The 144,179-nt window shown below is 38.9% G+C and overlaps 1 long non-coding RNA gene and 15 pseudogenes across 1 annotated transcript; all 16 read right to left on the minus strand.

The window, feature by feature from the left end:
* Window positions 1–54,606: 54,606 nt before the first annotated feature.
* LOC149653016 (5S ribosomal RNA) lies at window positions 54,607–54,725 on the minus strand (annotated as a pseudogene).
* Window positions 54,726–55,088: 363 nt separating this feature from the next.
* On the minus strand, window positions 55,089–55,207 carry LOC149653017 (5S ribosomal RNA; annotated as a pseudogene).
* A 360-nt stretch (window positions 55,208–55,567) lies between these two features.
* On the minus strand, window positions 55,568–55,686 carry LOC149653018 (5S ribosomal RNA; annotated as a pseudogene).
* A 363-nt stretch (window positions 55,687–56,049) lies between these two features.
* On the minus strand, window positions 56,050–56,168 carry LOC149653019 (5S ribosomal RNA; annotated as a pseudogene).
* Window positions 56,169–56,528: 360 nt separating this feature from the next.
* Window positions 56,529–56,647, minus strand: LOC149653020 (5S ribosomal RNA; annotated as a pseudogene).
* A 363-nt stretch (window positions 56,648–57,010) lies between these two features.
* On the minus strand, window positions 57,011–57,129 carry LOC149653021 (5S ribosomal RNA; annotated as a pseudogene).
* A 122-nt stretch (window positions 57,130–57,251) lies between these two features.
* On the minus strand, window positions 57,252–57,354 carry LOC149653022 (5S ribosomal RNA; annotated as a pseudogene).
* A 137-nt stretch (window positions 57,355–57,491) lies between these two features.
* Window positions 57,492–57,610, minus strand: LOC149653023 (5S ribosomal RNA; annotated as a pseudogene).
* A 361-nt stretch (window positions 57,611–57,971) lies between these two features.
* Window positions 57,972–58,090, minus strand: LOC149653024 (5S ribosomal RNA; annotated as a pseudogene).
* A 361-nt stretch (window positions 58,091–58,451) lies between these two features.
* LOC149653025 (5S ribosomal RNA) lies at window positions 58,452–58,570 on the minus strand (annotated as a pseudogene).
* A 361-nt stretch (window positions 58,571–58,931) lies between these two features.
* On the minus strand, window positions 58,932–59,050 carry LOC149653026 (5S ribosomal RNA; annotated as a pseudogene).
* Window positions 59,051–59,412: 362 nt separating this feature from the next.
* On the minus strand, window positions 59,413–59,531 carry LOC149653027 (5S ribosomal RNA; annotated as a pseudogene).
* A 363-nt stretch (window positions 59,532–59,894) lies between these two features.
* Window positions 59,895–60,013, minus strand: LOC149653028 (5S ribosomal RNA; annotated as a pseudogene).
* Window positions 60,014–60,375: 362 nt separating this feature from the next.
* On the minus strand, window positions 60,376–60,494 carry LOC149653029 (5S ribosomal RNA; annotated as a pseudogene).
* A 361-nt stretch (window positions 60,495–60,855) lies between these two features.
* LOC149653030 (5S ribosomal RNA) lies at window positions 60,856–60,974 on the minus strand (annotated as a pseudogene).
* Window positions 60,975–78,970: 17,996 nt separating this feature from the next.
* On the minus strand, window positions 78,971–86,083 carry LOC149653031 (uncharacterized). The gene is made up of 2 exons (XR_016371365.1): window positions 85,944–86,083; window positions 78,971–79,546 (listed from the first exon to the last, which is right to left on the minus strand). It is a non-coding gene; the product is annotated as an uncharacterized LOC149653031 (long non-coding RNA).
* Between the last annotated feature and the right edge of the window lie 58,096 nt (window positions 86,084–144,179).

Below are 144,179 nucleotides of genomic sequence, written 5' to 3' on the forward strand. Positions count from 1 at the left end.
TCACTTCCTTTTCTATTGTGTATGTGCACGATATCAATCCTGAATGAACACGATTATAAGTTAATGCCGTTAAAATTATCCACTCTTTTGGGCAACAACTAATGGAGTCAGATTGGTTTTAATAATGAACATGTTTTACTTTTTAAACATCACTACCTTTCCGAGTTTTGTATGCACAATTTTTTAAAAATACATTATTGCTTATTGGAAAATATTTCATGGCATAAAAATTTTATTTTTATTTACAAACCGAGATTAATATTAGGTCATTACTAAACAACGCGGGCCTTTTCCAAAAAATCTTTTATTTTTCAAGGTCCTTCAACTAAAAACGTTGAAAATATTGCTTGTTTTATAGGTCGAGTTAGGTAAGGCATATGTTAGTTAGGTTACGTTTCATTGAGACACAAATTTCAAGCATTGTGCCTCTTAATAGTAGACGTATTTATCCTATAAATGCTATGAATTTAATAAAAAAAGTTATATAATAACAAACGTTTTATCGTTGACAGCGTTTAAAAATAAAAATATTTGCTTAGGATAATGGTATAGTCCCATTGGACCGAATCCCATTGGACCGAAACCGCTTTTTGTTTTTTATGGAGAATATATTTAAATTTCCAGCTCAATGGCGGGTTTCTGCTGAATGGGAATTTATTTGAAAGAATTAGTTAATAAAATGTCTGAGGATTTCGAATCACCGCAGCAGCATGGTAGAATATCAGGCTTTTAAGTCAGAGGCTCGGGTTCAAACCCAGAGAAGGAAATTGTAAGTTAGGTTAGGTTAGGTTAGGTTATTATCCTATTAATTAGCTCCCATCTTTTCCAAAACATTCTCCTACTAATTAGCTGCCACCTTTTCCAAAATATTCTCCTACTAATTAGCTGCCACCTTTTCCAAAATATTCTCCTACTAATTAGCTGCCACCTTTTCCAAAATATTCTCCTAATAGTTAGCTGCCACCTTTTCCAAAACAATGGTTCCAATAATTCGTTACCACCTTTCCCAAAATATTCTCCTATTAGTTAGTTGCCACCTTTTCCTAAATATTCTCCTATTAATTAGCTGCCACCTTTTCCAAGACATTCTCCTACTAATTAGCTGCCACTTTTCCCAAAATATTCTCCTAATAGTTAGCTGCCACCTTTTCCTAAACATTCTCCTACTAATTAGCTGCCACCTTTTCCTAAACATTCTCCTACTAATTAGCTGCTACCTTATCCAAAATATTCTCCTAATAGTTAGCTGCCACCTTTTCCACAACAATGGTTCCAATAATTCGATGCCACCTTTTAAAAATATTCTCCTAATAGTTAGCTGCCACCTTTTCCTATACATTCTCCTACTAATTAGCTGCCACCTTTTCCAAATTATTCTCCAAATAGTTAGCTGCCACCTTTTCCTAAACATTCTCCTACTAATTAGATGCTACCTTTTCCAAATTTTCGCCTAATAGTTAGCTGCCACCTTTTCCAAACCAATGGTTCCAATAATTCGTTGCCACCTTTTCCAAAATATTCTCCTATTAATAAGTTGCCACCTTTTCCTAAATATTCTCTATTAATAAGTTGCCACCTTTTCCTAAATATTCTCCTATTAATAAGTTGCCACCTTTTCCTAAATATTCTCCTATTAATAAGTTGCCACCTTTTCCTAAATATTCTCCTACTAATTAGCTGCCACCTTTTCCTAAAGATTCTCCTACTAATTAGCTGCCACCTTTTCCAAAATATTCTCCTATTAGTTAGCTGCCACCTTTTCCAAAACAATGGTTCCAATAATTCGTTGCCAACTTTTCCAAAGTATTCTCCTATTAATTAGTTGCCACCTTTTCCTAAATATTCTCCTATTAATTAGCTGCCACCTTTTCGAAAACATTCTCCTACTAATTAGCTGCCACTTTTCCAAAATATTCTCCTAATAGTTAGCTGCCACCATTTCCAAAACAATGCAATTCTCTCCATTATCGTTCACTCTTAAAATTAAATTTTGCATTTCAAACATAAATATATATATATACAACGAAAACAGTAGGGTAAAAAAATTCCTTAAAAAAAGTGAAAACGTTTGCTTTTTAAATTTTATTATATATTTTCTCAAAACCGCACATTTGGGCTGTTTTCGGTTGAATGGGAAACGCGTTCGGTCGAATGGTACACAAGGTTAATAATATGTATTAATATAGGCACTAGCCACTACGAATTTCCGTAGGTAAGAACTGCAGCCACTCCAAGCCATCGAACCGTAAACAAGTCGCGAGCGGACAAGACTGAGGTAAAGCAGTCGGAAGTGTTTAAGTGATTTGAGAGGTCTACATATTTTTAAAGCCACTCCCAATGTCCTTCGGCAGCGATTGACGGTACTAGTTACCTGCTCCTGAAAAAGCAAGGCACTATCGAAGATAACCCCGAGATTGGCAACCCTTAACATTCGGGGAATGAGAGAATTCCCAACCTTATAAGAAAAGCATATGCTTTTCTTATAAGGTTGGGAATTCTCTCATTCCCCGAATGTTAAGGGTTGCCGATCTCGGGGTTATCTTCGAATATGCTTTTCTTATAAGGTTGGGAATTCTCTCATTCCCCGAATGTTAAGGGTTGCCGATCTCGGGGTTATCTTCGATAGTGCCTTGCTTTTTCAGGAGCAGGTAACTAGTACCGTCAATCGCTGCCGAAGGACATTGGGAGTGGCTTTAAAAAATATGTAGACCTCTCAAATCACTTAAACACTTCCGACTGCTTTACCTCAGTCTTGTCCGCTCGCGACTTGTTTACGGTTCGATGGCTTGGAGTGGCTGCAGTTCTTACCTACGGAAATTCGTAGAGGCTGTTCAGCGTAGATTTGTTTCCTATGTACATACATTCTTCTTGCGTAACCTAGAATACGACTACCTTTTGTTGTTAAATCATTTGGGTCTTCCGACCATAGACTGTCACTTGGCAATGATAGATATTAAATTCCTCCATAAATTAATTCATAATCGCATTACGTTAAGTGAGCTACTTGTTAAACTAAACTTTTTGGTTCCCCTTGGTCTTCGTAAAAACGTAACTTTTAATGTGCCGTGTAAAGATCTGAATCCAATTTATCGCATGCAAAAAAATTATAACAACTACTCTCACCAATTCGATATCTTTTCAATTAAACTCAGACAAATTTGTTAGAAGTTATAGTTTTTGTAAATATCATGTACATACTTTTGTATTTATGACTCTCATGTGTATATTCTCGTGAACTACTAGTTTAGTTTTTTATATACACAATAAAAATGCATTTCATTTCATATTACGTTAGAAAATTATTTTTGGGAACTCATGCTATGTTCAAACTTAGTTTAAGTTCGTTACAGTGTTACGTAATTTGACTTAAAAATTAAAATAAGCGAATCGCTTTATAACGGTGCATTTCTGCGACTTGAAATATTTCATTCTTCTAAACAATAAATTTTGCTTAATGTTTTACAAAATAGATGGGATTTTTGCTCATTTTACATAACCACTCAATCTGTATAAGTTAATCAGATGTTAACGGGCGTAGATAGAATTATAAATTAAGCCAAGATGTTTGTCCCATTAGACCAAATCCAAAACCGCCAAATTGCGGTAGTTTTCAGCCGAATGGGAATTCGGTCGCAAGGCAGGCAAGCGGTTAATTACCATAGTACAATTAACTTGAAATGGGTCAATAGGGCCTTAAAACGGGGGGAAATAGGGTCTTTAAATGGGTAAACAGGGACTTGAAATGGTGTATTAACGGGTTTGTTTTACACCATAAACGTGGTGCTAAATATGGAAAAAATAAATATTTAACAACTATTTCACAGTTTTTCACTTCACTTGGTTTAATAAAAGCGTACTTTTTCCCTACTTTTAACACCATTAAATTAATTAATATTAGAAGTTCAACAGATTGCCTAAAAAGATGTTAAAAACCACTGTAAATTGAGCATAAATGCCTAATATTTCCTTAGTCCTTGCAAATAATATTAGAAAATGGTGTGAATTGATCATAAAAATGGGGTTAAAGTACACTTTAAATGTCTTTTTTGCCACCGGAAAAAACAGCATAAATGGCGTTTGAATGCACTGTTATATTTTAGAGTGCAATGGTATGACGGTAAAGCAAACATAATTATTCAAAATTTAATTACATTAAGACTGAAGTGACAGATATTATAAAAAACGTCTTGGTTTGGACCAAGGCCGAAAAAACAAACGATATGTGTGAGGTTTATCAATTGACTGAAGTTCAGATATTGAAATTTTTTTCTAGTTATTTCTATCCACTCAATCCTTAATCAATATTTAATTCAATCAACTGATTTTACTGTTAATCGATCTAGTCCCTCTAAATTAATTGAAAAAATTACATATCTACGCTTTTTCTAGAACAATTACATTTTCCGAAAACATTTTATCATGAAATTAATTAATTTGAAGGGATTTCGTGTCGATACACACTAACTTGTAAGCACCTTGACCGACATAGTTTTAATTGTTGCTGGCTTGACAAATTTTCAAGTTTGCACCAAAAGAAGTTTAAATCTGTTTTAAGTTGTTGATAAGACTGTCGTTTACAGTGAATGTCGTCTACTTAAGACAAAACAACAAAGTTTATCCTGTGTGGTAAAGGGTAAAGATCACATAAACAGAAATACTTCTCAGTACCAATGACTTGTTATATTCATTTCCCGCGGAAATAATAAACACATCATTCATTACTAGTTATGCCAAGAAGGTCATATTTAACTCCGACACCCCTTCCCTTCCTCTATTTTCCCAATATATGGCGTTTCATAATAACCAGTGGTTCCAGTGTATGGGTCATCTGAGCCGTCGCAACATACTCAGCCAATAGATCGAAACCTTTTCACATTAGTAAACGGTACATGACACTCCGGACTTGCCCACCAACCTTATTAACCCAACACTATAAAACATTCGTGTACATGAATGATTATGGTTATGGCTTGACACTCGCTAGCGCCCGAACGACCGATCACTCAGTGTAATCGGTGTACATTTGTAAGTGAGTGGACCATTTTGGAAATTACATACAGAGAAACTAAAACACAGGTGAGATCCCGCCATTGGGGTGTTTTCTCTCATTCTCTCGCTCTCTTAGAAACACCGCTACAGGCAGTGCTAGTTGACTAGCCTCCTGCCCGTAGTGAACTTTGCCACCGTCTGGCGATGACCCTTGGTGCGAGGGAGAATACACCCCAATGGTGGCCTCGCCCCTGTGTTTTCCGAAATGATCTTTACGCTTGCTAAAATTATTACACGTAATACGAAACCGGTGTAAAAGTAGCGCCAACAATGTAGAACGGGGTGGTGACGTTTCAAATGAAGACTGAGTTATGACCAAGAAATTCTAAAGTACGGAAATGGAAGTTCCAGTGCAACTTTACCTTCATAGAGGCGACAATAGAAATGTAGCATTTCGATATACGAAATTAAATGTATAAATTCGCGCAACACCCTGGTTTGGCATCTATTAAATATTTACATTTTCCATTCGAGTTATACCAAAGTTCGCTTGCTCTTTTTAGACATCCAGTAAAACATTTCAAATATTCAATACTGATCCCTCAACACTAGAGGGCTGCAAACTGAAAAAAGTCATTCCCAAAGCCTGCCAACTCCAATGGTAAAATTTTCACAAACGCCACAGCCACCCTAACGCCATTGCTATATTTTCAACTCCTCCCTAACGCCACACTAAAGTTCATTTCATTTTTGAATCTCTGCCAAAGCCAATTTTGAAGTTTCACACGAATTCCAATCCCTGCCAAAGCCGATTGACAGATTTAAAAATCTTTCCAATCCCTACCAAAGCCAATTGATAAATTCAATAATATTTCCAATCCCTGCCGAAGCCAATGTGAAATTTAACAATTTTTCCAATCCCTGCCAAAGCCAATGAGAAATCCGACAAGTTTTCTAATAATCCCTGCCAAAGCCAATGAGATATGCGACAAGTTTTCTAATCCTTGACCAAACTAATGAGATATCCGACAAATTTTCCCATCTCTGCCAAAGCCAATGAGAGCTCCAACAAACTTTCTAACTCCAAACACAAAAGCATTTAACCTAACCAATTTTCATTTATATTTACCCCAACGTTTCCCAGCCGGCCGTGTGGTATATTATGAACTTATATATTATGCAGGTTTTCCAACGTTATCCCACTGCATTTTTTCAATTATTTCTATTATAAACTCGAACATTGTTTATAATTGTAGTTTTCCTTTTTACGTTTAATCTAAGGCGACGGAAAAATTTATGACTCTCTAACTTAGAAAGAACAAATAGTTTTAGTTTCGTTTTCTCTCGCACAGCAATGATTTTGATTTTTTTGCGGAGGGACGGCTGTACCAGCCGCGACCGTCATGTGCCGTCTGTGTGGGGTTGAACTTCATGCATCCCGCTTGCGCCAAAACAACCGCGTGGGAAATTCAAAGAGGAAAAATTGCCACCCAACTCCAGTTGAATAAAATAAGGCTGGCTCTTAATGCCACCAACTCCATTTGGATACTATAAATGCCAACGCCAGCCAAAGCCACCTGAATCCAACAATAATCCAGTCCCGACCGACTCCCGGATAAGTTTTCGAAATATTTCCACTCCCTTCCGACTCCGTTCTATTTCAGAGATAATATTCCCAAAGCCACCCAAAGCCAAATTATTTATTTTACCCAACTCCAACTCCGACCAAAAATGAGGGAGTCCCTTGGCTTTCTATGGAGTTGGAGTTTTCCCAAAGCCTTTGCAGTCCTCTACTCAACACGTACTCCCTTCAAAATAATTAATTTCATGATAAAATGTTTTCGGAAAATGTAATTGTTCTTGAAAAAGCGTAGATATGTAATTTTTTCAATTAATTTAGAGGGACTAGATCGATTAACAGTAAAATCAGTTGATTGAATTAAATATTGATTAAGGATTGAGTGGATAGAAATAACTAGAAAAAAATTTCAATATCTGAACTTCAGTCAATTGATAAACCTCACACATATCGTTTGTTTTTTCGGCCTTGGTCCAAACCAAGACGTTTTTTATAATCTCCAGTAGAAACAGAGTTACGAGCCTGCAAAGTATAGTCTAATGCATTTTCCATGGAGGGGTTTGTTTGTTCACGTATTGCTTAATTACTTGACCCTGTTCTTTCGATTAAAAATAATAACATATCTTTAGTGTAGCGGTTATCGCATCCGCCTCACTTCCGGAAGGCCAAAGGTTCGAAACCGCGAAGTTTTTTTTTTTGCTTGGAACATGCAAAGACCTTTATAATTATCCGAACATTTGTGTCAAGGTCACATTATTTACATCCCCGTATCTCTGGTAGAACCAGAGTTACGAGCCTCCAGAATTTAGTCTAATGTATTTCCTATGGAGGGGTTTGTTTGTTTACGATTAGCTTAATTACTCGACTACTGTTTGTCGTAGCCCTAATTCTTAGTATGGCTAGATGTTGGACAAATTGGTCTATAACATACTCAAAGGACATCCCCGTATCTCCAGTAGAAACAGAGTTACGAGCCTGCAAAGTATAGTCTAATGCATTTTCTATGGAGGGGTTTGTTTGTTCACGTATTGCTTAATTACTTGACCCTGTTCCTTCGATTAAAAATAATAACATATCTTTAGTATAGCGGTTATCGCATGCGCCTCACTCCCGGGAGGCCACAGGTTCGAAACCGCGAAGTTTTTTTTTTTTGCTTGGAACATGCAAAGACCTGTATAATTATCCGAACATTTGTGTCAAGGTCACATTATTTACATCCCCGTATCTCTGGTAGAACCAGAGTTACGAGCCTCCAGAATTTAGTCTAATGTATTTCCTATGGAGGGGTTTGTTGGTTTACGATTAGCTTAATTACTCGACTACTGTTTGTCGTAGCCCTAATTCTTAGTATGGCTAGATGGGGGACAAATTGGTCTATAACATACTCAAAGGACATCCCCGTATCTCCAGTAGAAACAGAGTTACGAGCCTGCAAAGTATAGTCTAATGCATTTTCTATGGAGGGGTTTGTTTGTTCACGTATTGCTTAATTACTTGACCCTGTTCCTTCGATTAAAAATAATAACATATCTTTAGTATAGCGGTTATCGCATCCACCTCACTCCCGGAAGGCCACAGGTTCGAAACCGCGAAGTTTTTTTTTTTGCTTGGAACATGCAAAGACCTGTATAATTATCCGAACATTTGCGTCAAGGTCACATTATTTACATCCCCGTATCTCTGGTAGAACCAGAGTTACGAGCCTCCAGAATTTAGTCTAATGTATTTCCTATGGAGGGGTTTGTTGGTTTACGATTAGCTTAATTACTCGACTACTGTTTGTCGTAGCCCTAATTCTTAGTATGGCTAGATGGGGGACAAATTGGTCTATAACATACTCAAAGGACATCCCCGTATCTCCAGTAGAAACAGAGTTACGAGCCTGCAAAGTTTATTTTCAAAAATCAAAAGTAACCTTCTAACAATAAGTGAGACAAAAAATAAGTTGACGACGATATTCAGGTAGCCTCAAGTTTAAAGTATCCTTGTATGGGTAGCAAAGAGTACTATAACATATCCAAAGGAGATCCCAGTATCTCTTGTAGAACAAGAGTTATGAGCCTCCAAAGTTTAGTGCAAAAATCATAAGTAACATAATAAAAATAAGTGAGACGATACCAAAGTTGACGAACATTTTGCTTAATATCTCGGCCCCTGTTTGTCGTAGCTCAATGTTTTTAGTATGGTTAGATGGGGGACAAATTGGACTAAAACATACTCAAAGGACATCCCCGTATCTCCAGTAGAAACAGAGTTACGAGCCTGCAAAGTATAGTCTAATGCATTTTCTATGGAGGGGTTTGTTTGTTCACGTATTGCTTAATTACTTGACCCTGTTCTTTCGATTAAAAATAATAACATATCTTTAGTGTAGCGGTTATCGCATCCGCCTCACTTCCGGAAGGCCACAGGTTCGAAACCGCGAAGTTTTTTTTTTTTGCTTGGAACATGCAAAGACCTTTATAATTATCCGAACATTTGTGTCAAGGTCACATTATTTACATCCCCGTATCTCTGGTAGAACCAGAGTTACGAGCCTCCAGAATTTAGTCTAATGTATTTCCTATGGAGGGGTTTGTTTGTTTACGATTAGCTTAATTACTCGACTACTGTTTGTCGTAGCCCTAATTCTTAGTATGGCTAGATGTTGGACAAATTGGTCTATAACATACTCAAAGGACATCCCCGTATCTCCAGTAGAAACAGAGTTACGAGCCTGCAAAGTATAGTCTAATGCATTTTCTATGGAGGGGTTTGTTTGTTCACGTATTGCTTAATTACTTGACCCTGTTCCTTCGATTAAAAATAATAACATATCTTTAGTATAGCGGTTATCGCATCCGCCTCACTCCCGGAAGGCCACAGGTTCGAAACCGCGAAGTTTTTTTTTTGCTTGGAACATGCAAAGACCTGTATAATTATCCGAACATTTGTGTCAAGGTCACATTATTTACATCCCCGTATCTCTGGTAGAACCAGAGTTACGAGCCTCCAGAATTTAGTCTAATGTATTTCCTATGGAGGGGTTTGTTTGTTTACGATTAGCTTAATTACTCGACTACTGTTTGTCGTAGCCCTAATTCTTAGTATGGCTAGATGGGGGACAAATTGGTCTATAACATACTCAAAGGACATCTCCGTATCTCCAGTAGAAACAGAGTTACGAGCCTGCAAAGTTTATTTTCAAAAATCAAAAGGAACCTTCTAACAATAAGTGAGACAAAAAATAAGTTGACGACGATATTCAGGTAGCCTCAAGTTTAAAGTATCCTTGTATGGGGAGCAAAGAGTACTATAACATATCCAAAGGAGATCCCAGTATCTCTTGTAGAACAAGAGTTATGAGCCTCCAAAGTTTAGTGCAAAAATCATAAGTAACATAATAAAAATAAGTGAGACGATACCAAAGTTGACGAACATTTTGCTTAATATCTCGGCCCCTGTTTGTTGTAGCTCAATGTTTTTAGTATGGTTAGATGGGGGACAAATTGGACTAAAACATACTCAAAGGACATCCCCGTATCTCCAGTAGAAACAGAGTTACGAGCCTGCAAAGTATAGTCTAATGCATTTTCTATGGAGGGGTTTGTTTGTTCACGTATTGCTTAATTACTTGACCCTGTTCTTTCGATTAATAATAATAACATATGTTTAGTGTAGCGGTTATCGCATCCGCCTCACTCCCGGAAGGCCACAGGTTCGAAACCGCGAAGTTTTTTTTTTTTGCTTGGAACATGCAAAGACCTTTATAATTATCCGAACATTTGTGTCAAGGTCACATTATTTACATCCCCGTATCTCTGGTAGAACCAGAGTTACGAGCCTCCAGAATTTAGTCTAATGTATTTCCTATGGAGGGGTTTGTTTGTTTACGATTAGCTTAATTACTCGACTACTGTTTGTCGTAGCCCTAATTCTTAGTATGGCTAGATGTTGGACAAATTGGTACATAACATACTCAAAGGACATCCCCGTATCTCCAGTAGAAACAGAGTTACGAGCCTGCAAAGTTTATTTTCAAAAATCAAAAGTAACCTTCTAACAATAAGTGAGACAAAAAATAAGTTGACGACGATATTCAGGTAGCCTCAAGTTTAAAGTATCCTTGTATGGGGAGCAAAGAGTACTATAACATATCCAAAGGAGATCCCAGTATCTCTTGTAGAACAAGAGTTATGAGCCTCCAAAGTTTAGTGCAAAAATCATAAGTAACATAATAAAAATAAGTGAGACGATACCAAAGTTGACGAACATTTTGCTTAATATCTCGGCCCCTGTTTGTTGTAGCTCAATGTTTTTAGTATGGTTAGATGGGGGACAAATTGGACTAAAACATACTCAAAGGACATCCCCGTATCTCCAGTAGAAACAGAGTTACGAGCCTGCAAAGTATAGTCTAATGCATTTTCTATGGAGGGGTTTGTTTGTTCACGTATTGCTTAATTACTTGACCCTGTTCTTTCGATTAAAAATAATAACATATGTTTAGTGTAGCAGTTATCGCATCCTCCTCACTCCCGGAAGGCCACAGGTTCGAAACCGCGAAGTTTTTTTTTTTTGCTTGGAACATGCAAAGACCTTTATAATTATCCGAACATTTGTGTCAAGGTCACATTATTTACATCCCCGTATCTCTGGTAGAACCAGAGTTACGAGCCTCCAGAATTTAGTCTAATGTATTTCCTATGGAGGGGTTTGTTTGTTTACGATTAGCTTAATTACTCGACTACTGTTTGTCGTAGCCCTAATTCTTAGTATGGCTAGATGTTGGACAAATTGGTCTATAACATACTCAAAGGACATCCCCGTATCTCCAGTAGAAACAGAGTTACGAGCCTGCAAAGTATAGTCTAATGCATTTTCTATGGAGGGGTTTGTTTGTTCACGTATTGCTTAATTACTTGACCCTGTTCCTTCGATTAAAAATAATAACATATCTTTAGTATAGCGGTTATCGCATCCGCCTCACTCCCGGAAGGCCACAGGTTCGAAACCGCGAAGTTTTTTTTTTGCTTGGAACATGCAAAGACCTGTATAATTATCCGAACATTTGTGTCAAGGTCACATTATTTACATCCCCGTATCTCTGGTAGAACCAGAGTTACGAGCCTCCAGAATTTAGTCTAATGTATTTCCTATGGAGGGGTTTGTTGGTTTACGATTAGCTTAATTACTCGACTACTGTTTGTCGTAGCCCTAATTCTTAGTATGGCTAGATGGGGGACAAATTGGTCTATAACATACTCAAAGGACATCCCCGTATCTCCAGTAGAAACAGAGTTACGAGCCTGCAAAGTTTATTTTCAAAAATCAAAAGTAACCTTCTAACAATAAGTGAGACAAAAAATAAGTTGACGACGATATTCAGGTATCCTCAAGTTTAAAGTATCCTTGTATGGGTAGCAAAGAGTACTATAACATATCCAAAGGAGATCTCAGTATCTCTTGTAGAACAAGAGTTATGAGCCTCCAAAGTTTAGTGCAAAAATCATAAGTAACATAATAAAAATAAGTGAGACGATACCAAAGTTGACGAACATTTTGCTTAATATCTCGGCCCCTGTTTGTCGTAGCTCAATGTTTTTAGTATGGTTAGATGGGGGACAAATTGGACTAAAACATACTCAAAGGACATCCCCGTATCTCCAGTAGAAACAGAGTTACGAGCCTGCAAAGTATAGTCTAATGCATTTTCTATGGAGGGGTTTGTTTGTTCACGTATTGCTTAATTACTTGACCCTGTTCTTTCGATTAAAAATAATAACATATCTTTAGTGTAGCGGTTATCGCATCCGCCTCACTTCCGGAAGGCCAAAGGTTCGAAACCGCGAAGTTTTTCTTTTTTTGCTTGGAACATGCAAAGACCTTTATAATTATCCGAACATTTGTGTCAAGGTCACATTATTTACATCCCCGTATCTCTGGTAGAACCAGAGTTACGAGCCTCCAGAATTTAGTCTAATGTATTTCCTATGGAGGGGTTTGTTTTTTTACGATTAGCTTAATTACTCGACTACTGTTTGTCGTAGCCCTAATTCTTAGTATGGCTAGATGTTGGACAAATTGGTCTATAACATACTCAAAGGACATCCCCGTATCTCCAGTAGAAACAGAGTTACGAGCCTGCAAAGTATAGTCTAATGCATTTTCTATGGAGGGGTTTGTTTGTTCACGTATTGCTTAATTACTTGACCCTGTTCCTTCGATTAATAATAATAACATATCTTTAGTATAGCGGTTATCGCATGCGCCTCACTCCCGGAATGCCACAGGTTCGAAACCGCGAAGTTTTTTTTTTTTGCTTGGAACATGCAAAGACCTGTATAATTATCCGAACATTTGTGTCAAGGTCACATTATTTACATCCCCGTATCTCTGGTAGAACCAGAGTTACGAGCCTCCAGAATTTAGTCTAATGTATTTCCTATGGAGGGGTTTGTTGGTTTACGATTAGCTTAATTACTCGACTACTGTTTGTCGTAGCCCTTATTCTTAGTATGGCTAGATGGGGGACAAATTGTTCTATAACATACTCAAAGGACATCCCCGTATCTCCAGTAGAAACAGAGTTACGAGCCTGCAAAGTTTATTTTCAAAAATCAAAAGTAACCTTCTAACAATAAATGAGACAAAAAATAGGTTGACGACGATATTCAGGTAGCCTCAAGTTTAAAGTATCCTTGTATGGGGAGCAAAGAGTACTATAACATATCCAAAGGAGATCCCAGTATCTCTTGTAGAACAAGAGTTATGACCCTCCAAAGTTTAGTGCAAAAATCATAAGTAACATAATAAAAATAAGTGAGACGATACCAAAGTTGACGAACATTTTGCTTAATATCTCGGCCCCTGTTTGTCGTAGCTCAATGTTTTTAGTATGGTTAGATGAAGGACAAATTGGACTAAAACATACTCAAAGGACATCCCCGTATCTCCAGTAGAAACAGAGTTACGAGCCTGCAAAATATAGTCTTATGCATTTCCTATGGAGGGGTTGTTTGTTTACGTTTAGCTTAATTACTCGGCCCCTGTTTGTTGTAGCCCAAAGTTTTTAGTATGGTTAGATGGGGGACAAATTGGACTAAAACATACTCAAAGGACATCCCCGTATCTCCAGTAGAAACAGAGTTACGAGCCTGCAAAGTATAGTCTAATGCATTTTCTATGGAGGGGTTTGTTTGTTCACGTATTGCTTAATTACTTGACCCTGTTCTTTCGATTAAAAATAATAACATATGTTTAGTGTAGCGGTTATCGCATCCGCCTCACTCCCGGAAGGCCACAGGTTCGAAACCGCTAAGTTTTTTTTTGCTTGGAACATGCAAAGACCTTTATAATTATCCGAACATTTGTGTCAAGGTCACATTATTTACATCGCCGTATCTCTGGTAGAACCAGAGTTACGAGCCTCCAGAATTTAGTCTAATGTATTTCCTATGGAGGGGTTTGTTTGTTTACGATTAGCTTAATTACTCGACTACTGTTTGTCGTAGCCCTAATTCTTAGTATGGCTAGATGGGGGACAAATTGGTCTATAACATACTCAAAGGACATCTCCGTATCTCCAGTAGAAACAGAGTTACGAGCCTGCAAAGTTTATTTTCAAAAATCAAAAGGAACCTTCTAACAATAAGTGAGACAAAAAATAAGTTGACGACGATATTCAGGTAGCCTCAAGTTTAAAGTATCCTTGTATGGGGAGCAAAGAGTACTATAACATATCCAAAGGAGATCCCAGTATCTCTTGTAGAACAAGAGTTATGAGCCTCCAAAGTTTAGTGCAAAAATCATAAGTAACATAATAAAAATAAGTGAGACGATACCAAAGTTGACGAACATTTTGCTTAATATCTCGGCCCCTGTTTGTTGTAGCTCAATGTTTTTAGTATGGTTAGATGGGGGACAAATTGGACTAAAACATACTCAAACGACATCCCCGTATCTCCAGTAGAAACAGAGTTACGAGCCTGCAAAGTATAGTCTAATGCATTTTCTATGGAGGGGTTTGTTTGTTCACGTATTGCTTAATTACTTGACCCTGTTCTTTCGATTAAAAATAATAACATATCTTTAGTGTAGCGGTTATCGCATCCGCCTCACTTCCGGAAGGCCAAAGGTTCGAAACCGCGAAGTTTTTTTTTTTTTGCTTGGAACATGCAAAGACCTTTATAATTATCCGAACATTTGTGTCAAGGTCACATTATTTACATCCCCGTATCTCTGGTAGAACCAGAGTTACGAGCCTCCAGAATTTAGTCTAATGTATTTCCTATGGAGGGGTTTGTTTGTTTACGATTAGCTTAATTACTCGACTACTGTTTGTCGTAGCCCTAATTCTTAGTATGGCTAGATGTTGGACAAATTGGTCTATAACATACTCAAAGGACATCCCCGTATCTCCAGTAGAAACAGAGTTACGAGCCTGCAAAGTATAGTCTAATGCATTTTCTATGGAGGGGTTTGTTTGTTCACGTATTGCTTAATTACTTGACCCTGTTCCTTCGATTAAAAATAATAACATATCTTTAGTATAGCGGTTATCGCATGCGCCTCACTCCCGGAATGCCACAGGTTCGAAACCGCGAAGTTTTTTTTTTTTGCTTGGAACATGCAAAGACCTGTATAATTATCCGAACATTTGTGTCAAGGTCACATTATTTACATCCCCGTATCTCTGGTAGAACCAGAGTTACGAGCCTCCAGAATTTAGTCTAATGTATTTCCTATGGAGGGGTTTGTTGGTTTACGATTAGCTTAATTACTCGACTACTGTTTGTCGTAGCCCTAATTCTTAGTATGGCTAGATGGGGGACAAATTGGTCTATAACATACTCAAAGGACATCCCCGTATCTCCAGTAGAAACAGAGTTACGAGCCTGCAAAGTATAGTCTAATGCATTTTCTATGGAGGGGTTTGTTTGTTCACGTATTGCTTAATTACTTGACCCTGTTCCTTCGATTAAAAATAATAATATATCTTTAGTGTAGCGGTTATCGCATCCGCCTCACTCCCGGAAGGCCACAGGTTCGAAACCGCGAAGTTTTTTTTTTTGCTTGGAACATGCAAAGACCTTTATAATTATCCGAACATTTGTGTCAAGGTCACATTATTTACATCCCCGTATCTCTGGTAGAAAAAGAGTTACGAGCCTCCAGAATTTAGTCTAATGTATTTCCTATGGAGGGGTTTGTTTGTTTACGATTAGCTTAATTACTCGACTACTGTTTGTCGTAGCCCTAATTCTTAGTATGGCTAGATGGGGGACAAATTGTTCTATAACATACTCAAAGGACATCCCCGTATCTCCAGTAGAAACAGAGTTACGAGCCTGCAAAGTTTATTTTCAAAAATCAAAAGTAACCTTCTAACAATAAATGAGACAAAAAATAGGTTGACGACGATATTCAGGTAGCCTCAAGTTTAAAGTATCCTTGTATGGGGAGCAAAGAGTACTATAACATATCCAAAGGAGATCCCAGTATCTCTTGTAGAACAAGAGTTATGACCCTCCAAAGTTTAGTGCAAAAATCATAAGTAACATAATAAAAATAAGTGAGACGATACCAAAGTTGACGAACATTTTGCTTAATATCTCGGCCCCTGTTTGTCGTAGCTCAATGTTTTTAGTATGGTTAGATGAAGGACAAATTGGACTAAAACATACTCAAAGGACATCCCCGTATCTCCAGTAGAAACAGAGTTACGAGCCTGCAAAATATAGTCTTATGCATTTCCTATGGAGGGGTTGTTTGTTTACGTTTAGCTTAATTACTCGGCCCCTGTTTGTCGTAGCCCAAAGTTTTTAGTATGGTTAGATGGGGGACAAATTGGACTAAAACATACTCAAAGGACATCCCCGTATCTCCAGTAGAAACAGAGTTACGAGCCTGCAAAGTATAGTCTAATGCATTTTCTATGGAGGGGTTTGTTTGTTCACGTATTGCTTAATTACTTGACCCTGTTCTTTCGATTAAAAATAATAACATATGTTTAGTGTAGCGGTTATCGCATCCGCCTCACTCCCGGAAGGCCACAGGTTCGAAACCGCTAAGTTTTTTTTTGCTTGGAACATGCAAAGACCTTTATAATTATCCGAACATTTGTGTCAAGGTCACATTATTTACATCGCCGTATCTCTGGTAGAACCAGAGTTACGAGCCTCCAGAATTTAGTCTAATGTATTTCCTATGGAGGGGTTTGTTTGTTTACGATTAGCTTAATTACTCGACTACTGTTTGTCGTAGCCCTAATTCTTAGTATGGCTAGATGGGGGACAAATTGGTCTATAACATACTCAAAGGACATCCCCGTATCTCCAGTAGAAACAGAGTTACGAGCCTGCAAAGTATAGTCTAATGCATTTTCTATGGAGGGGTTTGTTTGTTCACGTATTGCTTAATTACTTGACCCTGTTCCTTCGATTAAAAATAATAATATATCTTTAGTGTAGCGGTTATCGCATCCGCCTCACTCCCGGAAGGCCACAGGTTCGAAACCGCGAAGTTTTTTTTTTTGCTTGGAACATGCAAAGACCTTTATAATTATCCGAACATTTGTGTCAAGGTCACATTATTTACATCCCCGTATCTCTGGTAGAAAAAGAGTTACGAGCCTCCAGAATTTAGTCTAATGTATTTCCTATGGAGGGGTTTGTTTGTTTACGATTAGCTTAATTACTCGACTACTGTTTGTCGTAGCCCTAATTCTTAGTATGGCTAGATGGGGGACAAATTGTTCTATAACATACTCAAAGGACATCCCCGTATCTCCAGTAGAAACAGAGTTACGAGCCTGCAAAGTTTATTTTCAAAAATCAAAAGTAACCTTCTAACAATAAGTGAGACAAAAAATAAGTTGACGACGATATTCAGGTATCCTCAAGTTTAAAGTATCCTTGTATGGGTAGCAAAGAGTACTATAACATATCCAAAGGAGATCTCAGTATCTCTTGTAGAACAAGAGTTATGAGCCTCCAAAGTTTAGTGCAAAAATCATAAGTAACATAATAAAAATAAGTGAGACGATACCAAAGTTGACGAACATTTTGCTTAATATCTCGGCCCCTGTTTGTCGTAGCTCAATGTTTTTAGTATGGTTAGATGGGGGACAAATTGGACTAAAACATACTCAAAGGACATCCCCGTATCTCCAGTAGAAACAGAGTTACGAGCCTGCAAAGTATAGTCTAATGCATTTTCTATGGAGGGGTTTGTTTGTTCACGTATTGCTTAATTACTTGACCCTGTTCTTTCGATTAAAAATAATAACATATCTTTAGTGTAGCGGTTATCGCATCCGCCTCACTTCCGGAAGGCCAAAGGTTCGAAACCGCGAAGTTTTTCTTTTTTTGCTTGGAACATGCAAAGACCTTTATAATTATCCGAACATTTGTGTCAAGGTCACATTATTTACATCCCCGTATCTCTGGTAGAACCAGAGTTACGAGCCTCCAGAATTTAGTCTAATGTATTTCCTATGGAGGGGTTTGTTTTTTTACGATTAGCTTAATTACTCGACTACTGTTTGTCGTAGCCCTAATTCTTAGTATGGCTAGATGTTGGACAAATTGGTCTATAACATACTCAAAGGACATCCCCGTATCTCCAGTAGAAACAGAGTTACGAGCCTGCAAAGTATAGTCTAATGCATTTTCTATGGAGGGGTTTGTTTGTTCACGTATTGCTTAATTACTTGACCCTGTTCCTTCGATTAATAATAATAACATATCTTTAGTATAGCGGTTATCGCATGCGCCTCACTCCCGGAATGCCACAGGTTCGAAACCGCGAAGTTTTTTTTTTTTGCTTGGAACATGCAAAGACCTGTATAATTATCCGAACATTTGTGTCAAGGTCACATTATTTACATCCCCGTATCTCTGGTAGAACCAGAGTTACGAGCCTCCAGAATTTAGTCTAATGTATTTCCTATGGAGGGGTTTGTTGGTTTACGATTAGCTTAATTACTCGACTACTGTTTGTCGTAGCCCTTATTCTTAGTATGGCTAGATGGGGGACAAATTGGTCTATAACATACTCAAAGGACATCCCCGTATCTCCAGTAGAAACAGAGTTACGAGCCTGCAAAGTATAGTCTAATGCATTTTCTATGGAGGGGTTTGTTTGTTCACGTATTGCTTAATTACTTGACCCTGTTCCTTCGATTAAAAATAATAATATATCTTTAGTGTAGCGGTTATCGCATCCGCCTCACTCCCGGAAGGCCACAGGTTCGAAACCGCGAAGTTTTTTTTTTTGCTTGGAACATGCAAAGACCTTTATAATTATCCGAACATTTGTGTCAAGGTCACATTATTTACATCCCCGTATCTCTGGTAGAACCAGAGTTACGAGCCTCCAGAATTTAGTCTAATGTATTTCCTATGGAGGGGTTTGTTTGTTTACGATTAGCTTAATTACTCGACTACTGTTTGTCGTAGCCCTAATTCTTAGTATGGCTAGATGGGGGACAAATTGTTCTATAACATACTCAAAGGACATCCCCGTATCTCCAGTAGAAACAGAGTTACGAGCCTGCAAAGTTTATTTTCAAAAATCAAAAGTAACCTTCTAACAATAAATGAGACAAAAAATAGGTTGACGACGATATTCAGGTAGCCTCAAGTTTAAAGTATCCTTGTATGGGGAGCAAAGAGTACTATAACATATCCAAAGGAGATCCCAGTATCTCTTGTAGAACAAGAGTTATGACCCTCCAAAGTTTAGTGCAAAAATCATAAGTAACATAATAAAAATAAGTGAGACGATACCAAAGTTGACGAACATTTTGCTTAATATCTCGGCCCCTGTTTGTCGTAGCTCAATGTTTTTAGTATGGTTAGATGAAGGACAAATTGGACTAAAACATACTCAAAGGACATCCCCGTATCTCCAGTAGAAACAGAGTTACGAGCCTGCAAAATATAGTCTTATGCATTTCCTATGGAGGGGTTGTTTGTTTACGTTTAGCTTAATTACTCGGCCCCTGTTTGTTGTAGCCCAAAGTTTTTAGTATGGTTAGATGGGGGACAAATTGGACTAAAACATACTCAAAGGACATCCCCGTATCTCCAGTAGAAACAGAGTTACGAGCCTGCAAAGTATAGTCTAATGCATTTTCTATGGAGGGGTTTGTTTGTTCACGTATTGCTTAATTACTTGACCCTGTTCTTTCGATTAAAAATAATAACATATGTTTAGTGTAGCGGTTATCGCATCCGCCTCACTCCCGGAAGGCCACAGGTTCGAAACCGCTAAGTTTTTTTTTGCTTGGAACATGCAAAGACCTTTATAATTATCCGAACATTTGTGTCAAGGTCACATTATTTACATCGCCGTATCTCTGGTAGAACCAGAGTTACGAGCCTCCAGAATTTAGTCTAATGTATTTCCTATGGAGGGGTTTGTTTGTTTACGATTAGCTTAATTACTCGACTACTGTTTGTCGTAGCCCTAATTCTTAGTATGGCTAGATGGGGGACAAATTGGTCTATAACATACTCAAAGGACATCTCCGTATCTCCAGTAGAAACAGAGTTACGAGCCTGCAAAGTTTATTTTCAAAAATCAAAAGGAACCTTCTAACAATAAGTGAGACAAAAAATAAGTTGACGACGATATTCAGGTAGCCTCAAGTTTAAAGTATCCTTGTATGGGGAGCAAAGAGTACTATAACATATCCAAAGGAGATCCCAGTATCTCTTGTAGAACAAGAGTTATGAGCCTCCAAAGTTTAGTGCAAAAATCATAAGTAACATAATAAAAATAAGTGAGACGATACCAAAGTTGACGAACATTTTGCTTAATATCTCGGCCCCTGTTTGTTGTAGCTCAATGTTTTTAGTATGGTTAGATGGGGGACAAATTGGACTAAAACATACTCAAACGACATCCCCGTATCTCCAGTAGAAACAGAGTTACGAGCCTGCAAAGTATAGTCTAATGCATTTTCTATGGAGGGGTTTGTTTGTTCACGTATTGCTTAATTACTTGACCCTGTTCTTTCGATTAAAAATAATAACATATCTTTAGTGTAGCGGTTATCGCATCCGCCTCACTTCCGGAAGGCCAAAGGTTCGAAACCGCGAAGTTTTTTTTTTTTTGCTTGGAACATGCAAAGACCTTTATAATTATCCGAACATTTGTGTCAAGGTCACATTATTTACATCCCCGTATCTCTGGTAGAACCAGAGTTACGAGCCTCCAGAATTTAGTCTAATGTATTTCCTATGGAGGGGTTTGTTTGTTTACGATTAGCTTAATTACTCGACTACTGTTTGTCGTAGCCCTAATTCTTAGTATGGCTAGATGTTGGACAAATTGGTCTATAACATACTCAAAGGACATCCCCGTATCTCCAGTAGAAACAGAGTTACGAGCCTGCAAAGTATAGTCTAATGCATTTTCTATGGAGGGGTTTGTTTGTTCACGTATTGCTTAATTACTTGACCCTGTTCCTTCGATTAAAAATAATAACATATCTTTAGTATAGCGGTTATCGCATGCGCCTCACTCCCGGAATGCCACAGGTTCGAAACCGCGAAGTTTTTTTTTTTTGCTTGGAACATGCAAAGACCTGTATAATTATCCGAACATTTGTGTCAAGGTCACATTATTTACATCCCCGTATCTCTGGTAGAACCAGAGTTACGAGCCTCCAGAATTTAGTCTAATGTATTTCCTATGGAGGGGTTTGTTGGTTTACGATTAGCTTAATTACTCGACTACTGTTTGTCGTAGCCCTAATTCTTAGTATGGCTAGATGGGGGACAAATTGGTCTATAACATACTCAAAGGACATCCCCGTATCTCCAGTAGAAACAGAGTTACGAGCCTGCAAAGTATAGTCTAATGCATTTTCTATGGAGGGGTTTGTTTGTTCACGTATTGCTTAATTACTTGACCCTGTTCCTTCGATTAAAAATAATAATATATCTTTAGTGTAGCGGTTATCGCATCCGCCTCACTCCCGGAAGGCCACAGGTTCGAAACCGCGAAGTTTTTTTTTTTGCTTGGAACATGCAAAGACCTTTATAATTATCCGAACATTTGTGTCAAGGTCACATTATTTACATCCCCGTATCTCTGGTAGAAAAAGAGTTACGAGCCTCCAGAATTTAGTCTAATGTATTTCCTATGGAGGGGTTTGTTTGTTTACGATTAGCTTAATTACTCGACTACTGTTTGTCGTAGCCCTAATTCTTAGTATGGCTAGATGTTGGACAAATTGGTCTATAACATACTCAAAGGACATCCCCGTATCTCCAGTAGAAACAGAGTTACGAGCCTGCAAAGTATAGTCTAATGCATTTTCTATGGAGGGGTTTGTTTGTTCACGTATTGCTTAATTACTTGACCCTGTTCCTTCGATTAAAAATAATAACATATCTTTAGTATAGCGGTTATCGCATGCGCCTCACTCCCGGAATGCCACAGGTTCGAAACCGCGAAGTTTTTTTTTTTTGCTTGGAACATGCAAAGACCTGTATAATTATCCGAACATTTGTGTCAAGGTCACATTATTTACATCCCCGTATCTCTGGTAGAACCAGAGTTACGAGCCTCCAGAATTTAGTCTAATGTATTTCCTATGGAGGGGTTTGTTGGTTTACGATTAGCTTAATTACTCGACTACTGTTTGTCGTAGCCCTAATTCTTAGTATGGCTAGATGGGGGACAAATTGGTCTATAACATACTCAAAGGACATCCCCGTATCTCCAGTAGAAACAGAGTTACGAGCCTGCAAAGTATAGTCTAATGCATTTTCTATGGAGGGGTTTGTTTGTTCACGTATTGCTTAATTACTTGACCCTGTTCCTTCGATTAAAAATAATAATATATCTTTAGTGTAGCGGTTATCGCATCCGCCTCACTCCCGGAAGGCCACAGGTTCGAAACCGCGAAGTTTTTTTTTTTGCTTGGAACATGCAAAGACCTTTATAATTATCCGAACATTTGTGTCAAGGTCACATTATTTACATCCCCGTATCTCTGGTAGAAAAAGAGTTACGAGCCTCCAGAATTTAGTCTAATGTATTTCCTATGGAGGGGTTTGTTTGTTTACGATTAGCTTAATTACTCGACTACTGTTTGTCGTAGCCCTAATTCTTAGTATGGCTAGATGGGGGACAAATTGTTCTATAACATACTCAAAGGACATCCCCGTATCTCCAGTAGAAACAGAGTTACGAGCCTGCAAAGTTTATTTTCAAAAATCAAAAGTAACCTTCTAACAATAAATGAGACAAAAAATAGGTTGACGACGATATTCAGGTAGCCTCAAGTTTAAAGTATCCTTGTATGGGGAGCAAAGAGTACTATAACATATCCAAAGGAGATCCCAGTATCTCTTGTAGAACAAGAGTTATGACCCTCCAAAGTTTAGTGCAAAAATCATAAGTAACATAATAAAAATAAGTGAGACGATACCAAAGTTGACGAACATTTTGCTTAATATCTCGGCCCCTGTTTGTCGTAGCTCAATGTTTTTAGTATGGTTAGATGAAGGACAAATTGGACTAAAACATACTCAAAGGACATCCCCGTATCTCCAGTAGAAACAGAGTTACGAGCCTGCAAAATATAGTCTTATGCATTTCCTATGGAGGGGTTGTTTGTTTACGTTTAGCTTAATTACTCGGCCCCTGTTTGTCGTAGCCCAAAGTTTTTAGTATGGTTAGATGGGGGACAAATTGGACTAAAACATACTCAAAGGACATCCCCGTATCTCCAGTAGAAACAGAGTTACGAGCCTGCAAAGTATAGTCTAATGCATTTTCTATGGAGGGGTTTGTTTGTTCACGTATTGCTTAATTACTTGACCCTGTTCTTTCGATTAAAAATAATAACATATGTTTAGTGTAGCGGTTATCGCATCCGCCTCACTCCCGGAAGGCCACAGGTTCGAAACCGCTAAGTTTTTTTTTGCTTGGAACATGCAAAGACCTTTATAATTATCCGAACATTTGTGTCAAGGTCACATTATTTACATCGCCGTATCTCTGGTAGAACCAGAGTTACGAGCCTCCAGAATTTAGTCTAATGTATTTCCTATGGAGGGGTTTGTTTGTTTACGATTAGCTTAATTACTCGACTACTGTTTGTCGTAGCCCTAATTCTTAGTATGGCTAGATGGGGGACAAATTGGTCTATAACATACTCAAAGGACATCCCCGTATCTCCAGTAGAAACAGAGTTACGAGCCTGCAAAGTATAGTCTAATGCATTTTCTATGGAGGGGTTTGTTTGTTCACGTATTGCTTAATTACTTGACCCTGTTCCTTCGATTAAAAATAATAATATATCTTTAGTGTAGCGGTTATCGCATCCGCCTCACTCCCGGAAGGCCACAGGTTCGAAACCGCGAAGTTTTTTTTTTTGCTTGGAACATGCAAAGACCTTTATAATTATCCGAACATTTGTGTCAAGGTCACATTATTTACATCCCCGTATCTCTGGTAGAAAAAGAGTTACGAGCCTCCAGAATTTAGTCTAATGTATTTCCTATGGAGGGGTTTGTTTGTTTACGATTAGCTTAATTACTCGACTACTGTTTGTCGTAGCCCTAATTCTTAGTATGGCTAGATGGGGGACAAATTGTTCTATAACATACTCAAAGGACATCCCCGTATCTCCAGTAGAAACAGAGTTACGAGCCTGCAAAGTTTATTTTCAAAAATCAAAAGTAACCTTCTAACAATAAATGAGACAAAAAATAGGTTGACGACGATATTCAGGTAGCCTCAAGTTTAAAGTATCCTTGTATGGGGAGCAAAGAGTACTATAACATATCCAAAGGAGATCCCAGTATCTCTTGTAGAACAAGAGTTATGACCCTCCAAAGTTTAGTGCAAAAATCATAAGTAACATAATAAAAATAAGTGAGACGATACCAAAGTTGACGAACATTTTGCTTAATATCTCGGCCCCTGTTTGTCGTAGCTCAATGTTTTTAGTATGGTTAGATGAAGGACAAATTGGACTAAAACATACTCAAAGGACATCCCCGTATCTCCAGTAGAAACAGAGTTACGAGCCTGCAAAATATAGTCTTATGCATTTCCTATGGAGGGGTTGTTTGTTTACGTTTAGCTTAATTACTCGGCCCCTGTTTGTCGTAGCCCAAAGTTTTTAGTATGGTTAGATGGGGGACAAATTGGACTAAAACATACTCAAAGGACATCCCCGTATCTCCAGTAGAAACAGAGTTACGAGCCTGCAAAGTATAGTCTAATGCATTTTCTATGGAGGGGTTTGTTTGTTCACGTATTGCTTAATTACTTGACCCTGTTCTTTCGATTAAAAATAATAACATATGTTTAGTGTAGCGGTTATCGCATCCGCCTCACTCCCGGAAGGCCACAGGTTCGAAACCGCTAAGTTTTTTTTTGCTTGGAACATGCAAAGACCTTTATAATTATCCGAACATTTGTGTCAAGGTCACATTATTTACATCGCCGTATCTCTGGTAGAACCAGAGTTACGAGCCTCCAGAATTTAGTCTAATGTATTTCCTATGGAGGGGTTTGTTTGTTTACGATTAGCTTAATTACTCGACTACTGTTTGTCGTAGCCCTAATTCTTAGTATGGCTAGATGGGGGACAAATTGGTCTATAACATACTCAAAGGACATCTCCGTATCTCCAGTAGAAACAGAGTTACGAGCCTGCAAAGTTTATTTTCAAAAATCAAAAGGAACCTTCTAACAATAAGTGAGACAAAAAATAAGTTGACGACGATATTCAGGTAGCCTCAAGTTTAAAGTATCCTTGTATGGGGAGCAAAGAGTACTATAACATATCCAAAGGAGATCCCAGTATCTCTTGTAGAACAAGAGTTATGAGCCTCCAAAGTTTAGTGCAAAAATCATAAGTAACATAATAAAAATAAGTGAGACGATACCAAAGTTGACGAACATTTTGCTTAATATCTCGGCCCCTGTTTGTTGTAGCTCAATGTTTTTAGTATGGTTAGATGGGGGACAAATTGGACTAAAACATACTCAAAGGACATCCCCGTATCTCCAGTAGAAACAGAGTTACGAGCCTGCAAAGTATAGTCTAATGCATTTTCTATGGAGGGGTTTGTTTGTTCACGTATTGCTTAATTACTTGACCCTGTTCTTTCGATTAATAATAATAACATATGTTTAGTGTAGCGGTTATCGCATCCGCCTCACTCCCGGAAGGCCACAGGTTCGAAACCGCGAAGTTTTTTTTTTTTGCTTGGAACATGCAAAGACCTTTATAATTATCCGAACATTTGTGTCAAGGTCACATTATTTACATCCCCGTATCTCTGGTAGAACCAGAGTTACGAGCCTCCAGAATTTAGTCTAATGTATTTCCTATGGAGGGGTTTGTTTGTTTACGATTAGCTTAATTACTCGACTACTGTTTGTCGTAGCCCTAATTCTTAGTATGGCTAGATGTTGGACAAATTGGTACATAACATACTCAAAGGACATCCCCGTATCTCCAGTAGAAACAGAGTTACGAGCCTGCAAAGTTTATTTTCAAAAATCAAAAGTAACCTTCTAACAATAAGTGAGACAAAAAATAAGTTGACGACGATATTCAGGTAGCCTCAAGTTTAAAGTATCCTTGTATGGGGAGCAAAGAGTACTATAACATATCCAAAGGAGATCCCAGTATCTCTTGTAGAACAAGAGTTATGAGCCTCCAAAGTTTAGTGCAAAAATCATAAGTAACATAATAAAAATAAGTGAGACGATACCAAAGTTGACGAACATTTTGCTTAATATCTCGGCCCCTGTTTGTTGTAGCTCAATGTTTTTAGTATGGTTAGATGGGGGACAAATTGGACTAAAACATACTCAAAGGACATCCCCGTATCTCCAGTAGAAACAGAGTTACGAGCCTGCAAAGTATAGTCTAATGCATTTTCTATGGAGGGGTTTGTTTGTTCACGTATTGCTTAATTACTTGACCCTGTTCTTTCGATTAAAAATAATAACATATGTTTAGTGTAGCAGTTATCGCATCCTCCTCACTCCCGGAAGGCCACAGGTTCGAAACCGCGAAGTTTTTTTTTTTTGCTTGGAACATGCAAAGACCTTTATAATTATCCGAACGTTTGTGTCAAGGTCACATTATTTACATCCCCGTATCTCTGGTAGAACCAGTGTTACGAGCCTCCAGAATTTAGTCTAATGTATTTCCTATGGAGGGGTTTGTTTGTTTACGATTAGCTTAATTACTCGACTACTGTTTGTCGTAGCCCTAATTCTTAGTATGGCTAGATGGGGGACAAATTGGTCTATAACATACTCAAAGGACATCCCCGTATCTCCAGTAGAAACAGAGTTACGAGCCTGGAAAGTTTATTTTCAAAAATCAAAAGTAACCTTCTAACAATAAGTGAGACAAAAAATAAGTTGACGACGATATTCAGGTAGCCTCAAGTTTAAAGTATCCTTGTATGGGGAGCAAAGAGTACTATAACATATCCAAAGGAGATCCCAGTATCTCTTGTAGAACAAGAGTTATGAGCCTCCAAAGTTTAGTGCAAAAATCATAAGTAACATAATAAAAATAAGTGAGACGATACCAAAGTTGACGAACATTTTGCTTAATATCTCGGCCCCTGTTTGTTGTAGCTCAATGTTTTTAGTATGGTTAGATGGGGGACAAATTGGACTAAAACATACTCAAAGGACATCCCCGTATCTCCAGTAGAAACAGAGTTACGAGCCTGCAAAGTATAGTCTAATGCATTTTCTATGGACTAGTTTGTTTGTTCACGTATTGCTTAATTACTTGACCCTGTTCTTTCGATTAATAATAATAACATATGTTTAGTGTAGCGGTTATCGCATCCGCCTCACTCCCGGAAGGCCACAGGTTCGAAACCGCGAAGTTTTTTTTTTGCTTGGAACATGCAAAGACCTTTATAATTATCCGAACATTTGTGTCAAGGTCACATTATTTACATCCCCGTATCTCTGGTAGAACCAGAGTTACGAGCCTCCAGAATTTAGTCTAATGTATTTCCTATGGAGGGGTTTGTTTGTTTACGATTAGCTTAATTACTCGACTACTGTTTGTCGTAGCCCTAATTCTTAGTATGGCTAGATGTTGGACAAATTGGTCCATAACATACTCAAAGGACATCCCCGTATCTCCAGTAGAAACAGAGTTACGAGCCTGCAAAGTTTATTTTCAAAAATCAAAAGTAACCTTCTAACAATAAGTGAGACAAAAAATAAGTTGACGACGATATTCAGGTAGCCTCAAGTTTAAAGTATCCTTGTATGGGGAGCAAAGAGTACTATAACATATCCAAAGGAGATCCCAGTATCTCTTGTAGAACAAGAGTTATGAGCCTCCAAAGTTTAGTGCAAAAATCATAAGTAACATAATAAAAATAAGTGAGACGATACCAAAGTTGACGAACATTTTGCTTAATATCTCGGCCCCTGTTTGTTGTAGCTCAATGTTTTTAGTATGGTTAGATGGGGGACAAATTGGACTAAAACATACTCAAAGGACATCCCCGTATCTCCAGTAGAAACAGAGTTACGAGCCTGCAAAGTATAGTCTAATGCATTTTCTATGGAGGGGTTTGTTTGTTCACGTATTGCTTAATTACTTGACCCTGTTCTTTCGATTAAAAATAATAACATATGTTTAGTGTAGCAGTTATCGCATCCTCCTCACTCCCGGAAGGCCACAGGTTCGAAACCGCGAAGTTTTTTTTTTGCTTGGAACATGCAAAGACCTTTATAATTATCCGAACATTTGTGTCAAGGTCACATTATTTACATCCCCGTATCTCTGGTAGAACCAGTGTTACGAGCCTCCAGAATTTAGTCTAATGTATTTCCTATGGAGGGGTTTGTTTGTTTACGATTAGCTTAATTACTCGACTACTGTTTGTCGTAGCCCTAATTCTTAGTATGGCTAGATGGGGGACAAATTGGTCTATAACATACTCAAAGGACATCCCCGTATCTCCAGTAGAAACAGAGTTACGAGCCTGCAAAGTATAGTCTAATGCATTTTCTATGGAGGGGTTTGTTTGTTCACGTATTGCTTAATTACTTGACCCTGTTCCTTCGATTAAAAATAATAATATATCTTTAGTGTAGCGGTTATCGCATCCGCCTCACTCCCGGAAGGCCACAGGTTCGAAACCGCGAAGTTTTTTTTTTTGCTTGGAACATGCAAAGACCTTTATAATTATCCGAACATTTGTGTCAAGGTCACATTATTTACATCCCCGTATCTCTGGTAGAAAAAGAGTTACGAGCCTCCAGAATTTAGTCTAATGTATTTCCTATGGAGGGGTTTGTTTGTTTACGATTAGCTTAATTACTCGACTACTGTTTGTCGTAGCCCTAATTCTTAGTATGGCTAGATGGGGGACAAATTGTTCTATAACATACTCAAAGGACATCCCCGTATCTCCAGTAGAAACAGAGTTACGAGCCTGCAAAGTTTATTTTCAAAAATCAAAAGTAACCTTCTAACAATAAATGAGACAAAAAATAGGTTGACGACGATATTCAGGTAGCCTCAAGTTTAAAGTATCCTTGTATGGGGAGCAAAGAGTACTATAACATATCCAAAGGAGATCCCAGTATCTCTTGTAGAACAAGAGTTATGACCCTCCAAAGTTTAGTGCAAAAATCATAAGTAACATAATAAAAATAAGTGAGACGATACCAAAGTTGACGAACATTTTGCTTAATATCTCGGCCCCTGTTTGTCGTAGCTCAATGTTTTTAGTATGGTTAGATGAAGGACAAATTGGACTAAAACATACTCAAAGGACATCCCCGTATCTCCAGTAGAAACAGAGTTACGAGCCTGCAAAATATAGTCTTATGCATTTCCTATGGAGGGGTTGTTTGTTTACGTTTAGCTTAATTACTCGGCCCCTGTTTGTCGTAGCCCAAAGTTTTTAGTATGGTTAGATGGGGGACAAATTGGACTAAAACATACTCAAAGGACATCCCCGTATCTCCAGTAGAAACAGAGTTACGAGCCTGCAAAGTATAGTCTAATGCATTTTCTATGGAGGGGTTTGTTTGTTCACGTATTGCTTAATTACTTGACCCTGTTCTTTCGATTAAAAATAATAACATATGTTTAGTGTAGCGGTTATCGCATCCGCCTCACTCCCGGAAGGCCACAGGTTCGAAACCGCTAAGTTTTTTTTTGCTTGGAACATGCAAAGACCTTTATAATTATCCGAACATTTGTGTCAAGGTCACATTATTTACATCGCCGTATCTCTGGTAGAACCAGAGTTACGAGCCTCCAGAATTTAGTCTAATGTATTTCCTATGGAGGGGTTTGTTTGTTTACGATTAGCTTAATTACTCGACTACTGTTTGTCGTAGCCCTAATTCTTAGTATGGCTAGATGGGGGACAAATTGGTCTATAACATACTCAAAGGACATCTCCGTATCTCCAGTAGAAACAGAGTTACGAGCCTGCAAAGTTTATTTTCAAAAATCAAAAGGAACCTTCTAACAATAAGTGAGACAAAAAATAAGTTGACGACGATATTCAGGTAGCCTCAAGTTTAAAGTATCCTTGTATGGGGAGCAAAGAGTACGATAACATATCCAAAGGAGATCCCAGTATCTCTTGTAGAACAAGAGTTATGAGCCTCCAAAGTTTAGTGCAAAAATCATAAGTAACATAATAAAAATAAGTGAGACGATACCAAAGTTGACGAACATTTTGCTTAATATCTCGGCCCCTGTTTGTTGTAGCTCAATGTTTTTAGTATGGTTAGATGGGGGACAAATTGGACTAAAACATACTCAAAGGACATCCCCGTATCTCCAGTAGAAACAGAGTTACGAGCCTGCAAAGTATAGTCTAATGCATTTTCTATGGAGGGGTTTGTTTGTTCACGTATTGCTTAATTACTTGACCCTGTTCTTTCGATTAAAAATAATAACATATGTTTAGTGTAGCAGTTATCGCATCCTCCTCACTCCCGGAAGGCCACAGGTTCGAAACCGCGAAGTTTTTTTTTTTGCTTGGAACATGCAAAGACCTTTATAATTATCCGAACGTTTGTGTCAAGGTCACATTATTTACATCCCCGTATCTCTGGTAGAACCAGTGTTACGAGCCTCCAGAATTTAGTCTAATGTATTTCCTATGGAGGGGTTTGTTTGTTTACGATTAGCTTAATTACTCGACTACTGTTTGTCGTAGCCCTAATTGTTAGTAAGGCTAGATGTTGGACAATTTAGTCCATAACATACTCAAAGGACATCCCCGTATCTCCAGTAGAAACAGAGTTACGAGCCTGGAAAGTTTATTTTCAAAAATCAAAAGTAACCTTCTAACAATAAGTGAGACAAAAAATAAGTTGACGACGATATTCAGGTAGCCTCAAGTTTAAAGTATCCTTGTATGGGGAGCAAAGAGTACTATAACATATCCAAAGGAGATCCCAGTATCTCTTGTAGAACAAGAGTTATGAGCCTCCAAAGTTTAGTGCAAAAATCATAAGTAACATAATAAAAATAAGTGAGACGATACCAAAGTTGACGAACATTTTGCTTAATATCTCGGCCCCTGTTTGTTGTAGCTCAATGTTTTTAGTATGGTTAGATGGGGGACAAATTGGACTAAAACATACTCAAAGGACATCCCCGTATCTCCAGTAGAAACAGAGTTACGAGCCTGCAAAGTATAGTCTAATGCATTTTCTATGGACGGGTTTGTTTGTTCACGTATTGCTTAATTACTTGACCCTGTTCTTTCGATTAATAATAATAACATATGTTTAGTGTAGCGGTTATCGCATCCGCCTCACTCCCGGAAGGCCACAGGTTCGAAACCGCGAAGTTTTTTTTTTGCTTGGAACATGCAAAGACCTTTATAATTATCCGAACATTTGTGTCAAGGTCACATTATTTACATCCCCGTATCTCTGGTAGAACCAGAGTTACGAGCCTCCAGAATTTAGTCTAATGTATTTCCTATGGAGGGGTTTGTTTGTTTACGATTAGCTTAATTACTCGACTACTGTTTGTCGTAGCCCTAATTCTTAGTATGGCTAGATGTTGGACAAATTGGTCCATAACATACTCAAAGGACATCCCCGTATCTCCAGTAGAAACAGAGTTACGAGCCTGCAAAGTTTATTTTCAAAAATCAAAAGTAACCTTCTAACATTAAGTGAGACAAAAAATAAGTTGACGACGATATTCAGGTAGCCTCAAGTTTAAAGTATCCTTGTATGGGGAGCAAAGAGTACTATAACATATCCAAAGGAGATCCCAGTATCTCTTGTAGAACAAGAGTTATGAGCCTCCAAAGTTTAGTGCAAAAATCATAAGTAACATAATAAAAATAAGTGAGACGATACCAAAGTTGACGAACATTTTGCTTAATATCTCGGCCCCTGTTTGTTGTAGCTCAATGTTTTTAGTATGGTTAGATGGGGGACAAATTGGACTAAAACATACTCAAAGGACATCCCCGTATCTCCAGTAGAAACAGAGTTACGAGCCTGCAAAGTATAGTCTAATGCATTTTCTATGGAGGGGTTTGTTTGTTCACGTATTGCTTAATTACTTGACCCTGTTCTTTCGATTAAAAATAATAACATATGTTTAGTGTAGCAGTTATCGCATCCTCCTCACTCCCGGAAGGCCACAGGTTCGAAACCGCGAAGTTTTTTTTTTGCTTGGAACATGCAAAGACCTTTATAATTATCCGAACATTTGTGTCAAGGTCACATTATTTACATCCCCGTATCTCTGGTAGAACCAGTGTTACGAGCCTCCAGAATTTAGTCTAATGTATTTCCTATGGAGGGGTTTGTTTGTTTACGATTAGCTTAATTACTCGACTACTGTTTGTCGTAGCCCTAATTGTTAGTATGGCTAGATGTTGGACAAATTAGTCCATAACATACTCAAAGGACATCCCCGTATCTCCAGTAGAAACAGAGTTACGAGCCTGGAAAGTTTATTTTCAAAAATCAAAAGTAACCTTCTAACAATAAGTGAGACAAAAAATAAGTTGACGACGATATTCAGGTAGCCTCAAGTTTAAAGTATCCTTGTATGGGGAGCAAAGAGTACTATAACATATCCAAAGGAGATCCCAGTATCTCTTGTAGAACAAGAGTTATGAGCCTCCAAAGTTTAGTGCAAAAATCATAAGTAACATAATAAAAATAAGTGAGACGATACCAAAGTTGACGAACATTTTGCTTAATATCTCGGCCCCTGTTTGCTGTAGCTCAATGTTTTTAGTATGGTTAGATGGGGGACAAATTGGACTAAAACATACTCAAAGGACATCCCCGTATCTCCAGTAGAAACAGAGTTACGAGCCTGCAAAATATAGTCTAATGCATTTTCTATGGAGGGGTTTGATTGTTCACGTATTGCTTAATTACTTGACCCTGTTCTTTCGATTAAAAATAATAACATATGTTTAGTGTAGCGGTTATCGCATCCGCCTCACTCCCGGAAGGCCACAGGTTCGAAACGGCGAAGTTTTTTTTTTTGCTTGGAACATGCAAAGACCTTTATAATTATCCGAACATTTGTGTCAAGGTCACATTATTTACATCCCCGTATCTCTGGTAGAACCAGAGTTACGAGCCTCCAGAATTTAGTCCAATGTATTTCCTATGGAGGGGTTTGTTTGTTTACGATTAGCTTAATTACTCGACTACTGTTTGTCGTAGCCCTAATTCTTAGTATGGCTAGATGTTGGACAAATTGGTCTATAACATACTCAAAGGACATCCCCGTATCTCCAGTAGAAACAGAGTTACGAGCCTGCAAAGTATAGTCTAATGCATTTTCTATGGAGGGGTTTGTTTGTTCACGTATTGCTTAATTACTTGACCCTGTTCCTTCGATTAAAAATAATAACATATCTTTAGTGTAGCGGTTATCGCATCCGCCTCACTCCCGGAAGGCCACAGGTTCGAACCCGCGAAGTTTTTTTTTTGCTTGGAACATGCAAAGACCTTTATAATTATCCGAACATTTGTGTCAAGGTCACATTATTTACATCCCCTTATCTCTGGTAGAACCAGTGTTACGAGCCTCCAGAATTTAGTCTAATGTATTTCCTATGGAGGGGTTTGTTTGTTTACGATTAGCTTAATTACTCGACTACTGTTTGTCGTAGCCCTAATTGTTAGTATGGCTAGATGTTGGACAAATTAGTCCATAACATACTCAAAGGACATCCCCGTATCTCCAGTAGAAACAGAGTTACGAGCCTGGAAAGTTTATTTTCAAAAATCAAAAGTAACCTTCTAACAATAAGTGAGACAAAAAATAAGTTGACGACGATATTCAGGTAGCCTCAAGTTTAAAGTATCCTTGTATGGGGAGCAAAGAGTACTATAACATATCCAAAGGAGATCCCAGTATCTCTTGTAGAACAAGAGTTATGAGCCTCCAAAGTTTAGTGCAAAAATCATAAGTAACATAATAAAAATAAGTGAGACGATACCAAAGTTGACGAACATTTTGCTTAATATCTCGGCCCCTGTTTGTCGTAGCTCAATGTTTTTAGTATGGTTAGATGGGGGACAAAATGGACTAAAACATACTCAAAGGACATCCCCGTATCTCCAGTAGAAACAGAGTTACGAGCCTGCAAAGTATAGTCTAATGCATTTTCTATGGAGGGGTTTGTTTGTTCACGTATTGCTTAATTACTTGACCCTGTTCTTTCGATTAAAAATAGTAACATATCTTTAGTGTAGCGGTTATCGCATCCGCCTCACTCCCGGAAGGCCACAGGTTCGAAACCGAGAAGTTTTTTTTTTGCTTGGAACATGCAAAGACCTTTATAATTATCCGAACATTTGTGTCAAGGTCACATTATTTACATCCCCTTATCTCTGGTAGAACCAGTGTTACGAGCCTCCAGAATTTAGTCTAATGTATTTCCTATGGAGGGGTTTGTTTGTTTACGATTAGCTTAATTACTCGACTACTGTTTGTCGTAGCCCTAATTGTTAGTATGGCTAGATGTTGGACAAATTAGTCCATAACATACTCAAAGGACATCCCCGTATCTCCAGTAGAAACAGAGTTACGAGCCTGGAAAGTTTATTTTCAAAAATCAAAAGTAACCTTCTAACAATAAGTGAGACAAAAAATAAGTTGACGACGATATTCAGGTAGCCTCAAGTTTAAAGTATCCTTGTATGGGGAGCAAAGAGTACTATAACATATCCAAAGGAGATCCCAGTATCTCTTGTAGAACAAGAGTTATGAGCCTCCAAAGTTTAGTGCAAAAATCATAAGTAACATAATAAAAATAAGTGAGACGATACCAAAGTTGACGAACATTTTGCTTAATATCTCGGCCCCTGTTTGTCGTAGCTCAATGTTTTTAGTATGGTTAGATGGGGGACAAAATGGACTAAAACATACTCAAAGGACATCCCCGTATCTCCAGTAGAAACAGAGTTACGAGCCTGCAAAGTATAGTCTAATGCATTTTCTATGGAGGGGTTTGTTTGTTCACGTATTGCTTAATTACTTGACCCTGTTCCTTCGATTAAAAATAATAACATATCTTTAGTGTAGCGGTTATCGCATCCGCCTCACTCCCGGAAGGCCACAGGTTCGAAACCGCGAAGTTTTTTTTTTTGCTTGGAACATGCAAAGACCTTTATAATTATCCGAACATTTGTGTCAAGGTCACATTATTTACATCCCCGTATCTCTGGTAGAACCAGAGTTACGAGCCTCGAGAATTTAGTCTAATGTATTTCCTATGGAAGGGTTTGTTTGTTTACGATTAGCTTAATTACTCGACTACTGATGGTCGTAGCATTAATTCTTAGTATGGCTAGATGGGGGACAAATTGGTCCATAACATACTCAAAGGACATCCCCGTATCTCCAGTAGAAACAGAGTTACGAGCCTGCAAAGTATAGTCTAATGCATTTTCTATGGAGGGGTTTGTTTGTTCACGTATTGCTTAATTACTTGACCCTGTTCTTTCGATTAAAAATAATAACATATGTTTAGTGTAGCAGTTATCGCATCCTCCTCACTCCCGGAAGGCCACAGGTTCGAAACCGCGAAGTTTTTTTTTGCTTGGAACATGCAAAGACCTTTATAATTATCCGAACATTTGTGTCAAGGTCACATTATTTACATCCCCGTATCTCTGGTAGAACCAGTGTTACGAGCCTCCAGAATTTAGTCTAATGTATTTCCTATGGAGGGGTTTGTTTGTTTACGATTAGCTTAATTACTCGACTACTGTTTGTCGTAGCCCTAATTGTTAGTATGGCTAGATGTTGGACAAATTAGTCCATAACATACTCAAAGGACATCCCCGTATCTCCAGTAGAAACAGAGTTACGAGCCTGGAAAGTTTATTTTCAAAAATCAAAAGTAACCTTCTAACAATAAGTGAGACAAAAAATAAGTTGACGACGATATTCAGGTAGCCTCAAGTTTAAAGTATCCTTGTATGGGGAGCAAAGAGTACTATAACATATCCAAAGGAGATCCCAGTATCTCTTGTAGAACAAGAGTTATGAGCCTCCAAAGTTTAGTGCAAAAATCATAAGTAACATAATAAAAATAAGTGAGACGATACCAAAGTTGACGAACATTTTGCTTAATATCTCGGCCCCTGTTTGCTGTAGCTCAATGTTTTTAGTATGGTTAGATGGGGGACAAATTGGACTAAAACATACTCAAAGGACATCCCCGTATCTCCAGTAGAAACAGAGTTACGAGCCTGCAAAATATAGTCTAATGCATTTTCTATGGAGGGGTTTGATTGTTCACGTATTGCTTAATTACTTGACCCTGTTCTTTCGATTAAAAATAATAACATATGTTTAGTGTAGCGGTTATCGCATCCGCCTCACTCCCGGAAGGCCACAGGTTCGAAACGGCGAAGTTTTTTTTTTTGCTTGGAACATGCAAAGACCTTTATAATTATCCGAACATTTGTGTCAAGGTCACATTATTTACATCCCCGTATCTCTGGTAGAACCAGAGTTACGAGCCTCCAGAATTTAGTCCAATGTATTTCCTATGGAGGGGTTTGTTTGTTTACGATTAGCTTAATTACTCGACTACTGTTTGTCGTAGCCCTAATTCTTAGTATGGCTAGATGTTGGACAAATTGGTCTATAACATACTCAAAGGACATCCCCGTATCTCCAGTAGAAACAGAGTTACGAGCCTGCAAAGTATAGTCTAATGCATTTTCTATGGAGGGGTTTGTTTGTTCACGTATTGCTTAATTACTTGACCCTGTTCCTTCGATTAAAAATAATAACATATCTTTAGTGTAGCGGTTATCGCATCCGCCTCACTCCCGGAAGGCCACAGGTTCGAACCCGCGAAGTTTTTTTTTTGCTTGGAACATGCAAAGACCTTTATAATTATCCGAACATTTGTGTCAAGGTCACATTATTTACATCCCCTTATCTCTGGTAGAACCAGTGTTACGAGCCTCCAGAATTTAGTCTAATGTATTTCCTATGGAGGGGTTTGTTTGTTTACGATTAGCTTAATTACTCGACTACTGTTTGTCGTAGCCCTAATTGTTAGTATGGCTAGATGTTGGACAAATTAGTCCATAACATACTCAAAGGACATCCCCGTATCTCCAGTAGAAACAGAGTTACGAGCCTGGAAAGTTTATTTTCAAAAATCAAAAGTAACCTTCTAACAATAAGTGAGACAAAAAATAAGTTGACGACGATATTCAGGTAGCCTCAAGTTTAAAGTATCCTTGTATGGGGAGCAAAGAGTACTATAACATATCCAAAGGAGATCCCAGTATCTCTTGTAGAACAAGAGTTATGAGCCTCCAAAGTTTAGTGCAAAAATCATAAGTAACATAATAAAAATAAGTGAGACGATACCAAAGTTGACGAACATTTTGCTTAATATCTCGGCCCCTGTTTGTCGTAGCTCAATGTTTTTAGTATGGTTAGATGGGGGACAAAATGGACTAAAACATACTCAAAGGACATCCCCGTATCTCCAGTAGAAACAGAGTTACGAGCCTGCAAAGTATAGTCTAATGCATTTTCTATGGAGGGGTTTGTTTGTTCACGTATTGCTTAATTACTTGACCCTGTTCCTTCGATTAAAAATAATAACATATCTTTAGTGTAGCGGTTATCGCATCCGCCTCACTCCCGGAAGGCCACAGGTTCGAAACCGCGAAGTTTTTTTTTTTGCTTGGAACATGCAAAGACCTTTATAATTATCCGAACATTTGTGTCAAGGTCACATTATTTACATCCCCGTATCTCTGGTAGAACCAGAGTTACGAGCCTCGAGAATTTAGTCTAATGTATTTCCTATGGAAGGGTTTGTTTGTTTACGATTAGCTTAATTACTCGACTACTGATGGTCGTAGCATTAATTCTTAGTATGGCTAGATGGGGGACAAATTGGTCCATAACATACTCAAAGGACATCCCCGTATCTCCAGTAGAAACAGAGTTACGAGCCTGCAAAGTATAGTCTAATGCATTTTCTATGGAGGGGTTTGTTTGTTCACGTATTGCTTAATTACTTGACCCTGTTCTTTCGATTAAAAATAATAACATATGTTTAGTGTAGCAGTTATCGCATCCTCCTCACTCCCGGAAGGCCACAGGTTCGAAACCGCGAAGTTTTTTTTTGCTTGGAACATGCAAAGACCTTTATAATTATCCGAACATTTGTGTCAAGGTCACATTATTTACATCCCCGTATCTCTGGTAGAACCAGTGTTACGAGCCTCCAGAATTTAGTCTAATGTATTTCCTATGGAGGGGTTTGTTTGTTTACGATTAGCTTAATTACTCGACTACTGTTTGTCGTAGCCCTAATTGTTAGTATGGCTAGATGTTGGACAAATTAGTCCATAACATACTCAAAGGACATCCCCGTATCTCCAGTAGAAACAGAGTTACGAGCCTGGAAAGTTTATTTTCAAAAATCAAAAGTAACCTTCTAACAATAAGTGAGACAAAAAATAAGTTGACGACGATATTCAGGTAGCCTCAAGTTTAAAGTATCCTTGTATGGGGAGCAAAGAGTACTATAACATATCCAAAGGAGATCCCAGTATCTCTTGTAGAACAAGAGTTATGAGCCTCCAAAGTTTAGTGCAAAAATCATAAGTAACATAATAAAAATAAGTGAGACGATACCAAAGTTGACGAACATTTTGCTTAATATCTCGGCCCCTGTTTGTCGTAGCTCAATGTTTTTAGTATGGTTAGATGGGGGACAAAATGGACTAAAACATACTCAAAGGACATCCCCGTATCTCCAGTAGAAACAGAGTTACGAGCCTGCAAAGTATAGTCTAATGCATTTTCTATGGAGGGGTTTGTTTGTTCACGTATTGCTTAATTACTTGACCCTGTTCCTTCGATTAAAAATAATAACATATCTTTAGTGTAGCGGTTATCGCATCCGCCTCACTCCCGGAAGGCCACAGGTTCGAAACCGCGAAGTTTTTTTTTTTTGCTTGGAACATGCAAAGACCTTTATAATTATCCGAACATTTGTGTCAAGGTCACATTATTTACATCCCCGTATCTCTGGTAGAACCAGAGTTACGAGCCTCGAGAATTTAGTCTAATGTATTTCCTATGGAGGGGTTTGTTTGTTCACGTATTGCTTAATTACTTGACCCTGTTCTTTCGATTAAAAATAATAACATATGTTTAGTGTAGCAGTTATCGCATCCTCCTCACTCCCGGAAGGCCACAGGTTCGAAACCGCGAAGTTTTTTTTGTTGCTTGGAACATGCAAAGACCTTTATAATTATCCGAACATTTGTGTCAAGGTCACATTATTTACATCCCCGTATCTCTGGTAGAACCAGTGTTACGAGCCTCCAGAATTTAGTCTAATGTATTTCCTATGGAGGGGTTTGTTTGTTTACGATTAGCTTAATTACTCGACTACTGTTTGTCGTAGCCCTAATTGTTAGTATGGCTAGATGTTGGACAAATTAGTCCATAACATACTCAAAGGACATCCCCGTATCTCCAGTAGAAACAGAGTTACGAGCCTGGAAAGTTTATTTTCAAAAATCAAAAGTAACCTTCTAACAATAAGTGAGACAAAAAATAAGTTGACGACGATATTCAGGTAGCCTCAAGTTTAAAGTATCCTTGTATGGGGAGCAAAGAGTACTATAACATATCCAAAGGAGATCCCAGTATCTCTTGTAGAACAAGAGTTATGAGCCTCCAAAGTTTAGTGCAAAAATCATAAGTAACATAATAAAAATAAGTGAGACGATACCAAAGTTGACGAACATTTTGCTTAATATCTCGGCCCCTGTTTGTTGTAGCTCAATGTTTTTAGTATGGTTAGATGGGGGACAAATTGGACTAAAACATACTCAAAGGACATCCCCGTATCTCCAGTAGAAACAGAGTTACGAGCCTGCAAATTATAGTCTAATGCATTTTCTATGGAGGGGTTTGTTTGTTCACGTATTGCTTAATTACTTGACCCTGTTCTTTCGATTAAAAATAATAGCATATGTTTAGTGTAGCGGTTATCGCATCCGCCTCACTCCCGGAAGGCCACAGGTTTGAAACCGCGAAGTTTTTTTTTTGCTTGGAACATGCAAAGACCTTTATAATTATCCGAACATTTGTGTCAAGGTCACATTATTTACATCCCCGTATCTCTGGTAGAACCAGAGTTACGAGCCTCCAGAATTTAGTCTAATGTATTTCCTATGGAGGGGTTTGTTTGTTTACGATTAGCTTAATTACTCGACTACTGTTTGTCGTAGCCCTAATTCTTAGTATGGCTAGATGGGGGACAAATTGGTCTATAACATACTCAAAGGACATCCCCGTATCTCCAGTAGAAACAGAGTTACGAGCCTGCAAAGTTTATTTTCAAAAATCAAAAGTAACCTTCTAACAATAAGTGAGACAAAAAATAAGTTGACGACGATATTCAGGTAGCCTCAAGTTTAAAGTCTCCTTGTATGGGGAGCAAAGAGTACTATAACATATCCAAAGGAAATCCCAGTATCTCTTGTAGAACAAAAGTTATGAGCCTCCAAAGTTTAGTGCAAAAATCATAAGTAACATAATAAAAATAAGTGAGACGATACCAAAGTTGACGAACATTTTGCTTAAAATCTCGGCCCCTGTTTGTTGTAGCTCAATGTTTTTAGTATGGTTAGATGGGGGACGAATTGGACTAAAACATACTCAAAGGACATCCCCGTATCTCCAGTAGAAACAGAGTTACGAGCCTGCAAAGTATAGTCTAATGCATTTTCTATGGAGGGGTTTGTTTGTTCACGTATTGCTTAATTACTTGACCCTGTTCCTTCGATTAAAAATAATAACATATCTTTAGTGTAGCGGTTATCGCATCCGCCTCACTCCCGGAAGGCCACAGGTTCGAAACCGCGAAGTTTTTTTTTTGCTTGGAACATGCAAAGACCTTTATAATTATCCGAACATTTGTGTCAAGGTCACATTATTTACATCCCCGTATCTCTGGTAGAACCAGAGTTACGAGCCTCGAGAATTTAGTCTAATGTATTTCCTATGGAGGGGTTTGTTTGTTTACGATTAGCTTAATTACTCGACTACTGATGGTCGTAGCATTAATTCTTAGTATGGCTAGATGGGGGACAAATTGGTCTATAACATACTCAAAGGACATCCCCGTATCTCCAGTAGAAACAGAGTTACGAGCCTGCAAAGTTTATTTTCAAAAATTAAAAGTAGCCTTCTAACAATAAGTGAGACAAAAAATAAGTTGACGACGATATTCAGGTAGCCTCAAGTTTAAAGTATCCTTGTATGGGGAGCAAAGAGTACTATAACATATCCAAAGGAGATCCCAGTATCTCTTGTAGAACAAGAGTTATGAGCCTCCAAAGTTTAGTGCAAAAATCATAAGTAACATAATAAAAATAAGTGAGACGATACCAAAGTTGACGAACATTTTGCTTAATATCTCGGCCCCTGTTTGTTGTAGCTCAATGTTTTTAGTATGGTTAGATGGGGGACAAATTGGACTAAAACATACTCAAAGGACATCCCCGTATCTCCAGTAGAAACAGAGTTACGAGCCTGCAAAGTATAGTCTAATGCATTTTCTATGGAGGGGTTTGTTTGTTCACGTATTGCTTAATTACTTGACCCTGTTCTTTCGATTAAAAATAATAGCATATGTTTAGTGTAGCGGTTATCGCATCCGCCTCACTCCCGGAAGGCCACAGGTTTGAAACCGCGAAGTTTTTTTTTTGCTTGGAACATGCAAAGACCTTTATAATTATCCGAACATTTGTGTCAAGGTCACATTATTTACATCCCCGTATCTCTGGTAGAACCAGAGTTACGAGCCTCCAGAATTTAGTCTAATGTATTTCCTATGGAGGGGTTTGTTTGTTTACGATTAGCTTAATTACTCGACTACTGTTTGTCGTAGCCCTAATTCTTAGTATGGCTAGATGGGGGACAAATTGGTCTATAACATACTCAAAGGACATCCCCGTATCTCCAGTAGAAACAGAGTTACGAGCCTGCAAAGTTTATTTTCAAAAATCAAAAGTAACCTTCTAACAATAAGTGAGACAAAAAATAAGTTGACGACGATATTCAGGTAGCCTCAAGTTTAAAGTATCCTTGTATGGGGAGCAAAGAGTACTATAACATATCCAAAGGAGATCCCAGTATCTCTTGTAGAACAAGAGTTATGAGCCTCCAAAGTTTAGTGCAAAAATCATAAGTAACATAATAAAAATAAGTGAGACGATACCAAAGTTGACGAACATTTTGCTTAATATCTCGGCCCCTGTTTGTTGTAGCTCAATGTTTTTAGTATGGTTAGATGGGGGACAAATTGGACTAAAACATACTCAAAGGACATCCCCGTATCTCCAGTAGAAACAGAGTTACGAGCCTGCAAAGTATAGTCTAATGCATTTTCTATGGAGGGGTTTGTTTGTTCACGTATTGCTTAATTACTTGACCCTGTTCTTTCGATTAAAAATAATAGCATATGTTTAGTGTAGCGGTTATCGCATCCGCCTCACTCCCGGAAGGCCACAGGTTTGAAACCGCGAAGTTTTTTTTTTGCTTGGAACATGCAAAGACCTTTATAATTATCCGAACATTTGTGTCAAGGTCACATTATTTACATCCCCGTATCTCTGGTAGAACCAGAGTTACGAGCCTCCAGAATTTAGTCTAATGTATTTCCTATGGAGGGGTTTGTTTGTTTACGATTAGCTTAATTACTCGACTACTGTTTGTCGTAGCCCTAATTCTTAGTATGGCTAGATGGGGGACAAATTGGTCTATAACATACTCAAAGGACATCCCCGTATCTCCAGTAGAAACAGAGTTACGAGCCTGCAAAGTTTATTTTCAAAAATCAAAAGTAACCTTCTAACAATAAGTGAGACAAAAAATAAGTTGACGACGATATTCAGGTAGCCTCAAGTTTAAAGTATCCTTGTATGGGGAGCAAAGAGTACTATAACATATCCAAAGGAGATCCCAGTATCTCTTGTAGAACAAGAGTTATGAGCCTCCAAAGTTTAGTGCAAAAATCATAAGTAACATAATAAAAATAAGTGAGACGATACCAAAGTTGACGAACATTTTGCTTAATATCTCGGCCCCTGTTTGTCGTAGCTCAATGTTTTTAGTATGGTTAGATGGGGGACCAAATGGACTAAAACATACTCAAAGGACATCCCCGTATCTCCAGTAGAAACAGAGTTACGAGCCTGCAAAGTATAGTCTAATGCATTTTCTATGGAGGGGTTTGTTTGTTCACGTATTGCTTAATTTCTTGACCCTGTTCCTTCGATTAAAAATAATAACATATCTTTTGTGTAGCGGTTATCGCATCCGCCTCACTCCCGGAAGGCCACAGGTTCGAAACCGCGAAGTTTTTTTTTTTGCTTGGAACATGCAAAGACCTTTATAATTATCCGAACATTTGTGTCAAGGTCACATTATTTACATCCCCGTATCTCTGGTAGAACCAGAGTTACGAGCCTCCAGAATTTAGTCTAATGTATTTCCTATGGAGGGGTTTGTTTGTTTACGATTAGCTTAATTACTCGACTACTGTTTGTCGTAGCCCTAATTCTTAGTATGGCTAGATGGGGGACAAATTGGTCTATAACATACTCAAAGGACATCCCCGTATCTCCAGTAGAAACAGAGTTACGAGCCTGCAAAGTTTATTTTCAAAAATCAAAAGTAACCTTCTAACAATAAGTGAGACAAAAAATAAGTTGACGACGATATTCAGGTAGCCTCAAGTTTAAAGTATCCTTGTATGGGGAGCAAAGAGTACTATAACATATCCAAAGGAGATCCCAGTATCTCTTGTAGAACAAGAGTTATGAGCCTCCAAAGTTTAGTGCAAAAATCATAAGTAACATAATAAAAATAAGTGAGACGATACCAAAGTTGACGAACATTTTGCTTAATATCTCGGCCCCTGTTTGTCGTAGCTCAATGTTTTTAGTATGGTTAGATGGGGGACAAAATGGACTAAAACATACTCAAAGGACATCCCCGTATCTCCAGTAGAAACAGAGTTACGAGCCTGCAAAGTATAGTCTAATGCATTTTCTATGGAGGGGTTTGTTTGTTCACGTATTGCTTAATTACTTGACCCTGTTCCTTCGATTAAAAATAATAACATATCTTTAGTGTAGCGGTTATCGCATCCGCCTCACTCCCGGAAGGCCACAGGTTCGAAACCGCGAAGTTTTTTTTTTGCTTGGAACATGCAAAGACCTTTATAATTATCCGAACATTTGTGTCAAGGTCACATTATTTACATCCCCGTATCTCTGGTAGAACCAGAGTTACGAGCCTCCAGAATTTAGTCTAATGTATTTCCTATGGAGGGGTTTGTTTGTTTACGATTAGCTTAATTACTCGACTACTGTTTGTCGTAGCCCTAATTCTTAGTATGGCTAGATGGGGGACAAATTGGTCTATAACATACTCAAAGGACATCCCCGTATCTCCAGTAGAAACAGAGTTACGAGCCTGCAAAGTTTATTTTCAAAAATCAAAAGTAACCTTCTAACAATAAGTGAGACAAAAAATAAGTTGACGACGATATTCAGGTAGCCTCAAGTTTAAAGTATCCTTGTATGGGGAGCAAAGAGTACTATAACATATCCAAAGGAGATCCCAGTATCTCTTGTAGAACAAAAGTTATGAGCCTCCAAAGTTTAGTGCAAAAATCATAAGTAACATAATAAAAATAAGTGAGACGATACCAAAGTTGACGAACATTTTGCTTAATATCTCGGCCCCTGTTTGTTGTAGCTCAATGTTTTTAGTATGGTTAGATGGGGGACAAATTGGACTAAAACATACTCAAAGGACATCCCCGTATCTCCAGTAGAAACAGAGTTACGAGCCTGCAAAGTATAGTCTAATGCATTTTCTATGGAGGGGTTTGTTTGTTCACGTATTGCTTAATTACTTGACCCTGTTCCTTCGATTAAAAATAATAACATATCTTTAGTGTAGCGGTTATCGCATCCGCCTCACTCCCGGAAGGCCACAGGTTCGAAACCGCGAAGTTTTTTTTTTGCTTGGAACATGCAAAGACCTTTATAATTATCCGAACATTTGTGTCAAGGTCACATTATTTACATCCCCGTATCTCTGGTAGAACCAGAGTTACGAGCCTCGAGAATTTAGTCTAATGTATTTCCTATGGAGGGGTTTGTTTGTTTACGATTAGCTTAATTACTCGACTACTGATGGTCGTAGCATTAATTCTTAGTATGGCTAGATGGGGGACAAATTGGTCTATAACATACTCAAAGGACATCCCCGTATCTCCAGTAGAAACAGAGTTACGAGCCTGCAAAGTTTATTTTCAAAAATCAAAAGTAACCTTCTAACAATAAGTGAGACAAAAAATAAGTTGACGACGATATTCAGGTAGCCTCAAGTTTAAAGTATCCTTGTATGGGGAGCAAAGAGTACTATAACATATCCAAAGGAGATCCCAGTATCTCTTGTAGAACAAAAGTTATGAGCCTCCAAAGTTTAGTGCAAAAATCATAAGTAACATAATAAAAATAAGTGAGACGATACCAAAGTTGACGAACATTTTGCTTAATATCTCGGCCCCTGTTTGTTGTAGCTCAATGTTTTTAGTATGGTTAGATGGGGGACAAATTGGACTAAAACATACTCAAAGGACATCCCCGTATCTCCAGTAGAAACAGAGTTACGAGCCTGCAAAGTATAGTCTAATGCATTTTCTATGGAGGGGTTTGTTTGTTCACGTATTGCTTAATTACTTGACCCTGTTCTTTCGATTAAAAATAATAGCATATGTTTAGTGTAGCGGTTATCGCATCCGCCTCACTCCCGGAAGGCCACAGGTTTGAAACCGCGAAGTTTTTTTTTTGCTTGGAACATGCAAAGACCTTTATAATTATCCGAACATTTGTGTCAAGGTCACATTATTTACATCCCCGTATCTCTGGTAGAACCAGAGTTACGAGCCTCCAGAATTTAGTCTAATGTATTTCCTATGGAGGGGTTTGTTTGTTTACGATTAGCTTAATTACTCGACTACTGTTTGTCGTAGCCCTAATTCTTAGTATGGCTAGATGGGGGACAAATTGGTCTATAACATACTCAAAGGACATCCCCGTATCTCCAGTAGAAACAGAGTTACGAGCCTGCAAAGTTTATTTTCAAAAATCAAAAGTAACCTTCTAACAATAAGTGAGACAAAAAATAAGTTGACGACGATATTCAGGTAGCCTCAAGTTTAAAGTATCCTTGTATGGGGAGCAAAGAGTACTATAACATATCCAAAGGAGATCCCAGTATCTCTTGTAGAACAAGAGTTATGAGCCTCCAAAGTTTAGTGCAAAAATCATAAGTAACATAATAAAAATAAGTGAGACGATACCAAAGTTGACGAACATTTTGCTTAATATCTCGGCCCCTGTTTGTTGTAGCTCAATGTTTTTAGTATGGTTAGATGGGGGACAAATTGGACTAAAACATACTCAAAGGACATCCCCGTATCTCCAGTAGAAACAGAGTTACGAGCCTGCAAAGTATAGTCTAATGCATTTTCTATGGAGGGGTTTGTTTGTTCACGTATTGCTTAATTACTTGACCCTGTTCTTTCGATTAAAAATAATAGCATATGTTTAGTGTAGCGGTTATCGCATCCGCCTCACTCCCGGAAGGCCACAGGTTTGAAACCGCGAAGTTTTTTTTTTGCTTGGAACATGCAAAGACCTTTATAATTATCCGAACATTTGTGTCAAGGTCACATTATTTACATCCCCGTATCTCTGGAAGAACCAGAGTTACGAGCCTCCAGAATTTAGTCTAATGTATTTCCTATGGAGGGGTTTGTTTGTTTACGATTAGCTTAATTACTCGACTACTGTTTGTCGTAGCCCTAATTCTTAGTATGGCTAGATGGGGGACAAATTGGTCTATAACATACTCAAAGGACATCCCCGTATCTCCAGTAGAAACAGAGTTACGAGCCTGCAAAGTTTATTTTCAAAAATCAAAAGTAACCTTCTAACAATAAGTGAGACAAAAAATAAGTTGACGACGATATTCAGGTAGCCTCAAGTTTAAAGTATCCTTGTATGGGGAGCAAAGAGTACTATAACATATCCAAAGGAGATCCCAGTATCTCTTGTAGAACAAGAGTTATGAGCCTCCAAAGTTTAGTGCAAAAATCATAAGTAACATAATAAAAATAAGTGAGACGATACCAAAGTTGACGAACATTTTGCTTAATATCTCGGCCCCTGTTTGTTGTAGCTCAATGTTTTTAGTATGGTTAGATGGGGGACAAATTGGACTAAAACATACTCAAAGGACATCCCCGTATCTCCAGTAGAAACAGAGTTACGAGCCTGCAAAGTATAGTCTAATGCATTTTCTATGGAGGGGTTTGTTTGTTCACGTATTGCTTAATTACTTGACCCTGTTCTTTCGATTAAAAATAATAGCATATGTTTAGTGTAGCGGTTATCGCATCCGCCTCACTCCCGGAAGGCCACAGGTTTGAAACCGCGAAGTTTTTTTTTTGCTTGGAACATGCAAAGACCTTTATAATTATCCGAACATTTGTGTCAAGGTCACATTATTTACATCCCCGTATCTCTGGTAGAACCAGAGTTACGAGCCTCCAGAATTTAGTCTAATGTATTTCCTATGGAGGGGTTTGTTTGTTTACGATTAGCTTAATTACTCGACTACTGTTTGTCGTAGCCCTAATTCTTAGTATGGCTAGATGGGGGACAAATTGGTCTATAACATACTCAAAGGACATCCCCGTATCTCCAGTAGAAACAGAGTTACGAGCCTGCAAAGTTTATTTTCAAAAATCAAAAGTAACCTTCTAACAATAAGTGAGACAAAAAATAAGTTGACGACGATATTCAGGTAGCCTCAAGTTTAAAGTATCCTTGTATGGGGAGCAAAGAGTACTATAACATATCCAAAGGAGATCCCAGTATCTCTTGTAGAACAAAAGTTATGAGCCTCCAAAGTTTAGTGCAAAAATCATAAGTAACATAATAAAAATAAGTGAGACGATACCAAAGTTGACGAACATTTTGCTTAATATCTCGGCCCCTGTTTGTCGTAGCTCAATGTTTTTAGTATGGTTAGATGGGGGACAAATTGGACTAAAACATACTCAAAGGACATCCCCGTATCTCCAGTAGAAACAGAGTTACGAGCCTGCAAAGTATAGTCTAATGCATTTTCTTTGGAGGGGTTTGTATGTTCACGTATTGCTTAATTACTTGACCCTGTTCTTTCGATTAAAAATAATTACATATCTTTAGTGTAGCGGTTATGGCATCCGCCTCACTCCCGGAAGGCCACAGGTTCGAAACCGCGAAGTTTTTTTTTTATAATTGTTGTAGTTTTCTATTTGATTATCTTAATAAACGTTTGTGCATAATAAAAGATTTATTTGTCACGATAAAAAGTACGCGTTGTTACATGGTAGCTGATCTTAAGAGAAGTGCTTCCTTGAAATATATCTACCGATAAGGAAGACTCGGTTTCACTCTTGTTTTATCTTATGCCAATAGATAAAATAGTTTTTTAACTAACATAGTTTTTTACATTATACAACAAGCTTTTTTTTTTATACGGTCTATGCAGGTGAGAACCACGCCGGGGTTTTCAATGGACGTCCATACGATGAAGTGGGTGTCTTGACAATTGTTTGTGGGAAAGGTGGTACGGTTGGTGGTCGAGATTTTATTAGAGCAGTTTGTTGTGGGATCATCCTTGGCCCGGTTTCATCACGTGTTGACGTCTCTTGCAGGGATTGTCTTGATGGGTTCACGATGTGTGATTCTAAAGGGTGGTTAGCATCTAATTCAGGGATATCAGGAAGATTAGGTAGGATAGATGATCGCTGGGAGTGATCTGTCAATGCACTGGAAGATCTCGGAGACGTCGTCTCTGTCACAGCGACAGGTTTGTACGCATAATGAGCCACTTTAGGGGTTTTGTTGAAAGCTTCTTCAAGGAGGTTAGCACATGAGTTGTTTTGAAATCTTTGTGCGTTAATCCTTCTCGGAATTTCTGGCTTATTTTGATTGTCGGGTTTTCGTTGAATTTGAGGGCGAAGGTGAATTCTTGATCGCCGGAAAATTTGATTTTGTTCCGTTTCTATGATGTAGGAATCTGGGGAGGTAGCTTTTTGGAGTATTATTGCCGGTTTCCAAGAACGTGTTCCCACGAAGTACCAGACTTTCTCCCCTATCTCGAGTGGACGTAGATTTCTATGCGGTTTTGTGTCAGCATGTCTTTGCATGGTGAACTGTCTGTGTTGTAGTCCAGATATGATTTCTTGTGTCGGAAAATTCGGGTTGAGTGATGCGTCATTCATTGTGATGGGACTACGAAGTTTTCTCCCCATTCCATTTCTGCAGGTGTGAGAAGATTTTCCAAAGGAGTCGTCCGGTATTCTAGCAAGATTTGATTGAGGTCTTTGCCTTCAGGTTGCGATTTAGCTAGGTAGCTCTTTAGCGTTTGGACCATGCGCTCTGCTAATCCATTACTTTGCGGGTGATAAGGACTCGATGTGATTTGTTCCACGCCCCATTTTTCGAGAAATTTCGTAAACATGTATGAGGAGTAGGGTGGTCCATTGTCCGACTGAAAACGTCGTGGAATGCCATGGCGGGCAAAATTTGGTGTTAGGAACTTGATGACAGCTTCAGCATTCGTAGTTGTCAATTCTTGGGCTTCTACATATTTCGAAAAGTGGTCAATCAGAAGAATATAGTTTTTAGAGCGGAATTTGAACAGATCAGACGAGACCGTGTGCCATGGATGTGGTGGAATTGTCAAGGGATGTAAAGGCATCGCAGTGTTTGCGCGTTCTCTTTCCTTGCAAACGGGGCAATTTGCTATAAATCTGGTAATGTCGGCAGTCATTGTCGGCCAGTATACATTCATTTTGGCTTTTGCGAGACAAGCTGTAACACCTTGATGTATGGCGTGTATCTGCTTCATAGTGTCTCCTTGTAATATTGCCGGAACCAACAGACGATCGCCTCTGTATAGGAGTCCGTTCTGTGAGTGTATTTCCTCCTGTAGTGCCCAGAATGCCCTTACGCCAGGAAGACGGATTGACTTGTGATGCAAGGGCCAGCCATTTTCCACGTAGCTTTGAATCTGTTGCAGGTCAGGATCTTGATTTGTTGCGTGTTGGAACTTGCGGAGTCGGTCATCGGAAAGAGTGGTCAGAGTATATATTGTTGCAGCGGGACCTTCCAAAAAGTCCGTTGTCATTGTGCAGTTGGGTTGTGGTACTCTCGAGAGGGCGTCAGCGATGAAAAGCTTGGTACCAGGAACATATATTAATGTCGGGTGATACCGCGCCAACCGCAATGTTAGGCGCTGGAGCCTCGGAGAGAGAAGATGGAACGGCTTCCGGATAATGGCAAGCAGCGGCTTGTGGTCTGTCTGCACTGTTAGTGGGGCGGCTGCCACATAATAATGAAAGTGTTCGCATGCATATAATATGGCGAGCAGCTCCTTTTCAATTTGAGTGTAGCGCGTTTGTGCGGATGTAAAGGTCATCGACGCGTATTCAATAGGTTTGCCTTGCTGCAGAAGTACGGCACCAATTCCATGTTGACTAGCGTCGACGGATACAGTGTTATGTAGTTTGGGATTGTAAAATGTTAACACTGGCGCTGAAGTGATGGCTTGTTTCAAGTCGTCACAAGCGTCTTGGTGGGTTTCGTCCCATCGAAATACTGTGTCTTGCTTGAGAAGAGGCCGTAGGGGAGCAGTTCGTTCGAAATATCCAGAAATAAATTTTGCCATGAAGTTAACCATGCCCAGAAATCTTAGTAGTGCCGGTTTGTCCGCTGGTGGTGGTAGTTCTCTGATCGCTCCAACCTTCTCCGGATCAGTTTCGACGCCCTTGGGAGATATGATATGACCGAGATATTTGATGCGGGTAACGGCTAGTTGGATCTTTTTGGAATTAAACATCAGTCCTTTTCTTTGCGCCCGTTCCAATACTGTATATAGGATTTTCTTGTGTTCTGCTTCGTTTGAACCGTGTATAAGGAAGTCGTCTGTGGCAATTCGTGTTCGAGGTATATCGCCAAATATAGAATTCATTATCCTTTGGCAGTATTCAGAAGCAGTGGATATCCCGTAGGGTAGACGCGTGAATCGGAAATTTCCAAATGGCGTTGCAAATGCGCACATTCGAGAGCTCTCTGGTGTAAGTTCGATTTGCCAAAAGGCCGATTTGGCATCCAATGCGGTGAAAACTTGGGCGTCAGATAACTCAGAGAAGATTTGTTGGGATGTTGGCATGGGATAGTGTTCTCTTAATAGTGCCTTGTTCAAATTGCGCGGATCCAAACAAATGCGGATGTCATTGCCTGGTTTGGGAACCACTACCATTGGATGAAGCCATTCTGTGTGTTCGGTGACAGGAACTATGACCTGAGCAGCGACCATGCGTTGTATTTCGGCTTGAACCCGTGGAATCAGTTGGATCGGGATTTTGCGGGCTGGTGTTCTTGTTGGGATCGCATCCGGGCGAAGTTTCATGTGATGTTGTCCCGGGAGTTTTCCTACCGTGTCAAAAACATCAGGGAATCTCTTCATTATTTCTTGTGGCGTGCTAGTCGCAACATCAGGTGGCACTGTGCAAGAATGTAGGGACGCGGTTGCTTGCGGTGGAGTCCTAATACCAACGGCAGGTTGGAGTGCCATGAATGGGGGAATTGCGCTATGTTCATTGTGTGGTAATCTTGTGATTAGGCCGAGTTTTCGAGATGCACTCGCTCCAATGATGGGAGTTTGATCCTTTGGCGTTATATAGAAGTCGAGCGGTATGGAGGCGAGGTTTGAGGAGCAGATGAGTTGAGTCATACCCAGAACTTCGACAGCATGCCCAGAATATGCTTTGATTATGTGTCTTGGGGTTAACATGGCGGGCCGTGGATGTAGCCGAGAGTACAGTGCTTCCGGAATAACGTTGACTTGGGAGCCCGTATCGATTTTGAAGGTGGTCGGTGTATTCGCCACCATGAGTTGTGCCCGCCAGAGATGGTCATCTTCCAGATTTGCAAATGTTGCGTGTAGTGTCAGAGAAGATAAGTACAAGAATTCGTCATTTTGGATTGTGTGGTTGTCGTCATACATTATTTCGTCTACACGTCGGATGTTGTGTCCGTGTTCTTCGTCAGTGGTACGGGAAATTGGTAGATAAGCATTAAGTTCATTGATGGCACGGCAAACCGTTGACCAGTGGTTCGGTCCTCCGCAAGCCCGACATGTGGATCCCATTGCGTTACATTGTTGTGATAGGTGTCGCAGACCGCATCGTGTGCAGGTTGGGTCTGAAGATGTAGAATTCTGGCTTGGTCGACGTCGTGGCGGCACAGCGGATCGAAATTGCGAGGTTGGGCGGAAGTTGTTCCTGTCTGGAGCGATTTGGTGGTAATTGTTGTTGCGAGTCCTTGGCCGACCCCGTTGTGCATGATATTGGCTTGTAGATTGGCGGTCGCGCCAGTGTTGGACGTTAGTGAGGCTATTCACTTCATGTACCATAGAATATTCCTGCTCTGGCTGTCCGTATGAGGAGGTGAGTATGGATTTTGTTGGATTGATTACTTGGGCCTGCTGCATGGACGTTTCCTCAGCTTGGGCTATGGCTATAGCTTGGCCCAGCGAGAGTGGTTCTAGTTTTAGTAGTTGTTTTCGAACCTCGGCATTGGTCGTTCCTATCGCAATCTGGGTGGCTACCAGCGAGTCCGTCAGGTTGGGTTTGTCCAGATCACATTGGGCTGCGAGAGTTTTGATTTTCGTCAGGTAGACATCAAATGGTTCGCCTGACTCTTGTTTCGTTGTAAAGAACTTGTACCGAGAATAGGTTACGTTTTTATATGGTTTATAATAGGCGTCGAAGGCATCATAGACGTTTTGTAGCGTACGATTGCCGATGGTGGATGTAAACGAGAGTGTTTTGTAAATCCGTAGTCCCTCCGTACCGATGACGTGTAGAAATACATTAAGTTGCAGTTCATGCTCTTCCTTGTTAAGTTTTGAGGCAATGGCGTAAATTTTGAAGCGTTCCTTGTAAGCCTCAAAGGCTTCCGCTGGAGTGTTGACAGGTGTAAAAGGTTCCGGACTTTTGAAGGAGGTCATCATATTTGTAACGATACGCGAGTGGGTGGTTGGGCCTGAATTATAAAAATTACCCCACTTCTGACACCATGTTGTAGTTTTCTATTTGATTATTTTAATAAACGTTTGTGCATAATAAAAGATTTATTTGTCACGATAAAAAGTACGCGTTGTTACATGGTAGCTGATCTTAAGAGAAGTGCTTCCTTGAAATATATCTACCGATAAGGAAGACTCGGTTTCACTCTTGTTTTATCTTATGCCAATAGATAAAATAGTTTTTTAACTAACATAGTTTTTTACATTATACAACAATAATTATCCGAACATTTGTGTCAAGGTCACATTATTTACATCCCGTATCTCTGGTAGAACCAGAGTTACGAGCCTCCAGAATTTAGTCTAATGTATTTCCTATGGAGGGGTTTGTTTGTTTACCATTAGCTTAATTACTCGACTACTGTTTGTCGTAGCCCTAATTCTTAGTATGGCTAGATGAGGGACAAATTGGTCTTTAACATACTCAAAGGACATCCCCGTATCTCCAGTAGAAACAGAGTTACGAGCCTGCAAAGTTTATTTTCAAAAATCAAAAGTAACCTTCTAACAATAAGTGAGACAAAAAATAAGTTGACGACGATATTGAGGTAGCCTCAAGTTTAAAGTACCATTGTATGGGGAGCAAAGAGTACTATAACATATCCAAAGGAGATCCCAGTATCTCTTGTAGAACAAGAGTTATGAGCCTCCAAAGTTTAGTGCAAAAATCATAAGTAACATAATAAAAATAAGTGAGACGATACCAAAGTTGACGAACATTTTGCTTAATATCTCGGACCCTGTTTGTCCTAGCTCAATGTTTTTAGTATGGTTAGATGGGGGACAATTTGGACTATAACATATCCTAAGGACATCCCCGTATCTCTAGTAGACACAGAGTTATGGGCCTGCAAAGTATAGTCTAATGCATTTGCTATGGACGGGTTGTTTGTTTACGTTTAGCTTAATTACTCGGCCCCTGTTTGTCGTAGCTCAATGTTTTTAGTATGGTTAGATGGGGGACAAATTGGACTATAACATACTCAAAGGACATCCCCGTATCTCCAGTAGAAACAGAGTTACGAGCCAGCAAAGTATAGTCTAATGCATTTTCTATGGAGGGGTTTGTTTGTTCACGTATTGCTTAACTTCGGTGATCGGACGTGAACCGGTGTTTTTATCGTGATATGGCCGTTGCCGAGAGTGCTAGTTAATTAAGTGAGACAAATTAACCTTCATCATTTTAAAACAATAACAAAAAGAAAACATGTTTGCTTTTTTCATATCTATTAAAGTTTAAAAGAGGAAAAAAAAGTGAAAAAGTCATCGGCACGCAGTGTTCCTAAGTGGTCTCCCTCCCAAGTAGTGACTGCGCTCGACGCTGCTTAACTTCGGTTACCGGACGAGAACCGGTGTATTCAGCGTGATATGGCCGTTGCCGAGAGTGCTAGCTAATAATTTGAATTTAATTAACTTTCATCACTATAAAACAATAACAAAAAAGAAGATATGTTTGCTTTTTTCATATCTGGTGGAATTTGAAAGAGGAAACAAAAGTGAAAAAGCCAACGGCACGCAGTATTCCCACGTAGTGTATGCGCTCGACGCTGCTTAACTTCGGTGATCGGACGTGAACAGGTGTTTTCAGCGTGATATGGCCGTTGCCGAGAGTGCTAGTTAATAATTCGAATTTAAATTAAGTGAGACAAATTAACCTTCATCATTTTAAAACAAAAACAAAAAGAAAACCTGTTTGCTTTTTACATATCTATTAAAATTTAAAAGAGGAAAAAAAAGTGAAAAAGCCAACGGCACGCAGTGTTCCTAAGTGGTCGCCCTCCCAAGTACTTACTGCGCTCGACGCTGCTTAACTTCGGTTATCGGACGAAAACCGGTGTATTCAGTGTGATATGGCCGTTGCCGAGAGTGCTAGTTAATAATTTGAATTTAATTAACATTCATCTTTAAAAAACAATAACAAAATGAAGATATGTTTGCTTTTTTCATATCTGGTGGAATTTAAAAGAGGAAACAAAAGTGAAAAAACAAACGGCACGCAGTATTCCCAAGTACTGACTGCGCTCGACGCTGCTAACGTCGGCGATCGGACGAGAACCGGTGTTCTCAGCGTGATATGGCCGTTGCCGAGAGTGCTAGATAATAATTCGAATTTAAATTAAGTGAGACAAATTAACTTTCATCTTTTTCAAACAATAACAAAAAGAAAATATGTTTGCTTTTTTCATATCTATTGGAATTTAAAAGAGGAAAAAAAGTGAAAAAGTTAACGGCACGCAGTGTTCCTAAGTGGTCGCCCTCCCAAGTACTGACTGCGCTCGACGCTGCTTAACTTCGGCTATCGGACGAGAACCGGTGTATTCAGCGTGATATGGCCGTTGCCGAGAGTGCTAGTTAATAATTTGAATTTAATTAACCTTCATCTTTATAAAACAATACCAAAAAGAAGATATGTTTGCTTTTTTCATATCTGGTGGAATTTAAAAGAGGAAACAAAAGTGAAAAAGCAAACGGCACGCAGTATTCCCAAGTACTGTATGCGCTCGACGCTGCTTGACTTCGGTGATCGGACGTGAACAGGTGTTTTCAGCGTGATATGGCCGTTGCCGAGAGTGCTAGTTAATAATTCGGATTTAAATTAAGTGAGACAAATTAACCTTCATCATTTTAAAACAATAACAAAAAGAAAACCTGTTTGCTTTTTACATATCTATTAAAATTTAAAAGAGGAAAAAAAAAGTGAAAAAGCCAACGGCACGCAGTGTTCCTAAGTGGTCGCCCTCCCAAGTACTTACTGCGCTCGACGCTGCTTAACTTCGGTTATCGGACGAAAACCGGTGTATTCAGTGTGATATGGCCGTTGCCGAGAGTGCTAGTTAATAATTTGAATTTAATTAACATTCATCTTTAAAAAACAATAACAAAATGAAGATATGTTTGCTTTTTTCATATCTGGTGGAATTTAAAAGAGGAAACAAAAGTGAAAAAACAAACGGCACGCAGTATTCCCAAGTACTGACTGCGCTCGACGCTGCTAACGTCGGCGATCGGACGAGAACCGGTGTTCTCAGCGTGATATGGCCGTTGCCGAGAGTGCTAGATAATAATTCGAATTTAAATTAAGTGAGACAAATTAACTTTCATCTTTTTCAAACAATAACAAAAAGAAAATATGTTTGCTTTTTTCATATCTATTGGAATTTAAAAGAGGAAAAAAAGTGAAAAAGTTAACGGCACGCAGTGTTCCTAAGTGGTCGCCCTCCCAAGTACTGACTGCGCTCGACGCTGCTTAACTTCGGCTATCGGACGAGAACCGGTGTATTCAGCGTGATATGGCCGTTGCCGAGAGTGCTAGTTAATAATTTGAATTTAATTAACCTTCATCTTTATAAAACAATACCAAAAAGAAGATATGTTTGCTTTTTTCATATCTGGTGGAATTTAAAAGAGGAAACAAAAGTGAAAAAGCAAACGGCACGCAGTATTCCCAAGTACTGTATGCGCTCGACGCTGCTTAACTTCGGTGATCGGACGTGAACAGGTGTTTTCAGCGTGATATGGCCGTTGCCGAGAGTGCTAGTTAATAATTCGGATTTAAATTAAGTGAGACAAATTAACCTTCATCATTTTAAAACAATAACAAAAAGAAAACCTGTTTGCTTTTTACATATCTATTAAAATTTAAAAGAGGAAAAAAAAAGTGAAAAAGCCAACGGCACGCAGTGTTCCTAAGTGGTCTCCCTCCCAAGTAATGACTGCGCTCGACGCTGCTTAACTTCGGTTATCGGACGAGAACCGGTGTATTCATCGTGATATGGTCGTTGCCGAGAATGCTAGTTAATAATTTGAATTTAATTAACTTTCTTCTTTATAAAACAATAACAAAAAGAAGATATGTTTGCTTTTTTCATATCTGGTGGAATTTGAAAGAGGAAACAAAAGTGAAAAAGCCAACGGCACGCAGTATTCCCAAGTACTGTATGCGCTCGACGCTGCTTAACTTCGGTGATCGGACGTGAACCGGTGTTTTCAGCGTGATATGGCCGTTGCCGAGAGTGCTAGTTAATAATTCGAATTTAAATTAAGTGAGACAAATTAACCTTCATCATTTTAAAACAATAACAAAAAGAAAACCTGTTTGCTTTTTACATATCTATTAAAATTTAAAAGAGGAAAAAAAAGTGAAAAACCCAACGGCACGCAGTGTTCCTAAGTGGTCTCCCTCCCAAGTAATGACTGCGCTCGACGCTGCTTAACTTCGGTTATCGGACGAGAACCGGTGTATTCAGCGTGATATGGCCGTTGCCGAGAATGCTAGTTAATAATTTGAATTTAATTAACTTTCATCTTTATAAAACAATAACAAAAAGAAGATATGTTTGCTTTTTTCATATCTGGTGGAATTTGAAAGAGGAAACAAAAGTGAAAAAGCAAACGGCACGCAGTATTCCCAAGTACTGACTGCGCTCGACGCTGCTAACGTCGGCGATCGGACGAGAACCGGTGTTCTCAGCGTGATATGGCCGTTGCCGAGAGTGCTATTTAATAATTCGGATTTAAATTAAGTGAGACAAATTAACCTTCATCATTTTAAAACAATAACAAAAAGAAAACCTGTTTGCTTTTTACATATCTATTAAAATTTAAAAGAGGAAAAAAAAGTGAAAAAGCCAACGGCACACAGTGTTCCTAAGTGGTCGCCCTCCCAAGTACTGACTGCGCTCGACGCTGCTTAACTTCGGCTATCGGACGAGAACCGGTGTATTCAGCGTGATATGGCCGTTGCCGAGAGTGCTAGTTAATAATTTGAATTTAATTAACCTTCATCTTTATAAAACAATACCAAAAAGAAGATATGTTTGCTTTTTTCATATCTGGTGGAATTTAAAAGAGGAAACAAAAGTGAAAAAGCAAACGGCACGCAGTATTCCCAAGTACTGTATGCGCTCGACGCTGCTTTACTTCGGTGATAGGACGTGAACCGGTGTTTTCAGCGTGATATGGCCGTTGCCGAGAGTGCTAGTTAATAATTCGAATTTAAATTAAGTGAGACAAATTAACCTTCATCATTTTAAAACAATAACAAAAAGAAAACGTGTTTGGTTTTTTCATATCTATTAAAATTTAAAAGAGGAAAAAAAGTGAAAAAGCCAACGGCACGCAGTGTTCCTAAGTGGTCTCCCTCCCAAGTAATGACTGCGCTCGACGCTGCTTAACTTCGGTTATCGGACGAGAATCGGTGTTTTCAGCGTGATATGGCCGTTGCCGAGAGTGCTAGTTAATAATTTGAATTTAATTAACTTTCATCTTTATAAAACAATAACAAAAAGAAGATAAGTTTGCTTTTTTCATATCTGGTGGAATTTGAAAGAGGAAACAAAAGTGAAAAAGCAAACGGCACGCAGTATTCCCAAGTACTGACTGCGCTCGACGCTGCTAACGTCGGCGATCGGACGAGAACCGGTGTTCTCAGCGTGATATCGCCGTTGCCGAGAGTGCTAGATAATAATTCGAATTTAAATTAAGTGAGACAAATTAACCTTCATCTTTTTCAAACAATAACAAAAAGAAAATATGTTTGCTTTTTTCATATCTATTGGAATTTAAAAGAGAAAAAAAAAGTGAAAAAGCTAACGGCACGCAGTGTTCCTAAGTGGTCGCCCTCCCAAGTACTGACTGCGCTCGACGCTGCTTAACTTCGGTTATCGGTCGAGAACCGGTGTATTCAGCGTGATATGGCCGTTGCCGAGAGTGCTAGTTAATAATTTGAATTTAATTAACCTTCATCTTTATAAAACAATAACAAAAAGAAGATATGTTTGCTTTTTTCATATCTGGTGGAATTTAAAAGAGGAAACAAAAGTGAAAAAACAAACGGCACGCAGTATTCCCAAGTACTGTATGCGCTCGACGCTGCTTAACTTCGGTGATCGGACGTGAACCGGTGTTTTCAGCGTGATATGGCCGTTGCCGAGAGTGCTAGTTAATAATTCGAATTTAAATTAAGTGAGACAAATTAACCTTCATCATTTTAAAACATAAACAAAAAGAAAACATGTTTGCTTTTTTCATATCTATTAAAATTTAAAAGAGGAAAAAAAAGTGAAAAAGCCAACGGCACGCAGTGTTCCTAAGTGGTCTCCCTCCCAAGTAATGACTGCGCTCGACGCTGCTTAACTTCGGTTATCTGACGAGAACCGGTGTATTCATCGTGATATGGCCGTTGCCGGGAATGCTAGTTAATAATTTGAATTTAATTAACTTTCTTCTTTATAAAACAATAACAAAAAGAAGATATGTTTGCTTTTTTCATATCTGGTGGAATTTAAAAGAGGAAACAAAAGTGAAAAAGCAAATGGCACGCAGTATTCCCAAGTACTGTATGCGCTCGACGCTGCTCTACTTCGGTGATCGGACGTGAACCGGTGTTTTCAGCGTGATATGGCCGTTGCCGAGAGTGCTAGTTAATAATTCGAATTTAAATTAAGTGAGACAAATTAACCTTCATCATTTTAAAACAATAACAAAAAGAAAACCTGTTTGCTTTTTACATATCTATTAAAATTTAAAAGAGGAAAAAAAAAGTGAAAAAGCCAACGGCACGCAGTGTTCCTAAGTGGTCGCCCTCCCAAGTACTGACTGCGCTCGACGCTGCTTAACTTCGGTTATCGGACGAGAACCGGTGTATTCAGCGTGATATGGCCGTTGCCGAAAGTGCTAGTTAATAATTTGAATTTAATTAACCTTCATCTTTATAAAACAATAACAAAAAGAAGATATGTTTGCTTTTTTCATATCTGGTGGAATTTAAAAGAGGAAACAAAAGTGAAAAAACAAACGGCACGCAGTATTCCCAAGTACTGTATGCGCTCGACGCCGCTTAACTTCGGTGATCGGACGTGAACCGGTGTTTTCAGCGTGATATGGCCGTTGCCGAGAGTGCTAGTTAATAATTCGAATTTAAATTAAGTGAGACAAATTAACCTTCATCATTTTAAAACAATAACAAAAAGAAAACCTGTTTGCTTTTTACATATCTATTAAAATTTAAAAGAGGGAAAAAAAGTGAAAAAGCCAACGGCACGCAGTGATCCTAAGTGGTCTCCCTCCCAAGTAATGACTGCGCTCGACGCTGCTTAACTTCGGTTATGGGACGAGAATCGGTGTATTCAGCGTGATATGGCCGTTGCCGAGAGTGCTAGTTAATAATTTGAATTTAATTAACTTTCATCTTTATAAAACAATAACAAAAAGAAGATATGTTTGCTTTTTTCATATCGGGTGGAATTTAAAAGAGGAAACAAAAGTGAAAAAGCCAACGGCACGCAGTATTCCCAAGTACTGACTGCGCTCGACGCTGCTAACGTCGGCGATCGGACGAGAACCGGTGTTCTCAGCGTGATATGGCCGTTGCCGAAAGTGCTAGATAATAATTCGAATTTAAATTAAGTGAGACAAATTAACCTTCATCTTTTTCAAACAATAACAAAAAGAAAATATGTTTGCTTTTTTCATATCTATTGGAATTTAAAAGAGGAAAAAAAATTGAAAAAGCCAACGGCACGCAGTGTTCCTAAGTGGTCTCCCTCCCAAGTAATGACTGCGCTCGACGCTGCTTAACTTCGGTTATCGGACGAGAATCGGTGTATTCAGCGTGATATGGCCGTAGACACAGAGTTATGGGCCTGCAAAGTATAGTCTAATGCATTTCCTATGGACGGGTTGTTTGTTTACGTTTAGCTTAATTACTCGGCCCCTGTTTGTCGTAGCTCAATGTTTTTAGTATGGTTAGATGGGGGACAAATTGTACTATAACATACTCAAAGGACATCCCCGTATCTCCAGTAGAAACAGAGTTACGAGCCTGCAAAGTATAGTCTAACTCATTTCCTATGGAGGAGTTTGTTTGTTCACGTATTGCTTAATTACTTGACCCTGTTCTTTCGATTAAAAATAATAACATATCTTTAGTGTAGCGGTTATCGCATCCGCCTCACTCCCGGAAGGCCACAGGTTCGAAACCGCGAAGTTTTTTTTTATAATTATCCGAACATTTGTGTCAAGGTCACATTATTTACATCCCCGTATCTCTGGTAGAACCAGAGTTACGAGCCTCCAGAATTTAGTCTAATGCATTTCCTATGGAGGGGTTTGTTTGTTTACGATTAGCTTAATTACTCGACTACTGTTTGTCGTAGCTCAATGTTTTTAGTATGGTTAGATGGGGGACAAATTGGACTATAACATACTCAAAGGACATCCCCGTATCTCCATTAGAAACAGAGTTACGAGCCTGCAAAGTATAGTCTAATGCATTTTCTATGGAGGGTTGTTCACGTATTGCTTAATTACTTGACCCTGTTCTTTCGATTAAAAATAATAACATATCTTTAGTGTAGCGGTTATCGCATCCGCCTCACTCCCGGAAGGTCACAGGTTCGAAACGGCGAAGTTTTTTTTTTTGCTTGGAACATGCAAAGACCTTTATAATTATCCGAACTTTTGTGTCAAGGTCACATTATTTACATCCCCGAATCTCTGGTAGAACCAGAGTTACGAGCCTCCAGAATTTAGTCTAATGTATTTCCTATGGAGGGGTTTGTTTGTTTACGATTAGCTTAATTACTCGACTACTGTTTGTCGTAGCCCTAATTCTTAGTATGGCTAGATGGGGGACAAATTGGTCTATAACATACTCAAAGGACATCCCCGTATCTCCAGTAGAAACAGAGTTACGAGCCTGCAAAGTTTATTTTCCAAAATCAAAAGTAACCTTCTAACAATAAGTGAGACAAAAAGTAAGTTGACGACGATATTGCGGTAGCCTCAAGTTTAGAGTATCCTTGTATGGGGAGCAAAGAGTACTATCACATATCCAAAGGAGATCCCAGTATCTCTTGTAGAACAAGAGTTATGAGCCTCCAAAGTTTAGAGCAAATATCATAAGTAACATAATAAAAATAAGTGAGACGATACCAAAGTTGACGAACATTTTGCTTAATATCTCGGCCCCTGTTTGTCGTAGCTCAATGTTTTTATTATGGTTAGATGGGGGACAATTTGGACTATAACATATCCTAAGGACATCCCCGTATCTTTAGTAGACACAGAGTTACGAGCCTCCAAAGTATAGTCTAATGCATTTCCTATGGAGGGGGTTTGTTTCGTTACGTTTTGCTTAAGTACTCGGACCCTGTTTGTCGTAGCCCAAAGTTTTTAGTATGGTTAGATGGGGGACAATTTGGACTATAGCATATCCTAAGGACATCCCCGTATCTTTAGTAAACACAGAGTTATGGGCCTGCAAAGTATAGTCTAATGCATTTCCTATGGAGGGGTTTGTTTGTTTACGATTAGCTTAATTACTCGACTACTGTTTGTCGTAGCTCAATGTTTTTAGTATGGTTAGATGGGGGACAAATTGGACTATAACATACTCAAAGGACATCCCCGTATCTCCAGTAGAAACCGAGTTACGAGCCTGCAAAGTATAGTCTAATGCATTTTCTATGGAGGGGTTTGTTTGTTCACGTATTGCTTAATTACTTGACCCTGTTCTTTCGATTAAAAATAATAACATATCTTTAGTGTAGCGGTTATCGCATCCGCCTCACTCCCGGAAGGCCACAGGTTCGAAACCGCGAAGTTTTTTTTTTGCTTGGAACATGCAAAGACCTTTATAATTATCCGAACATTTGTGTCAAGGTCACATTATTTACATCCCTGTATCTCTGGTAGAACCAGAGTTACGAGCCTCCAGAATTTAGTCTAATGTATTTCCTATGGAGGGGTTTGTTTGTTTACGATTAGCTTAATTACTCGACTACTGTTTGTCGTAGCCCTAATTCTTACTATGGCTAGATGGGGGACAAATTGGTCTATAACATACTCAAAGGACATCCCCGTATCTCCAGTAGAAACAGAGTTACGAGCCTGCAAAGTATATTTTCAAAAATCAAAAGTAACCTTCTAACAATAAGTGAGACAAAAAGTAAGTTGACGACGATATTGAGGTAGCCTCAAGTTTAAAGTATCCTTTTATGGGGAGCAAAGAGTACTATAACATATCCAAAGGAGATCCAAGTATCTCTTGTAGAACAAGAGTTATGAGCCTCCAAAGTTTAGTGCAAAAATCATAAGTAACATAATAAAAATAAGTGAGACGATACCAAAGTTGACGAACATTTTGCTTAAGTACTCGGCCCCTGTTTGTCGTAGCTCAATGTTTTTAGTATGGTTAGATGGGGGACAATTTGGACTATAACATATCCTAAGGACATCCCCGTATCTCTAGTAGACACAGAGTTATGGGCCTGCAAAATATAGTCTAATGCATTTCCTATGGACGGGTTGTTTGTTTACGTTTAGCTTAATTACTCGGCCCCTGTTTGTCGTAGCTCAATGTTTTTAGTATGGTTAGATGGGGGACAAATTGGACTATAACATACTCAAAGGACATGCCCGTATCTCCAGTAGAAACAGAGTTACGAGCCTGCAAAATATAGTCTAATGCATTTTCTATGGAGGGGTTTGTTTTTTCACGTATTGCTTAATTACTTGACCCTGTTCTTTCGATTAAAAATAATAACATATCTTTAGTGTAGCGGTTATCGCATCCGCCTCACTCCCGGAAGGCCACAGGTTCGAAACCGCGAATTTATTTTTTTTGCTTGGAACATGCAAAGACCTATATAATTATCCGAACATTTGTGTCAAGGTCACATTATTTACATCCCCGTATCTCTGGTAGAACCAGAGTTACGAGCCTCCTGAATTTAGTCCAATGTATTTCCTATGGAGGGGTTTGTTTGTTTACGATTAGCTTAATTACTCGACTACTGTTTGTCGTAGCCCTAATTCTTACTATGGCTAGATGGGGGACAAATTGGTCTATAACATACTCAAAGGACATCCCCGTATCTCCAGTAGAAACAGAGTTACGAGCCTGCAAAGTATATTTTCAAAAATCAAAAGTAACCTTCTAACAATAAGTGAGACAAAAAGTAAGTTGACGACGATATTGAGGTAGCCTCAAGTTTAAAGTATCCTTTTATGGGGAGCAGAGAGTACTATAACATATCCAAAGGAGATCCAAGTATCTCTTGTAGAACAAGAGTTATGAGCCTCCAAAGTTTAGTGCAAAAATCATAAGTAACATAATAAAAATAAGTGAGACGATACCAAAGTTGACGAACATTTTGCTTAAGTACTCGGCCCCTGTTTGTCGTAGCTCAATGTTTTTAGTATGGTTAGATGGGGGACAAATTGGAATATAACATACTCAAAGAACATCGCCGTATCTACAGTAGAAACAGAGTTACGAGCCTGCAAAGTATAGTCTAATGCATTTTCTATGGAGGGGTTTGTTTGTTCACGTATTGCTTAATTACTTGACCCTGTTCTTTCGATTAAAAATAATAATATATCTTTAGTGTAGCGGTTATCGCATCCGCCCCACTCCCGGAAGGCCACAGGTTCGAAACCGCGAAGTTTTTTTTATAATTATCCGAACATTTGTGTCAAGGTCACATTATTTACATCCCCGTTTCTCTGGTAGAACCAGAGTTACGAGCCTCCAGAATTTAGTCTAATGGATTTCCTATGGAGGGGTTTGCTTGTTTACGATTAGCTTAATTACTCGACTACTGTTTGTCGTAGCTCAATGTTTTTAGTATGGTTAGATGTTGGACAAATTGGTCTATAACATACTCAAAGGACATCCCCGTATCTCCAGTAGAAACAGAGTTACGAGCCTGCAAAGTTTATTTTCAAAAATCAAAAGTAACCTTCTAACAATAAGTGAGACAAAAAATAAGTTGACGACGATATTGCGGTAGCCTCAAGTTTAAAGTATCCTTTTATTGGGAGCAAAGAGTACTATAACATATCCAAAGGAGATCCAAGTATCTCTTGTAGAACAAGAGTTATGAGCCTCCAAAGTTTAGTGCAAAAATCATAAGTAACATAATAAAAATAAGTGAGACGATACCAAAGTTGACGAACATTTTGCTTAATATCTCGGCCCTTGTTTGTCGTAGCTCAATGTTTTTAGTATGGTTAGATGGGGGACAATTTGGACTATATCATATCCTAAGGACATCCCCGTATCTCTTGTAGACACAGAGTTATGGGCCTGCAAAGTATAGTCTAATGCATTTCCTATGGACGGGTTGTTTGTTCACGTATTGCTTAATTACTTGACCCTGTTCTTTCGATTAAAAATAATAACATATCTTTAGTGTAGCGGTTATCGCATCCGCCTCACTCCCGGAAGGCCACAGGTTCGAAACCGCGAAGTTTTTTTTTTGCTTGGAACATGCAAAGACCTTTATAATTATCCGAACATTTGTGTCAAGGTCACATTATTTATATCCCCGTATCTCTGGTAGAACCAGAGTTACGAGCCTGCAAACTTTATTTTCAAAATTCAAAAGTAACCTTCTAACAATAAGTGAGACAAAAAATAAGTTGACGACGATATTGAGGTAGCCTCAAGTTTAAAGTATCCTTGTATGGGGAGCAAAGAGTACTATAACATATCCAAAGGAGATCCCAGTATCTCTTGTAGAACAAGAGTTATGAGCCTCCAAAGTTTAGTGCAAAAATCATAAGTAACATAATAAAAATAAGTGAGACGATACCAAAGTTGACGAACATTTTGCTTAAGTACTCGGCCCCTGTTTGTCGTAGCTCAATGTTTTTAGTATGGTTAGATGGGGGACAAATTGGAATATAACATACTCAAAGAACATCCCCGTATCTCCAGTAGAAACAGAGTTACGAGCCTGCAAACTATAGTCTAATGCATTTTCTATGGAGGGGTTTGTTTGTTCACGTATTGCTTAATTACTTGACCCTGTTCTTTCGATTAAAAATAATAACATATCTTTAGTGTAGCGGTTATCGCATCCGCCTCACTCCCGGAAGGCCACAGGTTCGAAACCGCGAAGTTTTTTTTTATAACTATCCGAACATTTGTGTCAAGGTCACATTATTTACATCCCCGTATCTCTGGTAGAACCAGAGTTACGAGCCTCCAGAATTTAGTCTAATGGATTTCCTATGGAGGGGTTTGTTTGTTTACGATTAGCTTAATTACTCGACTACTGTTTGTCGTAGCTCAATGTTTTTAGTATGGTTAGATGTTGGACAAATTGGTCTATAACATACTCAAAGGACATCCCCGTATCTCCAGTAGAAACAGAGTTACGAGCCTGCAAAGTATAGTCTAATGCATTTTCTGTGGAGGGGTTTGTTTGTTCACGTATTGCTTAATTACTTGACCCTGTTCTTTCGATTAAAAATAATAACATATCTTTAGTGTAGCGGTTATCGCATCCGCCTCACTCCCGGAAGGCCACAGGTTCGAAACCGCGAAGTTTTTTTTTGCTTGGAACATGCAAAGACCTTTATAATTATCCGAACATTTGTGTCAAGGTCACATTATTTACATCCCCGTATCTCTGGTTGAACCAGAGTTACGAGCCTCCAGAATTTAGTCTAATGTATTTCCCATGGAGGGGTTTGTTTGTTTACGATTAGCTTAATTACTCGACTACTGTTTGTCGTAGCCCTAATTCTTAGTATGGCTAGATGGGGGACAAATTGGTCTATAACATACTCAAAGGACATCCCCGTATCTCCAGTAGAAACAGAGTTACGAGCCTGCAAAGTTTTTTTTCAAAAATCAAAAGTAACCTTCTAACAATAAGTGAGACAAAACATAAGTTGACGACGATATTGAGGTAGCCTCAAGTTTAAAGTATCCTTGTATGGGGAGCAAAGAGTACTATAACATATCCAAAGGAGATCCCAGTATCTCTTGTAGAACAAGAGTTATGAGCCTCCAAAGTTTAGTGCAAAAATCATAAGTAACATAATAAAATAAGTGAGACGATACCAAAGTTGACGAACATTTTGCTTAATATCTCGGCCCCTGTTTGTCGTAGCTCAATGTTTTTAGTATGGTTAGATGGGGGACAATTTGGACTTTATCATATCCTAAGGACATCCCCGTATCTCTAGTAGACAGAGTTATTGGCCTGCAAAGTATAGTCTAATGCATTTCCTATGGACGGGTTGTTTGTTTACGTTTAGCTTAATTACTCGGCCCCTGTTTGTCGTAGCTCAATGTTTTTAGTATGGTTAGATGGGGGACAAATTGGACTATAACATAATCAGAGGACATCCCCGTATCTCCAGTGGAAACAGAGTTACGAGCCTGCAAAGTATAGTCTAATGCATTTTCTATGGAGGGGTTTGTTTGTTCACGTATTGCTTAATTACTTGACCCTGTTCCTTCGATAAAAAATAATAACATATCTTTAGTGTAGCGGTTATCGCATCCGCCTCTATCCCGGAAGGCCACAGGTTCGAAACCGCGATGTTTTTTTTTTTTGCTTGGAACATGCAAAGACCTTTATAATTATCCGAACATTTGTGTCAAGGTTACATTATTTACATCCCCGTATCTCTGGTAGAACCAGAGTTACGAGCCTCCAGAATGTAGTCTAATGTATTTCCTATGGAGGGGTTTGTTTGTTTACGATTAGCTTAATTACTCGACTACTGTTTGTCGTAGCCCTAATTCTTAGTATGGCTAGATGGGGGACAAATTGGTCTATAACATACTCAAAGGACATCCCCGTATCTCCAGTAGAAACAGAGTTACGAGCCTGCAAAGTTTTTTTTCAAAAATCAAAAGTAACCTTCTAACAATAAGTGACACAAAACATAAGTTGACGACGATATTGAGGTAGCCTCAAGTTTAAAGTATCCTTGTATGGGGAGCAAAGAGTACTATAACATATCCAAAGGAAATCCCAGTATCTCTTGTAGAACAAGAGTTATGAGCCTCCAAAGTTTAGTGCAAAAATCATAAGTAACATAATAAAATAAGTGAGACGATACCAAAGTTGACGAACATTTTGCTTAATATCTCGGCCCCTGTTTGTCGTAGCTCAATGTTTTTAGTATGGTTAGATGGGGGACAATTTGGACTATAACATTTCTTAGGGACATCCCCGTATCTCTAGTAGACACAGAGTTATGGGCCTGCAAAGTATAGTCTAATGCATTTCCTATGGACGGCATGTTTGTTTACGTTTAGCTTAATTACTCGGCCCCTGTTTGTCGTAGCTCAATGTTTTTAGTATGGTTAGATGGGGGACAAATTGGACTATAACATACTCAAAGGACATCCCCGTATCTCCAGTAGAAACAGAGTTATGGGCCTGCAAAGTATAGTCTAATGCATTTTCTGTGGAGGGGTTTGTTTGTTCACGTATTGCTTAATTACTTGACCCTGTTCTTTCGATTAAAAATAATAACATATCTTTAGTGTAGCGGTTATCGCATCCGCCTCACTCCCGGAAGGCCACAGGTTCGAAACCGCGAAGTTTTTTTTTGCTTGGAACATGCAAAGACCTTTATAATTATCCGAACATTTGTGTCAAGGTCACATTATTTACATCCCCGTATCTCTGGTTGAACCAGAGTTACGAGCCTCCAGAATTTAGTCTAATGTATTTCCCATGGAGGGGTTTGTTTGTTTACGATTAGCTTAATTACTCGACTACTGTTTGTCGTAGCCCTAATTCTTAGTATGGCTAGATGGGGGACAAATTGGTCTATAACATACTCAAAGGACATCCCCGTATCTCCAGTAGAAACAGAGTTACGAGCCTGCAAAGTTTTTTTTCAAAAATCAAAAGTAACCTTCTAACAATAAGTGAGACAAAACATAAGTTGACGACGATATTGAGGTAGCCTCAAGTTTAAAGTATCCTTGTATGGGGAGCAAAGAGTACTATAACATATCCAAAGGAGATCCCAGTATCTCTTGTAGAACAAGAGTTATGAGCCTCCAAAGTTTAGTGCAAAAATCATAAGTAACATAATAAAATAAGTGAGACGATACCAAAGTTGACGAACATTTTGCTTAATATCTCGGCCCCTGTTTGTCGTAGCTCAATGTTTTTAGTATGGTTAGATGGGGGACAATTTGGACTTTATCATATCCTAAGGACATCCCCGTATCTCTAGTAGACAGAGTTATTGGCCTGCAAAGTATAGTCTAATGCATTTCCTATGGACGGGTTGTTTGTTTACGTTTAGCTTAATTACTCGGCCCCTGTTTGTCGTAGCTCAATGTTTTTAGTATGGTTAGATGGGGGACAAATTGGACTATAACATAATCAGAGGACATCCCCGTATCTCCAGTGGAAACAGAGTTACGAGCCTGCAAAGTATAGTCTAATGCATTTTCTATGGAGGGGTTTGTTTGTTCACGTATTGCTTAATTACTTGACCCTGTTCCTTCGATAAAAAATAATAACATATCTTTAGTGTAGCGGTTATCGCATCCGCCTCTATCCCGGAAGGCCACAGGTTCGAAACCGCGATGTTTTTTTTTTTTGCTTGGAACATGCAAAGACCTTTATAATTATCCGAACATTTGTGTCAAGGTTACATTATTTACATCCCCGTATCTCTGGTAGAACCAGAGTTACGAGCCTCCAGAATGTAGTCTAATGTATTTCCTATGGAGGGGTTTGTTTGTTTACGATTAGCTTAATTACTCGACTACTGTTTGTCGTAGCCCTAATTCTTAGTATGGCTAGATGGGGGACAAATTGGTCTATAACATACTCAAAGGACATCCCCGTATCTCCAGTAGAAACAGAGTTACGAGCCTGCAAAGTTTTTTTTCAAAAATCAAAAGTAACCTTCTAACAATAAGTGACACAAAACATAAGTTGACGACGATATTGAGGTAGCCTCAAGTTTAAAGTATCCTTGTATGGGGAGCAAAGAGTACTATAACATATCCAAAGGAAATCCCAGTATCTCTTGTAGAACAAGAGTTATGAGCCTCCAAAGTTTAGTGCAAAAATCATAAGTAACATAATAAAATAAGTGAGACGATACCAAAGTTGACGAACATTTTGCTTAATATCTCGGCCCCTGTTTGTCGTAGCTCAATGTTTTTAGTATGGTTAGATGGGGGACAATTTGGACTATAACATTTCTTAGGGACATCCCCGTATCTCTAGTAGACACAGAGTTATGGGCCTGCAAAGTATAGTCTAATGCATTTCCTATGGACGGCATGTTTGTTTACGTTTAGCTTAATTACTCGGCCCCTGTTTGTCGTAGCTCAATGTTTTTAGTATGGTTAGATGGGGGACAAATTGGACTATAACATACTCAAAGGACATCCCCGTATCTCCAGTAGAAACAGAGTTATGGGCCTGCAAAGTATAGTCTAATGCATTTTCTATAGAGGGGTTTGTTTGTTCACGAATTGCTTAATTACTTGACCCTGTTCCTTCGATTAAAAATAATAACATATCTTTAGTGTAGCGGTTATCGCATCCGCCTCACTCCCGGAAGGCCACAGGTTCGAAACCGCGAAGTTTTTTTTATAATTATCCGAACATTTGTGTCAAGGTCACATTATTTACATCCCCGTATCTCTGGTAGAACCAGAGTTACGAGCCTCCAGAATTTAGTCTAATGGATTTCCTATGGAGGGGTTTGTTTGTTTACGATTAGCTTAATTACTCGACTACTGTTTGCCGTAGCTCAATGTTTTTAGTATGGTTAGATGGGGGACAAATTGGACTATAACATACTCAAAGGACATCCCCGTATCTCCAGTAGAAACAGAGTTACGAGCCTGCAAAGTATAGTCTAATGCTTTTTCTATGGAGGGGTTTGTTTGTTCACGTATTGCTTAATTACTTGACCCTGTTCTTTCGATAAAAAATAATAACATATCTTTAGTGTAGCGGTTATCGCATCCGCCTCTATCCCGGAAGGCCACAGGTTCGAAACCGCGATGTTTTTTTTTTTGCTTGGAACATGCAAAGACCTTTATAATTATCCGAACATTTGTGTCAAGGTTACATTATTTACATCCCCGTATCTCTGGTAGAACCAGAGTTACGAGCCTCCAGAATGTAGTCTAATGTATTTCCTATGGAGGGGTTTGTTTGTTTACGATTAGCTTAATTACTCGACTACTGTTTGTCGTAGCCCTAATTCTTAGTATGGCTAGATGGGGGACAAATTGGTCTATAACATACTCAAAGGACATCCCCGTATCTCCAGTAGAAACAGAGTTACGAGCCTGCAAAGTTTTTTTTCAAAAATCAAAAGTAACCTTCTAACAATAAGTGACACAAAACATAAGTTGACGACGATATTGAGGTAGCCTCAAGTTTAAAGTATCCTTGTATGGGGAGCAAAGAGTACTATAACATATCCAAAGGAAATCCCAGTATCTCTTGTAGAACAAGAGTTATGAGCCTCCAAAGTTTAGTGCAAAAATCATAAGTAACATAATAAAATAAGTGAGACGATACCAAAGTTGACGAACATTTTGCTTAATATCTCGGCCCCTGTTTGTCGTAGCTCAATGTTTTTAGTATGGTTAGATGGGGGACAATTTGGACTATAACATTTCTTAGGGACATCCCCGTATCTCTAGTAGACACAGAGTTATGGGCCTGCAAAGTATAGTCTAATGCATTTCCTATGGACGGCATGTTTGTTTACGTTTAGCTTAATTACTCGGCCCCTGTTTGTCGTAGCTCAATGTTTTTAGTATGGTTAGATGGGGGACAAATTGGACTATAACATACTCAAAGGACATCCCCGTATCTCCAGTAGAAACAGAGTTATGGGCCTGCAAAGTATAGTCTAATGCATTTTCTATGGAGGGGTTTGTTTGTTCACGAATTGCTTAATTACTTGACCCTGTTCCTTCGATTAAAAATAATAACATATCTTTAGTGTAGCGGTTATCGCATCCGCCTCACTCCCGGAAGGCCACAGGTTCGAAACCGCGAAGTTTTTTTTATAATTATCCGAACATTTGTGTCAAGGTCACATTATTTACATCCCCGTATCTCTGGTAGAACCAGAGTTACGAGCCTCCAGAATTTAGTCTAATGGATTTCCTATGGAGGGGTTTGTTTGTTTACGATTAGCTTAATTACTCGACTACTGTTTGCCGTAGCTCAATGTTTTTAGTATGGTTAGATGGGGGACAAATTGGACTATAACATACTCAAAGGACATCCCCGTATCTCCAGTAGAAACAGAGTTACGAGCCTGCAAAGTATAGTCTAATGCTTTTTCTATGGAGGGGTTTGTTTGTTCACGTATTGCTTAATTACTTGACCCTGTTCTTTCGATTAAAAATAATAACATATCTTTAGTGTAGCGGTTATCGCATCCGCCTCACTCCCGGAAGGCCACAGGTTCGAAACCGCGAATTTATTTTTTTTGCTTGGAACATGCAAAGACCTATATAATTATCCGAACATTTGTGTCAAGGTCACATTATTTACATCCCCGTATCTCTGGTAGAACCAGAGTTACGAGCCTCCTGAATTTAGTCCAATGTATTTCCTATGGAGGGGTTTGTTTGTTTACGATTAGCTTAATTACTCGACTACTGTTTGTCGTAGCTCAATGTTTTTAGTATGGTTAGATGGGGGACAAATTGGACTATAACATACTCAAAGGACATCCCCGTATCTCCAGTAGAAACAGAGTTACGAGCCTGCAAAGTATAGTCTAATGCTTTTTCTATGGAGGGGTTTGTTTGTTCACGTATTGCTTAATTACTTGACCCTGTTCTTTCGATTAAAAATAATAACATATCTTTAGTGTAGCGGTTATCGCATCCGCCTCACTCCCGGAAGGCCACAGGTTCGAAACCGCGAATTTATTTTTTTTGCTTGGAACATGCAAAGACCTATATAATTATCCGAACATTTGTGTCAAGGTCACATTATTTACATCCCCGTATCTCTGGTAGAACCAGAGTTACGAGCCTCCTGAATTTAGTCCAATGTATTTCCTATGGAGGGGTTTGTTTGTTTACGATTAGCTTAATTACTCGACTACTGTTTGTCGTAGCTCAATGTTTTTAGTATGGTTAGATGTTGGACAAATTGGTCTATAACATACTCAAAGGACATCCCCGTATCTCCAGTAGAAACAGAGTTACGAGCCTCCAGAATGTAGTCTAATGTATTTCCTATGGAGGGGTTTGTTTGTTTACGATTAGCTTAATTACTCGACTACTGTTTGTCGTAGCCCTAATTCTTAGTATGGCTAGATGGGGGACAAATTGGTCTATAACATACTCAAAGGACATCCCCGTATCTCTGGTAGAACCAGAGTTACGAGCCTGCAAACTTTATTTTCAAAATTCAAAAGTAACCTTCTAACAATAAGTGAGACAAAAAATAAGTTGACGACGATATTGAGGTAGCCTCAAGTTTAAAGTATCCTTGTATGGGGAGCAAAGAGTACTATAACATATCCAAAGGAGATCCCAGTATCTCTTGTAGAACAAGAGTTATGAGCCTCCAAAGTTTAGTGCAAAAATCATAAGTAACATAATAAAAATAAGTGAGACGATACCAAAGTTGACGAACATTTTGCTTAATATCTCGGCCCTTGTTTGTCGTAGCTCAATGTTTTTAGTATGGTTAGATGGGGGACAATTTGGACTTTATCATATCCTAAGGACATCCCCGTATCTCTAGTAGACAGAGTTATGGGCCTGCAAAGTATAGTCTAATGCATTTCCTATGGACGGGATGTTTGATTACGTTTAGCTTAATTACTCGGCCCCTGTTTGTCGTAGCTCAATGTTTTTAGTATGGTTAGATGGGGGACAAATTGGACTATAACATAATCAGAGGACATCCCCGTATCTCCAGTGGAAACAGAGTTACGAGCCTGCAAAGTATAGTCTAATGCATTTTCTATGGAGGGGTTTGTTTGTTCACGTATTGCTTAATTACTTGACCCTGTTCCTTCGATAAAAAATAATAACATATCTTTAGTGTAGCGGTTATCGCATCCGCCTCTATCCCGGAAGGCCACAGGTTCGAAACCGCGATGTTTTTTTTTTTGCTTGGAACATGCAAAGCCCTTTATAATTATCCGAACATTTGTGTCAAGGTTACATTATTTACATCCCCGTATCTCTGGTAGAACCAGAGTTACGAGCCTCCAGAATGTAGTCTAATGTATTTCCTATGGAGGGGTTTGTTTGTTTACGATTAGCTTAATTACTCGACTACTGTTTGTCGTAGCCCTAATTCTTAGTATGGCTAGATGGGGGACAAATTGGTCTATAACATACTCAAAGGACATCCCCGTATCTCTGGTAGAACCAGAGTTACGAGCCTGCAAACTTTATTTTCAAAATTCAAAAGTAACCTTCTAACAATAAGTGAGACAAAAAATAAGTTGACGACGATATTGAGGTAGCCTCAAGTTTAAAGTATCCTTGTATGGGGAGCAAAGAGTACTATAACATATCCAAAGGAGATCCCAGTATCTCTTGTAGAACAAGAGTTATGAGCCTCCAAAGTTTAGTGCAAAAATCATAAGTAACATAATAAAAATAAGTGAGACGATACCAAATTTGACGAACATTTTGCTTAAGTACTCGGCCCCTGTTTGTCGTAGCTCAATGTTTTTAGTATGGTTAGATGGGGGACAAATTGGAATATAACATACTCAAAGAACATCGCCGTATCTACAGTAGAAACAGAGTTACGAGCCTGCAAAGTATAGTCTAATGCATTTTCTATGGAGGGGTTTGTTTGTTCACGTATTGCTTAATTACATGACCCTGTTCTTTCGATTAAAAATAATAACATATCTTTAGTGTAGCGGTTATCGCATCCGCCTCACTCCCGGAAGGCCACAGGTTCGAAACCGCGAATTTATTTTTTTTGCTTGGAACATGCAAAGACCTATATAATTATCCGAACATTTGTGTCAAGGTCACATTATTTACATCCCCGTATCTCTGGTAGAACCAGAGTTACGAGCCTGCAAACTTTATTTTCAAAATTCAAAAGTAACCTTCTAACAATAAGTGAGACAAAAAATAAGTTGACGACGATATTGAGGTAGCCTCAAGTTTAAAGTATCCTTGTATGGGGAGCAAAGAGTACTATAACATATCCAAAGGAGATCCCAGTATCTCTTGTAGAACAAGAGTTATGAGCCTCCAAAGTTTAGTGCAAAAATCATAAGTAACATAATAAAAATAAGTGAGACGATACCAAAGTTGACGAACATTTTGCTTAAGTACTCGGCCCCTGTTTGTCGTAGCTCAATGTTTTTAGTATGGTTAGATGGGGGACAAATTGGAATATAACATACTCAAAGAACATCGCCGTATCTACAGTAGAAACAGAGTTACGAGCCTGCAAAGTATAGTCTAATGCATTTTCTATGGAGGGGTTTGTTTGTTCACGTATTGCTTAATTACTTGACCCTGTTCTTTCGATTAAAAATAATAACATATCTTTAGTGTAGCGGTTATCGCATCCGCCCCACTCCCGGAAGGCCACAGGTTCGAAACCGCGAAGTTTTTTTTTATAATTATCCGAACATTTGTGTCAAGGTCACATTATTTACATCCCCGTTTCTCTGGTAGAACCAGAGTTACGAGCCTCCAGAATTTAGTCTAATGGATTTCCTATGGAGGGGTTTGCTTGTTTACGATTAGCTTAATTACTCGACTACTGTTTGTCGTACCTCAATGTTTTTAGTATGGTTAGATGTTGGACAAATTGGTCTATAACATACTCAAAGGACATCCCCGTATCTCCAGTAGAAACAGAGTTACGAGCCTGCAAAGTATAGTCTAATGCATTTTCTATGGAGGGGTTTGTTTGTTCACGTATTGCTTAATTACTTGACCCTGTTCCTTCGATAAAAAATAATAACATATCTTTAGTGTAGCGGTTATCGCATCCGCCTCTATCCCGGAAGGCCACAGGTTCGAAACCGCGATGTTTTTTTTTTTTGCTTGGAACATGCAAAGACCTTTATAATTATCCGAACATTTGTGTCAAGGTTACATTATTTACATCCCCGTATCTCTGGTAGAACCAGAGTTACGAGCCTCCAGAATGTAGTCTAATGTATTTCCTATGGAGGGGTTTGTTTGTTTACGATTACCTTAATTACTCGACTACTGTTTGTCGTAGCCCTAATTCTTAGTATGGCTAGATGGGGGACAAATTGGTCTATAACATACTCAAAGGACATCCCCGTATCTCCAGTAGAAACAGAGTTACGAGCCTGCAAAGTTTTTTTTAAAAAATCAAAAGTAACCTTCTAACAATAAGTGAGACAAAACATAAGTTGACGACGATATTGAGGTAGCCTCAAGTTTAAAGTATCCTTGTATGGGGAGCAAAGAGTACTATAACATATCCAAAGGAAATCCCAGTATCTCTTGTAGAACAAGAGTTATGAGCCTCCAAAGTTTAGTGCAAAAATCATAAGTAACATAATAAAATAAGTGAGACGATACCAAAGTTGACGAACATTTTGCTTAATATCTCGGCCCCTGTTTGTCGTAGCTCAATGTTTTTAGTATGGTTAGATGGGGGACAATTTGGACTATAACATTTCCTAGGGACATCCCCGTATCTCTAGTAGACACAGAGTTATGGGCCTGCAAAGTATAGTCTAATGCATTTCCTATGGACGGCATGTTTGTTTACGTTTAGCTTAATTACTCGGCCCCTGTTTGTCGTAGCTCAATGTTTTTAGTATGGTTAGATGGGGGACAAATCGGACTATAACATACTCAAAGGACATCCCCGTATCTCCAGTAGAAACAGAGTTATGGGCCTGCAAAGTATAGTCTAATGCATTTTCTATGGAGGGGTTTGTTTGTTCACGAACTGCTTAATTACTTGACCCTGTTCCTTCGATTAAAAATAATAACATATCTTTAGTGTAGCGGTTATCGCATCCGCCTCACTCCCGGAAGGCCACAGGTTCGAAACCGAGAAGTTTTTTTTTATAATTATCCGAACATTTGTGTCAAGGTCACATTATTTACATCCCCGTATCTCTGGTAGAACCAGAGTTACGAGCCTCCAGAATTTAGTCTAATGGATTTCCTATGGAGGGGTTTGTTTGTTTACGATTAGCTTAATTACTCGACTACTGTTTGCCGTAGCTCAATGTTTTTAGTATGGTTAGATGGGGGACAAATTGGACTATAACATACTCAAAGGACATCCCCGTATCTCCAGTAGAAACAGAGTTACGAGCCTGCAAAGTATAGTCTAATGCTTTTTCTATGGAGGGGTTTGTTTGTTCACGTATTGCTTAATTACATGACCCTGTTCTTTCGATTAAAAATAATAACATATCTTTAGTGTAGCGGTTATCGCATCCGCCTCACTCCCGGAAGGCCACAGGTTCGAAACCGCGAATTTATTTTTTTTGCTTGGAACATGCAAAGACCTATATAATTATCCGAACATTTGTGTCAAGGTCACATTATTTACATCCCCGTATCTCTGGTAGAACCAGAGCTACGAGCCTCCTGAATTTAGTCCAATGTATTTCCTATGGAGGGGTTTGTTTGTTTACGATTAGCTTAATTACTCGACTACTGTTTGTCGTAGCCCTAATTCTTACTATGGCTAGATGGGGGACAAATTGGTCTATAACATACTCAAAGGACATCCCCGTATCTCCAGTAGAAACAGAGTTACGAGCCTGCAAAGTATATTTTCAAAAATCAAAAGTAACCTTCTAACAATAAGTGAGACAAAAAGTAAGTTGACGACGATATTGAGGTAGCCTCAAGTTTAAAGTATCCTTTTATGGGGAGCAAAGAGTACTATAACATATCCAAAGGAGATCCAAGTATCTCTTGTAGAACAAGAGTTATGAGCCTCCAAAGTTTAGTGCAAAAATCATAAGTAACATAATAAAAATAAGTGAGACGATACCAAAGTTGACGAACATTTTGCTTAATATCTCGGCCCTTGTTTGTCGTAGCTCAATGTTTTTAGTATGGTTAGATGGGGAACAATTTGGACTATATCATATCCTAAGGACATCCCCGTATCTCTTGTAGACACAGAGTTATGGGCCTGCAAAGTATAGTCTAATGCATTTCCTATGGACGGGTTGTTTGATTACGTTTAGCTTAATTACTCGGCCCCTGTTTGTCGTAGCTCAATGTTTTTAGTATGGTTAGATGGGGGACAAATTGGACTATAACATATCCTAAGGACATCACGGTATCTCTAGTAGACACAGAGTTATGGGCCTGCAAAGTATAGTCTAATGCATTTTCTATGGAGGGGTTTGTTTGTTCACGTATTGCTTAATTACTTGACCCTGTTCTTTCGATTAAAAATAATAACATATCTTTAGTGTAGCGGTTATCGCATCCGCCTCGCTCCCGGAAGGCCACAGGTTCGAAACCGCGAAGTTTTTTTTTTTGCTTGGAACATGCAAAGACCTTTATAATTATCCGAACATTTGTGTCAAGGTCACATTATTTACATCCCCGTATCTCTGGTAGAACCAGAGTTACGAGCCTGCAAACTTTATTTTCAAAATTCAAAAGTAACCTTCTAACAATAAGTGAGACAAAAAATAAGTTGACGACGATATTGAGGTAGCCTCAAGTTTAAAGTATCCTTGTATGGGGAGCAAAGAGTACTATAACATATCCAAAGGAGATCCCAGTATCTCTTGTAGAACAAGAGTTATGAGCCTCCAAAGTGTAACCCTCCGTAGAATAATTTAACTAAGGGAGTATCTCCCGAGGGCCATAAAAAAGAATCAAGACAACTTACTTTAATTATCCAATTTAAGAAGACAATTCTTCTTTAGTTTATTAATGAAATAACAAAGGGATAACGATCCCGTAACCCAACTTGGTTAATACAGAAAAACTCCGTTTAAACTACTTTAGTTCAACAAAGGAGAGAACTGGTCTCTTCAACTATCAACAGATAACTGATAACAGCATTCTAATTTAATCTAGATTACAACTGTGGAAGGGGGAGTGGCTTGTAACATGGAGGCTAGATATGCCCTGCCAGAACCAAGGAGTGGAAGCTCCAAAGATTCTGGCAGCCATGTTACATCCCCCCCCTCTTTAGGAACTGGTTTATAATAAAAAAATATAGAATAGAAAAATTCAGTTTAGGGTTACCCCGAGGAACCCTTAAAAGCATTAGCAGGGGTATAGGTATTCTTAAGTTCGTTTACAAATGTTTTTCACAAAATATTGATCTGTTCTTGATCGGTGCTGCATGAGATTCTGTTCCAATTTGCGTACCCGAAGAACTTCCCTTATTACCGTGACATTAAGCTCTCCTTACGGAGGATCAAAGTAATTGGGGTAGTGGACGTTCTCCTGCGGTCATCTAAAATTAAAACTTTTCAGTAATTTCTCTTCGTTGCTTGGGAAATAAATTCCCAAGGGAAAACAGAAATTGGTTCTCGGGTGAAACAGAAATATTCCCTTTTTAGGTTCTTTATGTTATTATTGTTAAGGTAAACTTGAACCTCATAAGGGGACCTTAACCTTTTATCATCATCAGGAGGTCGATAGTAGATGTCTACTTCATTACCTCCGGGCTGAACCGTCGCCCTCTTACACACCTCTCGGCGCCATCCCAATTTAAAAGGTTCTAAATAAATGTCGGGTAATGTAGCCCTATTCAAACGAGGCGTTCTCATTGACTCCGATAACGTGGTTGAAGAACTATCAGACACACGTAACGATTGGGATTTCGATTGAGAAGGTGGTGTAGGTGTTGACGTTTCTTCCGACAGAGTAGAATTCTGTTCAGGATGTGCTATTTCTTCGGTAGAAATAGAAATCGGTTCGGGAGGTACAATTTCCTCCGAAAAACCAGAAGAGGGAGAATGCTGTAACGCAGGTTCCGGTATGGATCGCTCAGAAGACGTTGATTTGTCGTCTGGCGTTACGATTTCTTCTGTGAAACTGGAAGTTGGTGTATGTAGCTCATTTTCCACGACTGATTCTTGATCAGACGGGGAAGCCCCCCCTGCCGCAGAAGGCGGGCTATCGTTAGAGGGATGATCGAGCTGAAAAGCCCTCATATCATGATAGGTAAAAAGGAGGAGAGGAGGGTCTTCAAAAAGGGCCATGCCCGGTTCACTATCTGAATCTGTAGACGGAAGTGAACCATCCCGAACTGCAGGAAGGATCGGTTGATCCGCTGCTTGCTCTTCTACTGAAGTTGATGTCGTGGTTGGAGGGACATCGGTAATTGCAGGAAGAATCGGTTGACGGACTTCCTGACCGTCCGGAGATGACGGTGATGTAGAAGATGATGATGCTTCAGATGAAGTAGTTGAAGAAGTCTCCGCAGATTGGTGGTGCATGCCTCCACCATTCGTAGGAGGACTACCTTCGATTTCATCAGCGACTTCGGATTGAGAAGCGGGGGTATTTTCGGCGTTTTCGAAGACAGCTACGTTAGTCCAATAAAGTTTAAGATGTTCTAGGTTAACTTTCCCTACGTTCTGCCCAGAGTTAGCGTCTTCTAACTCGTAAACAACGGGAGAGTGCTTTGCAACTATCTTGAAGGGACCTGCCCATTTAGGACTAAGCTTTTTCATGAGCTGACCTGTCGTACTGGATAAAGGATGAGTTTCCATCCATACTAAGGTTCCTACCGCAAACTCTAAAGGGTCATGACGGAGGTCATAATACTTTTTCTGGTGCGCTTTAGCTAACTTAGACAGTTCATTACTGAATGCTAATTGTTCCTTAAGAACCTTTAAAGCTTTATCACGACTGGGGTCATCATTGTCCTGAATGGGTTCTTCAATATCTAAATCCCAAGGGAGACGTGGCTCCCGCCCTAAATTCAAGAAAAACGGGGATCTGCCCGTTGTTTCATGGGGTGCGGAATTTATAGCGAATTGAAGAAGGTCAAGGGATTCATCCCATCTATCATGGTGATTCCCTACGTAGAATGATATTAATTCACCTATTACTCTATTGACTCGTTCAGTGGGATTTCCTTTAGGAGTATAAGGGGTAGTAAACTTTGGATTGATCCTAAAGGCTCTGCAAGTCTGCATCCAAAGTTTCGAAGTAAATTGTACCCCTCTGTCACTAAGGATAGCTTTAGGAGCTCCCCACCTAGTAATAATAGACCTAAATGCCTGAACACAGGTCTTAGCAGTAATAGTTTTTAGTGGTATCATTTCCACAAATTTTGTCATGTAATCGACAAAAACTATTAGATATTTGTAGTGGTGTCTACTAGAAGGGAATGGTCCCATTATGTCGACACTTATTTGGTCCCAAGGACTTGTTATTTCTGAGGGTTGCATTAGCCCTGGCTTTTTTCTATTTCTAGCCTTAAATTGTTGGCATAAAGTACACCCTCTAACATAATCCTGGACGTCACTAATTACAGTGGGCCACCAATATCTATAAGTAACCTTACTAAGGGTCTTATCTTTGCCCCTGTGAGCTGATAGTGGGTGGTCATGTAACAACCTCATAGCTTCTAGCCTTAATCGAGGAGGTAAATAAATCTTTTCCGGATGATTTCTATAAGGTCTTCTATACAGAAGATCATTCTTTATTTCAAACATTTTATTCCTAACTGGGTTAGGTCCTTGCAAGGAATTTATAATAGGGGACGCAAATGGGTCTTCCCTTTGAGATGTTCTGACATCTTCTATCGTAAAAACTGAGTATAAGGATCTAGAACCTGGAGGACGTATTCGACCTTCTACAGACTCACTAGAAGACGTTGTACTAGTACTACTACCGGTAGAATTTTGACTAGTACTAGTAGGATCCAAATTACTCTTAGAATTAGAAGTAGATGAGCTAAAATTTATGCTCAAAACGTTAATCGGGGCCCTTGACAAAGCGTCAGCTACTACGTTTTCTACTCCTTTTTTATGCTTTATGGTAAAATCAAAAGTCTGAAGGTACATTGCCCATTTGACTAGACGAGAATTTGGTTCCCTAATGTTGAACAACCATTGTAAAGCCTGATGATCAGTGAGGACAGTGAATTTACGACCTTATAGAAAGGCCTAAACTTCTTAACTGCCCAACATATGGCTAAACACTCTTTCTCGCTAGTAGAGTACCTAGTTTCGGCATCCTTAAGCCCTGTGCTAGCATAAGCTATAGGGACTTCTACGTTATCTTGTAATTGGGAAAGAAGGGCGCCTAACCCTGCATCACTAGCATCGGTAGTTAAGATGCATGGGGAATCCCTTCTAAAGGAAGCTAAGGGGTGAGCCTTACAAATGGCTTCCTTAATTTTTTCGAACGCTTGTTGCTGTTCGAATCCCCAAATAAATTTCTGATCCTTCCGTTTAAGTTTATTAATGGGTGCTACTATTTGAGAGTAGTGATTAATAAAACGGTTGTGCCAACCTGCCATCCCTAAAAATCTTTGAACTTCCTTAATATTTTTAGGAGGAGGAAATTTTTGAATGGCTTCTATCTTAGAAGGATCTATATGCACCCCTTTTTCATTTACTATGTGACCAAATATGGTAGCTTCTTTCTGAGCGAAACGACATTTCTTTAACTGTAGGGTGAGACCCGCTTCCTTTAGCCTATTTAAGACATACTCTAAACACGTTAAGTGTTGATCCCAATCTTCGCTAAGCGAGATCAAATCATCTAAATAGTCTATTAATTGGAAGTAATCTGCATCCCTAAAAATTTCGTCAATTAGACGTTGAAAGGAGCTAGGGGCATTACATAGCCCAAAAGGGAGTACATTGAACTCGTACTTTCCCATATGAGTCACGAAGGCAGTTTTTTCTCTGCTCTTTGGGTGCATTTCCACTTGCCAGTACCCTGATTTAAGGTCAAGTGTTGTTATATATTTAGGTCTTCCAACCCTAGCTAACATGTCCTCTATATTAGGTAAAGGATAAGGGTCCTTAATGGTAACCTGATTAAGTTTTCTGTAATCAATACAAAACCGATAGGGTTTACCCCGTTTTGTTTGATCAACTAAAACTACGGGCGAAGCCCAAGGAGAAACTGAAGGTCTGATTATCCCGTCATCTAACATTTCCCTTACATGTTGTTCAATTATTTTCCTTTTCTGGTCATTAACTCGATACGGTTGAGATTTGATGGGCGGACTATTTCCCGTATGAATCTCGTGGAAGACTAGTCCTGTTCTTCCTACCTTATCAGAAAACAACTCTGGAAATTTTAATAAAAGGGTTTCTAGTTGATGACGTTGTTCCTCAGAAATAGGGGCTGCGGAAACTGCGTCCCTAATACTATTTACAATCTCCTTATCTATGGGATCCTTTTCTGATTGAATTGAAAAAGGGATCCTTAAGTTACCCACTAAACATTGAGCTGACTCAAAATCTAACTTGACCCTATTTTCCTCAAGAAAATCTTGACCCAATATGAAGTCACTATTTAGGGAAGGAACTATGTAAAATTTAAATTTGAATTGTTTCTCACTGTCACTTGACTTAAGAGTAAATTCTAACTCGTGAGAACCTTTTGTGAACGTATAACGGCCGTCGCCCCAAACTACACAGTCTAATTCTTCATCTTCAGGTAACTCTGAAGAATTTCTATGTTTACAGATTTTCTGCCACTGGTCAAGACTAACAAAAGAGGCATCGGCCCCGCTATCTAATTTAGCGTGAACTGTCGCGTGTTCAAAAGTAACAGGAATTGTAACCCTTTTATAAACCGAACCTTTCTTGACTGATTCAATCCTTAAAGGGAACGCGACACGCTTTTTACTAGGAGAATTTATTGGGCGCCGGGAGAGGGACCACGTGGGACCTCTCCCGTCTGGGCTTCCCCCGACTGGATCATATTTTTATTTGGACAATCGGGTGCAAGATGACCAGGTTCCTGACAACTGTAACAGGTGATCGTACGTGTAGAGGGGTAAGACACGGCCAACTGACAACCAGGGGACTTAGATCTCTGATTATAATATCTATTATAAGATCGCTGACCTCTATTTGAAGTATTCTGAGCTCTTGCTTGCGATCTCGAGTCTAAGGGTTTCAAGGGATATTCCCATGTAGGATATGATGGAGAAGTAGGACAAGGGCTTTGACAATGCCCGGGGGAACACTGACTATGGGCTGAGCCTTTATTGGCTGGGCAAAAGGACTCTGCTTTAACCTTAGGTTTTGGGGGAGATTTCCTCTTTTCCCTTTTCTCAGCATTCTTTTTCCTGACTTCAATATCCTTTTCTATGGTTTTACAGGAATTCCTTAACTGTTCCATAGTGGTAAATTGTAAGAAAAGGAGGGGAGTTCTAAGTTCATCTTTCAAGTTGCTCTTAATAATTGGAACTAACTCCTTCTCGGAAAGGGGATGGGTCATCCCTAGATTCAGCTTCATTACTTCCCCGAAGAAATCCTCCACCGACTCCTTATCTTTCTGACTTCTATGGTTTATTTCTATCTTAAGTTTAGAATCAGCTTCAGAATCTCTAAACTGAACCTTAAAGTGTCTCTTAAAAGTATTCCAAGTTAAATGAGGATGGGAAGGCCTTAAACTACACATTTCGTCATATTGACGGACTAAATCCCTGTACCAATACAAGGCACGTCCTCTTAAAAGGAGAGGCAAAGCAGCTAACCTTTCTTCATTTGATAGCTTGTGAAATTTAGCATACTCCTCAAAAGCAGCTAAAAATTCAGCGGCATTATCATTAGACGATCCCATAAAGGCTAACCTTTCTGGCGGTTCAATAGGGACTTTTCCCGTTTGAGGAGTTGAACCTCTATTTATTAACATGGGTAGATCCCTAACTAACCTATCAAAACTAGCGGCTAGAGCTTTTTGTATTGCTACATTTTGGTTTGAATTATCTGCCAGTGTTTGGAGCAAGGGCAATATAAAGGCTTTTAATTCCTCGTCGGAAGTGTCTGGTCCTAATTGAGGGATTTGTTGGGACGGAGAAAATTGGGTTCCAATTGTTCTGACACTAGGATTAGGTAGTGTATTAGCAAAACTAACTTTAGGCTTAACATTTGTGGACTCTGATTTGGAAGGAATAAGGGAATCAATCCCGGTTTGAGGAGGGATATTTGAGGGAGTTGAACTTCCCTTAGGGGCAGAATTACTATTTTGAGGGGATAGTTGGTAAGAGGAGACTTCCGATTCTGAAGAGGCGGCCGTCCTCTTTCGTGTATCTGAATCCTCCTCGTCTTTCTCATCCTCAATTCGAAGAATCCTGTTGAAATCCTCCAAAGGATTATCTGTCTCTGGCGATGCTAGCCTGTCGCCATCGTCTTCCGTAGACGTAAACAGATCTTCTTTTGATAGTTCTTCCCTTTTCTTTAATATTAAATCCTCCTCCTCCTCCTCTGATGTTCGAGGAGACCTCCATTTTTGATTGTTAGCGTCCGAGTAAGCCATGATTAATTTAATTAATTTACAATAATCAAAACAATTTACATCAATCAAGTTAGGTTAAATTTATACAATTTAACAGTAAGTCATCTTAATTCGATAATTTTATAATAAAGATAATTTTATTTCCTAATTTAGTGTTTAATTTATTCCTGATTAAGTTAGATTTAATTTAAAACAATTATCTTATTAACTATCTATCAATGTGGAAGCCAAGGCTTAGAGCCACATGGGGGGCGGATATCCTAACCGACAATGATAAACAGTATTCTATGGGACTGACCGAGGCTTAGTCATGTCCCTGTTCGGGCGCCATTTTTATGTAACCCTCCGTAGAATAATTTAACTAAGGGAGTATCTCCCGAGGGCCATAAAAAAGAATCAAGACAACTTACTTTAATTATCCAATTTAAGAAGACAATTCTTCTTTAGTTTATTAATGAAATAACAAAGGGATAACGATCACGTAACCCAACTTGGTTAATACAGAAAAACTCCGTTTAAACTACTTTAGTTCAACAAAGGAGAGAACTGGTCTCTTCAACTATCAACAGATAACTGATAACAGCATTCTAATTTAATCTAGATTACAACTGTGGAAGGGGGAGTGGCTTGTAACATGGAGGCTAGATATGCCCTGCCAGAACCAAGGAGTGGAAGCTCCAAAGATTCTGGCAGCCATGTTACAAAAGTTTAGTGCAAAAATCATAAGTAACATAATAAAAATAAGTGAGACGATACCAAAGTTGACGAACATTTTGCTCAAGTACTCGGCCCCTGTTTGTCGTAGCTCAATGTTTTTAGTATGGTTAGATGGGGGACAAATTGGAATATAACATACTCAAAGAACATCGCCGTATCTACAGTAGAAACAGAGTTACGAGCCTGCAAAGTATAGTCTAATGCATTTTCTATGGAGGGGTTTGTTTGTTCACGTATTGCTTAATTACTTGACCCTGTTCTTTCGATTAAAAATAATAACATATCTTTAGTGTAGCGGTTATCGCATCCGCCCCACTCCCGGAAGGCCACAGGTTCGAAACCGCGAAGTTTTTTTTTATAATTATCCGAACATTTGTGTCAAGGTCACATTATTTACATCCCCGTTTCTCTGGTAGAACCAGAGTTACGAGCCTCCAGAATTTAGTCTAATGGATTTCCTATGGAGGGGTTTGCTTGTTTACGATTAGCTTAATTACTCGACTACTGTTTGTCGTAGCTCAATGTTTTTAGTATGGTTAGATGTTGGACAAATTGGTCTATAACATACTCAAAGGACATCCCCGTATCTCCAGTAGAAACAGAGTTACGAGCCTGCAAAGTTTATTTTCAAAAATCAAAAGTAACCTTCTAACAATAAGTGAGACAAAAAATAAGTTGACGACGATATTGCGGTAGCCTCAAGTTTAAAGTATTCTTGTATGGGGAGCAAAGAGTACTATAACATATCCAAAGGAGATCCCAGTATCTCTTGTAGAACAAGAGTTATGAGCCTCCAAAGTTTAGTGCAAAAATCATAAGTAACATAATAAAAATAAGTGAGACGATACCAAAGTTGACGAACATTTTGCTTAATATCTCAGACCCTGTTTGTCCTAGCTCAATGTTTTTAGTATGGTTAGATGGGGGACAATTTGGACTATAACATATCCTAAGGACATCCCCGTATCTCTAGTAGACACAGAGCTATGGGCCTGCAAAGTATAGTCTAATGCATTTGCTATGGACGGGTTGTTTGTTTACGTTTAGCTTAATTACTCGGCCCCTGTTTGTCGTAGCTCAATGTTTTTAGTATGGTTAGATGGGGGACAAATTGGACTATAACATACTCAAAGGACATCCCCGTATCTCCAGTAGAAACAGAGTTACGAGCCTGCAAACTATAGTCTAATGCATTTTCTATGGAGGGGTTTGTTTGTTCACGTATTGCTTAATTACTTGACCCTGTTCTTTCGATTAAAAATAATAACATATCTTTAGTGTAGCGGTTATCGCATCCGCCTCACTCCCGGAAGGCCACAGGTTCGAAACCGCGAAGTTTTTTTTTTATAATTATCCGAACATTTGTGTCAAGGTCACATTATTTACATCCCCGTATCTCTGGTAGAACCAGAGTTACGAGCCTCCAGAATTTAGTCTAATGGATTTCCTATGGAGGGGTTTGTTTGTTTACGATTAGCTTAATTACTCGACTACTGTTTGTCGTAGCTCAATGTTTTTAGTATGGTTAGATGTTGGACAAATTGGTCTATAACATACTCAAAGGACATCCCCGTATCTCCAGTAGAAACAGAGTTACGAGCCTGCAAAGTATAGTCTAATGCATTTTCTATGGAGGGGTTTGTTTGTTCACGTATTGCTTAATTACTTGACCCTGTTCTTTCGATTAAAAATAATAACATATCTTTAGTGTAGCGGTTATCGCATCCGCCTCACTCCCGGAAGGCCACAGGTTCGAAACCGCGAAGTTTTTTTTTTGCTTGGAACATGCAAAGACCTTTATAATTATCCGAACATTTGTGTCAAGGTCACATTATTTACATCCCCGTATCTCTGGTTGAACCAGAGTTACGAGCCTCCAGAATTTAGTCTAATGTATTTCCCATGGAGGGGTTTGTTTGTTTACGATTAGCTTAATTACTCGACTACTGTTTGTCGTAGCCCTAATTCTTAGTATGGCTAGATGGGGGACAAATTGGTCTATAACATACTCAAAGGACATCCCCGTATCTCCAGTAGAAACAGAGTTACGAGCCTGCAAATTTTTTTTCAAAAATCAAAAGTAACCTTCTAACAATAAGTGAGACAAAAAATAAGTTGACGACGATATTGAGGTAGCCTCAAGTTTAAAGTATCCTTGTATGGGGAGCAAAGAGTACTATAACATATCCAAAGGAGATCCCAGTATCTCTTGTAGAACAAGAGTTATGAGCCTCCAAAGTTTAGTGCAAAAATCATAAGTAACATAATAAAATAAGTGAGACGATACGAAAGTTGACGAACATTTTGCTTAATATCTCGGCCCCTGTTTGTCGTAGCTCAATGTTTTTATTATGGTTAGATGGGGGACAATTTGGACTATAACATATCCTAGGGACATCCCCGTATCTCTAGTAGACACAGAGTTATGGGCCTGCAAAGTATAGTCTAATGCATTTCCTATGGACGGCATGTTTGTTTACGTTTAGCTTAATTACTCGGCCCCTGTTTGTCGTAGCTCAATGTTTTTAGTATGGTTAGATGGGCGACAAATTGGACTATAACATACTCAAAGGACATCCCCGTATCTCCAGTAGAAACAGAGTTACGAGCAGTCTTGGAAATAAGGATTTTTTTGAAACTAGTCCTCGGGACCAGTGACCCCCAGCGTCTACAATATTAAACTGGTCCTTGGGACCAGTGACCCTATCCCTAATTTATTTTTTACTAATCCTATTGAAAAATTAAGGGAGTATTTCGTTGACGCACAGCCCATTCGATCGGGCTATAGATGCAAAATTATGTCAAAAATCAGAGTTAACTGCGTCATTGGGGGAACACCGTTTTTTGGTCCTAATTTTGAAAATACTGGTTGAAATCTCTTGAGATTTTAATGAGATTTGCAAAATAATGTTTGGTACTTTTGTGCAAAATTTTCTCTTACAAAGCTTTTTGTAACAACATTAAAACGAAAATGAACCATAATTTAATGGCTTAGTCTCAAAATGTTTCAATTTGTTTCCTTCAGCTTCACTGGTTCGAGTCTCTTGAAATTTTAGAGAAAGGCATATTTAAAGGTTTTAAATTATTGTGGAAAATTTCCAACTTTTAAAACGAATAGTCCTTTTCCTAAAATTTCCCTAAGCGACTAAATAGGTTGTAGGATTATGCACAAGCACAATTTTAATGAATTTTTTGGAAGTGAATTGTTTCTTTGAAAACTTCGAAAACTTTGCATCATAACTTAAAACCGTTCAATGTGCCTCTCACTAAAATTTCAAGAGATTCGAACAAGTGAAACGGAAAAACTTATTAAACCGTTCCAAGACCAAGCCCTTTAAGTAGGGCTAATTTTCGTTCTAATATTTATACAAAAAAACTATAGAAGGGAAACTTTTTAAAATTTCCAAAACATAGCAAACGCTGTTTTGCACATTAAAATTTCAAGAGGTTTGCACCAGTAGTTTCAAAATTAGGGCAAAATAACTGTGTTTCTCCCATAGCCGGTCATGTTAAAAGCTGGCTCCTTTGATTTTTCGAGCGAAAATTGTGTGAAGCCAAAGCGTGATCGAGTGGCTGTGGTTGTAGCAAGGAAGGCAACTTAGGCAAGAATGAGAAAATGTCAAGGCTAGGAGACTATATCCATGGAGTAGAAATTGATAATGACTAGAATTTTTAAACTGGTCCCTCCTGAATTTTCATAAAAATTCTCAATTAATAAACTGGTCCCAAGGACCAGTAACCCCCGGATTTTGAATAAAAAAACTGGTCCGAGCAATTAATAAACTGGTTTTTGACCTGTGGACCTGTGCTATTTCCAAGACTGGTTACGAGCCTGCAAAGTAGAGTCTAATGCATTTTCTATGGAGGGGTTTGTTTGTTCACGTATTGCTTAATTACTTGACCCTGTTCTTTCGATTAAAAATAATAACATATCTTTAGTGTAGAGGTTATCGCATCCGCCTCACTCCCGGAAGGCCACAGGTTCGAAACCGCGAAGTTTTTTTTTTGCTTGGAACATGCAAAGACCTTTATAATTATCCGAACATTTGTGTCAAGGTTACATTATTTACATCCCCGTATCTCTGGTAGAACCAGAGTTACGAGCCTCCAGAATTTAGTCTAATGTATTTCCTATGGAGGGGTTTGTTTGTTTACGATTAGCTTAATTACTCGACTACTGTTTGTCGTAGCCCTAATTCTTAGTATGGCTAGATGTTGGACAAATTGGTCTATAACATACTCAAAGGACATCCCCGTATCTCCAGTAGAAACAGAGTTACGAGCCTGCAAAGTTTTTTTTCAAAAATCAAAAGTAACCTTCTAACAATAAGTGAGACAAAAAATAAGTTGACGACGATATTGAGGTAGCCTCAAGTTTAGAGTATCCTTGTATGGGGAGCAAAGAGTACTATAACATATCCAAAGGAGATCCCAGTATCTCTTGTAGAACAAGAGTTATGAGCCTCCAAAGTTTAGTGCAAAAATCATAAGTAACATAATAAAATAAGTGAGACGATACCAAAGTTGACGAACATTTTGCTTAATATCTCGGCCCCTGTTTGTCGTAGCTCAATGTTTTTAGTATGCTTAGATGGGGGACAATTTGGACTTTATCATATCCTAAGGACATCCCCGTATCTCTAGTAGACACAGAGTTATGGACCTGCAAAGTATAGTCTTATGCATTTCCTATGGACGGGTTGTTTGTTTACGTTTAGCTTAATTACTCGGCCCCTGTTTGTCGTAGCTCAATGTTTTTAGTATGGTTAGATGGGGGACAAATTGGACTATAACATACTCAAAGGACATCCCCGTATCTCTAGTGGAAACAGAGTTACGAGCCTGCAAAGTATAGTCTAATGCATTTTCTATGGAGGGGTTTGTTTGTTCACGTATTGCTTAATTACTTGACCCTGTTCCTTCGATAAAAAATAATAACATATCTTTAGTGTAGCGGTTATCGCATCCGCCTCATTCCCGGAAGGCCACATGTTCGAAACCGCGAAGTTTTTTTTTTGCTTGGAACATGCAAAGACCTTTATAATTATCCGAACATTTGTGTCAAGGTTACATTATTTACATCCCCGTATCTCTGGTAGAACCAGAGTTACGAGCCTCCAGAATTTAGTCTAATGTATTTCCTATGGAGGGGTTTGTTTGTTTACGATTAGCTTAATTACTCGACTACTGTTTGTCGTAGCCCTAATTCTTAGTATGGCTAGATGGGGGACAAATTGGTCTATAACATACTCAAAGGACATCCCCGTATCTCCAGTAGAAACAGAGTTACGAGCCTGCAAAGTTTTTTTTCAAAAATCAAAAGTAACCTTCTAACAATAAGTGAGACAAAAAATAAGTTGACGACGATATTGAGGTAGCCTCAAGTTTAGAGTATCCTTGTATGGGGAGCAAAGAGTACTATAACATATCCAAAGGAGATCCCAGTATCTCTTGTAGAACAAGAGTTATGAGCCTCCAAAGTTTAGTGCAAAAATCATAAGTAACATAATAAAATAAGTGAGACGATACCAAAGTTGACGAACATTTTGCTTAATATCTCGGCCCCTGTTTGTCGTAGCTCAATGTTTTTAGTATGCTTAGATGGGGGACAATTTGGACTTTATCATATCCTAAGGACATCCCCGTATCTCTAGTAGACACAGAGTTATGGACCTGCAAAGTATAGTCTTATGCATTTCCTATGGACGGGTTGTTTGTTTACGTTTAGCTTAATTACTCGGCCCCTGTTTGTCGTAGCTCAATGTTTTTAGTATGGTTAGATGGGGGACAAATTGGACTATAACATACTCAAAGGACATCCCCGTATCTCTAGTGGAAACAGAGTTACGAGCCTGCAAAGTATAGTCTAATGCATTTTCTATGGAGGGGTTTGTTTGTTCACGTATTGCTTAATTACTTGACCCTGTTCTTTCGATTAAAAATAATAACATATCTTTAGTGTAGCGGTTATCGCATCCGCCTCACTCCCGGAAGGCCACAGGTTCGAAACCGCGAAGTTTTTTTTTTTGCTTGGAACATGCAAAGACCTTTATAATTATCCGAACATTTGTTTCAAGGTCACATTATTTACATCCCCGTATCTCTGGTAGAACCAGAGTTACGAGCCTCCAGAATTTAGTCTAATGTATTTCCTATGGAGGGGTTTGTTTGTTTACGATTAGCTTAATTACTCGACTACTGTTTGTCGTAGCCCTAATTCTTAGTATGGCTAGATGTTGGACAAATTGGTCTATAACATACTCAAAGGACATCCCCATATCTCCAGTAGAAACAGAGTTACGAGCCTGCAAAGTATAGTCTAATGCATTTTCTATGGAGGGGTTTGTTTGTTCACGTATTGCTTAATTACTTGACCCTGTTCCTTCGATTAAAAATAATAACATATCTTTAGTGTAGCGGTTATCGCATCCGCCTCACTCCCGGAAGGCCACAGGTTCGAAACCGCGAAGTTTTTTTTTTTTTTGCTTGGAACATGCAAAGACCTTTATAATTATCCGAACATTTGTGTCAAGGTCACATTATTTACATCCCCGTATCTCTGGTAGAACCAGAGTTACGAGCCTCCAGAATTTAGTCTAATGTATTTCCTATGGAGGGGTTTGTTTGTTTACGATTAGCTTAATTACTCGACTACTGTTTGTCGTAGCCCTAATTCTTAGTATGGCTAGATGGGGGACAAATTGGTCTATAACATACTCAAAGGACATCCCCGTATCTCCAGTAGAAACAGAGTTACGAGCCTGCAAAGTTTTTTTTCAAAAATCAAAAGTAACCTTCTAACAATAAGTGAGACAAAAAATAAGTTGACGACGATATTGAGGTAGCCTCAAGTTTAGAGTATCCTTGTATGGGGAGCAAAGAGTACTATAACATATCCAAAGGAGATCCCAGTATCTCTTGTAGAACAAGAGTTATGAGCCTCCAAAGTTTAGTGCAAAAATCATAAGTAACATAATAAAATAAGTGAGACGATACCAAAGTTGACGAACATTTTGCTTAATATCTCGGCCCCTGTTTGTCGTAGCTCAATGTTTTTAGTATGCTTAGATGGGGGACAATTTGGACTTTATCATATCCTAAGGACATCCCCGTATCTCTAGTAGACACAGAGTTATGGACCTGCAAAGTATAGTCTTATGCATTTCCTATGGACGGGTTGTTTGTTTACGTTTAGCTTAATTACTCGGTCCCTGTTTGTCGTAGCTCAATGTTTTTAGTATGGTTAGATGGGGGACAAATTGGACTATAACATACTCAAAGGACATCCCCGTATCTCTAGTGGAAACAGAGTTACGAGCCTGCAAAGTATAGTCTAATGCATTTTCTATGGAGGGGTTTGTTTGTTCACGTATTGCTTAATTACTTGACCCTGTTCTTTCGATTAAAAATAATAACATATCTTTAGTGTAGCGGTTATCGCATCCGCCTCACTCCCGGAAGGCCACAGGTTCGAAACCGCGAAGTTTTTTTTTTTTTGCTTGGAACATGCAAAGACCTTTATAATTATCCGAACATTTGTTTCAAGGTCACATTATTTACATCCCCGTATCTCTGGTAGAACCAGAGTTACGAGCCTCCAGAATTTAGTCTAATGTATTTCCTATGGAGGGGTTTGTTTGTTTACGATTAGCTTAATTACTCGACTACTGTTTGTCGTAGCCCTAATTCTTAGTATGGCTAGATGTTGGACAAATTGGTCTATAACATACTCAAAGGACATCCCCGTATCTCCAGTAGAAACAGAGTTACGAGCCTGCAAAGTATAGTCTAATGCATTTTCTATGGAGGGGTTTGTTTGTTCACGTATTGCTTAATTACTTGACCCTGTTCCTTCGATTAAAAATAATAACATATCTTTAGTGTAGCGGTTATCGCATCCGCCTCACTCCCGGAAGGCCACAGGTTCGAAACCGCGAAGTTTTTTTTTTTTTTTGCTTGGAACATGCAAAGACCTTTATAATTATCCGAACATTTGTGTCAAGGTCACATTATTTACATCCCCGTATCTCTGGTAGAACCAGAGTTACGAGCCTCCAGAATTTAGTCTAATGTATTTCCTATGGAGGGGTTTGTTTGTTTACGATTAGCTTAATTACTCGACTACTGTTTGTCGTAGCCCTAATTCTTAGTATGGCTAGATGGGGGACAAATTGGTCTATAACATACTCAAAGGACATCCCCGTATCTCCAGTAGAAACAGAGTTACGAGCCTGCAAAGTTTTTTTTCAAAAATCAAAAGTAACCTTCTAACAATAAGTGAGACAAAACATAAGTTGACGACGATATTGAGGTAGCCTCAAGTTTAAAGTATCCTTGTATGGGGAGCAAAGAGTACTATAACATATCCAAAGGAGATCCCAGTATCTCTTGTAGAACAAGAGTTATGAGCCTCCAAAGTTTAGTGCAAAAATCATAAGTAACATAATAAAAATAAGTGAGACGATACCAAAGTTGACGAACATTTAGCTTAATTACTCGGCCCCTGTTTGTCGTAGCCCAAAGTTTTTAGTATGGTTAGATGTTGGACAAATTGGACTATAACATACTCAAAGGACATCCCCGTATCTCCAGTAGAAACAGAGTTACGAGCCTGCAAAGTATAGTCTAATGCATTTCCTATGGAGGGGTTGTTTGTTTACGTTTAGCTTAATTACTCGGCCCCTGTTTGTCGTAGCCCAAAGTTTTTAGTATGGTTAGATGCTGGACAAATTGGACTATAACATACTCAAAGGACATCCCCGTATATCCAGTAGAAACAAAGTTACGAGCCTGCAAAGTATAGTCTAATGCATTTTCTATGGAGGGGTTTGTTTGTTCACGTATTGCTTAATTACTTGACCCTGTTCCTTCGATTAAAAATAATAACATATCTTTAGTGTAGCGGTTATCGCATCCGCCTCACTCCCGGAAGGCCACAGGTTCGAAACCGCGAAGTTTTTTTTTGCTTGGAACATGCAAAGACCTGTATAATTATCCGAACATTTGTGTCAAGGTCACATTATTTACATCCCCGTATCTCTGGTAGAACCAGAGTTACGAGCCTCCAGAATTTAGTCTAATGTATTTCCTATGGAGGGGTTTGTTTGTTTACGATTAGCTTAATTACTCGACTACTGTTTGTCGTAGCCCTAATTCTTAGTATGGCTAGATGTTGGACAAATTGGTCTATAACATACTCAAAGGACATCCCCGTATCTCCAGTAGAAACAGAGTTACGAGCCTGCAAAGTATAGTCTAATGCATTTTCTATGGAGGGGTTTGTTTGTTCACGTATTGCTTAATTACTTGACCCTGTTCCTTCGATTAAAAATAATAACATATCTTTAGTGTAGCGGTTATCGCATCCGCCTCACTCCCGGAAGGCCACAGGTTCGAAACCGCGAAGTTTTTTTTTTTTTGCTTGGAACATGCAAAGACCTTTATAATTATCCGAACATTTGTGTCAAGGTCACATTATTTACATCCCCGTATCTCTGGTAGAACCAGAGTTACGAGCCTCCAGAATTTAGTCTAATGTATTTCCTATGGAGGGGTTTGTTTGTTTACGATTAGCTTAATTACTCGACTACTGTTTGTCGTAGCCCTAATTCTTAGTATGGCTAGATGGGGGACAAATTGGTCTATAACATACTCAAAGGACATCCCCGTATCTCCAGTAGAAACAGAGTTACGAGCCTGCAAAGTTTTTTTTCAAAAATCAAAAGTAACCTTCTAACAATAAGTGAGACAAAAAATAAGTTGACGACGATATTGAGGTAGCCTCAAGTTTAGAGTATCCTTGTATGGGGAGCAAAGAGTACTATAACATATCCAAAGGAGATCCCAGTATCTCTTGTAGAACAAGAGTTATGAGCCTCCAAAGTTTAGTGCAAAAATCATAAGTAACATAATAAAATAAGTGAGACGATACCAAAGTTGACGAACATTTTGCTTAATATCTCGGCCCCTGTTTGTCGTAGCTCAATGTTTTTAGTATGCTTAGATGGGGGACAATTTGGACTTTATCATATCCTAAGGACATCCCCGTATCTCTAGTAGACACAGAGTTATGGACCTGCAAAGTATAGTCTTATGCATTTCCTATGGACGGGTTGTTTGTTTACGTTTAGCTTAATTACTCGGTCCCTGTTTGTCGTAGCTCAATGTTTTTAGTATGGTTAGATGGGGGACAAATTGGACTATAACATACTCAAAGGACATCCCCGTATCTCTAGTGGAAACAGAGTTACGAGCCTGCAAAGTATAGTCTAATGCATTTTCTATGGAGGGGTTTGTTTGTTCACGTATTGCTTAATTACTTGACCCTGTTCTTTCGATTAAAAATAATAACATATCTTTAGTGTAGCGGTTATCGCATCCGCCTCACTCCCGGAAGGCCACAGGTTCGAAACCGCGAAGTTTTTTTTTTTTGCTTGGAACATGCAAAGACCTTTATAATTATCCGAACATTTGTTTCAAGGTCACATTATTTACATCCCCGTATCTCTGGTAGAACCAGAGTTACGAGCCTCCAGAATTTAGTCTAATGTATTTCCTATGGAGGGGTTTGTTTGTTTACGATTAGATTAATTACTCGACTACTGTTTGTCGTAGCCCTAATTCTTAGTATGGCTAGATGTTGGACAAATTGGTCTATAACATACTCAAAGGACATCCCCGTATCTCCAGTAGAAACAGAGTTACGAGCCTGCAAAGTATAGTCTAATGCATTTTCTATGGAGGGGTTTGTTTGTTCACGTATTGCTTAATTACTTGACCCTGTTCCTTCGATTAAAAATAATAACATATCTTTAGTGTAGCGGTTATCGCATCCGCCTCACTCCCGGAAGGCCACAGGTTCGAAACCGCGAAGTTTTTTTTTTTTTGCTTGGAACATGCAAAGACCTTTATAATTATCCGAACATTTGTTTCAAGGTCACATTATTTACATCCCCGTATCTCTGGTAGAACCAGAGTTACGAGCCTCCAGAATTTAGTCTAATGTATTTCCTATGGAGGGGTTTGTTTGTTTACGATTAGCTTAATTACTCGACTACTGTTTGTCGTAGCCCTAATTCTTAGTATGGCTAGATGTTGGACAAATTGGTCTATAACATACTCAAAGGACATCCCCGTATCTCCAGTAGAAACAGAGTTACGAGCCTGCAAAGTATAGTCTAATGCATTTTCTATGGAGGGGTTTGTTTGTTCACGTATTGCTTAATTACTTGACCCTGTTCCTTCGATTAAAAATAATAACATATCTTTAGTGTAGCGGTTATCGCATCCGCCTCACTCCCGGAAGGCCACAGGTTCGAAACCGCGAAGTTTTTTTTTTTTTTTGCTTGGAACATGCAAAGACCTTTATAATTATCCGAACATTTGTGTCAAGGTCACATTATTTACATCCCCGTATCTCTGGTAGAACCAGAGTTACGAGCCTCCAGAATTTAGTCTAATGTATTTCCTATGGAGGGGTTTGTTTGTTTACGATTAGCTTAATTACTCGACTACTGTTTGTCGTAGCCCTAATTCTTAGTATGGCTAGATGGGGGACAAATTGGTCTATAACATACTCAAAGGACATCCCCGTATCTCCAGTAGAAACAGAGTTACGAGCCTGCAAAGTTTTTTTTCAAAAATCAAAAGTAACCTTCTAACAATAAGTGAGACAAAACATAAGTTGACGACGATATTGAGGTAGCCTCAAGTTTAAAGTATCCTTGTATGGGGAGCAAAGAGTACTATAACATATCCAAAGGAGATCCCAGTATCTCTTGTAGAACAAGAGTTATGAGCCTCCAAAGTTTAGTGCAAAAATCATAAGTAACATAATAAAAATAAGTGAGACGATACCAAAGTTGACGAACATTTAGCTTAATTACTCGGCCCCTGTTTGTCGTAGCCCAAAGTTTTTAGTATGGTTAGATGTTGGACAAATTGGACTATAACATACTCAAAGGACATCCCCGTATCTCCAGTAGAAACAGAGTTACGAGCCTGCAAAGTATAGTCTAATGCATTTCCTATGGAGGGGTTGTTTGTTTACGTTTAGCTTAATTACTCGGCCCCTGTTTGTCGTAGCCCAAAGTTTTTAGTATGGTTAGATGCTGGACAAATTGGACTATAACATACTCAAAGGACATCCCCGTATATCCAGTAGAAACAAAGTTACGAGCCTGCAAAGTATAGTCTAATGCATTTTCTATGGAGGGGTTTGTTTGTTCACGTATTGCTTAATTACTTGACCCTGTTCCTTCGATTAAAAATAATAACATATCTTTAGTGTAGCGGTTATCGCATCCGCCTCACTCCCGGAAGGCCACAGGTTCGAAACCGCGAAGTTTTTTTTTGCTTGGAACATGCAAAGACCTGTATAATTATCCGAACATTTGTGTCAAGGTCACATTATTTACATCCCCGTATCTCTGGTAGAACCAGAGTTACGAGCCTCCAGAATTTAGTCTAATGTATTTCCTATGGAGGGGTTTGTTTGTTTACGATTAGCTTAATTACTCGACTACTGTTTGTCGTAGCCCTAATTCTTAGTATGGCTAGATGTTGGACAAATTGGTCTATAACATACTCAAAGGACATCCCCGTATCTCCAGTAGAAACAGAGTTACGAGCCTGCAAAGTATAGTCTAATGCATTTTCTATGGAGGGGTTTGTTTGTTCACGTATTGCTTAATTACTTGACCCTGTTCCTTCGATTAAAAATAATAACATATCTTTAGTGTAGCGGTTATCGCATCCGCCTCACTCCCGGAAGGCCACAGGTTCGAAACCGCGAAGTTTTTTTTTTTTTGCTTGGAACATGCAAAGACCTTTATAATTATCCGAACATTTGTGTCAAGGTCACATTATTTACATCCCCGTATCTCTGGTAGAACCAGAGTTACGAGCCTCCAGAATTTAGTCTAATGTATTTCCTATGGAGGGGTTTGTTTGTTTACGATTAGCTTAATTACTCGACTACTGTTTGTCGTAGCCCTAATTCTTAGTATGGCTAGATGGGGGACAAATTGGTCTATAACATACTCAAAGGACATCCCCGTATCTCCAGTAGAAACAGAGTTACGAGCCTGCAAAGTTTTTTTTCAAAAATCAAAAGTAACCTTCTAACAATAAGTGAGACAAAAAATAAGTTGACGACGATATTGAGGTAGCCTCAAGTTTAGAGTATCCTTGTATGGGGAGCAAAGAGTACTATAACATATCCAAAGGAGATCCCAGTATCTCTTGTAGAACAAGAGTTATGAGCCTCCAAAGTTTAGTGCAAAAATCATAAGTAACATAATAAAATAAGTGAGACGATACCAAAGTTGACGAACATTTTGCTTAATATCTCGGCCCCTGTTTGTCGTAGCTCAATGTTTTTAGTATGCTTAGATGGGGGACAATTTGGACTTTATCATATCCTAAGGACATCCCCGTATCTCTAGTAGACACAGAGTTATGGACCTGCAAAGTATAGTCTTATGCATTTCCTATGGACGGGTTGTTTGTTTACGTTTAGCTTAATTACTCGGTCCCTGTTTGTCGTAGCTCAATGTTTTTAGTATGGTTAGATGGGGGACAAATTGGACTATAACATACTCAAAGGACATCCCCGTATCTCTAGTGGAAACAGAGTTACGAGCCTGCAAAGTATAGTCTAATGCATTTTCTATGGAGGGGTTTGTTTGTTCACGTATTGCTTAATTACTTGACCCTGTTCTTTCGATTAAAAATAATAACATATCTTTAGTGTAGCGGTTATCGCATCCGCCTCACTCCCGGAAGGCCACAGGTTCGAAACCGCGAAGTTTTTTTTTTTTGCTTGGAACATGCAAAGACCTTTATAATTATCCGAACATTTGTTTCAAGGTCACATTATTTACATCCCCGTATCTCTGGTAGAACCAGAGTTACGAGCCTCCAGAATTTAGTCTAATGTATTTCCTATGGAGGGGTTTGTTTGTTTACGATTAGATTAATTACTCGACTACTGTTTGTCGTAGCCCTAATTCTTAGTATGGCTAGATGTTGGACAAATTGGTCTATAACATACTCAAAGGACATCCCCGTATCTCCAGTAGAAACAGAGTTACGAGCCTGCAAAGTATAGTCTAATGCATTTTCTATGGAGGGGTTTGTTTGTTCACGTATTGCTTAACTACTTGACCCTGTTCCTTCGATTAAAAATAATAACATATCTTTAGTGTAGCGGTTATCGCATCCGCCTCACTCCCGGAAGGCCACAGGTTCGAAACCGCGAAGTTTTTTTTTTTTTTGCTTGGAACATGCAAAGACCTTTATAATTATCCGAACATTTGTGTCAAGGTCACATTATTTACATCCCCGTATCTCTGGTAGAACCAGAGTTACGAGCCTCCAGAATTTAGTCTAATGTATTTCCTATGGAGGGGTTTGTTTGTTTACGATTAGCTTAATTACTCGACTACTGTTTGTCGTAGCCCTAATTCTTAGTATGGCTAGATGGGGGACAAATTGGTCTATAACATACTCAAAGGACATCCCCGTATCTCCAGTAGAAACAGAGTTACGAGCCTGCAAAGTTTTTTTTCAAAAATCAAAAGTAACCTTCTAACAATAAGTGAGACAAAACATAAGTTGACGACGATATTGAGGTAGCCTCAAGTTTAAAGTATCCTTGTATGGGGAGCAAAGAGTACTATAACATATCCAAAGGAGATCCCAGTATCTCTTGTAGAACAAGAGTTATGAGCCTCCAAAGTTTAGTGCAAAAATCATAAGTAACATAATAAAAATAAGTGAGACGATACCAAAGTTGACGAACATTTAGCTTAATTACTCGGCCCCTGTTTGTCGTAGCCCAAAGTTTTTAGTATGGTTAGATGTTGGACAAATTGGACTATAACATACTCAAAGGACATCCCCGTATCTCCAGTAGAAACAGAGTTACGAGCCTGCAAAGTATAGTCTAATGCATTTCCTATGGAGGGGTTGTTTGTTTACGTTTAGCTTAATTACTCGGCCCCTGTTTGTCGTAGCCCAAAGTTTTTAGTATGGTTAGATGCTGGACAAATTGGACTATAACATACTCAAAGGACATCCCCGTATATCCAGTAGAAACAAAGTTACGAGCCTGCAAAGTATAGTCTAATGCATTTTCTATGGAGGGGTTTGTTTGTTCACGTATTGCTTAATTACTTGACCCTGTTCCTTCGATTAAAAATAATAACATATCTTTAGTGTAGCGGTTATCGCATCCGCCTCACTCCCGGAAGGCCACAGGTTCGAAACCGCGAAGTTTTTTTTTGCTTGGAACATGCAAAGACCTGTATAATTATCCGAACATTTGTGTCAAGGTCACATTATTTACATCCCCGTATCTCTGGTAGAACCAGAGTTACGAGCCTCCAGAATTTAGTCTAATGTATTTCCTATGGAGGGGTTTGTTTGTTTACGATTAGCTTAATTACTCGACTACTGTTTGTCGTAGCCCTAATTCTTAGTATGGCTAGATGGGGGACAAATTGGTCTATAACATACTCAAAGGACATCCCCGTATCTCCAGTAGAAACAGAGTTACGAGCCTGCAAAGTATAGTCTAATGCATTTTCTATGGAGGGGTTTGTTTGTTCACGTATTGCTTAATTACTTGACCTTGTTCTTTCGATTAAAAATAATAACATATCTTTAGTGTAGCGGTTATCGCATCCGCCTCACTCCCGGAAGGCCACAGGTTCGAAACCGCGAAGTTTTTTTTTGCTTGGAACATGCAAAGACCTTTATAATTATCCGAACATTTGTGTCAAGGTCACATTATTTACATCCCCGTATCTCTGGTAGAACCAGAGTTACGAGCCTCCAGAATTTAGTCTAATGTATTTCCTATGGAGGGGTTTGTTTGTTTACGATTAGCTTAATTACTCGACTACTGTTTGTCGTAGCCCTAATTCTTAGTATGGCTAGATGGGGGACAAATTGGTCTATAACATACTCAAAGGACATCCCCGTATCTCCAGTAGAAACAGAGTTACGAGCCTGCAAAGTATAGTCTAATGCATTTTCTATGGAGGGGTTTGTTTGTTCACGTATTGCTTAATTACTTGACCTTGTTCTTTCGATTAAAAATAATAACATATCTTTAGTGTAGCGGTTATCGCATCCGCCTCACTCCCGGAAGGCCACAGGTTCGAAACCGCGAAGTTTTTTTTTGCTTGAACATGCAAAGACCTTTATAATTATCCGAACATTTGTGTCAAGGTCACATTATTTACATCCCCGTATCTCTGGTAGAACCAGAGTTACGAGCCTCCAGAATTTAGTCTAATGTATTTCCTATGGAGGGGTTTGTTTGTTTACGATTAGCTTAATTACTCGACTACTGTTTGTCGTAGCCCTAATTCTTAGTATGGCTAGATGTTGGACAAATTGGTCTATAACATACTCAAAGGACATCCCCGTATCTCCAGTAGAAACAGAGTTACGAGCCTGCAAAGTATAGTCTAATGCATTTTCTATGGAGGGGTTTGTTTGTTCACGTATTGCTTAATTACTTGACCCTGTTCCTTCGATTAAAAATAATAACATATCTTTAGTGTAGCGGTTATCGCATCCGCCTCACTCCCGGAAGGCCACAGGTTCGAAACCGCGAAGTTTTTTTTTTTGCTTGGAACATGCAAAGACCTTTATAATTATCCGAACATTTGTGTCAAGGTCACATTATTTACATCCCCGTATCTCTGGTAGAACCAGAGTTACGAGCCTCCAGAATTTAGTCCAATGTATTTCCTATGGAGGGGTTTGTTTGTTTACGATTAGCTTAATTACTCGACTACTGTTTGTCGTAGCCCTAATTCTTAGTATGGCTAGATGGGGGACAAATTGGTCTATAACATACTCAAAGGACATCCCCGTATCTCCAGTAGAAACAGAGTTACGAGCCTGCAAAGTTTATTTTCAAAAATCAAAAGTAACCTTCTAACAATAAGTGAGACAAAAAATAAGTTGACGACCATATTCAGGTAGCCTCAAGTTTAAAGTATCCTTGTATGGGGAGCAAAGAGTACTATAACATATCCAAAGGAGATCCCAGTATCTCTTGTAGAACAAGAGTTATGAGCCTCCAAAGTTTAGTGCAAAAATCATAAGTAACATAATAAAAATAAGTGAGACGATACCAAAGTTGACGAACATTTTGCTTAATATCTCGGCCCCTGTTTGTCGTAGCTCAATGTTTTTAGTATGGTTAGATGGGGGACAAGTTGGACTAAAACATACTCAAAGGACATTCCCGTATCTCCAGTAGAAACAGAGTTACGAGCCTGCAAAGTATAGTCTAATGCATTTTCTATGGAGGGGTTTGTTTGTTCACGTATTGCTTAATTACTTGACCCTGTTCCTTCGATTAAAAATAATAACATATCTTTAGTGTAGCGGTTATCGCATCCGACTCACTCCCGGAAGGCCACAGGTTCGAAACCGCGAAGTTTTTTTTTTGCTTGGAACATGCAAAGACCTTTATAATTACCCGAACATTTGTGTCAAGGTCACATTATTTACATCCCCGTATCTCTGGTAGAACCAGAGTTACGAGCCTCCAGAATTTAGTCTAATGTATTTCCTATGGAGGGGTTTGTTTGTTTACGATTAGCTTAATTACTCGACTACTGTTTGTCGTAGCCCTAATTCTTAGTATGGCTAGATGGGGGACAAATTGGTCTATAACAAACTCAAAGTACATCCCCGTATCTCCAGTAGAAACAGAGTTACGAGCCTGCAAAGTTTATTTTCAAAAATCAAAAGTAACCTTCTAACAATAAGTGAGACAAAAAATAAGTTGACGACGATATTCAGGTAGCCTCAAGTTTAAAGTATCCTAGTATGGGGAGCAAAGAGTACTATAACATATCCAAAGGAGATCCCAGTATCTCTTGTAGAACAAGAGTTATGAGCCTCCAAAGTTTAGTGCAAAAATCATAAGTAACAAAATAAAAATAAGTGAGACGATACCAAAGTTGACGAACATTTTGCTTAATATCTCGGCCCCTATTTGTCGTAGCTCAATGTTTTTAGTATGGTTAGATGGGGTACAAATTAGACTAAAACATACTCAAAGGACATCCCCGTATCTCCAGTAGAAACAGAGTTACGAGCCTGCAAAGTATAGTCTAATGCATTTCCTATGGAGGGGTTGTTTGTTTACGTTTAGCTTAATTACGCGGCCCCTGTTTGTCGTAGCCCAAAGTTTTTAGTATGGTTAGATGTTGGACAAATTGGACTATAACATACTCAAAGGACATCCCCGTATATCCAGTAGAAACAAAGTTACGAGCCTGCAAAGTATAGTCTAATGCATTTTCTATGGAGGGGTTTGTTTGTTCACGTATTGCTTAATTACTTGACCCTGTTCCTTCGATTAAAAATAATAACATATCTTTAGTGTAGCGGTTATCGCATCCGCCTCACTCCCGGAAGGCCACAGGTTCGAAACCGCGAAGTTTTTTTTGCTTGGAACATGCAAAGACCTGTATAATTATCCGAACATTTGTGTCAAGGTCACATTATTTACATCCCCGTATCTCTGGTAGAACCAGAGTTACGAGCCTCCAGAATTTAGTCTAATGTATTTCCTATGGAGGGGTTTGTTTGTTTACGATTAGCTTAATTACTCGACTACTGTTTGTCGTAGCCCTAATTCTTAGTATGGCTAGATGGGGGACAAATTGGTCTATAACATACTCAAAGGACATCCCCGTATCTCCAGTAGAAACAGAGTTACGAGCCTGCAAAGTATAGTCTAATGCATTTTCTATGGAGGGGTTTGTTTGTTCACGTATTGCTTAATTACTTGACCTTGTTCTTTCGATTAAAAATAATAACATATCTTTAGTGTAGCGGTTATCGCATCCGCCTCACTCCCGGAAGGCCACAGGTTCGAAACCGCGAAGTTTTTTTTTGCTTGGAACATGCAAAGACCTTTATAATTATCCGAACATTTGTGTCAAGGTCACATTATTTACATCCCCGTATCTCTGGTAGAACCAGAGTTACGAGCCTCCAGAATTTAGTCTAATGTATTTCCTATGGAGGGGTTTGTTTGTTTACGATTAGCTTAATTACTCGACTACTGTTTGTCGTAGCCCTAATTCTTAGTATGGCTAGATGGGGGACAAATTGGTCTATAACATACTCAAAGGACATCCCCGTATCTCCAGTAGAAACAGAGTTACGAGCCTGCAAAGTTTATTTTCAAAAATCAAAAGTAACCTTCTAACAATAAGTGAGACAAAAAATAAGTTGACGACCATATTCAGGTAGCCTCAAGTTTAAAGTATCCTTGTATGGGGAGCAAAGAGTACTATAACATATCCAAAGGAGATCCCAGTATCTCTTGTAGAACAAGAGTTATGAGCCTCCAAAGTTTAGTGCAAAAATCATAAGTAACATAATAAAAATAAGTGAGACGATACCAAAGTTGACGAACATTTTGCTTAACATCTCGGCCCCTATTTGTCGTAGCTCAATGTTTTTAGTATGGTTAGATGGGGTACAAATAAGACTAAAACATACTCAAAGGACATCCCCGTATCTCCAGTAGAAACAGAGTTACGAGCCTGCATAGTATAGTTTAATGCATTTCCTATGGAGGGGTTGTTTGTTTACGTTTAGCTTAATTACTCGGCCCCTGTTTGTCGTAGCCCAAAGTTTTTAGTATGGTTAGATGTTGGACAAATTGGACTATAACATACTCAAAGGACATCCCCGTATCTCCAGTAGAAACAGAGTTACGAGCCTGCAAAGTATAGTCTAATGCATTTTCTATGGAGGGGTTTGTTTGTTCACGTATTGCTTAATTACTTGACCCTGTTCCTTCGATTAAAAATAATAACATATCTTTAGTGTAGCGGTTATCGCATCCGCCTCACTCCCGGAAGGCCACAGGTTCGAAGCCGCGAATTTTTTTTTTTTTTTGCTTGGAACATGCAAAGACCTTTATAATTATCCGAACATTTGTGTCAAGGTTACATTATTTACATCCCCGTATCTCTGGTAGAACCAGAGTTACGAGCCTCCAGAATTTAGTCTAATGTATTTCCTATGGAGGGGTTTGTTTGTTTACGATTAACTTAATTACTCGACTACTGTTTGTCGTAGCCCTAATTCTTAATATGGCTAGATGGGGGACAAAATGGTCTATAACATACTCAAAGGACATCCCCGTATCTCCAGTAGAAACAGAGTTACGAGCCTGCAAAGTTTTTTTTCAAAAATCAAAAGTAACCTTCTAACAATAAGTGAGACAAAACATAAGTTGACGACGATATTGAGGTAGCCTCAAGTTTAAAGTATCCTTGTATGGGGAGCAAAGAGTACTATAACATATCCAAAGGAGATCCCAGTATCTCTTGTAGAACAAGAGTTATGAGCCTCCAAAGTTTAGTGCAAAAATCATAAGTAACATAATAAAATAAGTGAGTCGATACCAAAGTTGACGAACATTTTGCTTAATATCTCGGCCCCTGTTTGTCGTAGCTCAATGTTTTTAGTATGGTTAGATGGGGGACAATTTGGACTATAACATTTCCTAGGGACATCCCCGTATCTCTAGTAGACACAGAGTTATGGGCCTGCAAAGTATAGTCTAATGCATTTCCTATGGACGGCATGTTTATTTACGTTTAGCTTAATTACTCAGCCCCTGTTTGTCGTAGCTCAATGTTTTTAATATGGTTAGATGGGGGACAAATTGGACTATAACATACTCAAAGGACATCCCCGTATCTCCAGTAGAAACAGAGTTACGAGCCTGCAAAGTAGAGTCTAATGCATTTTCTATGGAGGGGTTTGTTTGTTCAGGTATTGCTTAATTACTTGACCCTGTTCTTTCGATTAAAAATAATAACATATCTTTAGTGTAGAGGTTATCGCATCCGCCTCACTCCCGGAAGGCCAGAGGTTTGAAACCGCGAAGTTTTTTTTTTTTGCTTGGAACATGCAAAGACCTTTATAATTATCCGAACATTTGTGTCAAGGTCACATTATTTACATCCCCGTATCTCTGGTAGAACCAGAGTTACGAGCCTCCAGAATTTAGTCTAATGTATTTCCTATGGAGGGGTTTGTTTGTTTACGATTAGCTTAATTACTCGACTACTGTTTGTCGTAGCCCTAATTCTTAGTATGGCTAGATGTTGGACAAATTGGTCTATAACATACTCAAAGGACATCCCCGTATCTCCAGTAGAAACAGAGTTACGAGCCTGCAAAGTATAGTCTAATGCATTTTCTATGGAGGGGTTTGTTTGTTCACGTATTGCTTAATTACTTGACCTGTTCCTTCGATTAAAAATAACAACATATCTTTAGTGTAGCGGTTATCGCATCCGCCTCACTCCCGGAAGGCCACAGGTTCGAAACCGCGAAGTTTTTTTTTTTTTGCTTGGAACATGCAAAGACCTTTATAATTATCCGAACATTTGTGTCAAGGTCACATTATTTACATCCCCGTATCTCTGGTAGAACCAGAGTTACGAGCCTCCAGAATTTAGTCTAATGTATTTCCTATGGAGGGGTTTGTTTGTTTACGATTAGCTTAATTACTCGACTACTGTTTGTCGTAGCCCTAATTCTTAGTATGGCTAGATGGGGGACAAATTGGTCTATAACATACTCAAAGGACATCCCCGTATCTCCAGTAGAAACAGAGTTACGAGCCTGCAAAGTATAGTCTAATGCATTTTCTATGGAGGGGTTTGTTTGTTCACGTATTGCTTAATTACTTGACCCTGTTCCTTCGATTAAAAATAATAACATATCTTTAGTGTAGCGGTTATCGCATCCGCCTCACTCCCGGAAGGCCACAGGTTCGAAACCGCGAAGTTTTTTTTTTTTTTTGCTTGGAACATGCAAAGACCTTTATAATTATCCGAACATTTGTGTCAAGGTCACATTATTTACATCCCCGTATCTCTGGTAGAACCAGAGTTACGAGCCTCCAGAATTTAGTCTAATGTATTTCCTATGGAGGGGTTTGTTTGTTTACGATTAGCTTAATTACTCGACTACTGTTTGTCGTAGCCCTAATTCTTAGTATGGCTAGATGGGGGACAAATTGGTCTATAACATACTCAAAGGACATCCCCGTATCTCCAGTAGAAACAGAGTTACGAGCCTGCAAAGTTTTTTTTTCAAAAATCAAAAGTAACCTTCTAACAATAAGTGAGACAAAACATAAGTTGACGACGATATTGAGGTAGCCTCAAGTTTAAAGTATCCTTGTATGGGGAGCAAAGAGTACTATAACATATCCAAAGGAGATCCCAGTATCTCTTGTAGAACAAGAGTTATGAGCCTCCAAAGTTTAGTGCAAAAATCATAAGTAACATAAAAAAATAAGTGAGACGATACCAAAGTTGACGAACATTTTGCTTAATATCTCGGCCCCTGTTTGTCGTAGCTCAATGTTTTTAGTATGGTTAGATGGGGGACAATTTGGACTTTATCATATCCTAAGGACATCCCCGTATCTCTAGTAGACACAGAGTTATGGGCCTGCAAAGTATAGTCTAATGCATTTCCTATGGACGGGTTGTTTGTTTACGTTTAGCTTAATTACTCGCCCCCTGTTTGTCGTAGCTCAATGTTTTTAATATAATTAGATGGGGGACAAATTGGACTATAACATACTCAAAGGACATCCCCGTATCTCCAGTAGAAACAGAGTTACGAGCCTGCAAAGTATAGTCTAATGCATTTTCTATGGAGGGGTTTGTTTGTTCACGTATTGCTTAATTTCTTGACCCTGTTCCTTCGATTAAAAATAATAACATATCTTTAGTGTAGCGGTTATCGCATCCGCCTCACTCCCGGAAGGCCACAGGTTCGAAACCGCGAAGTTTTTTTTTTTGCTTGGAACATGCAAAGACCTTTATAATTATCCGAACATTTGTGTCAAGGTCACATTATTTACATCCCCGTATCTCTGGTAGAACCAGAGTTACGAGCCTCCAGAATTTAGTCTAATGTATTTCCTATGGAGGGGTTTGTTTGTTTACGATTAGCGTAATTACTCGACTACTGTTTGTCGTAGCCCTAATTCTTAGTATGGCTAGATGGGGGACAAATTGGTCTATAACATACTCAAAGGACATCCCCGTATCTCCAGTAGAAACAGAGTTACGAGCCTGCAAAGTATAGTCTAATGCATTTTCTATGGAGGGATTTGTTTGTTCACGTATTGCTTAATTTCTTGACCCTGTTCCTTCGATTAAAAATAATAACATATCTTTAGTGTAGCGGTTATCGCATCCGCCTCACTCCCGGAAGGCCACAGGTTCGAAACCGCGAAGTTTTTTTTTTTTGCTTGGAACATGCAAAGACCTTTATAATTATCCGAACATTTGTGTCAAGGTCACATTATTTACATCCCCGTATCTCTGGTAGAACCAGAGTTACGAGCCTCCAAAATTTAGTCTAATGTATTTACTATGGACGGGTTGTTTGTTTACGTTTAGCTTAATTACTCGGCCCCTGTTTGTCGTAGCTCAATGTTTTTAGTATGGTTAGATGGGGGACAAATTGGACTATAACATACTCAAAGGACATCCCCGTATCTCCAGTAGAAACAGAGTTACGAGCCTGCAAAGTATAGTCTAATGCATTTTCTATGGAGGGGTTTGTTTGTTCACGTATTGCTTAATTACTTGACCCTGTTCCTTCGATTAAGCATAATAATAACATATCTTTAGTGTAGCGGTTATCGCATCCGCCTCACTCCCGGAAGGCCACAGGTTCGAAGCCGCGAAGTTTTTTTTTTTGCTTGGAACATGCAAAGACCTTTATAATTATCCGAACATTTGTGTCAAGGTTACATTATTTACATCCCCGTATCTCTGGTAGAACCAGAGTTACGAGCCTCCAGAATTTAGTCTAATGTATTTCCTATGGAGGGGTTTGTTTGTTTACGATTAACTTAATTACTCGACTACTGTTTGTCGTAGCCCTAATTCTTAATATGGCTAGATGAGGGACAAATTGGTCTATAACATACTCAAAGGACATCCCCGTATCTCCAGTAGAAACAGAGCTACGAGCCTGCAAAATTTTTTTTCAAAAATCAAAAGTAACCTTCTAACAATAAGTGAGACAAAACATAAGTTGACGACGATATTGAGGTAGCCTCAAGTTTAAAGTATCCTTGTATGGGGAGCAAAGAGTACTATAACATATCCAAAGGAGATCCCAGTATCTCTTGTAGAACAAGAGTTATGAGCCTCCAAAGTTTAGTGCAAAAATCATAAGTAACATAATAAAATAAGTGAGTCGATACCAAAGTTGACGAACATTTTGCTTAATATCTCGGCCCCTGTTTGTCGTAGCTCAATGTTTTTAGTATGGTTAGATGGGGGACAATTTGGACTATAACATTTCCTAGGGACATCCCCGTATCTCTAGTAGACACAGAGTTATGGGCCTGCAAAGTATAGTCTAATGCATTTCCTATGGACGGCATGTTTATTTACGTTTAGCTTAATTACTCGGCCCCTGTTTGTCGTAGCTCAATGTTTTTAATATGGTTAGATGGGGGACAAATTGGACTATAACATACTCAAAGGACATCCCCGTATCTCCAGTAGAAACAGAGTTACGAGCCTGCAAAGTAGAGTCTAATGCATTTTCTATGGAGGGGTTTGTTTGTTCAGGTATTGCTTAATTACTTGACCCTGTTTTTTCGATTAAAAATAATAACATATCTTTAGTGTAGAGGTTATCGCATCCGCCTCACTCCCGGAAGGCCAGAGGTTTGAAACCGCGAAGTTTTTTTTTTTTTGCTTGGAACATGCAAAGACCTTTATAATTATCCGAACATTTGTGTCAAGGTCACATTATTTACATCCCCGTATCTCTGGTAGAACCAGAGTTACGAGCCTCCAGAATTTAGTCTAATGTATTTCCTATGGAGGGGTTTGTTTGTTTACGATTAGCTTAATTACTCGACTACTGTTTGTCGTAGCCCTAATTCTTAGTATGGCTAGATGTTGGACAAATTGGTCTATAACATACTCAAAGGACATCCCCGTATCTCCAGTAGAAACAGAGTTACGAGCCTGCAAAGTATAGTCTAATGCATTTTCTATGGAGGGGTTTGTTTGTTCACGTATTGCTTAATTACTTGACCCTGTTCCTTCGATTAAAAATAATAACATATCTTTAGTGTAGCGGTTATCGCATCCGCCTCACTCCCGGAAGGCCACAGGTTCGAAACCGCGAATTTTTTTTATTTTGCTTGGAACATGCAAAGACCTTTATAATTATCCGAACATTTGTGTCAAGGTCACATTATTTACATCCCCGTATCTCTGGTAGAACCAGAGTTACGAGCCTCCAGAATTTAGTCTAATGTATTTCCTATGGAGGGGTTTGTTTGTTTACGATTAGCTTAATTACTCGACTACTGTTTGTCGTAGCCCTAATTCTTAGTATGGCTAGATGGGGGACAAATTGGTCTATAACATACTCAAAGGACATCCCCGTATCTCCAGTAGAAACAGAGTTACGAGCCTGCAAAGTATAGTCTAATGCATTTTCTATGGAGGGGTTTGTTTGTTCACGTATTGCTTAATTACTTGACCCTGTTCCTTCGATTAAAAATAATAACATATCTTTAGTGTAGCGGTTATCGCATCCGCCTCACTCCCGGAAGGCCACAGGTTCGAAACCGCGAAGTTTTTTTTTTTTTGCTTGGAACATGCAAAGACCTTTATAATTATCCGAACATTTGTGTCAAGGTCACATTATTTACATCCCCGTATCTCTGGTAGAACCAGAGTTACGAGCCTCCAGAATTTAGTGTAATGTATTTCCTATGGAGGGGTTTGTTTGTTTACGATTAGCTTAATTACTCGACTACTGTTTGTCGTAGCCCTAATTCTTAGTATGGCTAGATGGGGGACAAATTGGTCTATAACATACTTAAAGGACATCCCCGTATCTCCAGTAGAAACAGAGTTACGAGCCTGCAAAGTTTTTTTTTCAAAAATCAAAAGTAACCTTCTAACAATAAGTGAGACAAAACATAAGTTGACGACGATATTGAGGTAGCCTCAAGTTTAAAGTATCCTTGTATGGGGAGCAAAGAGTACTATAACATATCCAAAGGAGATCCCAGTATCTCTTGTAGAACAAGAGTTATGAGCCTCCAAAGTTTAGTGCAAAAATCATAAGTAACATAATAAAATAAGTGAGACGATACCAAAGTTGACGAACATTTTGCTTAATATCTCGGCCCCTGTTTGTCGTAGCTCAATGTTTTTAGTATGGTTAGATGGGGGACAATTTGGACTTTATCATATCCTAAGGACATCCCCGTATCTCTAGTAGACACAGAGTTATGGGCCTGCAAAGTATAGTCTAATGCATTTCCTATGGACGGGTTGTTTGTTTACGTTTAGCTTAATTACTCGGCCCCTGTTTGTCGTAGCTCAATGTTTTTAATATAATTAGATGGGGGACAAATTGGACTATAACATACTCAAAGGACATCCCCGTATCTCCAGTAGAAACAGAGTTACGAGCCTGCAAAGTATAGTCTAATGCATTTTCTATGGAGGGGTTTGTTTGTTCACGTATTGCTTAATTTCTTGACCCTGTTCCTTCGATTAAAAATAATAACATATCTTTAGTGTAGCGGTTATCGCATCCGCCTCACTCCCGGAAGGCCACAGGTTCGAAACCGCGAAGTTTTTTTTTTTTGCTTGGAACATGCAAAGACCTTTATAATTATCCGAACATTTGTGTCAAGGTCACATTATTTACATCCCCGTATCTCTGGTAGAACCAGAGTTACGAGCCTCCAGAATTTAGTCTAATGTATTTCCTATGGAGGGGTTTGTTTGTTTACGATTAGCGTAATTACTCGACTACTGTTTGTCGTAGCCCTAATTCTTAGTATGGCTAGATGGGGGACAAATTGGTCTATAACATACTCAAAGGACATCCCCGTATCTCCAGTAGAAACAGAGTTACGAGCCTGCAAAGTATAGTCTAATGCATTTTCTATGGAGGGATTTGTTTGTTCACGTATTGCTTAATTTCTTGACCCTGTTCCTTCGATTAAAAATAATAACATATCTTTAGTGTAGCGGTTATCGCATCCGCCTCACTCCCGGAAGGCCACAGGTTCGAAACCGCGAAGTTTTTTTTTTTGCTTGGAACATGCAAAGACCTTTATAATTATCCGAACATTTGTGTCAAGGTCACATTATTTACATCCCCGTATCTCTGGTAGAACCAGAGTTACGAGCCTCCAAAATTTAGTCTAATGTATTTACTATGGACGGGTTGTTTGTTTACGTTTAGCTTAATTACTCGGCCCCTGTTTGTCGTAGCTCAATGTTTTTAGTATGGTTAGATGGGGGACAAATTGGACTATAACATACTCAAAGGACATCCCCGTATCTCCAGTAGAAACAGAGTTACGAGCCTGCAAAGTATAGTCTAATGCATTTTCTATGGAGGGGTTTGTTTGTTCACGTATTGCTTAATTACTTGACCCTGTTCCTTCGATTAAGCATAATAATAACATATCTTTAGTGTAGCGGTTATCGCATCCGCCTCACTCCCGGAAGGCCACAGGTTCGAAGCCGCGAAGTTTTTTTTTTTTGCTTGGAACATGCAAAGACCTTTATAATTATCCGAACATTTGTGTCAAGGTTACATTATTTACATCCCCGTATCTCTGGTAGAACCAGAGTTACGAGCCTCCAGAATTTAGTCTAATGTATTTCCTATGGAGGGGTTTGTTTGTTTACGATTAACTTAATTACTCGACTACTGTTTGTCGTAGCCCTAATTCTTAATATGGCTAGATGGGGGACAAATTGGTCTATAACATACTCAAAGGACATCCCCGTATCTCCAGTAGAAACAGAGTTACGAGCCTGCAAAGTTTTTTTTCAAAAATCAAAAGTAACCTTCTAACAATAAGTGAGACAAAACATAAGTTGACGACGATATTGAGGTAGCCTCAAGTTTAAAGTATCCTTGTATGGGGAGCAAAGAGTACTATAACATATCCAAAGGAGATCCCAGTATCTCTTGTAGAACAAGAGTTATGAGCCTCCAAAGTTTAGTGCAAAAATCATAAGTAACATAATAAAATAAGTGAGTCGATACCAAAGTTGACGAACATTTTGCTTAATATCTCGGCCCCTGTTTGTCGTAGCTCAATGTTTTTAGTATGGTTAGATGGGGGACAATTTGGACTATAACATTTCCTAGGGACATCCCCGTATCTCTCGTAGACACAGAGTTATGGGCCTGCAAAGTATAGTCTAATGCATTTCCTATGGACGGCATGTTTATTTACGTTTAGCTTAATTACTCGGCCCCTGTTTGTCGTAGCTCAATGTTTTTAATATGGTTAGATGGGGGACAAATTGGACTATAACATACTCAAAGGACATCCCCGTATCTCCAGTAGAAACAGAGTTACGAGCCTGCAAAGTAGAGTCTAATGCATTTTCTATGGAGGGGTTTGTTTGTTCAGGTATTGCTTAATTACTTGACCCTGTTTTTTCGATTAAAAATAATAACATATCTTTAGTGTAGAGGTTATCGCATCCGCCTCACTCCCGGAAGGCCAGAGGTTTGAAACCGCGAAGTTTTTTTTTTTTTGCTTGGAACATGCAAAGACCTTTATAATTATCCGAACATTTGTGTCAAGGTCACATTATTTACATCCCCGTATCTCTGGTAGAACCAGAGTTACGAGCCTCCAGAATTTAGTCTAATGTATTTCCTATGGAGGGGTTTGTTTGTTTACGATTAGCTTAATTACTCGACTACTGTTTGTCGTAGCCCTAATTCTTAGTATGGCTAGATGTTGGACAAATTGGTCTATAACATACTCAAAGGACATCCCCGTATCTCCAGTAGAAACAGAGTTACGAGCCTGCAAAGTATAGTCTAATGCATTTTCTATGGAGGGGTTTGTTTGTTCACGTATTGCTCAATTACTTGACCCTGTTCCTTCGATTAAAAATAATAACATATCTTTAGTGTAGCGGTTATCGCATCCGCCTCACTCCCGGAAGGCCACAGGTTCGAAACCGCGAAGTTTTTTTTTTTTTGCTTGGAACATGCAAAGACCTTTATAATTATCCGAACATTCGTGTCAAGGTCACATTATTTACATCCCCGTATCTCTGGTAGAACCAGAGTTACGAGCCTCCAGAATTTAGTCTAATGTATTTCCTATGGACGGGTTGTTTGTTTACGATTAGCTTAATTACTCGACTACTGTTTGTCGTAGCCCTAATTCTTAGTATGGCTAGATGGGGGACAAATTGGTCTATAACATACTCAAAGGACATCCCCGTATCTCCAGTAGAAACAGAGTTACGAGCCTGCAAAGTATAGTCTAATGCATTTTCTATGGAGGGGTTTGTTTGTTCACGTATTGCTTAATTACTTGACCCTGTTCCTTCGATTAAAAATAATAACATATCTTTAGTGTAGCGGTTATCGCATCCGCCTCACTCCCGGAGGGCCACAGGTTCGAAGCCGCGAAGTTTTTTTTTTTTTGCTTGGAACATGCAAAGACCTTTATAATTATCCGAACATTTGTGTCAAGGTCACATTATTTACATCCCCGTATCTCTGGTAGAACCAGAGTTACGAGCCTCCAGAATTTAGTCTAATGTATTTCCTATGGACGGGTTGTTTGTTTACGATTAGCTTAATTACTCGACTACTGTTTGTCGTAGCCCTAATTCTTAGTATGGCTAGATGGGGGACAAATTGGTCTATAACATACTCAAAGGACATCCCCGTATCTCCAGTAGAAACAGAGTTACGAGCCTGCAAAGTATAGTCTAATGCATTTTCTATGGAGGGGTTTGTTTGTTCACGTATTGCTTAATTACTTGACCCTGTTCCTTCGATTAAAAATAATAACATATCTTTAGTGTAGCGGTTATCGCATCCGCCTCACTCCCGGAGGGCCACAGGTTCGAAGCCGCGAAGTTTTTTTTTTTGCTTGGAACATGCAAAGACCTTTATAATTATCCGAACATTTGTGTCAAGGTTACATTATTTACATCCCCGTATCTCTGGTAGAACCAGAGTTACGAGCCTCCAGAATTTAGTCTAATGTATTTCCTATGGAGGGGTTTGTTTGTTTACGATTAGCTTAATTACTCGACTACTGTTTGTCGTAGCCCTAATTCTTAGTATGGCTAGATGGGGGACAAATTGGTCTATAACATACTCAAAGGACATCCCCGTATCTCCAGTAGAAACAGAGTTACGAGCCTGCAAAGTATAGTCTAATGCATTTTCTATGGAGGGGTTTGTTTGTTCACGTAGTGCTTAATTACTTGACTCTGTTCCTTCGATTAAAAATAACAACATATCTTTAGTGTAGCGGTTATCGCATCCGCCTCACTCCCGGAAGGCCACAGGTTCGAAACCGCGAAGTTTTTTTTTTTTTTTTGCTTGGAACATGCAAAGACCTTTATAATTATCCGAACATTTGTGTCAAGGTCACATTATTTACATCCCCGTATCTCTGGTAGAACCAGAGTTACGAGCCTCCAGAATTTAGTCTAATGTATTTCCTATGGAGGGGTTTGTTTGTTTACGATTAGCGTAATTACTCGACTACTGTTTGTCGTAGCCCTAATTCTTAGTATGGCTAGATGGGGGACAAATTGGTCTATAACATACTCAAAGGACATCCCCGTATCTCCAGTAGAAACAGAGTTACGAGCCTGCAAAGTTTTTTTCAAAAATCAAAAGTAACCTTCTAACAATAAGTGAGACAAAAAATAAGTTGACGACGATATTGAGGTAGCCTCAAGTTTAAAGTATCCTTGTATGGGGAGCAAAGAGTACTATAACATATCCAAAGGAGATCCCAGTATCTCTTGTAGAACAAGAGTTATGAGCCTCCAAAAATTAGTGCAAAAATCATAAGTAACATAATAAAATAAGTGAGACGATACCAAAGTTGACGAACATTTTGCTTAATATCTCGGCCCCTGTTTGTCGTAGCTCAATGTTTTTAGTATGGTTAGATGGGGGACAATTTGGACTATAACATTTCCTAGGGACATCCCCGTATCTCTAGTAGACACAGAGTTATGGGCCTGCAAATTATAGTCTAATGCATTTCCTATCTACGGCATGTTTGTTTACGTTTAGCTTAATTACTCGGCCCCTGTTTGTCGTAGCTCAATGTTTTTAGTATGGTTAGATGGGGGACAAATTGGACTATAACATACTCTTAGGACATCCCCGTATCTCCAGTAGAAACAGAGTTACGAGCCTGCAAAGTATAGTCTAATGCATTTTCTGTGGAGGGGTTTGTTTGTTCACGTATTGCTTAATTACTTGACCCTGTTCTTTCGATTAAAAATAATAACATATCTTTAGTGTAGCGGTTATCGCATCCGCCTCACTCCCGGAAGGCCACAGGTTCGAAACCGCGAAGTTTTTTTTTGCTTGGAACATGCAAAGACCTTTATAATTATCCGAACATTTGTGTCAAGGTCACATTATTTACATCCCCGTATCTCTGGTAGAATCAGAGTTACGAGCCTCCAGAATTTAGTCTAATGTATTTCCTATGGAGGGGTTTGTTTGTTTACGTTTAGCTTAATTACTCGGCCCCTGTTTGTCGTAGCTCAATGTTTTTAGTATGGTTAGATGGGGGACAAATTGGACTAAAACATACTCAAAGGACATCCCCGTATCTTCAGTAGAAACAGAGTTACGAGCCTGCAAAGTATAGTCTAATGCATTTTCTATGGAGGTGTTTGTTTGTTCACGTATTGCTTAATTACTTGACCCTGTTCCTTCGATTAAAAATAATAACATATCTTTAGTGTAGCGGTTATCGCATCCGCCTCACTCCCGGAAGGCCACAGGTTCGAAACCGCGAAGTTTTTTTTTTTGCTTGGAACATGCAAAGACCTGTATAATTATCCTAACATTTGTGTCAAGGTCACATTATTTACATCCCCGTATCTCTGGTAGAACCAGAGTTACGAGCCTCCAGAATTTAGTCTAATGTATTTCCTATGGAGGGGTTTGTTTGTTTACGATTAGCTTAATTACTCGACTACTGTTTGTCGTAGCCCTAATTCTTAGTATGGCTAGATGTTGGACAAATTGGTCTATAACATACTCAAAGGACATCCCCGTATCTCCAGTAGAAACAGAGTTACGAGCCTGCAAAGTATAGTCTAATGCATTTTCTATGGAGGGGTTTGTTTGTTCACGTATTGCTTAATTACTTGACCCTGTTCCTTCGATTAAAAATAATAACATACCTTTAGTGTAGCGGTTATCGCATCCGCCTCACTCCCGGAAGGCCACAGGTTCGAAACCGCGAAGTTTTTTTTTTTTTGCTTGGAACATGCAAAGACCTTTATAATTATCCGACCATTTGTGTCAAGGTCACATTATTTACATCCCCGTATCTCTGGTAGAACCAGAGTTACGAGCCTCCAGAATTTAGTCTAATGTATTTCCTATGGAGGGGTTTGTTTGTTTACGATTAGCTTAATTACTCGACTACTGTTTGTCGTAGCCCTAATTCTTAGTATGGCTAGATGTTGGACAAATTGGTCTATAACATACTCAAAGGACATCCCCGTATCTCCAGTAGAAACAGAGTTACGAGCCTGCAAAGTATAGTCTAATGCATTTTCTATGGATTGGTTTGTTTGTTCACGTATTGCTTAATTACTTGACCCTGTTCCTTCGATTAAAAATAATAACATATCTTTAGTGTAGCGGTTATCGCATCCGCCTCACTCCCGGAAGGCCACAGGTTCGAAACCGCGAAGTTTTTTTTTTGCTAGGAACATGCAAAGACCTTTATAATTATCCGAACATTTGTGTCAAGGTCACATTATTTACATCCCCGTATCTCTGGTAGAACCAGAGTTACGAGCCTCCAGAATTTAGTCTAATGTATTTCCTATGGAGGGGTTTGTTTGTTTACGATTAGCTTAATTACTCGACTACTGTTTGTCGTAGCCCTAATTCTTAGTATGGCTAGATGGGGGACAAATAGGTCTATAACATACTCAAAGGACATCCCCGTATCTCCAGTAGAAACAGAGTTACGAGCCTGCAAAGTTTATTTTCAAAAATCAAAAGTAACCTTCTAACAATAAGTGAGACAAAAAATAAGTTGACGACGATATTCAGGTAGCCTCAAGTTTAAAGTATCCTTGTATGGGGAGCAAAGAGTACTATAACATATCCAAAGGAGATCCCAGTATCTCTTGTAGAACAAGAGTTATGAGCCTTCAAAGTTTAGTGCAAAAATCATAAGTAACATAATAAAAATAAGTGAGACGATACCAAAGTTGACGAACATTTTGCTTAATATCTCGGCCCCTGTTTGTCGTAGCTCAATGTTTTTAGTATGGTTAGATGGGGGACAAATTGGACTAAAACATACTCAAAGGACATCCCCGTATCTCCAGTAGAAACAGAGTTACGAGCCTGCAAAGTATAGTCTAATGCATTTTCTATGGAGGGGTTTGTTTGTTCACGTATTGCTTAATTACTTGACCCTGTTCCTTCGATTAAAAATAATAACATACCTTTAGTGTAGCGGTTATCGCATCCGCCTCACTCCCGGAAGGCCACAAGTTCGAAACCGCGAAGTTTTTTTTTTTGCTTGGAACATGCAAAGACCTTTATAATTATCCGACCATTTGTGTCAAAGTCACATTATTTACATCCCCGTATCTCTGGTAGAACCAGAGTTACGAGCCTCCAGAATTTAGTCTAATGTATTTCCTATGGAGGGGTTTGTTTGTTTACGATTAGCTTAATTACTCGACTACTGTTTGTCGTAGCCCTAATTCTTAGTATGGCTAGATGTTGGACAAATTGGTCTATAACATACTCAAAGGACATCCCCGTATCTCCAGTAGAAACAGAGTTACGAGCCTGCAAAGTATAGTCTAATGCATTTTCTATGGAGGGGTTTGTTTGTTCACGTATTGCTTAATTACTTTACCCTGTTCCTTCGATTAAAAATAATAACATATCTTTAGTGTAGCGGTTATCGCATCCGCCTCACTCCCGGAAGGCCACAGGTTCGAAACCGCGAAGTTTTTTTTTTGCTAGGAACATGCAAAGACCTTTATAATTATCCGAACATTTGTGTCAAGGTCACATTATTTACATCCCCGTATCTCTGGTAGAACCAGAGTTACGAGCCTCCAGAATTTAGTCTAATGTATTTCCTATGGAGGGGTTTGTTTGTTTACGATTAGCTTAATTACTCGACTACTGTTTGTCGTAGCCCTAATTCTTAGTATGGCTAGATGGGGGACAAATAGGTCTATAACATACTCAAAGGACATCCCCGTATCTCCAGTAGAAACAGAGTTACGAGCCTGCAAAGTTTATTTTCAAAAATCAAAAGTAACCTTCTAACAATAAGTGAGACAAAAAATAAGTTGACGACGATATTCAGGTAGCCTCAAGTTTAAAGTATCCTTGTATGGGGAGCAAAGAGTACTATAACATATCCAAAGGAGATCCCAGTATCTCTTGTAGAACAAGAGTTATGAGCCTTCAAAGTTTAGTGCAAAAATCATAAGTAACATAATAAAAATAAGTGAGACGATACCAAAGTTGACGAACATTTTGCTTAATATCTCGGCCCCTGTTTGTCGTAGCTCAATGTTTTTAGTATGGTTAGATGGGGGACAAATTGGACTAAAACATACTCAAAGGACATCCCCGTATCTCCAGTAGAAACAGAGTTACGAGCCTGCAAAGTATAGTCTAATGCATTTTCTATGGAGGGGTTTGTTTGTTCACGTATTGCTTAATTACTTGACCCTGTTCCTTCGATTAAAAATAATAACATATCTTTAGTGTAGCGGTTATCGCATCCGCCTCACTCCCGGAAGGCCACAGGTTCGAAACCGCGAAGTTTTTTTTTTGCTTGGAACATGCAAAGACCTTTATAATTATCCGAACATTTGTGTCAAGGTCACATTATTTACATCCCCGTATCTCTGGTAGAACCAGAGTTACGAGCCTCCAGAATTTAGTCTAATGTATTTCCTATGGAGGGGTTTGTTTGTTTACGATTAGCTTAATTACTCGACTACTGTTTGTCGTAGCCCTAATTCTTAGTATGGCTAGATGGGGGACAAATAGGTCTATAACATACTCAAAGGACATCCCCGTATCTCCAGTAGAAACAGAGTTACGAGCCTGCAAAGTTTATTTTCAAAAATCAAAAGTAACCTTCTAACAATAAGTGAGACAAAAAATAAGTTGACGACGATATTCAGGTAGCCTCAAGTTTAAAGTATCCTTGTATGGGGAGCAAAGAGTACTATAACATATCCAAAGGAGATCCCAGTATCTCTTGTAGAACAAGAGTTATGAGCCTTCAAAGTTTAGTGCAAAAATCATAAGTAACATAATAAAAATAAGTGAGACGATACCAAAGTTGACGAACATTTTGCTTAATATCTCGGCCCCTGTTTGTCGTAGCTCAATGTTTTTAGTATGGTTAGATGGGGGACAAATTGGACTAAAACATACTCAAAGGACATCCCCGTATCTCCAGTAGAAACAGAGTTACGAGCCTGCAAAGTATAGTCTAATGCATTTTCTATGGAGGGGTTTGTTTGTTCACGTATTGCTTAATTACTTGACCCTGTTCCTTCGATTAAAAATAATAACATACCTTTAGTGTAGCGGTTATCGCATCCGCCTCACTCCCGGAAGGCCACAAGTTCGAAACCGCGAAGTTTTTTTTTTTGCTTGGAACATGCAAAGACCTTTATAATTATCCGACCATTTGTGTCAAAGTCACATTATTTACATCCCCGTATCTCTGGTAGAACCAGAGTTACGAGCCTCCAGAATTTAGTCTAATGTATTTCCTATGGAGGGGTTTGTTTGTTTACGATTAGCTTAATTACTCGACTACTGTTTGTCGTAGCCCTAATTCTTAGTATGGCTAGATGTTGGACAAATTGTTCTATAACATACTCAAAGGACATCCCCGTATCTCCAGTAGAAACAGAGTTACGAGCCTGCAAAGTATAGTCTAATGCATTTTCTATGGAGGGGTTTGTTTGTTCACGTATTGCTTAATTACTTGACCCTGTTCCTTCGATTAAAAATAATAACATATCTTTAGTGTAGCGGTTATCGCATCCGCCTCACTCCCGGAAGGCCACAGGTTCGAAACCGCGAAGTTTTTTTTTTGCTTGGAACATGCAAAGACCTTTATAATTATCCGAACATTTGTGTCAAGGTCACATTATTTACATCCCCGTATCTCTGGTAGAACCAGAGTTACGAGCCTCCAGAATTTAGTCTAATGTATTTCCTATGGAGGGGTTTGTTTGTTTACGATTAGCTTAATTACTCGACTACTGTTTGTCGTAGCCCTAATTCTTAGTATGGCTAGATGGGGGACAAATAGGTCTATAACATACTCAAAGGACATCCCCGTATCTCCAGTAGAAACAGAGTTACGAGCCTGCAAAGTTTATTTTCAAAAATCAAAAGTAACCTTCTAACAATAAGTGAGACAAAAAATAAGTTGACGACGATATTCAGGTAGCCTCAAGTTTAAAGTATCCTTGTATGGGGAGCAAAGAGTACTATAACATATCCAAAGGAGATCCCAGTATCTCTTGTAGAACAAGAGTTATGAGCCTTCAAAGTTTAGTGCAAAAATCATAAGTAACATAATAAAAATAAGTGAGACGATACCAAAGTTGACGAACATTTTGCTTAATATCTCGGCCCCTGTTTGTCGTAGCTCAGTGTTTTTAGTATGGTTAGATGGGGGACAAATTGGACTAAAACATACTCAAAGGACATCCCCGTATCTCCAGTAGAAACAGAGTTACGAACCTGCAAAGTATAGTCTAATGCATTTTCTATGGAGGGGTTTGTTTGTTCACGTATTGCTTAATTACTTGACCCTGTTCTTTCGATTAAAAATAATAACATATCTTTAGTGTAGCGGTTATCGCATCCGCCTCACTCCCGGAAGGCCACAGGTTCGAAACCGCGAAGTTTTTTTTTGCTTGGAACATGCAAAGACCTTTATAATTATCCGAACATTTGTGTCAAGGTCACATTATTTACATCCTTGTATCTCTGGTAGAACCAGAGTTACGAGCCTCCAGAATTTAGTCTAATGTATTTCCTATTGAGGGGTTTGTTTGTTTACGATTAGCTTAATTACTCGACTACTGTTTGTCGTAACCCTAATTCTTAGTATGGCTAGATGGGGGACAAATTGGTCTATAACATACTCAAAGGACATCCCCGTATCTCCAGTAGAAACAGAGTTACGACCCTGCAAAGTATAGTCTAATGCATTTTCTATGGAGGGGTTTGTTTGTTCACGTATTGCTTAATTACTTGACCCTGTTCCTTCGATTAAAAATTATAACATATCTTTAGTGTAGCGGTTATCGCATCCGCCTCACTCCCGGAAGGCCACAGGTTCGAAACCGCGAAGTTTTTTTTTTTTTTGCTTGGAACATGCAAAGACCTTTATAATTATCCGAACATTTGTTTCGAGGTCACATTATTTACATCCCCGTATCTCTGGTAGAACCAGAGTTACGAGCCTCCAGAATTTAGTCCAATGTATTTCCTATGGAGGGGTTTGTTTGTTTACGATTAGCTTAATTACTCGACTACTGTTTGTCGTAGCCCTAATTCTTAGTATGGCTAGATGGGGGACAAATTGGTCTATAACATACTCAAAGGACATCCCCGTATCTCCAGTAGAAACAGAGTTACGAGCCTGCAAAGTATAGTCTAATGCATTTTCTATGGAGGGGTTTGTTTGTTCACGTATTGCTTAATTACTTGACCCTGTTCCTTCGATTAAAAATAATAACATACCTTTAGTGTAGCGGTTATCGCATCCGCCTCACTCCCGGAAGGCCACAGGTTCGAAACCGCGAAGTTTTTTTTTTTTTGCTTGGAACATGCAAAGACCTTTATAATTATCCGACCATTTGTGTCAAGGTCACATTATTTACATCCCGGTATCTCTGGTAGAACCAGAGTTACGAGCCTCCAGAATTTAGTCTAATGTATTTCCTATGGAGGGGTTTGTTTGTTTACGATTAGCTTAATTACTCGACTACTGTTTGTCGTAGCCCTAATTCTTAGTATGGCTAGATGTTGGACAAATTGGTCTATAACATACTCAAAGGACATCCCCGTATCTCCAGTAGAAACAGAGTTACGAGCCTGCAAAGTATAGTCTAATGCATTTTCTATGGAGGGGTTTGTTTGTTCACGTATTGCTTAATTACTTGACCCTGTTCCTTCGATTAAAAACAATAACATATCTTTAGTGTAGCGGTTATCGCATCCGCCTCACTCCCGGAAGGCCACAGGTTCGAAACCGCGAAGTTTTTTTTTTTGCTTGGAACATGCAAAGACCTTTATAATTATCCGAACATTTGTGTCAAGGTCACATTATTTACATCCCCGTATCTCTGGTAGAACCAGAGTTACGAGCCTCCAGAATTTAGTCTAATGTATTTCCTATGGAGGGGTTTGTTTGTTTACGATTAGCTTAATTACTCGACTACTGTTTGTCGTAGCCCTAATTCTTAGTATGGCTAGATGGGGGACAAATTGGTCTATAACATACTCAAAGGACATCCCCGTATCTCCAGTAGAAACAGAGTTACGAGCCTGCAAAATTTATTTTCAAAAATCAAAAGTAACCTTCTAACAATAAGTGAGACAAAAAATAAGTTGACGACGATATTCAGGTAGCCTCAAGTTTAAAGTATCCTTGTATGGGGAGCAAAGAGTACTATAACATATCCAAAGGAGATCCCAGTATCTCTTGTAGAACAAGAGTTATGAGCCTTCAAAGTTTAGTGCAAAAATCATAAGTAACATAATAAAAATAAGTGAGACGATACCAAAGTTGACGAACATTTTGCTTAATATCTCGGCCCCTGTTTGTCGTAGCTCAATGTTTTTAGTATGGTTAGATGGGGGACAAATTTGACTAAAACATACTCAAAGGACATCCCCGTATCTCCAGTAGAAACAGAGTTACGAACCTGCAAAGTATAGTCTAATGCATTTTCTATGGAGGGGTTTGTTTGTTCACGTATTGCTTAATTACTTGACCCTGTTCTTTCGATTAAAAATAATAACATATCTTTAGTGTAGCGGTTATCGCATCCGCCTCACTCCCGGAAGGCCACAGGTTCAAAACCGAGAAGTTTTTTTTTGCTTGGAACATGCAAAGACCTTTATAATTATCCGAACATTTGTGTCAAGGTCACATTATTTACATCCCCGTATCTCTGGTAGAACCAGAGTTACGAGCCTCCAGAATTTAGTCTAATGTATTTCCTATGGAGGGGTTTGTTTGTTTACGATTAGCTTAATTACTCGACTACTGTTTGTCGTAGCCCTAATTCTTAGTATGGCTAGATGGGGGACAAATTGGTCTATAACATACTCAAAGGACATCCCCGTATCTCCAGTAGAAACAGAGTTACGAGCCTGCAAAATTTATTTTCAAAAATCAAAAGTAACCTTCTAACAATAAGTGAGACAAAAAATAAGTTGACGACGATATTCATTTAGCCTCAAGTTTAAAGTATCCTTGTATGGGGAGCAAAGAGTACTATAACATATCCAAAGGAGATCCCAGTATCTCTTGTAGAACAAGAGTTATGAGCCTTCAAAGTTTAGTGCAAAAATCATAAGTAACATAATAAAAATAAGTGAGACGATACCAAAGTTGACGAACATTTTGCTTAATATCTCGGCCCCTGTTTGTCGTAGCTCAATGTTTTTAGTATGGTTAGATGGGGGACAAATTTGACTAAAACATACTCAAAGGACATCCCCGTATCTCCAGTAGAAACAGAGTTACGAACCTGCAAAGTATAGTCTAATGCATTTTCTATGGAGGGGTTTGTTTGTTCACGTATTGCTTAATTACTTGACCCTGTTCTTTCGATTAAAAATAATAACATATCTTTAGTGTAGCGGTTATCGCATCCGCCTCACTCCCGGAAGGCCACAGGTTCAAAACCGAGAAGTTTTTTTTTGCTTGGAACATGCAAAGACCTTTATAATTATCCGAACATTTGTGTCAAGGTCACATTATTTACATCCCCGTATCTCTGGTAGAACCAGAGTTACGAGCCTCCAGAATTTAGTCTAATGTATTTCCTATTGAGGGGTTTGTTTGTTTACGATTAGCTTAATTACTCGACTACTGTTTGTCGTAACCCTAATTCTTAGTATGGCTAGATGGGGTACAAATTGGTCTATAACATACTCAAAGGACATCCCCGTATCTCCAGTAGAATCAGAGTTACGACCCTGCAAAGTATAGTCTAATGCATTTTCTATGGAGGGGTTTGTTTGTTCACGTATTGCTTAATTACTTGACCCTGTTCCTTCGATTAAAAATAATAACATATCTTTAGTGTAGCGGTTATCGCATCCGCCTCACTCCCGGAAGGCCACAGGTTCGAAACCGCGAAGTTTTTTTTTTTGCTTGGAACATGCAAAGACTTTTATAATTATCCGAACATTTGTTTCGAGGTCACATTATTTACATCCCCGTATCTCTGGTAGAACCAGAGTTACGAGCCTCCAGAATTTAGTCCAATGTATTTCCTATGGAGGGGTTTGTTTGTTTACGATTAGCTTAATTACTCGACTACTGTTTGTCGTAGCACTAATTCTTAGTATGGCTAGATGGGGGACAAATTGGTCTATAACATACTCAAAGGACATCCCCGTATCTCCAGTAGAAACAGAGTTACGAGCCTGCAAAGTTTATTTTCAAAAATCAAAAGTAACCTTCTAACAATAAGTGAGACAAAAAATAAGTTGACGACGATATTCAGGTAGCCTCAAGTTTAAAGTATCCTTGTATGGGGAGCAAAGAGTACTATAACATATCCAAAGGAGATCCCAGTATCTCTTGTAGAACAAGAGTTATGAGCCTCCAAAGTTTAGTGCAAAAATCATAAGTAACATAATAAAAATAAGTGAGACGATACCAAAGTTGACGAACATTTTGCTTAATATCTCGGCCCCTATTTGTCGTAGCTCAATGTTTTTAGTATGGTTAGATGGGGTACGAATTAGACTAAAACATACTCAAAGGACATCCCCGTATCTAAAGTAGAAACAGAGTTACGAGCCTGCAAAGTATAGTCTAATGCATTTCCTATGGAGGGGTTGTTTGTTTACGTTTAGCTTAATTACTCGGCCCCTGTTTGTCGTAGCCCAAAGTTTTTAGTATGGTTAGATGTTGGACAAATTGGACTATAACATACTCAAAGGACATCCCCGTATCTCCAGTAGAAACAAAGTTACGAGCCTGCAAAGTATAGTCTAATGCATTTTCTATGGAGGGGTTTGTTTGTTCACGTATTGCTTAATTACTTGACCCTGTTCCTTCGATTAAAAATAATAACATATCTTTAGTGTAGCGGTTATCGCATCCGCCTCACTCCCGGAAGGCCACAGGTTCGAAACCGCGAAGTTTTTTTTTTTGCTAGGAACATGCAAAGACCTTTATAATTATCCGAACATTTGTGTCAAGGTCACATTATTTACATCCCCGTATCTCTGGTAGAACCAGAGTTACGAGCCTCCAGAATTTAGTCCAATGTATTTCCTATGGAGGGGTTTGTTTGTTTACGATTAGCTTAATTACTCGACTACTGTTTGTCGTAGCCCTAATTCTTAGTATGGCTAGATGGGGGACAAATTGGTCTATAACATACTCAAAGGACATCCCCGTATCTCCAGTAGAAACAGAGTTACGAGCCTGCAAAGTTTATTTTCAAAAATCAAAAGTAACCTTCTAACAATAAGTGAGACAAAAAATAAGTTGACGACCATATTCAGGTAGCCTCAAGTTTAAAGTATCCTTGTATGGGGAGCAAAGAGTACTATAACATATCCAAAGGAGATCCCAGTATCTCTTGTAGAACAAGAGTTATGAGCCTCCAAAGTTTAGTGCAAAAATCATAAGTAACATAATAAAAATAAGTGAGACGATACCAAAGTTGACGAACATTTTGCTTAATATCTCGGCCCCTGTTTGTCGTAGCTCAATGTTTTTAGTATGGTTAGATGGGGGACAAATTGGACTAAAACATACTCAAAGGACATTCCCGTATCTCCAGTAGAAACAGAGTTACGAGCCTGCAAAGTATAGTCTAATGCATTTTCTATGGAGGGGTTTGTTTGTTCACGTATTGCTTAATTACTTGACCCTGTTCCTTCGATTAAAAATAATAACATATCTTTAGTGTAGCGGTTATCGCATCCGACTCACTCCCGGAAGGCCACAGGTTCGAAACCGCGAAGTTTTTTTTTTGCTTGGAACATGCAAAGACCTTTATAATTATCCGAACATTTGTGTCAAGGTCACATTATTTACATCCCCGTATCTCTGGTAGTACCAGAGTTACGAGCCTCCAGAATTTAGTCTAATGTATTTCCTATGGAGGGGTTTGTTTGTTTACGATTAGCTTAATTACTCGACTACTGTTTGTCGTAGCCCTAATTCTTAGTATGGCTAGATGGGGGACAAATTGGTCTATAACATACTCAAAGGACATCCCCGTATCTCCAGTAGAAACAGAGTTACGAGCCTGCAAAGTATAGTCTAATGCATTTTCTATGGAGGGGTTTGTTTGTTCACGTATTGCTTAATTACTTGACCTTGTTCTTTCGATTAAAAATAATAACATATCTTTAGTGTAGCGGTTATCGCATCCGCCTCACTCCCGGAAGGCCGCAGGTTCGAAACCGCGAAGTTTTTTTTTGCTTGGAACATGCAAAGACCTTTATAATTATCCGAACATTTGTGTCAAGGTCACATTATTTACATCCCCGTATCTCTGGTAGAACCAGAGTTACGAGCCTCCAGAATTTAGTCTAATGTATTTCCTATGGAGGGGTTTGTTTGTTTACGATTAGCTTAATTACTCGACTACTGTTTGTCGTAGCCCTAATTCTTAGTATGGCTAGATGGGGGACAAATTGGTCTATAACATACTCAAAGGACATCCCCGTATCTCCAGTAGAAACAGAGTTACGAGCCTGCAAAGTTTATTTTCAAAAATCAAAAGTAACCTTCTAACAATAAGTGAGACAAAAAATAAGTTGACGACGATATTCAGGTAGCCTCAAGTTTAAAGTATCCTTGTATGTAGAGCAAAGAGTACTATAACATATCCAAAGGAGATCCCAGTATCTCTTGTAGAACAAGAGTTATGAGCCTCCAAAGTTTAGTGCAAAAATCATAAGTAACATAATAAAAATAAGTGAGACGATACCAAAGTTGACGAACATTTTGCTTAATATCTCGGCCCCTATTTGTCGTAGCTCAATGTTTTTAGTATGGTTAGATGGGGTACGAATTAGACTAAAACATACTCAAAGGACATCCCCGTATCTAAAGTAGAAACAGAGTTACGAGCCTGCAAAGTATAGTCTAATGCATTTCCTATGGAGGGGTTGTTTGTTTACGTTTAGCTTAATTACTCGGCCCCTGTTTGTCGTAGCCCAAAGTTTTTAGTATGGTTAGATGTTGGACAAATTGGACTATAACATACTCAAAGGACATCCCCGTATCTCCAGTAGAAACAGAGTTACGAGCCTGCAAAGTATAGTCTAATGCATTTTCTATGGAGGGGTTTGTTTGTTCACGTATTGCTTAATTACTTGACCCTGTTCTTTCGATTAAAAATAATAACATATCTTTAGTGTAGCGGTTATCGCATCCGCTTCACTTCCGGAAGGCCACAGGTTCGAAACCGCGAAGTTTTTTTTTTTTTGCTTGGAACCTGCAAAGACCTTTATAATTATCCGAACATTTGTGTCAAGGTCACATTATTTACATCCCCGTATCTCTGGTAGAACCAGAGTTACGAGCCTCCAGAATTTAGTCTAATGTATTTCCTATGGAGGGGTTTGTTTGTTTACGATTAGCTTAATTTCTCGACTACTGTTTGTCGTAGCCCTAATTCTTAGTATGGCTAGATGGGGGACAAATTGGTCTATAACATACTCAAAGGACATCCCCGTATCTCCAGTAGAAACAGAGTTACGAGCCTGCAAAGTTTATTTTCAAAAATCAAAAGTAACCTTCTAACAATAAGTGAGACAAAAAATAAGTTGACGACCATATTCAGGTAGCCTCAAGTTTAAAGTATCCTTGTATGGGGAGCAAAGAGTACTATAACATATCCAAAGGAGATCCCAGTATCTCTTGTAGAACAAGAGTTATGAGCCTCCAAAGTTTAGTGCAAAAATCATAAGTAACATAATAAAAATAAGTGAGACGATACCAAAGTTGACGAACATTTTGCTTAATATCTCGGCCCCTATTTGTCGTAGCTCAATGTTTTTAGTATGGTTAGATGGGGTACGAATTAGACTAAAACATACTCAAAGGACATCCCCGTATCTCCAGTAGAAACAGAGTTACGAGCCTGCAAAGTATAGTCTAATGCATTTCCTATGGAGGGGTTGTTTGTTTACGTTTAGCTTAATTACTCGGCCCCTGTTTGTCGTAGCCCAAAGTTTTTAGTATGGTTAGATGTTGGACAAATTGGACTATAACATACTCAAAGGACATCCCCGTATCTCCAGTAGAAACAGAGTTACGAGCCTGCAAAGTATAGTCTAATGAATTTTCTATGGAGGGGTTTGTTTGTTCACGTATTGCTTATTTACTTGACCCTGTTCCTTCGATTAAAAATAATAACATATCTTTAGTGTAGCGGTTATCGCATCCGCCTCACTCCCGGAAGGCCACAGGTTCGAAACCGCGAAGTTTTTTTTTGCTTGGAACATGCAAAGACCTGTATAATTATCCGAACATTTGTGTCAAGGTCACATTATTTACATCCCCGTATCTCTGGTAGAACCAGAGTTACGAGCCTCCAGAATTTAGTCTAATGTATTTCCTATGGAGGGGTTTGTTTGTTTACGATTAGCTTAATTACTCGACTACTGTTTGTCGTAGCCCTAATTCTTAGTATGGCTAGATGTTGGACAAATTGGTCTATAACATACTCAAAGGACATCCCCGTATCTCCAGTAGAAACAGAGTTACGAGCCTGCAAAGTATAGTCTAATGCATTTTCTATGGAGGGGTTTGTTTGTTCACGTATTGCTTAATTACTTGACCCTGTTCCTTCGATTAAAAATAATAACATATCTTTAGTGTAGCGGTTATCGCATCCGCCTCACTCCCGGAAGGCCACAGGTTCGAAACCGCGAAGTTTTTTTTTTTTGCTTGGAACATGCAAAGACCTTTATAATTATCCGAACATTTGTGTCAAGGTCACATTATTTACATCCCCGTATCTCTGGTAGAACCAGAGTTACGAGCCTCCAGAATTTAGTCCAATGTATTTCCTATGGAGGGGTTTGTTTGTTTACGATTAGCTTAATTACTCGACTACTGTTTGTCGTAGCCCTAATTCTTAGTATGGCTAGATGGGGGACAAATTGGTCTATAACATACTCAAAGGACATCCCCGTATCTCCAGTAGAAACAGAGTTACGAGCCTGCAAAGTTTATTTTCAAAAATCAAAAGTAACCTTCTAACAATAAGTGAGACAAAAAATAAGTTGACGACCATATTCAGGTAGCCTCAAGTTTAAAGTATCCTTGTATGGGGAGCAAAGAGTACTATAACATATCCAAAGGAGATCCCAGTATCTCTTGTAGAACAAGAGTTATGAGCCTCCAAAGTTTAGTGCAAAAATCATAAGTAACATAATAAAAATAAGTGAGACGATACCAAAGTTGACGAACATTTTGCTTAATATCTCGGCCCCTGTTTGTCGTAGCTCAATGTTTTTAGTATGGTTAGATGGGGGACAAATTGGACTAAAACATACTCAAAGGACATTCCCGTATCTCCAGTAGAAACAGAGTTACGAGCCTGCAAAGTATAGTCTAATGCATTTTCTATGGAGGGGTTTGTTTGTTCACGTATTGCTTAATTACTTGACCCTGTTCCTTCGATTAAAAATAATAACATATCTTTAGTGTAGCGGTTATCGCATCCGACTCACTCCCGGAAGGCCACAGGTTCGAAACCGCGAAGTTTTTTTTTTTGCTTGGAACATGCAAAGACCTTTATAATTATCCGAACATTTGTGTCAAGGTCACATTATTTACATCCCCGTATCTCTGGTAGTACCAGAGTTACGAGCCTCCAGAATTTAGTCTAATGTATTTCCTATGGAGGGGTTTGTTTGTTTACGATTAGCTTAATTACTCGACTACTGTTTGTCGTAGCCCTAATTCTTAGTATGGCTAGATGGGGGACAAATTGGTCTATAACATACTCAAAGGACATCCCCGTATCTCCAGTAGAAACAGAGTTACGAGCCTGCAAAGTTTATTTTCAAAAATCAAAAGTAACCTTCTAACAATAAGTGAGACAAAAAATAAGTTGACGACGATATTCAGGTAGCCTCAAGTTTAAAGTATCCTTGTATGGGGAGCAAAGAGTACTATAACATATCCAAAGGAGATCCCAGTATCTCTTGTAGAACAAGAGTTATGAGCCTCCAAAGTTTAGTGCAAAAATCATAAGTAACATAATAAAAATAAGTGAGACGATACCAAAGTTGACGAACATTTTGCTTAATATCTCGGCCCCTATTTGTCGTAGCTCAATGTTTTTAGTATGGTTAGATGGGGTACAAATTAGACTAAAACATACTCAAAGGACATCCCCGTATCTCCAGTAGAAACAGAGTTACGAGCCTGCAAAGTATAGTCTAATGCATTTCCTATGGAGGGGTTGTTTGTTTACGTTTAGCTTAATTACTCGGCCCCTGTTTGTCGTAGCCCAAAGTCTTTAGTATGGTTAGATGTTGGACAAATTGGACTATAACATACTCAAAGGACATCCCCGTATCTCCAGTAGAAACAAAGTTACGAGCCTGCAAAGTATAGTCTAATGCATTTTCTATGGAGGGGTTTGTTTGTTCACGTATTGCTTAATTACTTGACCCTGTTCCTTCGATTAAAAATAATAACATATCTTTAGTGTAGCGGTTATCGCATCCGCCTCACTCCCGGAAGGCCACAGGTTCGAAACCGCGAAGTTTTTTTTTTTGCTTGGAACATGCAAAGACCTTTATAATTATCCGAACATTTGTGTCAAGGTCACATTATTTACATCCCCGTATCTCTGGTAGAACCAGAGTTACGAGCCTCCAGAATTTAGTCCAATGTATTTCCTATGGAGGGGTTTGTTTGTTTACGATTAGCTTAATTACTCGACTACTGTTTGTCGTAGCCCTAATTCTTAGTATGGCTAGATGGGGGACAAATTGGTCTATAACATACTCAAAGGACATCCCCGTATCTCCAGTAGAAACAGAGTTACGAGCCTGCAAAGTTTATTTTCAAAAATCAAAAGTAACCTTCTAACAATAAGTGAGACAAAAAATATGTTGACGACCATATTCAGGTAGCCTCAAGTTTAAAGTATCCTTGTATGGGGAGCAAAGAGTACTATAACATATCCAAAGGAGATCCCAGTATCTCTTGTAGAACAAGAGTTATGAGCCTCCAAAGTTTAGTGCAAAAATCATAAGTAACATAATAAAAATAAGTGAGACGATACCAAAGTTGACGAACATTTTGCTTAATATCTCGGCCCCTGTTTGTCGTAGCTCAATGTTTTTAGTATGGTTAGATGGGGGACAAATTGGACTAAAACATACTCAAAGGACATTCCCGTATCTCCAGTAGAAACAGAGTTACGAGCCTGCAAAGTATAGTCTAATGCATTTTCTATGGAGGGGTTTGTTTGTTCACGTATTGCTTAATTACTTGACCCTGTTCCTTCGATTAAAAATAATAACATATCTTTAGTGTAGCGGTTATCGCATCCGACTCACTCCCGGAAGGCCACAGGTTCGAAACCGCGAAGTTTTTTTTTTGCTTGGAACATGCAAAGACCTTTATAATTATCCGAACATTTGTGTCAAGGTCACATTATTTACATCCCCGTATCTCTGGTAGTACCAGAGTTACGAGCCTCCAGAATTTAGTCTAATGTATTTCCTATGGAGGGGTTTGTTTGTTTACGATTAGCTTAATTACTCGACTACTGTTTGTCGTAGCCCTAATTCTTAGTATGGCTAGATGGGGGACAAATTGGTCTATAACATACTCAAAGGACATCCCCGTATCTCCAGTAGAAACAGAGTTACGAGCCTGCAAAGTATAGTCTAATGCATTTTCTATGGAGGGGTTTGTTTGTTCACGTATTGCTTAATTACTTGACCTTGTTCTTTCGATTAAAAATAATAACATATCTTTAGTGTAGCGGTTATCGCATCCGCCTCACTCCCGGAAGGCCGCAGGTTCGAAACCGCGAAGTTTTTTTTTGCTTGGAACATGCAAAGACCTTTATAATTATCCGAACATTTGTGTCAAGGTCACATTATTTACATCCCCGTATCTCTGGTAGAACCAGAGTTACGAGCCTCCAGAATTTAGTCTAATGTATTTCCTATGGAGGGGTTTGTTTGTTTACGATTAGCTTAATTACTCGACTACTGTTTGTCGTAGCCCTAATTCTTAGTATGGCTAGATGGGGGACAAATTGGTCTATAACATACTCAAAGGACATCCCCGTATCTCCAGTAGAAACAGAGTTACGAGCCTGCAAAGTTTATTTTCAAAAATCAAAAGTAACCTTCTAACAATAAGTGAGACAAAAAATAAGTTGACGACGATATTCAGGTAGCCTCAAGTTTAAAGTATCCTTGTATGGGGAGCAAAGAGTACTATAACATATCCAAAGGAGATCCCAGTATCTCTTGTAGAACAAGAGTTATGAGCCTCCAAAGTTTAGTGCAAAAATCATAAGTAACATAATAAAAATAAGTGAGACGATACCAAAGTTGACGAACATTTTGCTTAATATCTCGGCCCCTATTTGTCGTAGCTCAATGTTTTTAGTATGGTTAGATGGGGTACAAATTAGACTAAAACATACTCAAAGGACATCCCCGTATCTCCAGTAGAAACAGAGTTACGAGCCTGCAAAGTATAGTCTAATGCATTTCCTATGGAGGGGTTGTTTGTTTACGTTTAGCTTAATTACTCGGCCCCTGTTTGTCGTAGCCCAAAGTTTTTAGTATGGTTAGATGTTGGACAAATTGGACTATAACATACTCAAAGGACATCCCCGTATCTCCAGTAGAAACAGAGTTACGAGCCTGCAAAGTATAGTCTAATGAATTTTCTATGGAGGGGTTTGTTTCTTCACGTATTGCTTATTTACTTGACCCTGTTCCTTCGATTAAAAATAATAACATATCTTTAGTGTAGCGGTTATCGCATCCGCCTCACTCCCGGAAGGCCACAGGTTCGAAACCGCGAAGTTTTTTTTTTGCTTGGAACATGCAAAGACCTGTATAATTATCCTAACATTTGTGTCAAGGTCACATTATTTACATCCCCGTATCTCTGGTAGAACCAGAGTTACGAGCCTCCAGAATTTAGTCTAATGTATTTCCTATGGAGGGGTTTGTTTGTTTACGATTAGCTTAATTACTCGACTACTGTTTGTCGTAGCCCTAATTCTTAGTATGGCTAGATGTTGGACAAATTGGTCTATAACATACTCAAAGGACATCCCCGTATCTCCAGTAGAAACAAAGTTACGAGCCTGCAAAGTATAGTCTAATGCATTTTCTATGGAGGGGTTTGTTTGTTCACGTATTGCTTAATTACTTGACCCTGTTCCTTCGATTAAAAATAATAACATATCTTTAGTGTAGCGGTTATCGCATCCGCCTCACTCCCGGAAGGCCACAGGTTCGAAACCGCGAAATTTTTTTTTTGCTTGGAACATGCAAAGACCTGTATAATTATCCGAACATTTGTGTCAAGGTCACATTATTTACATCCCCGTATCTCTGGTAGAACCAGAGTTACGAGCCTCCAGAATTTAGTCTAATGTATTTCCTATGGAGGGGTTTGTTTGTTTACGATTAGCTTAATTACTCGACTACTGTTTGTCGTAGCCCTAATTCTTAGTATGGCTAGATGGGGGACAAATTGGTCTATAACATACTCAAAGGACATCCCCGTATCTCCAGTAGAAACAGAGTTACGAGCCTGCAAAGTATAGTCTAATGCATTTTCTATGGAGGGCTTTGTTTGTTCACGTATTGCTTAATAACTTGACCCTGTTCTTTCGATTAAAAATAATAACATATCTTTAGTGTAGCGGTTATCGCATCCGCCTCACTCCCGGAAGGCCACAGGTTCGAAACCGCGAAGTTTTTTTTTTGCTTGGAACATGCAAAGACCTTTATAATTATCCGAACATTTGTGTCAAGGTCACATTATTTACATCCCCGTATCTCTGGTAGAACCAGAGTTACGAGCCTCCAGAATTTAGTCTAATGTATTTCCTATGGAGGGGTTTGTTTGTTTACGATTAGCTTAATTTCTCGACTACTGTTTGTCGTAGCCCTAATTCTTAGTATGGCTAGATGGGGGACAAATTGGTCTATAACATACTCAAAGGACATCCCCGTATCTCCAGTAGAAACAGAGTTACGAGCCTGCAAAGTTTATTTTCAAAAATCAAAAGTAACCTTCTAACAATAAGTGAGACAAAAAATAAGTTGACGACCATATTCAGGTAGCCTCAAGTTTAAAGTATCCTTGTATGGGGAGCAAAGAGTACTATAACATATCCAAAGGAGATCCCAGTATCTCTTGTAGAACAAGAGTTATGAGCCTCCAAAGTTTAGTGCAAAAATCATAAGTAACATAATAAAAATAAGTGAGACGATACCAAAGTTGACGAACATTTTGCTTAATATCTCGGCCCCTATTTGTCGTAGCTCAATGTTTTTAGTATGGTTAGATGGGGTACAAATTAGACTAAAACATACTCAAAGGACATCCCCGTATCTCCAGTAGAAACAGAGTTACGAGCCTGCAAAGTATAGTCTAATGCATTTCCTATGGAGGGGTTGTTTGTTTACGTTTAGCTTAATTACTCGGCCCCTGTTTGTCGTAGCCCAAAGTCTTTAGTATGGTTAGATGTTGGACAAATTGGACTATAACATACTCAAAGGACATTCCCGTATCTCCAGTAGAAACAGAGTTACGAGCCTGCAAAGTATAGTCTAATGCATTTTCTATGGAGGGGTTTGTTTGTTCACGTATTGCTTAATTACTTGACCCTGTTCCTTCGATTAAAAATAATAACATATCTTTAGTGTAGCGGTTATCGCATCCGACTCACTCCCGGAAGGCCACAGGTTCGAAACCGCGAAGTTTTTTTTTTGCTTGGAACATGCAAAGACCTTTATAATTATCCGAACATTTGTGTCAAGGTCACATTATTTACATCCCCGTATCTCTGGTAGTACCAGAGTTACGAGCCTCCAGAATTTAGTCTAATGTATTTCCTATGGAGGGGTTTGTTTGTTTACGATTAGCTTAATTACTCGACTACTGTTTGTCGTAGCCCTAATTCTTAGTATGGCTAGATGGGGGACAAATTGGTCTATAACATACTCAAAGGACATCCCCGTATCTCCAGTAGAAACAGAGTTACGAGCCTGCAAAGTATAGTCTAATGCATTTTCTATGGAGGGGTTTGTTTGTTCACGTATTGCTTAATTACTTGACCTTGTTCTTTCGATTAAAAATAATAACATATCTTTAGTGTAGCGGTTATCGCATCCGCCTCACTCCCGGAAGGCCGCAGGTTCGAAACCGCGAAGTTTTTTTTTGCTTGGAACATGCAAAGACCTTTATAATTATCCGAACATTTGTGTCAAGGTCACATTATTTACATCCCCGTATCTCTGGTAGAACCAGAGTTACGAGCCTCCAGAATTTAGTCTAATGTATTTCCTATGGAGGGGTTTGTTTGTTTACGATTAGCTTAATTACTCGACTACTGTTTGTCGTAGCCCTAATTCTTAGTATGGCTAGATGGGGGACAAATTGGTCTATAACATACTCAAAGGACATCCCCGTATCTCCAGTAGAAACAGAGTTACGAGCCTGCAAAGTTTATTTTCAAAAATCAAAAGTAACCTTCTAACAATAAGTGAGACAAAAAATAAGTTGACGACGATATTCAGGTAGCCTCAAGTTTAAAGTATCCTTGTATGGGGAGCAAAGAGTACTATAACATATCCAAAGGAGATCCCAGTATCTCTTGTAGAACAAGAGTTATGAGCCTCCAAAGTTTAGTGCAAAAATCATAAGTAACATAATAAAAATAAGTGAGACGATACCAAAGTTGACGAACATTTTGCTTAATATCTCGGCCCCTATTTGTCGTAGCTCAATGTTTTTAGTATGGTTAGATGGGGTACAAATTAGACTAAAACATACTCAAAGGACATCCCCGTATCTCCAGTAGAAACAGAGTTACGAGCCTGCAAAGTATAGTCTAATGCATTTCCTATGGAGGGGTTGTTTGTTTACGTTTAGCTTAATTACTCGGCCCCTGTTTGTCGTAGCCCAAAGTTTTTAGTATGGTTAGATGTTGGACAAATTGGACTATAACATACTCAAAGGACATCCCCGTATCTCCAGTAGAAACAGAGTTACGAGCCTGCAAAGTATAGTCTAATGAATTTTCTATGGAGGGGTTTGTTTCTTCACGTATTGCTTATTTACTTGACCCTGTTCCTTCGATTAAAAATAATAACATATCTTTAGTGTAGCGGTTATCGCATCCGCCTCACTCCCGGAAGGCCACAGGTTCGAAACCGCGAAGTTTTTTTTTTGCTTGGAACATGCAAAGACCTGTATAATTATCCTAACATTTGTGTCAAGGTCACATTATTTACATCCCCGTATCTCTGGTAGAACCAGAGTTACGAGCCTCCAGAATTTAGTCTAATGTATTTCCTATGGAGGGGTTTGTTTGTTTACGATTAGCTTAATTACTCGACTACTGTTTGTCGTAGCCCTAATTCTTAGTATGGCTAGATGTTGGACAAATTGGTCTATAACATACTCAAAGGACATCCCCGTATCTCCAGTAGAAACAAAGTTACGAGCCTGCAAAGTATAGTCTAATGCATTTTCTATGGAGGGGTTTGTTTGTTCACGTATTGCTTAATTACTTGACCCTGTTCCTTCGATTAAAAATAATAACATATCTTTAGTGTAGCGGTTATCGCATCCGCCTCACTCCCGGAAGGCCACAGGTTCGAAACCGCGAAATTTTTTTTTTGCTTGGAACATGCAAAGACCTGTATAATTATCCGAACATTTGTGTCAAGGTCACATTATTTACATCCCCGTATCTCTGGTAGAACCAGAGTTACGAGCCTCCAGAATTTAGTCTAATGTATTTCCTATGGAGGGGTTTGTTTGTTTACGATTAGCTTAATTACTCGACTACTGTTTGTCGTAGCCCTAATTCTTAGTATGGCTAGATGGGGGACAAATTGGTCTATAACATACTCAAAGGACATCCCCGTATCTCCAGTAGAAACAGAGTTACGAGCCTGCAAAGTATAGTCTAATGCATTTTCTATGGAGGGCTTTGTTTGTTCACGTATTGCTTAATAACTTGACCCTGTTCTTTCGATTAAAAATAATAACATATCTTTAGTGTAGCGGTTATCGCATCCGCCTCACTCCCGGAAGGCCACAGGTTCGAAACCGCGAAGTTTTTTTTTTGCTTGGAACATGCAAAGACCTTTATAATTATCCGAACATTTGTGTCAAGGTCACATTATTTACATCCCCGTATCTCTGGTAGAACCAGAGTTACGAGCCTCCAGAATTTAGTCTAATGTATTTCCTATGGAGGGGTTTGTTTGTTTACGATTAGCTTAATTACTCGACTACTGTTTGTCGTAGCCCTAATTCTTAGTATGGCTAGATGGGGGACAAATTGGTCTATAACATAGTCAAAGGACATCCCCGTATCTCCAGTAGAAACAGAGTTACGAGCCTGCAAAGTATAGTCTAATGCATTTTCTATGGAGGGGTTTGTTTGTTCACGTATTGCTTAATTACTTGACCTTGTTCTTTCGATTAAAAATAATAACATATCTTTAGTGTAGCGGTTATCGCATCCGCCTCACTCCCGGAAGGCCAAAGGTTCGAAACCGCGAAGTTTTTTTTTGCTTGGAACATGCAAAGACCTTTATAATTATCCGAACATTTGTGTCAAGGTCACATTATTTACATCCCCGTATCTCTGGTAGAACCAGAGTTACGAGCCTCCAGAATTTAGTCTAATGTATTTCCTATGGAGGGGTTTGTTTGTTTACGATTAGCTTAATTACTCGACTACTGTTTGTCGTAGCCCTAATTCTTAGTATGGCTAGATGGGGGACAAATTGGTCTATAACATACTCAAAGGACATCCCCGTATCTCCAGTAGAAACAGAGTTACGAGCCTGCAAAGTTTATTTTCAAAAATCAAAAGTAACCTTCTAACAATAAGTGAGACAAAAAATAAGTTGACGACGATATTCAGGTAGCCTCAAGTTTAAAGTATCCTTGTATGGGGAGCAAAGAGTACTATAACATATCCAAAGGAGATCCCAGTATCTCTTGTAGAACAAGAGTTATGAGCCTCCAAAGTTTAGTGCAAAAATCATAAGTAACATAATAAAAATAAGTGAGACGATACCAAAGTTGACGAACATTTTGCTTAATATCTCGGCCCCTATTTGTCGTAGCTCAATGTTTTTAGTATGGTTAGATGGGGTACAAATTAGACTAAAACATACTCAAAGGACATCCCCGTATCTCCAGTAGAAACAGAGTTACGAGCCTGCAAAGTATAGTCTAATGCATTTCCTATGGAGGGGTTGTTTGTTTACGTTTAGCTTAATTACTCGGCCCCTGTTTGTCGTAGCCCAAAGTTTTTAGTATGGTTAGATGTTGGACAAATTGGACTATAACATACTCAAAGGACATCCCCGTATCTCCAGTAGAAACAGAGTTACGAGCCTGCAAAGTATAGTCTAATGAATTTTCTATGGAGGGGTTTGTTTGTTCACGTATTGCTTATTTACTTGACCCTGTTCCTTCGATTAAAAATAATAACATATCTTTAGTGTAGCGGTTATCGCATCCGCCTCACTCCCGGAAGGCCACAGGTTCGAAACCGCGAAGTTTTTTTTTTGCTTGGAACATGCAAAGACCTGTATAATTATCCTAACATTTGTGTCAAGGTCACATTATTTACATCCCCGTATCTCTGGTAGAACCGGAGTTACGAGCCTCCAGAATTTAGTCTAATGTATTTCCTATGGAGGGGTTTGTTTGTTTACGATTAGCTTAATTACTCGACTACTGTTTGTCGTAGCCCTAATTCTTAGTATGGCTAGATGTTGGACAAATTGGTCTATAACATACTCAAAGGACATCCCCGTATCTCCAGTAGAAACAAAGTTACGAGCCTGCAAAGTATAGTCTAATGCATTTTCTATGGAGGGGTTTGTTTGTTCACGTATTGCTTAATTACTTGACCCTGTTCCTTCGATTAAAAATAATAACATATCTTTAGTGTAGCGGTTATCGCATCCGCCTCACTCCCGGAAGGCCACAGGTTCGAAACCGCGAAGTTTTTTTTTTGCTTGGAACATGCAAAGACCTGTATAATTATCCGAACATTTGTGTCAAGGTCACATTATTTACATCCCCGTATCTCTGGTAGAACCAGAGTTACGAGCCTCCAGAATTTAGTCTAATGTATTTCCTATGGAGGGGTTTGTTTGTTTACGATTAGCTTAATTACTCGACTACTGTTTGTCGTAGCCCTAATTCTTAGTATGGCTAGATGGTGGACAAATTGGTCTATAACATACTCAAAGGACATCCCCGTATCTCCAGTAGAAACAGAGTTACGAGCCTGCAAAGTATAGTCTAATGCATTTTCTATGGAGGGCTTTGTTTGTTCACGTATTGCTTAATAACTTGACCCTGTTCTTTCGATTAAAAATAATAACATATCTTTAGTGTAGCGGTTATCGCATCCGCCTCACTCCCGGAAGGCCACAGGTTCGAAACCGCGAAGTTTTTTTTTTGCTTGGAACATGCAAAGACCTTTATAATTATCCGAACATTTGTGTCAAGGTCACATTATTTACATCCCCGTATCTCTGGTAGAACCAGAGTTACGAGCCTCCAGAATTTAGTCTAATGTATTTCCTATGGAGGGGTTTGTTTGTTTACGATTAGCTTAATTACTCGACTACTGTTTGTCGTAGCCCTAATTCTTAGTATGGCTAGATGGGGGACAAATTGGTCTATAACATACTCAAAGGACATCCCCGTATCTCCAGTAGAAACAGAGTTACGAGCCTGCAAAGTATAGTCTAATGCATTTTCTATGGAGGGGTTTGTTTGTTCACGTATTGCTTAATTACTTGACCCTGTTAATTCGATTAAAAATAATAACATATCTTTAGTGTAGCGGTTATCGCATCCGCCTCACTCCCGGAAGGCCACAGGTTCGAAACCGCGAAGTTTTTTTTTTTGCTTGGAACATGCAAAGACCTTTATAATTATCCGAACATTTGTGTCAAGGTCACATTATTTACATCCCCGTATCTCTGGTAGAACCAGAGTTACGAGCCTCCAGAATTTAGTCTAATGTATTTCCTATGGAGGGGTTTGTTTGTTTACGATTAGCTTAATTACTCGACTACTGTTTGTCGTAGCCCTAATTCTTAGAATGGCTAGATGGGGGACAAATTGGTCTATAACATACTCAAAGGACATCCCCGTATCTCCAGTAGAAACAGAGTTACGAGCCTGCAAAGTTTATTTTCAAAAATCAAAAGTAACCTTCTAACAATAAGTGAGACAAAAAATAAGTTGACGACGATATTCAGGTAGCCTCGAGTTTAAAGTATCCTTGTATGGGGAGCAAAGAGTACTATAACATATCCAAAGGAGATCCCAGTATCTCTTGTAGAACAAGAGTTATGAGCCTCCAAAGTTTAGTGCAAAAATCATAAGTAACATAATAAAAATAAGTGAGACGATACCAAAGTTGACGAACATTTTGCTTAATATCTCGGCCCCTATTTGTCGTAGCTCAATGTTTTTAGTATGGTTAGATGGGGTACAAATTAGACTAAAACATACTCAAAGGACATCCCCGTATCTCCAGTAGAAACAGAGTTACGAGCCTGCAAAGTATAGTCTAATGCATTTCCTATGGAGGGGTTGTTTGTTTACGTTTAGCTTAATTACTCGGCCCCTGTTTGTCGTAGCCCAAAGTTTTTAGTATGGTTAGATGTTGGACAAATTGGACTATAACATACTCAAAGGACATCCCCGTATCTCCAGTAGAAACAAAGTTACGAGCCCGCAAAGTATAGTCTAATGCATTTTCCATGGAGGGGTTTGTTTGTTCACGTATTGCTTAATTACTTGACCCTGTTCCTTCGATTAAAAATAATAACATATCTTTAGTGTAGCGGTTATCGCATCCGCCTCACTCCCGGAAGGCCACAGGTTCGAAACCGCGAAGTTTTTTTTTTGCTTGGAACATGCAAAGACCTGTATAATTATCCGAACATTTGTGTCAAGGTCACATTATTTACATCCCCGTATCTCTGGTAGAACCAGAGTTACGAGCCTCCAGAATTTAGTCTAATGTATTTCCTATGGAGGGGTTTGTTTGTTTACGATTAGCTTAATTACTCGACTACTGTTTGTCGTAGCCCTAATTCTTAGTATGGCTAGATGGGGGACAAATTGGTCTATAACATACTCAAAGGACATCCCCGTATCTCCAGTAGAAACAGAGTTACGAGCCTGCAAAGTATAGTCTAATGCATTTTCTATGGAGGGGTTTGTTTGTTCACGTATTGCTTAATTACTTGACCTTGTTCTT

The sequence above is a fragment of the Phalangium opilio genome, unplaced genomic scaffold, assembly GCF_054372755.1.
Source record: "Phalangium opilio isolate 3A_F unplaced genomic scaffold, DU_Popi_V2 ptg000082l_1, whole genome shotgun sequence".
Lineage (NCBI taxonomy): Eukaryota > Metazoa > Arthropoda > Arachnida > Opiliones > Phalangiidae > Phalangium > Phalangium opilio.